Below are 144,179 nucleotides of genomic sequence, written 5' to 3'. Positions count from 1 at the left end.
GCTGTGATTGTGGGGGAGTGGGGGGTCAGAGCTGGTGCTGATCTCCAGCCTCTTGCAGGCCTGTCCTCTGTCCATGCCCCAGGGCCACAGCTCCACATCCACCCGACACACTTCCACCTGGAAGCCAAACTGCAGTGTCACCTAGAGTCAGACAAAGGAAGATTAGACAGATATACCCACCATGACCACTTCTCTAGAAAGAGATGAAGAAGAATAGGACAGTGATGTCATAATACACATCTCTAAATATTCTACAGCGTCAGCTCACCTGAACAGGCGGCCGCAGGAAGTACTCCAGCTTAAAACCACGCCTCCGGACTGCTGGGTCGGCCGATAGGAGGTTGGTGACGTCGTACCCATCTGCACATAGCTAGATGAGGGAGGGAGGGCAAAGAATAGGGGCAGAGTGAGGAACGTGAGAGGGAAGGAATTGGAGGAGAGGGAGGTAGGGTTGAGGAAGAAGTATTTGGTATTTTATTAGGATTCCCATTAGCTGTTGCGAAAGCCGCAGCTACTCTTCCTGGGTTCCACACAAAACATGAAATTAATGCAGAACATTAATAGACAAGAATAGCTCAAGAACAGAACTACATACATTTAAAAGCAGTGAAGTGATGAGGGGGAGGAGTGAAGGAAGAGGCGACAGAAAGAGCAAATAAGAGAGGTGGAGAGTGAAAGGAAAGAGGTAAAGAGGGTGAAAAAGTGGAAGACTTATTCCCAGAAGAAGAATAACACCTAGCGAAGTGAGTATCAACCTCCCACACAGCACCTTGCTCCTCTCCTTCTCCTCTGCCAACTCCATCCTTCAACCCTTTCCTCCTCTTCTCATTCAAGCACACATCTCTCACCGTTTCTCCTCCCACTCTCCATAAAACCCAGAGGACAGAAAATGACCACAGTAGGTGAGAAGGACAGGGGGGGGGGGGGGGGTGGCGAGACAAAGGGAAGATTGGCTTTGTGTTGTACTCCGGAGGAGGAAGAGGTAGAGTATGGAGTAGAGGAAGTGGTAGAGTATGGAGAAGAGGACGAGTATGGAGAAGAGGAAGAGTATGGAGAAGAGGAAGAAGAGGTAGAGTATGGAGAAGAGGTAGAGTATGGAGAAGAGGTAGAGTATGGAGAAGAGGTAGAGTATGGAGAAGAGGTAGAGTATGGAGAAGAGGTAGAGTATGGAGAAGAGGTAGAGTATGGAGAAGAGGTAGAGTATGGAGAAGAGGAAGAGTATGAAGAAGAGGAAGAGTATGAAGAAGAGGAAGAAGTGGTAGAGTATGGAGAAGAGGACGAGTATGGAGAAGAGGAAGAAGTGGTAGAGTATGGAGAAGAGGTAGAAGTGGTAGAGTATGGAGAAGAGGAGGAGGAAAGAGTATCTACATTTTTCCAATAAGAATGCTTATTTTAGATGTTAATTTAGAAGCATTTTCTCCCATTTGCTTTGACTGGGAATATAACCATTGGTTCAGATTGTTACACATTGAACCAACGTTAGTCAACAATCTATGGAGGGACATGGGGAATAATGTCAGCTCTGGTCCTTGCCAAACCTCGACTTGAAGTTCAGTGTGTACGCTTTTGGAGCCATATCCTGGGTTTGTCACCGCAGTGCAAGCATTATGGGTGATGACCGTTTTGACTTGACAACAAGGTACTGAACTTCAAGTGGCGTTTTGGCTACTCCAGCCCATAAAACTCTAATTGTTTTGTACCTTGTCACACTGGATGGTGGTCTTGAAATGTGGTAGGCAGAGATTCACCACCATGGTCTCACACCTGCTGAAATAAGAAACTAAAATCAATGTTTTCAACTTCTACACTGGACACCCTACTCATGCTGTGGAATAGTCAAGTCATTCAGACAGCCAGAGCTTCTTTGCTGTGAACTCTGTTATGAACCCTACCAATCACGTGTGGATGTATGACAGAGATTACTCATAATCTATTAAATTCAATAGCCTATATCTTTATTATCCGCTAAGGACAATGCTTGTGCAGCATTAAAAAAATAAATACATATATACACACAGCAAATAAACTGACAATGGGAATAATAAGATCAGGGTGTTGTGAATCATACACATGACAAAGTTCTATACAGGCAATCCTACAGACCGGTGGGTATAATTTGTGGAACGTTCCAACATCGTGGTAAACAACAAGGTTGCCAACAAACAACGCATACAAAGTTGTTTAGCGGCAGAATAAGATACCGGGTAGGGAGTGGGCTATTTCATTAGGTTTTTCACTCACCACGTTTATTCTGAAAAATGTCTGTCCGCACTCTGGTAGCTTATGGACAAACATTAAGAATAAGCTACGAGGTGAGTTGATGCCTATTCGGCAGCTAGTTGGCTAGGTGAATTGATCGTGCTACTTTGTATGCGTTATTTGTTGGCAACCTTGTACTTTACGAAGTTTTTGTAACAGATTCCTGTTGGAATGTTCCACAAATTATACCCACCCCTACAGGCTGAACGACATTGCTTCTTTTCAGAATTGCAATAACACTTGACCTCCCTCCACTGTGAGCTGTCAGTTGACCTTGCTTTAGAACGGGTGAATTTGATTTAGTCTCACATCACAATAATAGTTAGCGTCAGGGGCTACTTCGGTAGTCTTTTGAGACATTGGGCAAGGGAGTCAACATTACAGCCCAACGTCCCAAAAAAACTCACGCAATTACTTGACTCAAGACAAGAAAACAATCTCATGGGAAGCAATGTGTGATGGTACCATAATGTTAGTTGACCCCGCCGTACTAACGTTACTATGGATGACTAACGACGGCGTTAACATTACATCCCAGCAATCCAAAGGATGACACACTACATTATAATAGAACACAAAGACAAATGTCATGGCTTTCAGTCGAGAAAGCTATATATATATATATATAATACGATTGTATTCAGTAGACTAAAGTAGCTATCTGGAGTTCAATCTAGTCATGTTCAGTTAGCTTAGCTATTCCTCCACCACACAGATGAGTTAGCATATAGCTAGTTTACGTTACACAGAGCCATAGGTAACGCGTTAGCCTTCGTACACAGTAGTTACCATGTTTTATTCCACACACAAACTGCTGACTTATGACAGTATTCTGTACCTTATTTTGGCCCTCTCATCTCTAAAGCTAGCTAGCTAGCGGTAGCTAGTACTTAATTGGTTACTTCCTAGCCGAGACCCGACGACTGGGTAATATAGCATGGCTAATTGCTTCATTGCTTGCTAACTGACGCTAGCTAGTTTTTGTTTACTGAACCCAGTCTAATTTCTTGCAGAAAGTTGGCCAGTACGCTAACGGAGCTCACCGTGTTTCCTAATGTTCTTGTAGACCAGCTCACACGAACTGTCTGAAAGAAATTCAAACGATGCAATCACTGGAACTTTTCTCTGGTTGGACCACTTTACATTTAGCCAAAACACTGTCTAGCTAATGGAAGGAAAGAGAGAAGGGACATATTACGGCGTCAACTATTTTCGCGATTGCCTGTATGATGTGACCGAGATCCCCTGCTGCGTTCTCAAAAATCGTCTCTAGCACTATGATGCCGAAAGCATGTAGGCCTACAATGTAAAATCTGTCCCTTCAGCTTTTCTGCAATGAATGAAAGTATTTTCCTACATTGTAAATGGTTAATAGTTTGTGGCAACAGAAGATTATATCAGAAAAGCAGCAGTGCCTTGGCAGATTTATTAAGCAGGGTGCAACTGCAGCCCGCAATTCTGGGCGTTCCTGCATGTGGGGATTCTTGCATCTGCAGGAACCTCTCTTTATACTTCTATTGGGACATTTTAAGCTATGACTCCAGTACGTAGGCAGGGGACAGAGCCGCTCCAGTACAGTACTATCTGCTGATCGTGTCAGAAAGACAGTGAGGCAACTGGAACAGGAGTGAGAGTTCAGATCTAGGACTAATGCCACAGGGAGAAAGACAGAGATGTAGTTACGCCAGGATGTCATTGGGCCGCAAGCAAAGTTGGGAGAAGAGGAATATCGGGATTTCTGAGGAGGAAATTAAGGGGGAAAATTTGTAAGAAGAGGTTGATTTGAATTTGAGGAAGATGGTGATAAAAATGTAGATGCAGTGTCGAAGAAGATTGGTGTCAAGCGCAAACAGAGTGAGCCGTGCGCCAGCCTGAGTTCTGGAAGTGAATGAGGACGATTTAAATGAGGTGGAAGGTGTGGTGAAAAGCTTGGAGGCCTGAACATGGCATTGATGGACATGATAAAGAAGATTCTGATCCAGTAGGAGTGACATTTTTGGAGAAAGTGGATTCTAGCCTTTTGGCAGATCCATTTGTGGTTTCAGGGTGGGTGGAAAAGGAGTTGGGTGCAGTTGAATCAGTAAATAGGTAACCTGCAGTGGACTTGTAATATTTGTTTGTGTTTCTTCTGATCAGAGGTAGCGGGCGCTCCATGTCACGCAACTTGGGTCAAGATCTGTTTCTTGCACCATTGAAAGGAATGCTTTCTGTGGTAGCGTTAAGTGTGGAGGTGGAGCAATTGAAGTTGAAGATACCTGGTGTTTGTGATGCCTGCTGTTTGGTGAGACAGACGCAGTGGTGAGCGTGGTGAAACAGAGGAGTCACTGTCAGTCCTTTTGAGTCAGAACGGACTGAGCTGTTTCAGGTGCAACATTTATCGTCATGTCGCAGCAGTGTAGGAGGGAGATTCCAAGATCTGTGCAGAAGGGAGATTCCAAGATGTGTGCAGAAGGGAGATTCCAAGATGTGTGCAGAAGGGCATAGGATGGAGGATTGTGTAGTTATCTGGATACATTTGTGTGTCAACTGTAGGGATGCACATGTTGTTGGGGATCGGAAGTGTCCAGTGAGAGAGAGGCAGGTTGAGGTGGCTAGAGTCAGAGTAGTGCAGAAGGTAAGGACTCCCGAGTGGTCTAAGGCACTGCATTGCAGTGTTGCAGTGTTGCTACACCCTGGGGTTTGATCCCAGACGTGACCGGGAGTCCCATAGGGCGGCGCACAATTGGCCCAGCGTCATCCTGGTTAGGGGAGGGTTTGGCTGAGGGTGCTTTACTTCGCTGATCGCGCTCTAGAGGCACTTTGTGGCTGGCCTGGAGCCTGCAAGCTGACTCCGTCGTCAGTTGAACAGTGTTTTCTCCGACACATTGGTGCAGCTAGCTTCCGAGTTAAGCGAGCGGGTGTTACGAAGCAGCGCGGCTTGGCGGGACATGTTTAGGAAGACACATGACTCAACCTTTGCCTCTCCCATACATGTTGGGGAACTGCAGCGATGAGACAAGATCGCAATTGGATATCACAAAATTGGGGAGAAAAAAGGGGTAAATAGAAGGAAAAAAAAGAGTTGTGCAGAAGGTGTCATATGCTGAGGCAGTGAAGAAAGTAGAGGAGGATGGGTCAAGGGTGAGGGATTCTGAGAGGTTCCATGTGAATAGTACATCTGTGCTTGCAACAGAAGGATAAGCCAATGAGTGATATACAGTGCATTCGGAAAGTATTCAGACCTCTTGACTTTTCCACATTTTGTTACGTTGCAGGCTTAAAATTGATTAAATAAAAACAAATCCTCATCAATCTACACACAATACCCCGGAATGACAAAGTGTAAGAGGTTTTTAGACATTTTTGCAAATGTATTAAAAATGTACATAGGTATTCAGACCCTTTGCTATGAGACTCAAAATTGAACTCGGGTGCATCCTGTTTCCATTGATCATCCTTGAGATGTTTCTACAACTTGATTGCCCCTTACACTTCACTGTTGTGATACCTGTGGTAAATTCAATTAATTGGACAAGATTTGTTAAGGCACACACCTGTCTATATAAGATCCCACAGTTGACAGTGTATGTCAGAACAAAAACCAAGCCATGAGGTCTGTAGAGCTCCGAGGCAGGATTGTGTTGAGACACAGATCTAGGGAAGGTTGAAGGTCCCCCAAAAACCGTCATTCTAAAATGGAAGAAGTTTGGAATCACCAAGACTCTTCCTAGAGCTGGCTGCCTAGCCAAACTGAGAAATCGGGGGAGAAGGGCCTTGGTCAGGGAGGTGACCAAGAACCCGATGGTCACTCTGACAGAGCTCCAGAGTTCCTCTGTGGAGATGGAAGAACCTTCCAGAAGGACAACCATCTCTGCAGGACTCCACCAATCAGGCCTTTATGGTAGAGTGGCCAGACGGAAGCCACTCCTCAGTGAAAGGCACATGACAGCCCACTTGGAGTTGGCCAAAAGGCACCTAAAGGACTCTCAGACCATGAGAAACAAGATTCTCTGGTCTGATGAAACCAAGATTGAACTCTTTGGCCTGAATGCCAAACGTAACATCTGAAGGAAACCTGGCACCATCCCTAGGATGAAGCATGGTGGTTGAAGCATCATGCTGTGGGGATATTTTTCAGAGGCAGGGACTGGGAGACTAGTCAGGATCAAGGGAAAGATGAACGGAGCAAAGTCCAGAGGGAGGAGGAGGAAACCTCAGACTTGGGCAAAGGTTCACCTTCCAACAGGACAACAACTCTAAGCACACAGCCAAGACCATGCCGAAGTGGCTTCAGGACAAGCCTCTGAATGTACTTTTTTTAACATGTATTTTAGAGGCTAAATCAGCTTTAATATTGCAGATAGATTGTAGCTCCCATCAATGTAATTGTCTGGAGCACTTCCAATCCCCCATATATTTTTTTGCTAATATATATATATACTATATAGTACCAGTCAAAAGTTTCTACACACCTACTAATTCAAGTTCTTTAGTTTTACTATTTTCTACATTGTAGAATAATAGTGAAGACATAAAAACTACTTTTTTAATAAAAAAGTGTTAAACAATTATTGTTTCCAGTACTTGCCTTATATTATCTCTCATGTATCGTCCATGTAAAAAACCTGTCTGATTAGAATGAATAATGTCCGACAATAACTTTTTAATTCTATGAGCTATACATTCTGCTTGAAGTTTTGCATCACAAAACTGAAGTTTAAGGGGCCTCCAATATTTTAAATGGACTGGATCATCAAGGAACCCACCAGGTACAACCCTAAATCTGTAAACAAGGGCACCCTCATAGATGTCATCCTGACCAACTGGCCCTCCAAATACACATCTCAGCGATCACTGCCTCATTGCCTGTATCCGCTACGGAGCCGCAGTCAAACGACCACCCCTCATCACTGTCAAACGCTCCCTAAAACACTTCTGTGAGCAGGCCTTTCTAATCGACCTGGCCCGGGTATCCTGGAAGGACATTGACCTCATCCCGTCAGTTGAGGATGCCTGGTCATTCTTTAAAATTAACTTCCTCACCATTTTAGATAAGCATGCTCCGTTCAAAAAATGCAGAACTAAGAACAGATATAGCCCTTGGTTCACTCCAGACCTGACTGCCCTCGACCAGCACAAAAATATCCTGTGGCGGACTGCAATAGCATCGAATAGTCCCCGCGATATGCAACTGTTCAGGGAAGTCAGGAACCAATACACGCAGTCAGTCAGGAAAGCTAAGGCCAGCTTCTTCAGGCAGAAGTTTGCATCCTGTAGCTCCAACTCCAAAAAGTTCTGGGACACTGTGAAGTCCATGGAGAACAAGAGCACCTCCTCCCAGCTGCCCACTGCACTGAGGCTAGGTAACACGGTCACCACCGATAAATCCATGATTATCGAAAACTTCAACAAGCATTTCTCAACAGCTGGCCATGCCTTCCGCCTGGCTACTCCAACCTCGGCCAACAGCTCCGCCCCCCCCCCCGCAGCTACTCGCCCAAGCCTCTCCAGGTTCTCCTTTACCCAAATCCAGATAGCAGATGTTCTGAAAGAGCTGCAAAACCTGGACCCGTACAAATCAGCTGGGCTTGACAATCTGGACCCTCTATTTCTGAAACTATCCGCCGCCATTGTCGCAACCCCTATTACCAGCCTGTTCAACCTCTCTTTCATATCGTCTGAGATCCCCAAGGATTGGAAAGCTGCCGCAGTCATCCCCCTCTTCAAAGGGGGAGACACCCTGGACTCAAACTGTTACAGACATATATCCATCCTGCCCTGCCATCTAAGGTCTTCGAAAGCCAAGTCAACAAACAGGTCACTGACCATCTCGAATCCCACCGTACCTTCTCCGCTGTGCAATCTGGTTTCCGAGCTGGTCACGGGTGCACCTCAGCCACGCTCAAGGTACTAAACAATATCATAACCGCCATCGATAAAAGACAGTACTGTGCAGCCGTCTTCATCGACCTTGCCAAGGCTTTCGACTCTGTCAATCACCATATTCTTATCGTTTTTCGGATGACTGCCTTGCCTGGTTCACCAATTACTTTGCAGACAGAGTTCAGTGTGTCAAATCGGAGGGCATGCTGTCCGGTCCTCTGGCAGTCTCTATGGGGGTGCCACAGGGTTCAATCCTCGGGCCGACTCTTTTCTCTGTATATATCAATGATGTTGCTCTTGCTGCGGGCGATTCCCTGATCCACCTCTACGCAGACGACACCATTCTATATACTTCCGGCCCGTCCTTGGACACTGTGCTATCTAACCTCCAAACGAGCTTCAATGCCATACAGCACTCCTTCCGTGGCCTCCAACTGCTCTTAAACGCTAGTAAAACCAAATGCATGCTTTTCAACCGTTCGCTGCCTGCACCCGCACGCCTGACCAACATCACCACCCTGGATGGTTCCGACCTTGAATATGTGGACATCTATAAGTACCTAGGTGTCTGGCTAGACTGTAAACTCTCCTTCCAGACTCATATCAAACATCTCCAATCGAAATCAAGAGTCTGCTTTCTATTCCGCAACAAAGCCTCCTTCACTCACGCCGCCAAACTTACCCGAGTAAAACTGACTATCCTACCGATCCTCGACTTCGGCGATGTCATCTACAAAATTGCTTCCAACACTCTACTCAGCAAACTGGATGCAGTTTATCACAGTGCCATCCGTTTTGTCACTAAAGCACCTTATACCACCCACCACTGCGACTTGTATGCTCTAGTCGGCTGGCCCTCGCTACATATTCATCTACATGCTCCAGGTCATCTACAAGTCCATGCTAGGTAAAGCTCCGCCTTATCTCAGTTCACTGGTCACGATGGCAACACCCATCCGTAGCACGCGCTCCAGCAGGTGTATCACACTGATCATCCCTAAAGCCAACACCTCATTTGGCCGCCTTTCCTTCCAGTTCTCTGCTGCCTGTGACTGGAACGAATTGCAAAAATCGCTGAAGTTGGAGACTTATCTCCCTCACCAACTTCAAACATCTGCTATCTGAGCAGCTAACCGATCGCTGCAGCTGTACATAGTCTATCGGTAAATAGCCCACCCATTTTTACCTACCTCATCCCCATACTGTTTTTATTTATTTACTTTTCTGCTCTTTTGCACACCAATATCTCTACCTGTACATGACCATCTGATCATTTATCACTCCAGTGTTAATCTGCAAAATTGTAATTATTCACCTACCTCCTCATGCCTTTTGCACACAATGTATATAGACTCCCCTTTTCTTTCCTACTGCGTTATTGACTTGTTAATTGTTTACTCCATGTGTAACTCTGTGTTGTCTGTTCACACTGCTATGCTTTATCTTGGCCAGGTCGCAGTTGCAAATGAGAACATGTTCTCAACTAGCCTACCTGGTTAAATAAAGGTGAAATAAAAAATACAAATCTTTATATTTCCCACTTGTATCCTGTTTCAGGAAAAATGAAATCAGACCTTCTTGTTGAGTGTCTGATAATCTACCATTTACATTCGAGTTGTTAAAACATGCCAGTAATGGTCCTCTGAGTATATCAAAAAAGGTTTTTTATACCTCAACTGATATGCCATCCAGCCCTGGAGTTTCCCCAGCCTTAAAGGCTTTAATTGCATCAAGAAGTCCCTCCTCTGTAATTTGGCCTTCACATGAGTCTGTTAATTTGACATTATTCATAGAAACAAATCCATACAATTAGCTTCGGTTAGAGGAGATGGAGGAGATTGAAACAAAAACATATGCTTAAAGTACTTTGCTTCCTCTTTCAACATTTGTTCAATCATGGGTAACTCCTTCATTTGTAACAAGTTTCAGTAAATTATTTTTGGTAGCATTTCTATGTTGAAGATTAAAATATCATTTGGTCCATTTGTCCCCATATTCTATCCAGTTTGCTTTATTTTTTATAATATATTACACTTGAGTTTCTTAAATAAGTTACTCCATTTCTTTTTGTTTTTCCTCTAATTGATTCTGAGCCTCTGAATGTCTTTGAGTGGTCCAGCCAGAGCCCGGACTTGAACTCGATCGAACATCTCTGGAGAGACCTGAAAATAGCTGTGGAGCCCCATCCAACCTGAAAGAGCTTGTGTTGTCATACCCAAGAAGACTCGAGGCTGTTATCGCTGCCAAAGATGCTTCAAAATGTACCAAGTAAAGGGTCTGAATTCTTATGTAAATATGACATCATTTTTTTTCTTTTTCATACATTTGCAAAAAATTCTAATAACCTGTTTTTACGTTGTCATTATGGGGTATTGTGTGTAGATTGATGAGGGGGAAAATCTATTTATTCAATTTTAGAATAAGGCTGTAACGTAACAAAATGTGGAAAAAGTCAAGGGGTCTGAATGCCTTCCGAATGCACTATATGCTTCAGTAAGGTTGGCTTCTTAGCATCAGTGGTGGAAAAAGTACCCAATTGTCATACTAAAATATAGATCCCTGAATTGAAAGTTACTCAAGTAAAAGTCACCCAGTAAAATACTACTTGAGTAAAAGTCTAAAAGTATTTGGTTCTAAATATACTTCACTATCAAAAGTAAATGTAATTGCTAAAATATACTTAAGTATCAAAAGTAAAAGTATAAATCATTTCAAATTCCTTATATTAAGCAAAGCAGACGGCACCATTTTCTTGTTATTTTTTTTTAACGGATAGCCAGGGGCAGAAGCCAACACTCAGACATAATTTACTAAAGATGCATGTGTTTCATGAGCCTGCCAGATCAGAGGCAAAAAGGGATGACCATGTGCATGAATTGGACAATTTTCCTGTCCTGCTAAGCATTCAAAACGAGTACTTTTGGGTGCTAGGTAAAATGTGTGGCGTATGGATCCCTACTACTCACAGGGATCTGCTTAGGCTCCCTCACACTTCACACAACATCCTCTACTTTTCTCACTGCCTCAGCATAGAGTGCTGCATAGAACCTGACACAACTGTGGGAAGCATTGGAGTCAACATGGGCCAGCAACCCTATGCAATGCTTTTGACACTTTGTAGAGTCCATGCCCTGACGAATTGAGGCTGTTCTGTTGGTGTTCCTAATGTTTTGTACACTCTGTGTACAGCTGATGTGTATTTGTAGTTCCTAGGAAGACTAAAACATAGCAACAACAGCACTTCATTGCACTTATCTTCTCTCTGAGTATGATCTCTTTGATTGTGCATTGATGAGTGAGTGACCTGTTCTTGTGAATGTGAATCCAACATGGGCCAGCATCCCTGTGGAACGCTTAAGACACCTTGTAGAGTGCATGCCGCGACAAATTGAGGCTGTTCTGAGAGCAAAGGGGGAAGCTACACACTCTAGTGTCCCATGCCCTCAGAATCTCCCTCCAACATATTGCTGCAACATGACCATGAACTTGGCTCCTGAAACACCGTAGTGGGATCAGAACATAAGCTCTCACGGGATTACTTATATACCCTAGCATGACTTGATCTGGCAAACATTTCTCAAAAGAACACAGGGTCTCCTCAGTCTTGTGCTCACCACCGGGTCTCCGTCGCACCAAACGACATGCATAACAGACACCGGGGATCCCCAACTTCAGTTGATCCACCTTAACACCCAACTCCACCCCAGTTAATACTCCTTTCAGGGGCGCTCCACGCAGCACCCTCTCCTTCTGAGCACCAGGCAAAGAAAAAAATCAACAAGGCCACCTCTGGATACTTTGAGCAAATTGATCATTTGACCACCTCCCTTTCCCAGCCTGATACTACAAACAGAGCGCCCAAATGGCATGGATCTACTTTCTCCACGAATCTTACTCCCACTAGACCAGAGTCATCTCGGACATTTTTTTGATCATTGGGGTGAGGCTCGGAAGCCTTCATCTCACCTGACGACGCAGGTTCTTTCTCCTCATTTTTGTAAGGATCGATTTTGAGTTCCCTATCCAGTGACTGCTCAGGACATTCAGGCGCATAACATGTATCTTTTTCTCCTGTATTTGTCTCAAAGAAGAAAGTACTCGGCTTTGCCATCCGCCATCTTCCTCGCCCGGTCCCTTGACATGAATTCCATTTCCGTGTGGGACTTCAGGAAACTCAGTATCAATCCGCCCGCAGCTGCCATGCCACATGTCCACTAGCTCGAGCACTGTCCTCAAATCAAACTTCCATGCAGGGCACAAAATATGAGACTTTACCGGTTCCTGCAACCTCATTGGATAACGCTAGGCAGGCCTTCTTCTTCGGTATTATGGTGGTCCACAAACAGGTGTGAGGTGTATGCTGCCACTTACTGTATGGGCTGTGTGTCAGCCTACTGTTCTGGAGTGTGAAGTCATTACACAAAAAGGGAAGAAAAACTGCCCTACCAACTAACCCTACACCCGTTAAAACTTCACCACTCTTCCACTACCCTGTCTGATCCTACACCAGTCCAGCATCCTGGAAGGACGGGACACTATCGTTCAACACACCTTGTAACTCTTCTGCAGTAAAACCTCGTAAACCCAAGTACTTCTCTGCAGCTACCACCACAACATCTATTTTCTGTGATTCACATTCCATTTCTGTGGTACAGTTGATAACCATGGCTATGAATGCTAAGAATCCAACGTTACTGAAGCACATGTTATTCCTACCACTCTATATTGGCCTCAGCCTACTCACAGGGATCCTCCTAGGATACCTTGCCCTGGACCCATCATCTTCCTCTGCTACTCTCTTCACTGGCTCAGCATACGTATCTGTATCTGTACTACTCTGATCATGGCAACCTCAACTTGCCTCTCTCTCACTGGACACGTCTGATCTCCAGCACCATGGGTAACTCTAATGTTAACACACCCAACTTTTTCTTTCACTGATACTAAACCTTGCTTTGTCTAATGCCCTCCTGCACACTTCTCACATCCAGAAATCTCCATTCTACACACTGCTGCAACATGACCATACGCTTGGCACCTAAAACACTGTCATAGGTTCGGGACAACTGACACATCCTAATTTGACTGTTGGGTAATGACCTTGCATCAAAACTCAGTAGGACAGACTGTCTTCTCTGTTTCACCACACTCTCCACCGGGTCTGCATCACACCAAACGGCGGGCAACACAGACAACGGGAATCTTCAATTTCAGTTGATCTTCAACACTTAATGCCACCCCAGTTATCACTCCTTTCAATTGCGCCCTGCTCCGCAGAGCAAAGCAAAGCAAGTCACAGATGTCTCTAGGCGCGTGGTGTGGAATGCCCACTCGGTCTGAACGGAAGAAACACAAACACATCATCATGATACAGTCATCCTGAGTATCTCTAGGACAGAGGAAAGCACCTCCACCACTGCACTCCATCTGAGCATCACCAACACCAGGGAAGGCAACTTCGCTGTTGATGAGACTATCACCAACACTGGGGACGAGAGCCAGGCCAACACATCTTCAGAAGCCTCTCCGGTTTCATCATCTCTGGATTCCTGCATTGAGTTCCTCCTGCCAGAGGTTAATCAGAGGATGATGCCAACAGCCAACGATGTGGTAGCCAGTGATGGGGCCCCAGTTGTTCCGAGTCAGAACATTCTGAAGATAACCATTAGGAAGATCATGGTCCAAATTCCCTGTCCACACGTCCTTAACCCTATTTGACCAGGCACTGGCAAGATAACCAAAGGTTACAGTAAGCAGTTTCCTTGAGGATGACAATGTGTTCTGGACGCCATCATCACCGCTATTGATATGAACCTGTTTGTATGCTGCCCTATCCAGGTCCTTCTGCTGTGGTGGAAGAAGAGGAGTGACAGACAGAGAGACACGCAGTAAACAACAACAGACAGAACCACTGTGGTTTACATCAGCCACATTTATATTTACAAGCATACATACATTTTTGGGGGGGTTCATTATTCATGTTTAGTAAGCTAAACATCTAATCTTCAGTCCTTCCACGTCTCAAAAAGGCATGTTTGAAAGCATTGTAAGAAATACTGGTATGGAAACATTTGGAGAATTCCAAATGTATTGATTACATCACTTCTTTATTGCTCTGTACATATAAAACAATACAACTATGAACATGTGTCAAATAAAAACAAACAAAACGGGTTCACTTAATACTTACTTACTTCTGTTTCTGAGGAGCATCATGCTGTAACAGTGTCATACATAAAACCCAGTGTTTAGTGGGCTGCAGTCAGAACAGGAAGTAGGAAGAGGTAGACAGGAAGTCAAGCAGGGAATTGGGGGGGGGGGGGCAAACTTAAGCACACTAACAGCTATTATTCTGATAAACAAACTGATTAAAAGGTTAAGAAAATAAAGTTATTTTTACCAGTTAGTGGCTGGACACCATTACAAACATGCTCTTTCTTTAGTCAAGCTCTGAATTATTTTTCGACAAACAGAGCTGTGCTTCAGATGGGTTCAAACTGGGAAATATGTGGCGTCATCAGTGAGGCATATCAGCCATATGTCTGCAGCCGTATGACAGTTTAACACACGGTGCATCCCAATCAATAAGTGGTGTCTGCTGGTGACACCATAGAAATGAGTAGGGATCTTTATAGATGGCATATTGTCTTAGCAAATTAATATTGATCATCTCAAATGTACATCCTAAAGTGTAAAAAACAGAAGAAAGCAACAAGAAAAAAGATTGAAACGAAACCTTGAACGGGTTCATTGTGAAGGCATTCAGCCGGTCTCTCTCTGCCGCAGACAGAGGAAGACAGAGCCATGACATCAGGCTCCAAATAAATACCCTCTAGAAATATGAGTAACATCCAATCCTCGTCTGTCCGTTACCCTATTATTTCATAGGGTGAAGGGGGTAAGGGGGAGCTTTTCCAGTTTGACAAAAATCAGCTCACATCTAAAATAAAACCCTATTCCCCATACAGTGCACTACTTGTGGCCAGAGCCAAGGCAGTGTATTTATGGGGAATAGGGTATGATTTGAGATGTTGCCCCGCTCCCGCTTCATACAGCAATAGCCGGTTGCGAATCCTCCTCCACCTCCACCTCGCTCCCCTCCACCTGGATCTCAGAGTTCACCTGTCCCTCTGCTGACATCTGCAGCACCCGGATCTCAACACCCGCTTCCTTCAGTCTCTCTATGTCCTCCTCACACATCTCGGTCACCTCCCCATCCACCAACATGGCTGTTTCCACCAATGCTACCACACCTACGGGCTCCACGGTAACATGCTCCACGCTTATCCCGTCCTCTAGTAGAAGGGTCCCCCTCTTGCCTCCCTTCCCCTCCCTGGTCACTTCCTCTTGCGTTGCCGCGGCGGCAATGACCAGTTCCTGGGTTATCAGCTTGTCGTCTGTGACGCCGTGCAGGTCGCGGAGATGTTGGCGGAGGTCGTCGGGCTGGGTGAACCAGAGGTCACACATGGTGCAATGGTTAGGCTTTTCTCCTGTGTGTGTCGTCAGGTGGTCTTTAAACAGCTCCCAGCTGTTGAACACACTGCTGCACACCTGGGGAGGGGGGGGGGGGGGGGAGAGAGGTCATTTTACAATCCAGCATATGCCCTACTCAGGGATGTGATGGGTGATTTTGACTCCTTATAAATCAGGAAAAAACAAGAGCGTTCTCTGCACCTGACATTCGTATAGTTTCTTGCGTCCCTTCTTGGCCCCGGCGCCGTTCTGACAGGCAGCCATGTGACATTTCAATGTGCTGTTCCTGGCAAAGCGCTCATGGCAGTCTGGACACGCAAACGGTTTCTCACCTACACACACACAAGGGATAAACTACTTATTACACTCACTGCATAACTCAGGAGATCCTATTAAGGTGGTCTGATTTATATTCACCTCACAAGAACAGGTCACTCACTCATCAATGCACAATCAAAGATCACACTCAGAGAGAAGAAAGGTGTTGTTGATGTGCAATGAAGTGCTGTTGATGCCATGTTTTAGTCTGCCTAGAAACTACAAATGCACATCAGCTATACAAAACACTAGGAACACCTTCAACAGAACAGCCTCAATTTCGTCAGAGCATGGACTCTACAAAGTCCATGCCAGGGATGCTGGCCCATGTTGACTCCAATGCTTCCCACAGTTGTGTCAAGTTGCCTGGACGTCCTTTGGGTGGTGGAACATTCTTGATACACACGGAAGAAACCCAGCAGTGTTGCAGTTCTTGACACAAACCAGTGTGCCTGGCACCTACTACCATAAGCCGTTCAAAGACACATATTTTGTCTTGCCTATTCACCCTCTAAAATGGCACACATCCACAATCCATGTCTCAAGGTTTAAACATCCTTCTTTAACCCTTTTACGCCCCTTAATCTACACTGATTGAAGTGGATTTAACAGGTGACATTAATAAGGAATTATAGCTTTCACCTGGATATCTATCTGGTCAGTCTATCATGGAAAGAGCAGGTGTTCCTAATGTTTTGTACACTCAGTGTATAGTTAACCCAGGCACTTCTACAAATATGAACCCCTGAATTAATCCCTCTTGGTATGATAACTCTTACCAGTGTGCTTTCGTAAGTGCTCCTTGAAGTGTCCAAAGTGGTCAAACTGCTTGTCACAGTACTCGCACACGTGTGTCTTCTTCTTCTGGGACTGGCTGCGTGACAGCTCCTCCGCCTCGTAATGTAATGTGTTCAGGTGCTGTTTAAGCGCCCCCTCCCGCGTGTACGCCTTCCCGCAGTGGCAACAGGCATGAGGCTTGTCCAGCGCGGCCATGTGGGCGCGCATGTGCTGTTTAAGGTGATAGTAGAGGCGGAAGCTGCGGTCACATTTGTTGCAGCGGAACATCTTGTCCAGCTGAGAGATCTGGACCTCGACCATCTCCAGACTCTCGAGAGTCTTGGGAGGTGTCACCGTCTCCTCCTGATACACCATCTCCTGGATCACACACACACCAACCATGATGTATGGATGCATTGAGATGAAAGGATTACTTGTTTTGAGAAAGATTGGAAACGTCAACAAAACATATTCTTATATATAATTGTTTTTTTGTTTTGAATCAAGGTTGGTCACGGTCCTTCCAAGTGTGTGGTTTTTACATGTGCAACAGAGAAACAGAGTGCTTCGTTTACCTCCTTCAGTCCTTCCTTCTTCAGGACGTGCAGCGTTAGCCCCCCTTGCTGGTACTTGCTGGTAATGTCAGCAAGCAGAGCCAGGGCAGAGTCATCCGAGACTGCCTGGGTGTTCCGAGCAGCGTCCACCACCTCCTCCAGCCCCGTCTCCTCCACCTCAATGGTACCCTCCCCGATCTCCACCTCAATCTCCACCTGCAAGGACAGACTTGGGTCAGCACAGCAATACATATCAGGAGGAAAGGACAGATGATGAAGAGGATGATGAGGATCATTTGGGACACTTTTTTGCACTTTATGCGATTTTATGTTATAACAACTACAAACATAATGTGCCATTGTAGATCTCCAACCTGCTCCCCCTCCACTGAGGGAAGAATCTCAGATATCTTTCTCTTCTTGGCCTTGCTATTCCCCGCCACCAGAGTCTGGGATAGCTGGAAGAGGGTGCCATCACCCATCCTATGGAGAAAGAGAGAGAGAAAGGGTTGTATTCATTCAAAGTACTTTACATTCCAACAGATACCATTAAACAAGACTGGAACCCAACACCACACAAAAAGGGGGCTAGCCTTCAGAAAGTGTTCACACCCCTTGACTTTTTCCACTTTGTTGTGTTAGAGCCTGAATGTAAAATGTTTCATTTTTGTTTATTGAATGTTTAAAACATATAATATACTTGCAGTCAAGCCACTCAACAACTACATTAGTAATCTAACAGACTCCCATCCAGAATAACACACAGAAGCAACCAGGGTCAACAACCTGGTCAAGGGCACGTCGACAGATCTACCACAAGGTCAAAAAACGGGGACCAGAAACAGCGATCAACAACCCAACAACCCAAGATCCCTCCCCACAGTTCCTCAAGAGCAGCCCCTCAACCATCTGAGTCCCCCTCCCCCAGTATTTTTTTTTTTACAATAATACAAAAATAAAAAATCCCATTCCCCATCCCCAAGACCCCCCCTCATGCTCCAACAACCAACAACATTTATTTTTTTAAAGAGAAAGACAAAGCAAAACAGAAAACAACAATGCAAAAAACAACAAAGACATCAAGGACAACAAAAATCATGACCGCAAGGCCAACTGAATATGTTTGAGTGCATACATGGCACTATTTACCTGCGTGTGTCCGTGTATGTGCACATTTGAATGAGAGTGTGAGTATATGCACGTGTACAAACACCTGCACGGCATCAGCCTCAGGCAAACCCGGCATTAGCTGTAAAAACACTGTCCCTCAGTGTCATTCAAGCAAACTTTTTGTTTTATGCTTTTATCTTTGACCATCATTCTATACCCCACCCAACAACTCCACTCCCACTGGTCTCCAATTCCACATCCCAACCCAGCTTCCCTCAGCCCATCCCACCTATCTCTGCTGGCCACCCTCTTTGGATTTCTACACACCACATATTTTTCAACTATGCTGTGATGTTTAACATAGAAATTCAATCTATCTAATTGAATCCACAGACTGCGAGTTGAAGATAAATACTTTTACTAAGAGTATTAGTATATTATTAATTGACTGACCCGGTCTCTCCAGATCTCCCAACAGTAAAACTGTCCTCTCACTGTCAACTGCGTTTATTTTCAGAAAACTTAACATGTGTAAATATTTGTATGAACATAACAAGATTCGACAACTGAGAAATAAACTGAACAAGTTCCACAGACATGTGACTAACAGAAATGGAATAATGTGTCCCTGAACAAAAGTATCAGTCAGTATCTGGTGTGACCACCAGCTGCATTAAGTACTGCAGTGCATCTCCTCCTCATGGACTGCACCATATTTGCCAGTTCTTGTTGTGAGATGTTACCTCACTCTTCCACCAAGGCACCTGCAAGTTCCCGACAGGTCTCAGACTTTCTCAATGGGATTGAGATCCGGGCTCTTCGCTGGCCATGGCAGAACACTGACATTCCTGTCTTGCAGGAAATCATCCACAGAATGAGCAGTATGGCTGGTGGCATCGTTATGCTGGAGGTTCATGTCAGGATGAGCCTGCAGGAAGGGTACCACATGAGGGAGGAGGATGTATGACCTGTATCTCACAGTGTTGAGATTGCCTGCAATGACAACAAGCACAGTCCGATGATGCTGTGACACACCGCCCCAGACCATGATGGACCCGCCACCTCCAAATCGATCCTGCTCCATTCCTTCAACGATAAACGCAAATCCGACCATCACCCCTGGTGAGACAAAACCGCGACTCGTCAGTGAAGAGTGCTTTTTGACAGTCCTGTCTGGTCCAGCGACGGTGGGTTTGTGCCCATAGGCGACATGGTTGCTGGTGATGTCTGGTGAGGACCTGCCTTACACCAGGCCTACAAGCCCTCAGTCCAGCCTCTCTCAGCCTATTGCGGACAGTCTGAGCACTGATGGAGGGATTGTGCGTTCCTGGTGTAACTCGGACAGTTGTTGTTGCCATTCTGTACCTGTCCCGCAGGTATGATGTTCGGATGTACCGATCCTGTGCAGGAGTTGTTACACGTGGACAGCCACTGCGAGGACTATCAGCTGTCTATCCTGTAGTGCTGTCTTAGGCGTCTCACAGTACAGACATTGCAATTTATTGTCCTGGACAAATCTGCAGTCCTCATGCCTCCTTGCAGCATGCCTAAGGCACGTTCACGCAGATGAGCAGGGATCCTGGGCATCTTTCTTTTAGTGTTTTTCAGAGTCAGTAGAAAGGCCTCTTTAGTGTCCTAAGTTTTCATAACTGTGACCTTAATTGCCTACCATCTGTAAGCTGTTAGGGTCTTCACGACCGTTCCACAGGTGCATGTTCATAATTTTTTTATGGGTCATTGAACAAGCATGGGACAACAGTGTTTAAACCCTTTACAATGAAGATCTGTGAAGTTATTTGGATTTTTACAAATTATCTTTGAAAGACTGGGTCCTGAAAAAATGGTTCCCAAAAGTTTATTTTTTAACTAAGTCTATTTCTAGGGTAAATTGTAGATCAATGTTCTGCATTTTCAGCCATTCCTGAACCAGAAAACAGGCTACCTGAGGGCAATACCAAAATAAATGGTCTATTGATTCTGTATCCTCACAAAAAAATCTGCAGAGCTTCGATGATTGAATGCAACATTATTTAACATTTTGTTGGTGGCAAGAATTCTATATAATACTTTTAGCTGAAAAGCACAAAGTCTTGAATCTTGCGTCATTATTTTATATATATATATATATATATATATCACCTGATACACCCTGTACCATGGAATCGGTACATCATAAATCTCTTCCCAACTATTTTGCAATCTGTATGGCACAGCTGTCAACATCCTTGGTCCTCAAATGAAACTGGTATATTTTCCTATTTATATTCCTCTGTCAGTTGATCCTTTATATTGGGCAGACAGACCAGTTCCCTACCTCCTTCCGCTGCCAACTGCCTCATCCATTTTTGGGGTAATGCTGTAATCAATTGGTTGTAATCTTGGATTGAACAGATCGTCCCATAAAATTCTGATAACTCCATGAAAGACATAACTCTACCATAACAATTTACAATATAATTTACAAACAAAATACCCTTTTCAAACATCTTTCCCATAAATACAGGTATTTTATCAACCAACACATTTGGGTTCAGCCATAATATTTATTGCATTCAAAATTGATTAAAATTGAGATTATGTGTAGGCTAGTGACACAATACCCTTTAAAGTGTAATTGTGTTTTTAGAAATGTTCACAAATTGTTTAAAATTTAAATTTAAAAAATGAAAAGCTGAAATGTCTTGAGTCAATAAGTATTGAATCCCTTTGTTAGGGCAGGTCTAAATAAGTTCAGGAGTAAAACATGTGCTTAACAAGTCACTTAATAAAGTGCATGGACTACCTCATCTCTGTGCATCACATAAGTATCTGTAAAGTCCCTCAGTCGAGCAGTGAATTTCAAACAGATTGAACCACAAAGACCAGGGAGGATTTCCAATGCCTCACAAAAGAAGGCCACCTATTGGTAGACAGGTAAAAAATAAAGGAAACATTGAATATCCGTTTGAGCATGTTGAAGAAGTTATTCATTACACTTTGGATGGTGTATCAATACACCCAGTCACTACAAAGATACAGGCATCCTTCCTAACTCAGTTAGGTGAGTGGCCTAGTTACAGTTGACTTAAATCAACTTGAAAATCTATGGCAAGACTTGAAAATGGCTGTCTAGCAATGACAGACGCTGCTTCGAACACCTAGACAACTAACTTGACAGCTTGAAGAATTAAAAAAATAAATGTGAAAATATTGAAAATATTGTACAATCCAGGTGTGCAAAGCTCACTTACCCAGAAACACCTACAGCTGGAATCACTGCCAAAGGGGATTCCAACACGTACTGACTCAGGGGCGTGAATACTTTCTGTATTTCATTTTCAATACATTTGCTAACATTTTTATGAACATGTTTTCACTTTGTCATTATGGTGTATTTTGTGTGGATGGGTGAGAGAAAACAACAGTGGTTCCCAAACGTTTTATAGTTCCGTACCTCTTCAAACATTCAACCTCCAGCTGCGAACCTCCTCTAGCACCAGGGTCAGAGCACTCTCAAATGTTGTTTTTTGCCATCATTGTAAGCCTACCACACACACACACTATAAGATACATTTATTAAACATAAGAATGAGTTCTTATAGGACCAAATAATAATCAATAATTTTGCTCTATATTTAACCATCTTACATATAAAACCTTATTTGTTCATCGCAAATTGTGAATAACGCACCACAGGTTAATGAGAAGGGTGTGTTTGAAAGGATGCACATAACTCTGCAATGTTGGGTTGTATTGGAGAGAGTCTGTCTTAAATCATTTTCCACACACAGTCTGTGCCTGTATTTAGTTTCATGCTAATGAGGGCCGAGAATCCACTCTCACATAGGTGCGTGGTTGCAAAGAGCATCAGTGTCTTAACAGTGTGATTTGCCAAGGCCGGATATGGAGGCAGGGCATGAAAGGGATAATGAATCCAGTTGTTTGTGTTATCCTTTTCGAAAAAGTACCTGCTTAATTGCGCACCCAGCGCAGGTGCTTCGCTTTATCACATTTGACATTGTCCGTAAAACTGAGTTAATTTGCACACAAAAACAAATCATACAACGATGAAAAGACCTGTGTGTTGTTCTTGTTAATGCAGACAGAGAAGGGCTCCAACCTTTTAATCATAGCCTCAATTTTGTCCCGCACATTGAATATAGTTGCGGAGAGTCCCTGTAATCCTAGATTCAGATCAAATCTCCCAGATAGGCCAGTCGTGTGAGAAACTCGTCATCATGCAAGCGGTCAGACAAGTAAAAATTATGGTCAGTAAAGAAAACTTTAAGCTCGTCTCTCAATTTTAATAAAAACGTGTCAATACTTTGCCCCTTGATAACCATTGCACTTTTGTGTGTTGTAAAAGCGTTACATGGTCGCTGCCCATATTGCATAGTGGAGAATATACATGAGAGTTCAGGGGCCTTGCTTTAACAAAGTTTTTTAAAGTTTACTATAGTGTCCAAAACGTATTTCAAGCTGTCAGACATTTCCTTGGCAACAAGAGCCTCTCGGTGGATGCTGCAGTGTACCCAAGTGGCGTCGGGAGCAACTGCTTGCACTCGCGTTACCATTCCACTATGGTCTCTCTGTCATGGATTTTGTGCCATCAGTACAGATACCAACATATCTTGACCACCAAAGTCCATTTGATGTCACAAAGCTGTCCAGTACTTTAAATAATCCTCTCCTGTTGTCCTGGTTTCCAGTGGTTTGCAGAAGAGGATGTCTTCCTTAATTGATCCCCCATAAATGTAACGGACATACAGTATACCAGGAGCTGTGCCACGCCCACCACGTCTGTTGACTCATCCAGCTATAACAGACATATACCAGGAGCTGTGCCAGGCCCACCACGTCTGTTGACTCATCCAGCTGTAACAGACATATACCAGGAGCTGTGCCAGGCCCTCCACGTCTGTTGACTCATCCAGCTGTAACAGACATATACCAGGAGCTGTGCCAGGCCCACCACGTCTGTTGACTCATCCAGCTATAACAGACATATACCAGGAGCTGTGCCACGCCCACCACGTCTGTTGACTCATCCAGCTATAACAGACATATACCAGGAGCTGTGCCAGGCCCACCACGTCTGTTGACTCATCCAGCTGTAACAGACATATACCAGGAGCTGTGCCAGGCCCTCCACGTCTGTTGACTCATCCAGCTGTAACAGACATATACCAGGAGCTGTGCCAGGCCCACCACGTCTGTTGACTCATCCAGCTATAACAGACATATACCAGGAGCTGTGCCAGGCCCACCACGTCTGTTGACTCATCCAGCTGTAACAGACATATACCAGGAGCTGTGCCAGGCCCACCACGTCTGTTGACTCATCCAGCTGTAACAGACATATACCAGGAGCTGTGCCAGGCCCACCACGTCTGTTGACTCATCCAGCTGTAACAGACATATACCAGGAGCTGTGCCAGGCCCACCACGTCTGTTGACTCATCCAGCTGTACCACACATATACCAGGAGCTGTGCCAGGCCCACCATGTCTGTTGACTCATCCAGCTGTAACACACATATACCAGGAGCTGTGCCACGCCCACCACGTCTGTTGACTCATCCAGCTATAACAGACATATACCAGGAGCTGTGCCAGGCCCACCACGTCTGTTGACTCATCCAGCTGTAACACACATATACCAGGAGCTGTGCCAGGCCCACCACGTCTGTTGACTCATCCAGCTATAACAGACATATACCAGGAGCTGTGCCACGCCCACCACGTCTGTTGACTCATCCAGCTGTAACAGACATATACCAGGAGCTGTGCCAGGCCCACCACGTCTGTTGACTCATCCAGCTGTAACACACATATACCAGGAGCTGTGCCAGGCCCTCCACGTCTGTTGACTCATCCAGCTATAACAGACATATACCAGGAGCTGTGCCAGGCCCACCACGTCTGTTGACTCATCCAGCTGTAACAGACATATACCAGGAGCTGTGCCAGGCCCACCACGTCTGTTGACTCATCCAGCTGTAAGGCATAGAATTCACAGGCTTCTATGCAAAGCAGTAATTGTTTCAAAACATCTCCTGCCATGTCACTGATGCGTCGTGCTGTTTGATGAAGGCATTGCCTGTTCCCCCAGCATTGTCCCAGCCATAGCCGTGGTAGCAGGAAGAATTCAAGTCCTCCACAATAGTATAGGGCTTGCCTGTCCTAGCCACTAGGTAGCCCACCATATAAGACGCTTCTAGCACCTTCTTATTAATGGTATCTGTTGCTTTTATACATGTCTTACTACTCGAAAGTCGTCTTAATTCTCTCTGAAAAAACTCCTCTGGTTTATTTTTTAAATTGGCATGTTATGTTTCTAAATGTCCGTGCAAGAGTGAAGGTTTCATCGAGTTGTGAGATAGTACTTTTGCACAAATAACACACTGTGGCTGAGGAAAGGCACTACTCCCAACATAAGTGTACCCCAAATCAATGTAGTTCTCATCATATTTGCGCCTCTTTGATGATCCAATGACCCTGTCTGTTGTTCGGTGTTTTCCCGGGTAAGGGGTCAGTAGCTCTTCGGCTGTATCAGATTCACAACTATCAGTGTCCATGTTAGCTGGGCTAACAACAAATGTAGAATTACTGATGCTAGCATTGGATGTGCTCGTTGAAGGAGAACAACTTCTGTTGTCGACAGGTGCAGGTGTAGTTCTGCTGGTAGTAGCAGGTCTACCAGTAGAGCTGGTACACGTCTCTGGTATGTGTGACTTTTTTTAACCACTTATGCATCTTCGAGCAAACGGAATGAGCAGCAGCTACGTTTGGCTACATATGGACCGTTAGCGGAATTCTCGCAGAAGAGTAACGGTTAACGTGATTGGATGTTACATTTTTTTTTTTTACCCCTTTTTCTCCCCAATTTCGTGGTATCCAATTGTTTAGTAGCTACTATCTTGTCTCATCGCTACAACTCCTGTACGGGCTCGGGAGAGACGAAGGTTGAAAGTCATGCGTCCTCCGATACACAACCCAACCAAGCCGCACTGCTTCTTAACACAGCGCCATCCATCCCGGAAGCCAGCCGCACCAATGTGTCGGAGGAAACACCGTGCACCTGGCAACCTTGGTTAGCGCGCACTGCGCCCGGCCCGCCATAGGAGTCGCTGGTGTGCGATGAGACAAGGATTTCCCTACCGGCCAAACCCTCCCTAACCCGGACGACGTCAGGCCAATTGTGCGTCGCTCCCCACGGACTTCCCGGTCGCGGCCGGTTACGACAGAGTCTGGGCGCGAACCCAGAGTCTCTGGTGGCACAGCTGGCTGGATATTAATTATTTGACTAGGCTACCTGTATTTGACATTGTGTTGTTAATTCGCTGAACACTAGCTGGTTTAATTGTATTTTTGGCAGTGAAACGAGGCTAATCAGGCGAGAAAAAAATCTCACCCAAATGTATAGCCCTGTTGGAAAATATAAATGGACTGTTTGAAAATGATTTTTTTATTTTTTTAAGTAAATATATAAATATATATATTTATTTCACTTTTTTATGGCTGCAGGGGCAGTATTGAGTAGCTTGGATGAAAAGGTGCCCATTGTAAACGGCCAGCTCCTCAGTCTCAGTTGCTAATATATGCATATTATTATTAGTATTGGATAGAAAACACTGACGTTTCTAAAACTGTTTGAATGATGTCTGTGAGTATAACAGAACTCATATTGCAGGCAAAAACCTGAGAAATTCCAGTTCCTGTTTGGATTTTTTCTGGGGGTGGCAGATTTTCAACCAATTTCTCATTGAAATTACAGCGAGATATGGATGAGTTTTCACTTCCTACGCCTTCCACTCGATGTCAACAGTCAATAGAACTTTGTCTGATGACTCTCATGTGAAGGGGGGTCGAATGAGACAGGAAAGTCACCACTGCCACGAGTTGACCATGCATTCACTATGCGAGTTCATAGGAGAAGGACCTGCGTTCCACCGGTCATCTGAAGTCATTCTAATTCCCTGGTTGGAATGTTATTCAAGATATATGTAAACAACATTCTAAATATTGATTCAGTACATCGTTTGACATGTTTCTACTGACTGTTACGGAACTTTTGGATATTTCGTCACGTTATAGTGGACGCGCTTTGTGACTTTGGAATTGTTTACCAAACGCGCTAACCAAAGTAGCCGATTGGACATAAATAACGGACATTTTCGAACAAATCAAGCATTTATTGTGGACCTGGGATTCCTAGGACTGCATTCTGATGAAGTTCATCAAAGGTAAGGAAACATTTATCATGTATTTTCTGGTTTCTGTTGACTCCAACATGGCGGCTAATTTGGCTACTGTTCTGAGCTCCGTCTCAGATTATTGCATGGGTTGCTTTTTCCGTAAACTTTTTTTGAAAGGAGAGATATATCTATAATTCCATGTGTATAACTTGTATTATCATCTACATTTATGATGAGTATTTCTGTTGAAACGATGCGGCTGTGCAAAATCACTTGATGTTTTTGGAACTAGTGAATCTAATACGTCAATGTAAACTCCGATTTTTTATATAAATATGAACTTTATCAAACAAAACATGCATGTATTGTGTAACATGAAGTCCTATGAGTGTCATCTGATGAAGATAATTCAAGGTTAGTGATTAATTTTATCTCTATTTCTGCTTTTTGTGAATGCTATATTTCGCTGGAAAATGGCTGTGCTTATTGTGGTTTGGTGGAGACCTAACATAATCGTTTGTAGTGCTTTTGCTGAAAACCATATTTGAAATCGGACACTTTGGTGGGATTAACAACAAGATTACCTTTAAAATGATATAAGACACATGTTTTAGGAATTGTAATTATGAGATTTATGTGGTTTGAATTTGGCGCTCTCTATTTTCACTGGTAGTTGTCATATCGATCCCGTTAACGTAAATCACATTTTTATTTGGAGTACCCCCGACGGCATTGCGCGTACCCCTGGAAATTCCAGTTTGGTAATACCTGCTCTAACACAACAAAATGTGGAATAAGTCAAGGGGTATGAATACTTTCTGAAGGCACAGTAAGTAGTAAGGGACTATATTAGTAGTAAGGGGGTCCAGAGGTTATAATGGCCGTCCAACCTGTTGTTGAGGGCCTTGATGGCCTCCTGCATCTGGAGGTACTCTGCTGCCTTCCACACGTCGTTGACCTCCTCTGGCCCACTGACAGCCAGCGTAGCTGTGTACGTAAATTCCATCAGCTGGCGGAAAGCTGAGTTACTCACTCCTGCACAACACAGGGGATTGATGGGTACATTGGGTTATTGTGTGATAGTCTTATAGTTATTGTCAGAAGTGGATGTAGGCCTTGTTTTGTTTCTCAGGGTCTATAGGGCTATCGTTTATTTTCTTGATTGATGACAGACATACGTCAGTGGATGCATCAGTGGTTCAGCAGTACATACCTTCAATCTCCACTAGTGGCTCCTGTGTGAAGTCCTGGAAGAACTTGTGGAAGAACTGACTGCACGCTGCTAACACTGCCTTATGGGCCCTGAACTGGTGTCCTACAGACCAGAGGTAAGATGAACGCATGAACTGTACAGCACATAATAGAATACTTCATACAATGTGGGCATTTTTCCTTAACACAAGGATATAAAAAAAAAACATTTTTTGTTTTACTATTAACCTACACGGCTGAAACAAGGCTGCGTTTGTAAAAACAAAATATATAAATAACTTTTGGTTGACAAGCTAAAGCTGCACCTTCACTTTCTGCAATTCAACAAACGTCACTGAGGATGAGCTTACCGTCTACTATGAGAGTGATGTCTGTGAACTGGTCCAGCTGTCTCTGTTCATTCAGTTTGTCCAGCATTACTTTATAATGGTCTGGGAACTGACTACCACACCCCTCACCCTTATCTGCCATGGCTCAGCCCCTCACCTGCACACAAGGAAGAAATCCATGTAGAGATGACACACAGTTCACATCACAAGTAAGGACAGACTATATGGACTCAGTGTACAATTACATCTGGGCAAACAAGTTAAACATGCTCACAGCATATTGATGCACAGACAGTAATGGGATTTTAACATAGATTTAAATACAATGTTATCATTGGGCATTCTGCAGATTTTATTAATATTTATAGTACCAGTGAAAAGTTTGGACACCTACTTATTCCAGGGTTTTTCCTTTATTTTTTACAATGTAGAATAATAGTTAAGATATCAGAACTATGAAATAACACATATGGAATCATGTAGTAACCAAAAAAAGTGTTAAACAAATCAAAATATGAGATTTTTCAAAGTAGCCACCCTTCGCCTTGATGACAGCTTTGCACTCTTGGCATTCAATCAGCTTCATGAGGTAGTCCACTGGAATACATTTGAATTAATAGGTGTGCTTTGTTAAAAGTTCATTTGTGGAATTTCTTTCCTTCTTAATACGTTTGAGCCAATCAGTTGGTTTGTGACAAGGTAGGGGTGGTATACAGAATATAGCCTTACTTGGTAAAATAGCAAGACCATATTAGGGCAAGAACAGCTCAAATAAGCAAAGACAAACAACATTCCATATTTTATGTGCAGTTGCAAAAACAATCCAGCGCTATCATGAAACTGGCTCTCAGGAGGACCGCCACGGGAATGGAAGACCCAGAGATCCCTCTGCTGCAGAGGATAAGTTCATCAGAGTTACCAGCCTCAGAAATTGCAGCCCAAATAAATGCTTCCCAGAGTTCAAGTAACTCAACATCAACATCAACTGTTCAGAGGAGACTGCGTGAATCAGGCCTTCATGGTCGAATTGCTGCAAAGAAACCACTACTAAAGGACACCATTAGACTGGTGGAAATCTGTCCAAATGCAAGATGTCTCTGTGAGATGCAGAGTGGGTGAACGGATGATCTCCGCATTTGTAGTTCCCATTGTGAAGCATGGAGGAGGTGCGATGTTGCTTTGCTGGTGACACTGTCTGATTTATTTAGAATTCAAGGCACACTTAACCAGCACGGCTACCACAGCATTCTGCAGTGATATGCCATCCCATCTGGTTTGCGCTTAGTGGGACTATCCTTTGTTTTTCAACAGCACAATGACCCAACACACCGCCAGGCTGTGTAAGGGCTATTTTACCAAGAAGGAGAGTGATGGAGTGCTGCATCAGATGACCTGAGCTCCACAATCACCCGACCTCAAACCAACTGAGATGGTTTGGGATGAGTTGGACTGCAGAGTGAAGGAAAAGCAGCCAACAAGTGCTCAGCATATGTGGGAACTCCTTCAAGACGGTTGGAAAAGCATTCCAGCTGAAGCTGATTGAGAGAATTTTCTCTAAATATGTTTTTATTTTTAATCCCAGCTCCCGTCCCTGCAGGAGGCCTTTTGCCTTATGGTAGGCCGTCATTGTAAGTAAGAATTTGTTCTTAACTGCCTAGTAAAATAAATAAAATAAAAAAATGCCAAGAGTGTGCAAAGCTGTCATCAAGGCTAAGGGTGGCTACTTTGAATAATCTCAAATGTATTTGGATTTGTTTAATAATTTTTGGGATACTACATGATTCCATATGTATTATTTCATAGTTTTGATGTCTTCACTATTATTTTACAATGTAGAATATAGTAAAATAAGGAAAAATCCTTGAATAAGTAGGTGTCCAAACTTTTGACTGGTACTGTATATTTTCATCTTTATCTGCTAATTTGGGCAATATGTGGGAAATATCGCTGTTTATCGTATGTTTGTGTTCGCAACAAATTGGACCGACAGTATTTCAGATTTTTCTTCATGAAATATGATAACGTTCCAGGCAGGAAAATCGCGTCAATCTCATGTGTTATCCAATAGAATGATACCGATGCAAAGAGAAGACGTCGAATTCAGCCAATCATGCGTTTGACAGCAGTGTGATTGGCATCAAGTTGACCAATTGAAAATAGCAGACAATGCTAACGGTAGCTAGCAAGCTTAGCTGCAGCAGAAGGCCTCGGGCTATAATTGAGGGCCGTAAAATCAAACTTAACGATATATTTAAATCAGAATGTTTACCTAATAACACCAACGCTAACTACATAATGGGTTATAAGAAGCAGCGAACAATCCAGTTAACGTTAGCCAACAAGTTACAGAAGCTAATCCTTTCAAATAGGCCCGTAAAGGCTCTCCCCATTTCGAGTTTGACCATCGCCAGTACGTCATCAAATCGCGCATTAAAATACACTTTTTCCTGAGACATTTCCTAATTTAGACATAATTTGCCTGAAATATTTCACATCATACATCTGAAAACATACCTCAAGTTACGTTCTGCCGCTTTATTAAGTTGTTTTTGCGAATAGCTCTTTCCCGACACTTGCAGCGTTGCTCTTCTCTCGTTCGTCTAAAAAGGGCGGTCGCTCAGTCTGGCCTCAGATTCCCAGCAGTCACTGCAAACTCCAGAAGACGCCGAGGAGCGTTGCTAGGCAACAGATGGTTGTCTCCCGTTCGGTTTATCGAAACCCTGGCCCCTTGGTTCGGTTCTCGAATCCAGTTCCATTTCGGTACTCAGCCCCTCCCCCCTTTTTTTGATATAGACAATTTATTTCATTCTTCATATTCAACACAAAACAACCATACAGTACACCAAAATATACAGAAACACACCAAAATACAATGGAGAGAATGTTTTTTTTGTTAGTTTTTTCTGCTAATAGGTGACAGGCTATTTCATGGCCATGATATTATTTTGTGTGCTTTTAATGAACAACAACAATCTTTCCCATATCTTTTGTGAGTCTGTTTGTATTATTTTCTCCAGTCTGTGTTAACATGATTTCATGTGATGTTGTTTTAATCAACATATTCATCCATTCCATAAAACATTGGATTATTAAAGATTTTCCAATACCTGAGGACCAGTCTTAATTAACACTGACACAATACCAAAGCATAATATATTAAATTATGTTAGGTTACGTCACGTTCACATGCTAATTAGAACTAGGAAACTGACATTTTCGACTTGTTAACTGTTTATAAACGTGCTGCGTACAACCCGTTAACAAGTCAGATATTTTCAAGTTTCCTAGTTCTGAAGAGAACACAGCATAAACCTCTCTCTTTTCCATCCTGTCACTTACCACAGGGTTTCCCAAACTCGGTCCTGGGCCCTCCCCTGTTCGCACGTTTTTTTTTCTTCCCTACCGCTATACAGCTGATTCAAATAATAAAAGCTTGATGATGAGTTGGTTATTTGAGTCAGCTGTGTAGTGCTAGGGCGAAACCCAAAACGTGCACCCAGGGGGGGCCCCAGGACCGAGTTTGGGAAACTTAACAGATAATGGGCTTGTTTGAGTGGTAAGGGTGAAGCAACCGACTGCAGATGAAAGTCATTGGGTTCAATTCCCTACTCAACAAATTGGATGCAGTCTATCACAGTGCAATCCGTTTTGTCACCAAAGCCCCATATACTACCCACCATTGCGACCTGTACGCTCTCGTTGGCTGGCCCTCGCTTCATACTCGTCGCCAAACCCACTAGCTCCATGTCATCTACAAGACCCTGCTAGGTCCTGTAGCATCACCCACCTCCAAAGCAAATTCTTTGTTGTTTTTTCCCCCCACTAACATTTAAAATCGTCACTGGATAAAACAATACGCCAAATATTTCACTGGATTACCAAATATGGGGATGAGAGGAAGCCCAGTGACCGGCAGCGGGAGAAGATGGAGCGTGGTGGATTTTGTCCGACATTATGCACATTTTCACATCAATGAAACATTTGATCTCAACACAGTTTTCTGTTCCCAAAACTAGAATCGGTTATGAACAGAGTGGACTAATTTTGTAGATTTTACCCTTTGCTAAAAAAAATAAAAAATGGAATTAAAAAAATAATAATAATGAGCATGGCCTTATTTCTATTACAGCATATTGGATGATTATCATTCTTTTTCTATTCACCCAGTTCAATGTAACAGCAATAGATTTAGGCTACTAATTTTCCCTGTACCCATCATGAGTTTGCTACAACCTAGCCTATGAATGAAAGTTTACAACGTAGGTGCACACAGGTTGAGATAAAAAGGTGACAGACAGTGACACATGGACAGATAGTGACACATTCAATACTGCCTTGCACACTCTTGCCTGCATCTAGAGGATACAGGGTGTAATCATTAGTCCAACAGTTGCAAACGAGAGTTTCTACTGGACAAATTCAGGTATGTTTATCGACATTTTGTTCTGTTTGTATCACATTACAGGTAAGACCCAGATGCAGACAGTGTCGAAGTAACAAAAGTTTGTTACTAATACAGGAGCAGAACGACAGGTCAAGGGCAGGCAGAGGTCAGTAATCCAGATTCAGAACGGCAGGCAGTCTCAGGGTCAGAGCAGGCAGGGGTCAAAACCGGTAAAAACTAGAAAACAGTAACTAGAACAGACAGTAGCAAGGGGAAAGCCGCTGGTAGGTATCACAAAACAAAATGAACTGGCAACAGACAAACAGAGAACACAGGTATAAGTACACTGGGGGATAAGGTATTGGAGGATAAATGCTTTGGCGTAATGCTTTGGCAAATATACATTATCCCAGGGGTGCTGGAAGACACAATGTAAGAAACCTAATTTATGTCCCTCTTACTACCCTGAATGCCTCTGCTGATCCTACAGCTATTGTATGCTATAAACCAGAGTTATACTGTTAGCACTGAGGCTGTAATAGGTCTGGGTGTAGCTGGTGCAGAGGAGTCAGGTGCAGGACAACAGAGATGAGAAATACACCTACATTTACTCAAGACTTACAAATACAAGTCGATAATACCGAGCCCACAATACGGACCGTAAATACAACAAACAAACACGCACAAAAACCATGGGGAAAACAGAGGGTTAAATAATGAACATGTAATTGGGGAATTGAAACCAGGTGTGTAAAACAAAGACAAAACAAATGGAAAATGAAAAGTGGAACGGCGATGGCTAGAAGGCCGGTGACATCGACCGCCGAACGCCACCCGAACAAGGAGAGGGACCGACTTCGGCGGAAGTCGTGACAGAGGCGGTGTGCCCTAGAAGTAAGTTCACTGTGCAGCTCACCCTGCACTAATATAAATGGATGAAAGGTGTCCAGAGGTGCCCAGAGTAAACTGCCTGCTCCTCAGTCCCAGTTGCTAATATATGCATATTATTATTAATATTGGATAGGAAACAGTGATGTCTGTGAGTATAACAGAACTCATATGGCAGGCAAAAACCTGAGAAAAGATCCAAACAGGAAGTGGTCTGAGACAGTGCACACCTTTTAGGAACCGCACTACCAGGGCATAAGGTTGAAAACCTCCTGCTTGAAAGCTTCTGTAGGAATATTCAAATGTTCCCCAGAGAACTCTGAAAAGGCACAATTGATTTTGGCACCATAGCCAGGGTCAAAGCCTTGGCCGAGGGTGCCAAACCCATCCATGCGCCTGGGACAACAGATCCCTGCGCAGTGGGACTTGCCATGCGTCCCCGCCCAACAGGCAAATGATCCTCGCAAACCAAGGTTGCTTGGGCCAAAGGGGAGCCACACGAATCGACAACAAGCCCTCCAGGCGCCCCCTTTCCAATGTGGGCTGAATCAGCTCCACAGGGAAAAATCCGTAGAGGAGGGTTCGAGGTCACTGGGGTGCCAGAGCATCCGTCGGGTCCCTTATCGAGAAAAACAGACGACATTGATCGTTTTTTCTTGCAAAGCATCAAATGCTTATGTCTGCCCTGCCGAGCATTTCCCATATCTGGTAGACCACCCAGGGGTTTAGCCTTCACTCCTGAGAAACAGGGTCCCACCCGGATAAAAGAGTTGAGGTAACCAGGGACATGCGTTGCCGTAGCAATACTATGTGCACACTGCTGCTCAGCAATAGGGAGCGAGGCAAGGTTAAGAGGAAGAGAGACAGAGGGCTTGTTTGTCATTGCAGCCGACAGTGCAGGCAAAAGCCGACTGACTGAACGACAAAGAACATTGCATCATAAATAATTACTCATTATTATTTGTCGTCAGTCACAATTTACTCATAATACATTATGGTTTTGATCCTCTTGAACACAACCAGCCTCTCCCCGTCTGTTGATGCACACCACTGACATTTTGTCGATCCAGGGGGACGCTTCTGTAGCTTGCGGTATACAACTGACAATAGCAGAGGGTCCCACCACTGGGCCAGGGCCGGTCGGCATGACGGGGACACCCGAAGCTACTGGCTTAGCTGCAAGATGCGTCCAGGTGAGGGACTAGCACAGGGGAATGACTTCCATCACAGAAGCCATCAACCACAGTAGGTGTAGGCACTGGCGAAAACACACTGTGTGACCCAGCCAAAATATGGGCTAAGCAGAGCTGGAAACCAGACACCCTCCACGGGTATTAAAAAGCGCGATGATATGCGTGTGAGTCTATCTCAAGACCCAGAAACGGAATGTGCTGAGATGGAGTCACACTGCTCTTTTTCTGGTTTCTTATGAAGCCTAGAGACCAAACATGGGACAGTACCATGAATGTGTGTAGCACTGTTTTCTCCCTCAACTCTGCTGCCACCAGCCAATAGGCTGTCATTCTGAATTAGTAGACTCTGAGGTGCTTGTTGTTGTTGTTGTTGTTCTTCTTCTTCGTCTATGATATAATGGCGGTCTGCAAACCAACGTTAAAGGTGCATGCCGCCATTGACCACACCTACTGTGTGGTCAATCACGGTTAACAACATTTCTATATCCTCCTACCTAACTCAGTACTTTTGAGAAAATATAAAGAGCCCTACTAACTTCTAATAGACCCTCCCCATCCCCAAATTACCTAACAACCCCTCCCAACATTTTCAACAACCATACACTACATGAGATGCTTGTTGAGGGCATGTAGGTCTAAAATGGGACGCAAAGCCCTGTTCCTTTTTGAAACCAGGAAATACTGGCTGTACCCGTCAACCTGGATCTTCTACAAAGAAACCACTCGGATTGCCTGCTTCTGGAGACCGGATTGCCTGCTTCTGGAGACCGGATTGCCTGCTTCTGGAGACCGGAGGATATTTCCTTCCTCAAAACAGGTGCTGAGGGGACTCACAACAAATTGTAGCCTGTAACCTGACTTCACTGTTAGCATGATTCAGGGCGACACTGCACATGCGCACCATTAATCGGAGTAGACAGCGAGCCTCCCATGAAGTGCTATTTGAAGGGGCCGGATGCCACCTTGTGGACTGGGAGAGATTGGTTATTTTTCCATTTCTACCATTCTTGACAACGGTGTGTCTGAATGTGGAGAAGGGACACTTTTCATTGAACTTAAATGCACAACACTTTGGACACCCGTTAACACGGTGGAACTTGCAATTGAAAAAAAAACAGTGCCCATCCCACTCTGAGTTCCCTGCCCACTCTGGGTACAAGGGCTCCGGAATTCAGTGACATCCCCTGATTGTGCCACCTGGGGATACTGTTGTCACAACAAGCCTCACTCGGATTAGGTGGTAAGATGTGTTCCGGTAACCATCTGGAACCCAGCAGTGGACCGAACACATCAAAAATAAACCCAAGGAAAATACTTTATCATGGAGGTTATCCTACTGACCAGTCATATGTGCTGGCGACAAAGTGCTTTGTGACCTAACTGAGAATGGGACAGAATTTAATTCCTAGGAATGAAAAGCTTTGAGCTGTAGAAAGACAGCTAATTTCGGGGTTCATATGAACCACAAGGACTCTGTGGGATAATAGCACGGTCGTGTTCAACCCTTCTTGTTCCCTCGACTCTGCTACCAACAAACAATTTCCACAGAGCCCATAACCTGTATCGCTAGACAGCTCATAGGGACTAGTGAGCTACAGGCAAGAAAAAGCAATCAATCCCAGTAATGCTCCACCTATGGGGAGGGGTGCCTCCTTGTGGACAGAGAGTGATTCATCCAATTTATTAATCTCACCCTAGGGAGATCGTTATACCCCTTGAACCCCATGAACACCATGGTACATAATGTTGCTGCTACCGTCTCTTATGACCGAAAATAACTTCTGGACATCAGAACAGCGACTACTCACCTCGAACTGGACAAAGATTTTTTTCTTTAATGAGTCCGACGCGAAGGCCCAAGTCCAAGTCATTTGTAGGTAAGTGAGTAAACTTCCACTGCCATCCGTTCTATTGGCCAACATGCAATCATTGGAAAACAAAATGGATGATACACGATCAAGACTATCCTACCAACGGGACATTAAACACTGTAATATCCTATGTTTCACAGAGTCGTGGCTGAATGACGACACGTATAATATAGAGCTGGTGGGATTTTCTATGCATCGGCAGGATAGAGAAGCTATGTTTGGTAAGAAAAGGTTTGTGTGCTATGTCTAATAGTCTTGGTTGTATCATAAGGTAGAGTACCTTTTGATAGGCTGTAGACCACACTATCTACCAAGAGAGTTCTCATATATATTATTCGTAGCCATCAATTTTTCGGGATCAGTGTCTCATCCATGGGACAGTTGAGCTAACGTAGGCTAATGCGATTTGCATGAGGTTATAAGTAACAAGAAAATTTGCCAGGACATAGACATATCCGATATTGGCAGAAAGCTTAAATTCTTGTTCATCTAACTGCACTGTCCAATTTACAGTAGCTATTACAATGAAAGAATACCATGCTATTGTTTGAGGAGAGTGCACAGTTTTGAACATGAAAAGTTATTAATAAACAAATGAGGCAAATTTGGGCAGTCTTGATACAACTTTTTTAACAGAAATGCAATGGTTCATTGGATCAGGCTAAAACTTTGCACATACACTGCTGCAATCTAGTGGCCAACATCTGAATTGCACCTGGGCTGGAATAATACATTGTGGCCTTTCTATTGCATTTCAAAGATGATGGTACAAAAACAATTTTTTTGTTTTTTTTCATATGTATTATCTTTTACCAGATCTAATGTGTTATAGTCTCCTACATTCCTTTCACATTTCCACAAACTTGAAAGTGTTTCCTTTCAAATGGTATCAAGAAAATGCATATCCTTGCTTCAGGGCCTGAGCTACAGGCAGTTCGATTTGGGTATGTCATTTCAGGCGAAAAATGAAAAAAAAGGGCGGATCTGTTTTACCTTATTTCTACCAGCATGTCACATGTGTAACCGCAGAGGAAAAAAACTCTACAGCACTTTTACTCCACACACAGAGATGCATACAAAGCTCTTCCTCACCCTCCATTTGGAAAATCTGACCATAATTCTATCCTCCTGATTCCTGCTTACAAGTAAAAACTAAAGCAGGAAGTACCAGTGACTCGCTTAATACGGAAGTGTCAAATGTCTTCACTGACATTTTCAACCTCTCCCTGACGGAGTCTGTAATACCTACATGTTTCAAGCAGACCACCATTGTCCCTGTGTCCAAGAAAGCGACGGTAACCTGCCTAAGTGATTACTGCCCCATAGCATTCACGTTTATAGCCATGAAGTGCTTTGAAAGGCTGGTCATGGCTCACATCAACAGCATCATCCTGGATAACCTCGACCCACTGCAATTCGCATACCGCCCCAACAGATCCACAGATGATGCAATCGTACTCCATATTGCCCTTTCCCACCTGGACAAAAGGAACACCTATATGAGAATACTATTCATTGACTAGAGCTCAGCCGTCAACACCATAGTGCCCACAAAGCTCATCACTAAGCTAAGGACCCTGGGACTAAACACCACCCTCTGCAACTGCATCCTGGACTTCCTGACGGGCTGCACCCCAGGTGGTAATGGTAGGCAACAACACATCTGCCATGCTGATTCTCAACACTGGGGCCCCTCAGGGATACATGCTTAGTCCCCTCCTGTGTTCCCTGTTCACCCACGACTGCGTGGCCAAACACGACTCCAACACAATCCTTAAGTTTGCTGACGACACTACAGTGGTAGGCCTGAATACCGACAACGATGAGACAGCCTGTAGGGAGGAGGTCAGAGACCTGGCAGTGTGATACCAGGACAACAACCTCTGCCTCATTGTGAGCAAAACAAAGGAGCTGAAAGTGGACTACAGGAAAAGGCTGGCCGAACAGGCCCCCATTAACATCAACGGGGCTGTAGTGGAGCGGGTGGAGAGTTTCAAGTTCCTTGGTGTGTACATCACCAACAAACTACCATCGTCCAAACACACCAAGACAGTCGTGAAGAGGGCACGAAAACACCTTTCCCCCGGTTGCATCACTGCCTGGTATGGCAACTGCTTGGCATCTGACCATAAGGCGCTATAGAGGGTAATGCGTAAGGCTCAGTACATCACTGGGACCAAGCTTCCTGCCATCCAGGACCTCTATACTAGGCAGTGTCAGAGGAAAGACCAAAAAATGGTCAAATACTTCAGCCACCCAAGTCATAGACTATTTTCTCTGCTACCGCAAGGCAAGCAGTACCGGAGCGCCAAGTCAAGGAAAATAAAAGGCTACTTAACAGCTTCTACCCCCAAGTCACAAGACTGCTGAACAATGAATTAAATGGCCAATCAGACTATTTACATTGACACCCCCCCATTTGTTTTTACACTGCTGCTTATTATCGGTGCATAGTCACATTACCCATATCTACATGAACAAATGACCTCGACTAATCTGTAACCCCGCACATTGACTCGGTACCGGTACCGCCTGTATGTGGCCTCATTATTGTTATTTCATTGTGCTACTTTTTATGATTTTTTACTTTAGTTTATTTGGTCAACTCTTTCTGGTAACATTGATTTGATTTGGTAAACGCAGGCTAGGGAGATCGTAAACGTTTTGTTCTATGAGATAATCTTCATCAGCTAACGTTACATTTTGTGAATTTTGAAGGATAAATGTAAACACAAAAAGCACATAAAGCACATAAAGGCTTCATCATTCATTAAGGTCATGTTAACTGACTGATGTTATCTCAGAGAACAAAACGTAGAAGATCTCCTATGCATGTGTTAACCTCACACCTTATTTTCCGTGTTTATCCCCAAACCGTTTTCTTTCCCCATTCGTTTTACCCGTAGGAATGGCTGAACTAAGCAGAGGTAAATCATTTCCAGTTTTTAGGACTACAAGCTGGTGAGATCTTTAGAAAGGACTAGAATCAACTAATCTCTCATGGACAAATTCTGATAAGGAAGCTGACCAAATTTAGCAAGAAGGTACTTCCGGGTTAACAAATCTAGAAGAAAATAAAATAGAACTATTATCAATTTTGTGTGGTCTGCCTTTCTGCCTATTTCACATAGAATATATTACTTGTCTGCAATGGAACAACTTGTCTCAAAGGTTTTCAAATTAGCCTACACAGCATTTGTAATCTGCCGTTGTCAACATTTACCTTTTGAATTTGCAGACAAGACAATTTTCTAAGTTAATCATTTACGCTTAAGATAGTATCATTGAGTTCAGTTCAAGTTCAAGTTTCTTTGTCACATGCACAATTACATTGAAGTGCTTAACTTGCAAGCTCAACCCAAAAGTGCAGTGATCAATATCAAAATAGTAATGAATTGTTATATACCAGTCAAAAGTATGGACACACCTACTCATTCCACAATTTTTCTTTATTTTTACTATTTTCTACATGTAGAATAATAGTGAAGACATCAAAACTATGAAATAACACACATGGAATCATGTAGTAACCAAAAATGTTTTAAACTAATCTAAATATATTTTATATTTTAATTTCTTCAAAGTAGCCATCCTTTGCCTTGATGACAGTTTTGCACACTCTTGACATTCTCTCAACCAGCTTCACCTGGAATGCTTTTCCAACTGTCTTGAAGGAGATTCCACATATGCTGAGCACTTGTTGGCTGCTTTTCCTTGACTCTGTGGTACAACTCATCCCAAACCATCTCAATTGGGTTGAGGTCGGTTGATTGTGGAGGCCAGGTCATCTGATGCAGCACTCCATCACTCTCCTTCTTGGTCAAATAGCCCTTACACAGCCTGGAGGTGTGTTTTTGGTCATTGTCCTGTTGAAAAATAAATGATAGTCCCACTAAGCACAAACCAGATGGGATGGTCTATCACTGCAGAATGCTGTGGTAGCCATGCTGGTTAAGTTGCCTTGAATTCAAAATAAATCACAGACAGTGTCACCAGAAAAGCACCATCACACCTCCTCCTCCATGCTTCATGGTGGGAACCACACATGTGGAGATCATCTGTTCACCTACTCTGCGTCTCATAAAGACATAGCTGTTGGAAGAAAACATTGCAAATTTGGACTCATCAGACCAAAGGACAGATTTCCACTGGTGTAATGTCCATTGCTCCTATTCCTTGGCCCAAGCAAGTCTCGTCTTCTTATTGGGTTCCTTTAGTAATGGTTTCTTTGCAGCAATTCGACCATGAAGGCCTCATTCACACATTCTCTTCTGAACAGTTGATTTTGAGATGTGTCTGTTGCTTGAACTCTGTGAAGCATTTATTTGGGCTGCAATTTCTGAGGCTGGTAACTCTAATGACCGTATCCTCTGCAGCAGAGGTAACTTTGGGGTTCCGTTTCCTGTGGCGGTCCTCATGAGAGCCAGTTTCTTTATAGCGCTTGAAGGTTTTTGCGACTGCACTTGAAGAAACATTCAAAGTTCTTGAAATTTTCCGGATTGACTGACCTTCATGTCTTAAAGTAATGATGGACTGTCATTTCTCTTTGCTTATTTGAGCTGTTCTTGCCATAATATGGACTTGGTCTTTTACCAAATAGGGCTATCTTCTGTATACCACCCCTCACAACACAACTGATTAGCTCAAATACATTAAAGAAGGAAAGAAATTCCACAAATGAACTTTTAACAAGGCATACCTGTAAATTGAAATGCATTCCAGATGACTACCTCATGAAGATGGTTGAGAGAATGCCAAGAGTGTGCAAAGCTGTCATCAAGCAAAGCTGTCATCCATATGTGTTATTTCATAGTTTTGATGTCTTCACTTCCTACTCATTCAAGGGTTTTTGTTTATTTTTACTATTTTCTACAATGTAGAATAATAGTGAAGACATCCAAACTATTTTATTGGTCACATGCACATATTTAGCAGATGTTGTTGCGGGTGTAGCGAAATGCAACTTGAAGAGGTTGAGAATGCAATTATCCACAAACCATGTGCAGCATAACAATATCAAGGTGCATCAGAGGGGTATACTACAAAACAAGATCAATGACTTAGCCAATTAACTTGCCTAAATATTTTGAAATAACTTGCATTTGTTTTGAAAAGATAAGCTTGAATAGGCATGGACTGATTGACCCAACAACCAAAAACACATATCTTAGTTAAGCTGTCCTAATGAACCAGAAAACCTGTAGTTATTTCTGTTTGTTTATCAAAGTTTGCTGACTAACCCATTGATCCTACTTTGTAGTAGGCCTATTTCCTACTTGTATTTGTTTTGGATCTCCATTAGTTGCTGCCAATGCATCAGATACTCTTCCTGGGATCCAGCAAAAAATAAGGCAGTAATATATATATATATATTATAATAACACTTTTAAACATTAAAATACATTTCACAACAGATTTCACAATGCATTAAGTGTACCCCTCAGTTTTAAATGAAATCTTGACCAATACCATTCAAATTACATTTTAATTGTCACATGCTTCATAAGAGAACAAGTGTAAACTAATAGTAAAAATTACTGACTGAGCATTTTGTTGGATTAAGGTTAAAAGACTAAATGCTCTTACGTTGATGAGGTTTTGCAAATCCAATTTGTTTTCCGCATTGATTTAACTTCATCACATTGATTTTTGTGTCCGAAATGAAGTGGAAAAATATTGATTCAACCATTTTTTGCCCAGTGGACTGTTCTACAGATCTGTGTGTGGACCAATTAAAATAAATACCATCGTTGTGTCATCTAAATGGGCCAATGATAGTTTTTTTGATACAATCTTGATTGTCTTTCAACTTATACCCAATTACACCTGTACTGTAATCTTACCTGTGGATAAACCTTGTCCTATGGTACCTACTGCCATAATAGGTAGAAGAGTTCAACCAAGTCTTATGTCATTGACTTGCTGTGGTCCTATCTTCTAGCTAGCTGACTTCTGCCCCCTTAGTGATCACTGTTTCATAAGCTGGCCTAGATCCATACTGAATGTGAACCAATTTGCTGCTTAAGGACTTAAGCTCTGTGTTTCCCAAGAGTTCATTGCATCCTTGTATTTTTTTATGATGTCTTTGGAACATTGACTTTTATTTCTCTGTGCCCTTGAAATGGAACCCCAGAGATAAGCCATTGGCAGTTAAACCCTCTTTGTAGAAGATTGGAATTTTCATACCATGCTGCAAGACAGTACATGGAACAACTTTGGGATTTTCATACCATGCTGCAAGACAGTACATGGAACAACTTTGGGATTTTCATACCATGCTGCAAGACAGTACATGGAACAACTTTGGGATTTTTTCGTGCATTTTTCTGTTCAACTTTACAACACAGTATTGCCTTCATGGGTTGCAAGTCCATACATGCAAGCTCTCTCTCCTTTTTGTTAGATTTATCTGTTTTGTGTCCAATTGTTCAGTTCGGCAATCAGGTGATATACTGTATTTGTGCTGACTTGCATAACATGCTGGACACTGGCCAACCCCCACTTCCTCTCCCTCCCCTCACCCCATTTCTTCACTATTCCTTTTTCACTTCTCCCCTTCAGAGAAAAACAGGCTGTTAAAATGTTCTGTTCTTTAACCATTCTGTGGCAGGCTTCACTTTTTCAGGCAAAGGAATGAGACAGAGGTAGTCATATGATCTGCATGCAGATATAGATATAGGGACATTTTGATTTGCAAGCCTAGTGCGCACAGACATGACAAACAATTACCAAGCAATAGTGATGGTTAAAAGTTCACTGTTACTTTCCATGTTACTCTCAAGATCTGTGTACTCCCCTTCTCTCTCTCTCTCTCTCTCTCTCTCTCTCTCACTCTCACTCACTCTCTCTCTCTCTCTCTGTCTGTCTGTCTGTCTGTCTCTCTCTCTCTCTCTCTCTCTCTCTCTCTCTCTCTCTCTCTCACACAGATGTGCAGAAGTGCATCTGCACAGAACCCCATCATGAACTTTGTCTTCCTTTCAGGAAAATAACAGTGCGAGTATAAAAGGGGGGAGCAGAGGGAGTTGTTGTTGTTCCAAAAGCTACTGCTAGACAGAGCTGAGCTGACTAAGGAGGGACATTTTAACAGAGGGTAAGTGACTGCAGAATTATTTTGTAACTTGTTGTGCATTCTGATAACACAGAGAACAGCCTACATCTCTATATGTTTTCCTTCGGTATATAACCTGTGATGCACGATATGAACAAATTGAGATAGTGTTTTGCTATTTAAAAAACCCGTTGTTTTTTGATGCTCCGTGCGGCATATATTTAATAATTTCCAGTTGGTTTACAATTAAGTGTTTCTATAGCATTAATATGCAGAGAAAGAGAGAGAACTTTGTGCATTTACCCACCCGTCTCCAAATCTTTCTTTTTCTGTTGTTCATCAGTTTGCCTTTGGTTGTGCAATAGAATAAAAACAACAACAACAACATGATATCCCTATAATTAAAGGCTAGAGTGTAAAACATCAGAAAGAATGACCTTATATTCGAATCACTCATTTAGTCTTCCGTTCTTTGTCTCCGTTAAAGGGGCAATCCGCTGTTGAAACAATAACAGAGCGTCTCATCGCCACCTGTAATAAGCTGAGGGATGGGACTGGAGAAATGTAACCACTCTCAAATTCATAGACAGAGCTATGGATGCAAGAACTGACCATCCATAATATGAAAATAGTTTTAACCATGTTTGTGGCTATACAGTGTTTGTTAACATTGACTTTATGTACAAACATTGGTGTAAAACAAGCTTATATTTTGGGTTCTGATGGGCTACGACAGTTGAACTAAGCTCACAAGGCATTCGTAAGGACCAGTACCAAAATATTGTGCACTCACTAATGTAAGTCGCTCTGGGTAAGAGCATCTGCTAAATTACAACAACAAAAAATATATATATATATTCTTCAAGAATCAATGGGTACATATAATTAATTTATGAGTCCAAAAATGGATGCAGCAACTGCAGATTGCTCCTTTACCTGCCATTGAAAAGACCTAATAAATCAGTTCCTTTCAGAGAAAGAGAAGTAATATAGGAAGATTTGGACCCAACATTTGTACATAGGGAACATCCCCCTCTCTTCTCTGAGATTGTCAGCTTGAGCTTTCTCTCTAGTGTTGACACAGGAAAGGGACACTGTTCAAATCTTCGTTACCTGAGCTGACTCTAACCTGAGTCCTGCTTCTTTCTCTCTAGTGTTGACACAGGAAAGGGACACTGTTCAAATCTTCGTTACCTGAGCTGACTCTAACCTGAGTCCTGCTTCTTTCTCTCTCCCTCTCAGTCTCTCTCTTCTACTCACACACACTCAGCAGATCGAGCCTGCTGCAAGGCACCGTGATGAAGGCGGGGCTCAGCCTGCTCCTGGCTCTCTGCCTGCTCCCTGGGGGCGGAGCAGAGAGTGAGGGGGAGGGGACCCGCTGTAAGCCACCACCTGGTTGGAGCATTGGGGAGGTGGAGCCAATGAAGGGGGTTATGGGCCAGGTCACGGTGGTGGCCCTCCTCCAGGCCAGCTGATCGTTCTGCTTGGTGCAGGCATCCTTGTAAGTGGACTAGATAGGGCTCTGTTCCATTCCCTTAGCCACTTTCCTACCCCTAATGGAGTGTGTTTTTTTTAAAGAATCTTTACAATTGACACTTTTCCGGTTGTCAGCAGCACATCTCTTTATAGAATGCCCGTTCTTTATTTTGTTATAACATGATTTATTTTTGGCCATCTCTCCATATCCTCACTTTTCACTTCCTTGTGTTCCTATGAGCAGATTGGATGAGCTGCGCCTGAAGCTGGAGGGCCAGGGTCTGGACAATGTGACCTATATGGTGGTGAACCACCAGGGGGAGCAGGCCCAGCACCTTCACACCTTGCTGAGCCAGAAACTGTCTGAGAACATCATATTGTACAAACAGGTACCCAAACAGGATGACGTGTGGCAGGCCCTGGCTGGAAAGAAGGATGACGTCCTCATCTATGACAGGTCAGCTCCTTACTGTGGTCTCGCTGTCTCTCTCTCTCTCAAATCAAATCAAATCTGTCTGTCTGTCTGTCTGTCTGTCTGTCTGTCTGTCTGTCTGTCTGTCTGTCTCTCTGTCTCTCTGTCTGTCTGTCTGTCTGTCTGTCTGTCTGTCTGTCTGTCTGTCTGTCTGTCTGTCTGTCTGTCTGTCTGTCTGTCTGTCTGTCTGTCTGTCTGTCTGTCTGTCTGTCTGTCTGTCTGTCTGTCTGTCTGTCTGTCTCTTTCTCTGTTTGTCTCTCTGTCTCTTTCTCTGTTTGTCTGTCTGTCCGCCCATCTGTCTCTTGTCTGTTTGTCTTTCTGTCTGTCCCTTGTCTGTCTGTCTTCCTGCCTGCCTGCGCTCGGTCTGCTCAGAAATACAAAACACTGCTCAGCATTATGTCTGTTCCTCTCTCTCTTTCACACACAGTATCTTGTCTTATACAGTATCATATATCTCATATACATACCTCTTTTTCCTACAGCATGCTGCTGTGTAATCATTAAAGTATCTCTCTCTCTCTCTCTCTCAATTAAATTCAAAGGGCTTTATATGCATGGGAAACTGTATGTTTACATTGCCAAAGCAAGTGAAATACAGTGCCTTCAGAAAATATTCATACCCCTTGATTTATTCCACATGTTGTTGTGCTATTCGACATTCTAAATGTATTAAATTCATTGTTTTCTCTCACCCATCTACACACGATACCCCATAACAACAAAGTGAAAACATGTTTTTGAAATGTTTGCAAATGTATTAAAAATGAAATATAAAATTCTCAACCTTGAGTCAATACTTTGTAGAAGCACCTTTGGCAGCGATTACAGCTGTGTCTTTCTGGGAAATGTAAATGTATCTCCTAGTGTTCTTTGGAATGCAGACTAAACCAGGTTTTCCTCTAGGATTTTGCCTGTGCTTAGCTCCATTCCATTTATTTTTTATCCTGAAAAACTGCCCAGTTCTTAACAATTACAATAATACCCATAACATGATGCAGCCACCACTGTGCTTGAAAATATGATGAGTGGTACTCAGTTATGTATTAGATTAGAATTGTGGAGTAACTACAATATTGTTGATCCATCCTCAGGTTTCTCCTATCACAGCCATTAAACTCTGTAACTATTTTAAAGTCACCATTGGCTTCATGGTGAAAATCCTGAGCGGTTTCCTTCCTCTCCAGCAACTGAGTTTTTGTAGTGACTGGGTGTATTTATACATCATCAAAAGTGTAATTAATAACTTCACCATGCTCAAAGGGATATTCAATGTCTTATTTTGTTTTGCATTTACCAACCTTCTTTGCGAGGCATTGGAAAATCTTGCTGCTCTTTATGATTGAATCTTTGTTTGAAATTCACTGCTCGACTGAGGGACCTTACAATTGTATGTGTGGGGTACAGAGATGAGAGGTAGTCATTAAAAAATCACGTTAAACACTATTATTGCACACAGAGCCAGTCAATGCAACTTATTATGTGACTTGTTAACCACATTTATACTCCTGAACTTATTTAGGCATGCTATAACAAATGGGCTGAATACTTTAACAATTTCTAAAAACATAATTCCACTTTCACATTATAGGGTATTGTGTGTAGGCCAGTGACATAACATTTACATTTAATCTATTTTAAAGTCAGGCTGAAACACAACAAACTGTGGAAAGGTCAAGGGGTTTTACAAAAGTGAAATAAACCATCAGAAATGAACAGTAAACATTACACTCACAAAAGATTCAAAAATATAGAGGCATTTCAGATGTTATATTATGGCCATATACAGTGTTGTAACACTGAAAATAGTTGACGTAAAAAGGGGAAAATAAATAAACATAAATATGGGTTGTATTAACAGTAGTTTGCCCTTTTCTTGTGGCAACAGGTCACACAACTTGCTGATGTGATAGCACACTATGGTATTTCACTTAGTTTATTTTCTATTTCTTTGTGGGTCTGTGTAATCTGAGGGAAATATGTGTCTCTAATATGGCCATACATTTGGCAGGAAGTTAGGAAGTGCAGCTCAGTTTCCATCTCATTTTGTGGGCAGTGCCTGTCTTCTCTCGAGAGCCAGGTCTTCCTACGGTGGCAACTCTCAATAGCAAGGCAACGCTCACTGAGTCTGTACATAGTCAAAGCTTTCCTTAATTTTGGGTCAGCCACTCAGTTATTATCCAACTGTGTACTCTCTGATTAGGGCCAAATAGCATTCCAGTTTGCTCAGTTTTTTAGTAAATTCTTTCCAATGTGTCAAATAATGATCTTTTAGTTTTCAAATGATTTGGTTGAGTCTAATTGTGTTGCTGTCCTGGGGCTCTGTGGGGTCTGTTTGTGTTTGTGAACAGAGCCCCAGGACCAGCTTGCTTAGGGGACTCTTCTCTAGGTTAATCTCTCTGTAGGTGATGGCTTTATTATGGAAGGTTTGGGAATTGCTTCCGTTAAGGTGGTTGTAGAATTAACAGCTAATTAGCGGGTATCCTCCTAATTCTGCTCTAATGTGTTATTGGTGTTTTACATTGTACACGGAGGAGGTTTTTGTAGAATTATGCATGAAGTCTCAATTTGGTATTTGTCCAATTTTGTGAATTCTTGGTTGGTGAGCGGACACCAGACCTCACAACCATAAAGGACAATGGGTTCTATAACTGATTCAAGTATTTTTTGCCAGATCCTAACTGGAGTTTTATGATCCTTTTGATGTCATAGAAGGCCCTTCTTGCCTTGTCTCTCAAATCATTCACAGCTTTGTGGAAGTGACCTGTGGTGCTGATGTTAAGGCCAAGGAATGTATAGTTTGTTGTGTGCTCTAGGTCATCGGTCTCTAGATGGAATTTGTATTTGTGGTTCTAGCATCTGGACCTTTTTTGGAACACCGATATTTTTTGTCCTACTGAGATTCACTGTCAGGGAGCAGGTCTGTTAATGATGATCCAGGGGATTTTCCCAAGGTTGCTGTTGACGCATATGCCACGGTAGTTATTGGGGTCAATTTTGTCTCCACTTTTGTGGATTGGGGTGATCATTAGTTGGTTCCAAATATTGGGGAAGATGCCAGAGCTGAGGATCATGTTAAAGAGTTTAAGTATAGCCACTAAGAATTTGTAGTCTGCATATTTTATCATTTTATTTAGGATACCATAAACACCACAGACCTTTTTGGATTGGAGGTTTTGTATTTTGTCCTGTAGTTCATTTAATGTAATTGAAGAACCCAGTGTGTTCTGCTAGTCTTTAATAGCTGATTCTAAGATGTGTAATTGATCATGTAAATGTTCTCTCTCTCTCTCTCTCTCTCTTTCTCTCTCAGGTGTGGTCGTCTGACCCACCATATCTTCCTCCCCTTTTCCATCCTGGGTACTCCCTATGTAGAGAACGCCATTAAGGAGACCTACTGCCAACGCATCTGTGGGGACTGCACGTATGAGGTACACACTCACACACACACACACACACTCGGTATGTATGTGTTTGTATGTGGGAATTAGTTCTATGACAAACCATCCAACACCCATCCTCCTCTCTCACACACAGAACACAGAGATCCCAGCAGAGTGCAACAGGATGGTAGAGGTAAAGCCTGAGGGAGAAGAGAAGCCAGTCACTGGAGGGGATACACCTCACGGTGGACGCGGACATCATCACCATGGCAATGGGCACGGTCACCATGGCAAAAGCCATGGTCACGGTCACCATGGCGAGAGTGAGGTGGGGCGCGAACACGGTCGTGGCCATGGGGTGGAGCAGCAGCAGCACCAAAATGGCGCTGAGGTGCTCCACCATGGCCAGGCCCATGGCCAATTGCATGTTGGTCAGGAGCATATGGGTCAGCAGCCCAAGGAGGCGCAGGAAGGGCATATTATGCAGAGGCCCTGAGTGAAGGGGAGGGCCAGGTGAAAGGCAGAGCTCAGCTGACATTTGAAGGAGGGGTCTGATATAAGTCCCTCCTCCAAGGTCAGCTGATGCTGACACTGACGGGGGCTGTTTGGCAATGGGGTGCGCAACGAGCCAATCGGGCTCTGACACTGTGATGAGGCGCTGCCCGCCTCCTGACAGTGACAGGGACTGATGGGCGACTCCAACAATCACATCAGGGAGACCTGACAGTGACGCTTGCCCCCCACTGACTGACAGCAGCCTCTGCCAGTGATGTCAGCCTGATCCCCGGGTGTTGAAACCTGAAGCTGAGAGCAGCTGTAAGCAGGGCCATGGCTCTGTGAAAGTTATCTTGCTTATAGGCCTCGTATTAACATCTGTGAGACCAACACCGGGGCAAAGCGCTCATACCATCTTACCAACTAGTATTGCTCCGGTACTGTAAAGCCACACTTGATAGAGAGGGATGGAGATATACATTGGGTCTGGTAGAAGAATGCTAAGCCTAAACCTATTACGATATGGGGAATAGGATGGTATTTGAGATGTACCCAAAGGGATAGTATGACATCAAGGAAGGTAGCCTCCACCCTCTCTCTCTCTGTCGGTGCATTGGTGTCACCCTCCCGGGAGTGTATGGGGTGACTATGTTGATGTTTCTCCCCCTCCGTTTTGCTCCCTCCATCCAAAATGAAGGTAGGCACAGAAACTACGCTGTAGTGGTGTCTGTCTGATGTCCGGCTGGGGGGAGGGGAGGGTGAGGGCCATACAATATGACCACCCCCTTAATTCAAAGTTCACAATATCGAGAGCTTTAGAAGGAGTATGAAGGAGTAACGGCCAATGTTGAAATAAACTGAAATCATGGCCAGAAATGCAAGATTTGAACCAAAGTTAGACATTGTTATACTCAGCGTTAGTTAGACATTGTTATACTCAGCGTTAGTTAGACATTGTTATATTCAGCGTTAGTTAAACATTGTTATATTCAGTGTTAACAAAACAAATTTGAATAAAATACATTATTAATAGAGTAAGATTTTTCTATTATGACCCCATCAACCTTTTCAACTTTTTCTTCAACTAAAAATCTAATGTCACTCCTTTCAAGCAACAACTTTTATTTGTACCTTTGAATTAACGCTGTGTTTATTAAAGCAGTAGTGTGTTTTGTAGACAAAATTCAATATTCATAGGTTACAGCTGTGATAATGTGTGCTTAGTTTTCCATGTTTCTGTCACTGTTATTGCTGTTGGCAATATTACACACATATCTATAATGCACTGTTCATGAACTAACAAAACAATGTGACCACTTCTCAACTAACAAAAAATATTACACACATATCTATAATGCACTGTTCATGAACTAACAAAACAATGTGACCACTTCTCAACTAACAAAACATATTACACACATATCTATAATGCACTGTTCATGAACTAACAAAACAATGTGACCACTTCTCAACTAACAAAACATATTACACACATATCTATAATGCACTGTTCATGAACTAACAAAACAATGTGACCACTTCTCAACTAACAAAAAATATTACACACATATCTATAATGCACTGTTCATGAACTAACAAAACAATGTGACCACTTCTCAACTAACAAAAAATATTACACACATATCTATAATGCACTGTTCATGAACTAACAAAACAAAGTGACCACTTTTCAACTAACAAAAAAACCAGCTGGAATGAAGGTGGGTAGAGAGAAATATTGAATATACTGTACTTAATGAAGGTCTCTGGGGAAGACTACGGTCACCTAGAACACCCTATGCTTTGTACTGAACAAATTCTTTCTGACTGTGGAGTGTAGGTGGTGGAACATGTAAGAACATATCAATAAAGGTGGTTGATGCACTCATATTGCGCTATGTGGTCTCTCTCTCTCTCTATATATATATATACAGTGCCGTGCGAAAGTATTCGGCCCCCTTGAACTTTGCGACCTTTTGCCACATTTCAGGCTTCAAACATAAAGATATAAAACTGTATTTTTTTGTGAAGAATCAACAACAAGTGGGACACAATCATGAAGTGGAACGACATTTATTGGATATTTCAAACTGTTTTAACAATCAAAAACTGAAAAATAGGACGTGCAAAATTATAACGTCTCCCACTTAAAAAGATGAGAGGCCTGTAATTTTCATCATAGGTACACTCCAACTATGACAGACAGAATAAATAAAACAATTCCAGAAAATCACATTGTAGGATTTGTAATGAATTTATTTGCAAATTATGGTGGAAAATAAGAATTTGGTCACCTACACCTGCATCCGGTTTCTTTGATCAGCCGTGAGATGTTTTACAACTTGGAGTCCTCCTGTGGTAAATTCAATTGATTGGCCATGATTTGGAACGGCACACACCTGTCTATATAAAGAACCTACAGTTGACAGTGCATATCAGAGCAAAAAACAAGCCATGAGGTCGAAGAAATTGTCCTTAGAGCTCAGAGAAAGGACTGTGTCTAGCCACAGAATTCAGGAAGTGTACAAAAACATTTCTGCAGCATTGGGCTCCCGAGTGGCGCAGCGGTCTAAGGCACTGCAGCTCAGTGCTTGAGGCGTCACCAGATCCTGGTTCAAATGCAGGCTGTATCACAACCAACTGTGATTGGGACTCCCATAGGGCAGCGCACAATTGTCCCAGCGTCGTCCGGGTTGGGCCGGTGTAGGCCATCATTGTAAATAAGAATTTGTTCTTAACTGACTTACCCAGTTAAATTAAAATTAAAATAAACAAGGTCCCTAAGAACAGAGTGACCTCCATCATTCTAAAATGGAATTCGTTTGGAACCACCAAGACTCTTCCTAGAGCTGGTCGCCTGGGGAGAAGGGCCTTGGTCAGGGAGGTGACCAAGAACCCATTGTTCACTCTGACAGAGCTCCAGAGTTCCTCTGTGCAGATGGGAGAACCTTCCGGAAGGACAACCATCTCTGCAGCACTCTACCAATCAGGCATTTATGGGAGAGTGACCAGATGGAAGCCATTCCTTAGTAAAAGGCACATGACAGCCAGCTTGGAGTTTGCCAAATGGCACCTAAAGGACTCTCAGACCATGGAAACCAAGATTGAACTCTTTAGACTGAATGCCAAGGATCATGTCTAGAGGAAACCAGGCACCGCTCATCACCTGGCCAATACCATCCCTACGGTTAAACATGGTCATGGCAGCATCATCATGCTGTGGGGATGTTTTCAGTGGCAGGGACTGGGAGACTAGTCAGAATCATGAGAAAGATGAATGGAGCAAAGTACAGAGCGATCCTTGATGAAAACCTGCTCCAGAGTGCTCAAGACCTCAGACTGGGGCAAAGGTTCACTTTTCAACAGGACAACGACCCTAAGTACACAGCCAAGTGGAGTGGCTTTGGGACAAGTCTCTGAATGTCCTTGAGTGGCCCAGTCAGAGCCTGGACTTGAACCCGATCAGAATCTCTGGAGAGACTTGATATTAGCTCTGCAGTGACGCTCCCCATCCAACCTGACAGAGCTTGAGAGGATCTGCAGAGAAGAATGGGAGTACCTCCTCAAATACAGGTGTGCCAAGCGTGTAGCTTCATACCCAAGAAGACTCGAGGCTGTAAACACTGCCAAAGATGCTTCAACAAAGTACTGAGTAAAGGGTCTGAATACTTATGTAAAAAAATGTATTTGTATAACTTTGCAAACAATTCTAAAAACCTGTTTTTGCTTGTCATTATGGGGTATTGTGTGTAGCTTGATGAGGAAAAAAAACTATTGAATCCATTTTAGAATAAGGCTGTAACTTAATGAAATGTGGAAAAACTGAAGGGGTGTGAATACTAACCGAATCTTTAAAACTTGATTGCTGATATACAAAACATTTTGGGACTATATCATCTATAAAATAAAATGTTCCTTTAAGTGTGTTTAGGGGTGTTGGCCGCGCCCAATAATTGGCAACACCTACTAATTGGCCACATCGATCTTAATGAGTGCTTCCTTTGAAATGGAGTCTGTTTAAATAGACTAAAATCATCCATCCTGGTGACAGATAATGGACTAACTACATGGATAAAGATCAGAAGATTATAGGTCATGATGCTGTGTCACAATAAAAAGGAAATGTATTTGTTTGATTAACGCCTAAGGAAATGTGTTTCCATGTGTCCTAAGAGTGCTTGGAGTTTTAAAAGTTTAACCCAAAATAAGCTAGCAGTGTTATTAAAAGTTGCATTAAAACATTCAGTGAAAGTTAAGTAAGTTATTGAAAAACCTCCAAATAACCTGTAACTTCCATTCATAAAGCGTTAATAAAACCTCCCATGAAAACCTTTTAAGAGTAAAACATTCTCAGAACCTCCCTACAACCTAAAAATCAACATGCCCAGAAAAGGTGAAATGTTCCCTTCTGTTCTCAGAATGTTTAAAAAACATGTTGTTTTACCGGTCAGGAAACGTATGGCTTCGTTCCCACAACCAATGTGAAACCAAAAACATACAGTACCTATCAAACGTTTGGACACACCTACTCATTCAAGGGTTTTTCTTTATTTCTACTATTTTCTACATGGTGAAGCAGGTTGAGAGAATGCCAAGAGTGTGCAAAGCTGTCGTCAAGGTAAAGGGTGGCTACTTTGAAGAATCTAAAATATGAAATAGATTTTGATTTGTTTAACACTTTTTTGGTTGCTACATGATTCCATGTGTGTTATTTCATAGTTTTGATGTCTTCAACATTATTCTACTTCTAATAAACCAAATGTGCTAGCTGGGAAGTCATTTGAGAAGCCCTTCAGAGTGGTTTGACTGTCAAAGGAATTTGGCATGTCGACTTCTGTACACGTGTCTAGTTCTTTAACACCTGACTCACATGTTAGTCAAGTAGTGGAAGTCATATTACTACAAACATGTATCACGGTAATAATCATGTACAAATTTTAACAACTATTCAAACAAAATAGTAAACAGTAAAGCACTCCCAGAAACACTTTTTTTTGCCTGTAATTCAGAACCATTAACACCAGATGGCAAAGGAGATACGTTAAAGGTCCCAGAGCTCTCTCTTGCACAGGCCATCCTGCTCATTGCCAGAGCGTGTCTCTTTGTGTAAGCAGCCTGTAGACTAGTTATACCAGAAAACTGGGCAGTGTCCCTTTTCCCTTGCACAGACGACTGGGTTCACAAATTACATTCCTGGGAGGAACATTGCTTTCAAAGTGAGTCAACTCCCTCTCTGTCTCTACATAGTACACGCCTAGGCATAATACTGCTGCAGTAGGCTAATAATTGTTTAATTAATAAAAGTGATGTTCCTACTCTAATTCTTTGTATAAAGAAACCCACGTTTCAAATATTTTTGTTGAGCTTTCCTCGTGTAAGACATTGGCCCTTCAATGTCATCCTCACTGAATTCTCCTAGTTAACAAACCACACATCAATCAAAACTGTGACCAGGAGGTTCCCTTCGTGTGACCAGGAGGTTACTTTCGTGTGACCAGTGTGACCAGGAGGTTACCTTCGTGTGACCAGTGTGACCAGGAGGTTCCCTTCGTGTGACCAGGAGGTTCCCTTCGTGTGACCAGGAGGTTCCCTTCGTGTGACCAGGAGGTTACCTTCGTGTGACCAGTGTGACCAGGAGGTTACCTTCGTAGGACCAGTGTGACCAGGAGGTTCCCTTCATGTGACCAGGAGGTTCCCTTCGTGTGACCAGGAGGTTACCTTCGTGTGACCAGTGTGACCAGGAGGTTCCCTTCGTGTGACCAGGAGGTTCCCTTCGTGTGACCAGGAGGTCACATAACACGGCAGCATGTATTATAATGCCTTGCCTCTGAGGCCTAAACTGGGATTCTACACAGCACATATGCACGGAGTGTATAAAACATCAGGAACACCATCCTAATATTGACTTGCACCCCCCTTTGCCCTCAGAACAGCCTCAATTCATCTGAGCATTGACTCTACAAGGTGTTGACTCCAAAGCTTCTGACAGTTCTGTCAAGTTGGCTGGTAGTGGATCTCTACTCTGAATAGCTTATTCCATCTCATCCCACAGATGCTCAATTGGATTGAGATCTGGTGACTGGGCAGGCCACTGCAGTAAGCTGAATTCACTATCACGTTTGTGGAACCATTCCTGGACAATCCTAGCCTTGTGGCATGGGGCATTATTCTGCTGAAAAAATGTGGAGATGGATACACCGCTGCCAGGATTGGCAATGATGTTCAGACATCATGTGGCATTCAAACGTTGCTCTACTTTTATCAATGGGCCCAATGTGTGCCATGAAAACACGCTCCACACCATCAGTCTGCAATGTTGACACCCGGCATGATGGATGCACGTCCTCATATGGTTCTCCATACCCTAGTCCTCCCATCAGCATGAAACAGCAAGAACCTGGATTCATCGGACCAGGCAATGTTTTTCCAATTATCCAGTGTTTTCGTTCCTTTGCCCACTGCAACCCCAGTGTTGTGTTTTTTTGTCAGAAAGAAGTATAACTCCGTAAAGTCGTCGGCTGTCATACCCCATTCGTGTCAAGGTACGACGAGTTGTTTATTCTTGTTTGCGTCTTTGGGCACCAATGTTGTCCTGGACTGTCAGTTGACTAACTATGGCCTGTCTGTTGCTCTGCACAATTCGTGTCAGTCTCCTTTGTCCTCTTTCATCAATGACACATTTTCGACCACTGGCATGCCATTGGCAGGATGACCTTTGTGTGGTGGATCATTCTTGATACACATGGGAAACTGTTGAGCGTGAAAAAATGAGCAGTGTTGCAGTTCCTGACACACTCAAAACGTTGCGCCTGGCACCAACTACCATACCCCGTTCAAAGGCACTTAAATCTTATCTTGCCCATTCACCATCTGAATGGCACACACACGCAATCAATGTTTCAATTGTCTCAAGGCTTAAAAATCCTTCTTAAACCTGTCTCCTCCCCTTCATCTACACTGATTGAAGTGAATTTAACAGGTGACAACAATAAGGGATCATAGATTTCACCTGGTCAGTCTGTCATTGAAAGAGCAGGTGTTCCTAATGTTTGTACACTCAGTGTACTTAGGACTTTATGTAATGGGGTCAAGGCATCCTCTTCCACCTTTAAAAAGCATATTCCAGAAGCGTCTCTAGACAGCAACTCCTCACTGTAATGGAGCTGAATAACCAGACTGCTCCTCTAAGAAGGTCAACAAGCAAGCAGAGGCAATAAACGAGTGCTGTGTGGGCAGATAGCGTGGGCGTAATTGGCCTTAAGATCCAATACATGGGGAGCAGTGACTTATGGGTAATTACCTGCAATGTCCTGGGACGCAGAGCTGTGAGTGGCTGGCTCTCTGATCCAATCAGCCCCACACTGAGCAGCTGAGTACACAGGCTCTGTCTAATTGGCCAATCTGTTGTCCTCTCGACACAGGGCTGCTTCCAGGATGCTTCCTGATCCACTTAGCGCCGGAGAGACCCACACAGTTGCATGGACAAACGCGCGAGCACACACACACTATTTATTCCTTGCTGTGTAGAGCATTTACTGAATCAACACCCTCCACTGTCACGGCACATTGTGAACTCATCCTGAGTGACCTAAAATGTGGAATATCACGCTCCTATTTCATTCTGCATCAGAAGGTTTAATGGCCCATGCATTCTGGCCTTTAAATCAGAGTATCTACACTCAGGCATGACCTTTTTAAGTAGTGTGAGAAATCAACAAAAATGTACAAATACCTAACCGACAAAGATATATATTTATTGTGAATCTTTTTGAAAGATATTGAACAGAAAACAACAGGAAAGAAAGAAATGCAGCAGAACTTCAGAAACCCCTCGAACCAGACCCTGTCAAATTTCATCAGGCTGGGTGTATAGCCAATCAACTCCAAAATAAATCCCAGAACTCAACACTTTCAGCCTAAAAATAACAAACAAACAAACATAACCTGAGCCTGTAGCGTCGATGCTCTGGTCTGCTGATGCAGACGCTTCGTGACGATTTAAAAACAACTATAACTCATATCTGTAGTACCCTCCTGCTCATTTCGCTCTTTAATTGTCAGCGTATGAAACACTGACGACAACCCTTTGACACAGATGACATGGGATTGTACAAAAACCAAAAACAATATAGAGTTTAGTTCCAGCACGATCAGACTAAGATATTGGCTTATATCTTGAAATAATACTTGTGCTACAATATCTATACTGTATCACCATATACAAAATACTCTGTAGGAAAGCTTCTTATTGGCTGATGGATCAAAACACACAATATCTTATCTTTGTAGTGAATATCAAGGCAATAGGTGTCTCCATCTTCAATTCTTATACAATTTTAAAACAGACTTTGCTATGCATTCATGATAGATAATTCACAGACTAATTCACAGACTAATTCACAGACTAATTCACAGACTAATTCACAGACTTGACTTCGTCTGAAATACAAAATATGTATATGTAACAGCCGAATTCATACAGTGTCTAATATTCCAAAGCACACATAATTGAGCTAATATTGACACATTAGTATTCAATTTAACATAAGGTACATTGGCAAAATTACTGACACAAATGGTAAACAAATGTCTGGTAACCTTGAATGGTAACACTTTACTTGACACCCAGCGTCATAACATGTTATATGTGTCATAACGCTGTCATGACACATATATTTAGACCCATTGTGACATATATTGCGTTATTTTATGGCTGGTTATGACACCTACATAAGAATGTCAAAACCCACAAAACCTACTGTACCACACAAGGCAAAACATTCCATTACACCACAGCCTACGAGTCCACAGTATTACCTACCTCCAACGCAGGAGGCGAACAAGACACTCTCTTTTTGACTGGTATCTGACATTAGGACATGTACGAGGCTTATATGATTATGATGGTCATAATGCTTCATGACAGTGTCATAAAGTGTCTTTTCTACAAGTTCATTCAAATCTGATAAAAAAAACATTACTGTAAAGAATTCATTGCAACAACAAAAAATTATTGAAGATTCAAACTTTCAAAGAAAGGAAACTATTTGGCATGGAAAAAACTAATTTGAATAAATGTGGGTTTTGACACTTATGTAGGTGTCAGAACCAGCCACAACATAATGCATAATATGTCACAACAGGTGTAAATATATGGGTCATGACAGCGATATGACCATGTTATGACAGGTTATGACCGTGTCATAATGTGTTATGACTCTGGGTGTAAGGTAAAGTGTTACACCTTGGGTATAGCAACCTTGGATGCTACAAACCACGTCCATGTCGCATTGCACATTCCACTATACAAACATTTACCAACGTCCAACAGACTAAACCTTAGCAGTACTTGTCTAAATAATCTGATAGAGCTTTCCTTATAGTGTACATACACATAGGCACCTCTGGCTTATTCAGTTAATTGCAAAGTTGTAGAATGTTGCATATAGAAATGCAATGAATAGAGCTGACTCCAATGCTTTCATATTCTACTACACAACATAGAACAATGTCTGTTCTATGATAATGCATTTCTATTTCAACCTTCTATGAAGTTACACCCGCCTGAATAAGCCCGTGGCAAGGCTGAATGCAGACAGGGAACGTGCCGAGCAGCAATATTTCTGACTAGTAACAAGACAAAATACAACATACATAATACAGTAGTTGTTACAGCACTAGTAGAGATATATTAAGACATTTATTTTTCAATGTTTACATGCTGGTAGCAGAGAGAGAAAGAGAGAAAAAGAGAGAGAGAATAAGCATGACAGAGAATGGCACATTTGCACAGGTTGTGAACGATAGCATGCGTCTAAAAACAGTTATCATTCATTAATTGTTAAATAGATGAATCCACAAGTGAACATTCTTGCTGTGCCGGCACAATATATGTTTCATATTTACCTCAGAAACCTGGTCTTAAGGTTTGATTGGCAAGGGCTGTGTCACAGCTTCGATCTAAAATAGCTTATTCTATGCTGTTGTATTTGTGATAAAGCCATGCGATTCGTCAAGTTCAAGAGTTCCTGTAGTGAACACAAAATAATCACAGATTTCCTGCACTTACAGAGAGGCTTTTAGTCCTTATGATGCAGTTTGCACAGGCTGAATGGATCCCAGTTACACAAAGAAACTTCGCAAATCCAATCAGTTTTCCACACTGACTCAAAGTAATCACATTGAATTTGTTTGTTGAAATGACGTGGAAACAATGTTGATTCAGCCAGTTTTGGTTCAGTGGGACAGCTCCTCACATATCCTCTGGAGCTGATGGTTCTCTGTGGATCAAGATAATCTTTCTGATGATGATAATAATATTTCATTTGTAGTGTGCATTTTCCACGCTCAATGCGCATAAGGTAGAAAACTAAAACAAAACAACAAAAAGCATGAAGTATAAACAACAATCACAATACATGGAAACATTACATACTAATGCAAAATACAGACTTTAAGCAAATTGAGTGATGATACATGTACACTGAGTTTACCAAACATTAGGAACACCTCCATAATATTGAGTTGCATCCCCCCCTCTCCTTTTACCCTTAGAACAGCCTCAATTTGTCAGGGAATGGACTCTACAGGGTGTCCAAAGCATTCCACGGGGATGCTGGCCCATGTTGACTCCAATGCTTCCCACAGTTATGTCAAGTTGGCTGGATATACTTTGGGTGGTGGACCATTCTGGATACACACAGGAAACTGTTGAGGGTGAAAAACCCAGCAGCGTTGCAGCTCTTGACACAAACCAATGCGCCTGGCACCTACTACCATACCCCGTTCAATGGCACCTAAATCTTTTGTCTTGCCCATTCACCCTCTGAATGGCACACATACACAATCCATGTCTGAATTGTCTCAAGGCTTACAAATCCTTATTTAACCTGTTAACTCCCTTTCATCTACACTGATTGAAGTGGATGAAACAAGTGACATCAGTAAGGGATCATAGCATTCACCTGGAATTACTAATGCAGATGAATCAAATATGATAATGTGTTCTTTGTTTTAATGTTACATTTCCCGTTCACAGCCAGTTGTTGTCCTTTACGACAGTGTGTGTGTATGTCAGCTCAAAAGAAGAGTGGATACTATACTTTCCCCTTCTGTGTGTGTGCGTGCCTGGGTATGTTTGTAAGGTTGTGGGCGTATAGAAAGCTCTGAGCTTCTAAGTACATATTTCACTACATCAAAAGGAGCTAATTTTACTATCATTACAAAGTGCAAGCAAGAGCACATTAACATTGGCATTACATTTAGAAACATAAAAATATTATAACTACCCCTTTTCACATTTCCAGTCATAGAGTAGTACCACAGTATGAGTCATAATACCCATAACACCTAGTGGTCAAACAGGGAAATGATTCCAATCATTTTCCCACCATAAATCTTTCCCTTAGTGGATTTTAGAAATAGGTAAACTAAGGGCTGTGTTTCGTGTAGGCTTACCCTGGCATGACGTTTTGACAACCGTATAAATCTCTCAAGGACAAGGTGTCTTATCAATATATTCACCTGTATTTACCTGCACAAAAACGAAATGCTAATTCATGCTAATATCACTATCATAAAGAACTACAAATGCCATGACAATCTGGACAAGACTGCCAAATCTAGGCAAAGGTGAGAATCTCTGGATGAACCATTGTTAGCTAAATGTAGTAATGAATATATTGGCAACATTTCTTTAAACAGAGAATTCTATGAACTGTCTTGTGCAAATTTTTAATTGACACAATATCCGTTAGCAAAGGTGTCAGCTGGAGACGACGTGCAGGAGCTTGCAGGGATTTGTAGTTTTGCATGTCTACTTTGACATAAATGAGCATTTTTCGATTCTGAGCGTAAATAGATCTGAATATATTGATAAAGTCACCTTGTCCGTGAGAGATTTACACGGTTATCAAAACGCCAAGCCAGGGTAAGCCTACACCAAACACAACCCTTATTTTAAGTGTTTCTAAAAATCCCCTATGGTGGAAAATGAATGATTGGAACTATTTCCCTGTTTGACCACTAGGTTTTATGGTTATTATGACACCTCCACTGTGGAGCTCTATTGTCCCTGCATTTACAATTAATGCAAAGTCAGAAAGTAGAACATATAAAAGCAGTCTTTCCTATATTGTGAGAATTAAGTCTATGCTGTACGTGAAATCTGCTTGGTGTTACGGGTTTTCTTGTCCTCTGTTTATTATAGTGACCGGTGTCTGAGTTGTCACAGTGAGTGCAGACAGGTCGTCTAATTGCCGTGTTAAAAACTGACCTCAGTCTGGTAATAATTAGATGACTCTGCCGCAAAAAGGATGCAAGAGAAATATAAGCATGAAAACATGCCATTAAGCAAAATAATGAGAGCGCAAAATGAACGACCATAGTTACTAATAGTCACTGCTCGCTGTAGCGCTAAGTTTGACAAACAGCACACTCAAGTGTTCTGTCAATTAATGAGGCCATAATGATGATGTTAAAGTTGGTGTGTTTGTATAAATGGCAAGTAGATGTGCTTGTTATTCTCCCAGACATGTTGTTATTGGACCCATCTACAGTCAAATGAAGACTTAAACCAACAAGCTAGAGTATTAAATATGTATATGTTAAACGTAGATATTTATACATTATGGTGGGACTAGGTGTGTCTGCAAGGCAAATGTTTACAATGCACCTCATCAGTCAAACAACAGATATATTGAAGTATCAGGTAACATAGAACTAGAACCATGTCTGAGCTTGTCTGTCTGTGTATGTATGGTGCATAAGTGTATCTGTGTGTATATTAGAGAACCGTGCATTTCAAGGTTTCAGACTGTGTTTTTTTTTTGTGTCTCAGTCAGAAAGAACACCGTAAGATTTGTTCACGTATTACTTTAAGCTCTGTCAAACCAGAAAGGCCAATTTTACAGAAGCTCTTTCCTCAAGTTCCAGTCACTCATAAAAGCCAAACACAACAACTAAATATTTCTCTTCCTCAGCTTCCCTTCAAGCAAACTCTCAAACAAACGACCATGCTTGTTGTCGAGTCTGTCCCGTGAGATATTTGGCTTCCAGCATTGATCAAGTAGAACAAGGCTGTCTGTGATGATTATTGACTTCATGACAAGTGGCCTCCAACCTCTACGCCCCAAGGCCTCCTGGGCGGTGTAGTTTTTCTTAAGGCGAGAGGTTGCCCAACAGGTCTGGGGTGAGGTACCCTATGGGCATGACGGGCAGGGGCTTGGAGGGAGGTTGTGGGGAACAGGTAGGGGACCTCTGGGGGGAAGGGGGGTTGAGGAGAAGGCTGTGCTGGAAATCAACATCCTGAACCACAGTGTAGTCCGAAACAGGGGGGAGGAACTGAGCAGGGGGGGAGTCAGGAAGGATGTAGGGGGACTGGTAGTCCCCTAGGAGGGTGGTAGCAGGAAGATAGGCCTCCTGGTGGGGCTTGCTCTCGGCAGAAGGTGGGGGGAAGGTGTGGTAGACCTCACCAGGTGAGGAGGGGTCAGGGGTGCTCATCTGCCGGCCACTGCTCTCTGTCGTGTAGCCCCCTGCCTCAGGAGCAACCACCAGCAGCTGAAACTTCAGCTTGTTTGTTCTCCTCTCCTCCTCTTCCTCACTCTCCTCCTCTCCTCCCTCCATTTTTCCCTTCTTATCCTTCTTTGTTGTTGGAGTGTTCTCCGGGGCTCCGACCTGCTGGCCTGGCGAGAGCACCACCCCTCCGGTGGGCGTCACATCGCTGACCTGGGCATAGAAGTCCATGTTAACCCAGCTCTGAGGGCCTCCCAGCTGGGTCTGGACCAGGTGCCTCTCCCCTCCCTCTGGAGGTAAGTCTGGAGCCTGGAGCCCGGGGCATGGGACCTCCAGCACATCTAGGGATGGGGTGCTTGAGTGGCTACAGTTCCCCAAGCATGGCTCAACTTTGTTGGGTTGGCAGGACAGGAGGGCAGCCATTAACATCAGGGTCTCCTGGTCAGGCAGCTCTGGATCATAGGAGCTGGCCCGGCCAGAGTCATCATCAGGGATACTGAGAGAGGGAGGGAGAGAGAAAGAGAGAGGGGGACAGAGGGAGGGAGAGAGGGACAGAGGGAGGGGCAGAGAGAAAGAGAGATAGAGGGAGGAGGAAAGAGAAAAAGAGGAGGAAAGAGAGAGAGAGGAAGGGGTGGAAGGGGAGAGAGAGTTACCTGTAGGTACCATTCCAGATCTCATCTACTTTAACGCTGCTTCATGCAAAGAGGTTCCTGTAGACTGACACTTTCCTAGTATAATTTCAGAATTGTTTCACTGAACAAAGCCTGCTCCATCCTATACCTGAGGCCATGAAAGCAGCCATGGTTTGTGTGGTGGTTGTTGTGACCCAGCAGTCTCTGTGAGTCTGAGCTCTGGTTGTCCTTCTCCCCAGGCTCAGGCTCGTCTGCGTCCAGCTCGATGAACTCCACCCAGGGCACGTCCTGGTACAGGTCCGGGGGGTAGGAGTGGAGAGCCCCCATACCAGCTCCACTCAGGATGAAGTTCAGCTCGTCCAGCTTTCCGTTCTGGATGGGGTGTGACAGAGGGAGAGACATGACATTTTAAATGTCATTATTCTTTTGGAACTTCTGTGAGTGTAATGTTTACTGTACATTTTTATTATCTACTGTCTTTTTATTTATATATTTTTCTCCTTTATTTAACCAGGTAGGCTAGTTGAGAACACCTTTATTTAACCAGGTAGGCTAGTTGAGAACACCTTTATTTAACCAGGTAGGCTAGTTGAGAACACCTTTATTTAACCAGGTAGGCTAGTTGAGAACACCTTTATTTAACCAGGTAGGCTAGTTGAGAACACCTTTATTTAACCAGGTAGGCCAGTTGAGAACACCTTTATTTAACCAGGTAGGCTAGTTGAGAACACCTTTATTTAACCAGGTAGGCCAGTTGAGAACACCTTTATTTAACCAGGTAGGCTAGTTGAGAACACCTTTATTTAACCAGGTAGGCCAGTTGAGAACACCTTTATTTAACCAGGTAGGCTAGTTGAGAACACCTTTATTTAACCAGGTAGGCCAGTTGAGAACACCTTTATTTAACCAGGTAGGCTAGTTGAGAACACCTTTATTTAACCAGGTAGGCCAGTTGAGAACACCTTTATTTAACCAGGTAGGCTAGTTGAGAACACCTTTATTTAACCAGGTAGGCTAGTTGAGAACACCTTTATTTAACCAGGTAGGCTAGTTGAGAACACCTTTATTTAACCAGGTAGGCTAGTTGAGAACACCTTTATTTAACCAGGTAGGCTAGTTGAGAACACCTTTATTTAACCAGGTAGGCTCGTTGAGAACACCTTTATTTAACCAGGTAGGCTAGTTGAGAACACCTTTATTTAACCAGGTAGGCTAGTTGAGAACACCTTTATTTAACCAGGTGGGCTAGTTGAGAACACCTTTATTTAACCAGGTAGGCTAGTGGAGAACACCTTTATTTAACCAGGTAGGCTAGTTGAGAACACCTTTATTTAACCAGGTAGGCTAGTTGAGAACACCTTTATTTAACCAGGTAGGCTAGTTGAGAACACCTTTATTTAACCAGGTAGGCCAGTTGAGAACACCTTTATTTAACCAGGTAGGCTAGTTGAGAACACCTTTATTTAACCAGGTAGGCTAGTTGAGAACACCTTTATTTAACCAGGTAGGCTAGTGGAGAACACCTTTATTTAACCAGGTAGGCTAGTTGAGAACACCTTTATTTAACCAGGTAGGCTAGTTGAGAACACCTTTATTTAACCAGGTAGCCTAGTTGAGAACACCTTTATTTAACCAGGTAGGCCAGTTGAGAACACCTTTATTTAACCAGGTAGGCTAGTTGAGAACACCTTTATTTAACCAGGTAGGCTAGTTGAGAACACCTTTATTTAACCAGGTAGGCTAGTGGAGAACACCTTTATTTAACCAGGTAGGCTAGTTGAGAACACCTTTATTTAACCAGGTAGGCTAGTTGAGAACACCTTTATTTAACCAGGTAGGCTAGTTGAGAACACCTTTATTTAACCAGGTAGGCTAGTTGAGAACACCTTTATTTAACCAGGTAGGCTAGTTGAGAACACCTTTATTTAACCAGGTAGGCTAGTTGAGAACACCTTTATTTAACCAGGTAGGCTAGTGGAGAACACCTTTATTTAACCAGGTAGGCTAGTTGAGAACACCTTTATTTAACCAGGTAGGCTAGTTGAGAACACCTTTATTTAACCAGGTAGGCTAGTTGAGAACACCTTTATTTAACCAGGTAGGCTAGTGGAGAACACCTTTATTTAACCAGGTAGGCTAGTGGAGAACACCTTTATTTAACCAGGTAGGCTAGTTGAGAACACCTTTATTTAACCAGGTAGGCTAGTGGAGAACACCTTTATTTAACCAGGTAGGCTAGTTGAGAACACCTTTATTTAACCAGGTAGGCTAGTTGAGAACACCTTTATTTAACCAGGTAGGCTAGTTGAGAACACCTTTATTTAACCAGGTGGGCTAGTTGAGAACACCTTTATTTAACCAGGTAGGCTAGTTGAGAACACCTTTATTTAACCAGGTAGGCTAGTTGAGAACACCTTTATTTAACCAGGTAGGCTAGTTGAGAACACCTTTATTTAACCAGGTAGGCTAGTGGAGAACACCTTTATTTAACCAGGTAGGCTAGTTGAGAACACCTTTATTTAACCAGGTAGGCTAGTTGAGAACACCTTTATTTAACCAGGTAGGCTAGTTGAGAACACCTTTATTTAACCAGGTAGGCTAGTTGAGAACACCTTTATTTAACCAGGTAGGCTAGTTGAGAACACCTTTATTTAACCAGGTGGGCTAGTTGAGAACACCTTTATTTAACCAGGTAGGCTAGTTGAGAACACCTTTATTTAACCAGGTAGGCTAGTTGAGAACACCTTTATTTAACCAGGTAGGCTAGTTGAGAACACCTTTATTTAACCAGGTAGGCTAGTTGAGAACACCTTTATTTAACCAGGTAGGCTAGTTGAGAACACCTTTATTTAACCAGGTAGGCTAGTTGAGAACACCTTTATTTAACCAGGTAGGCTAGTTGAGAACACCTTTATTTAACCAGGTAGGCTAGTTGAGAACACCTTTATTTAACCAGGTAGGCTAGTTGAGAACACCTTTATTTAACCAGGTAGGCCAGTTGAGAACACCTTTATTTAACCAGGTAGGCTAGTTGAGAACACCTTTATTTCAACCAGGTAGGCTAGTTGAGAACACCTTTATTTAACCAGGTAGGCTAGTTGAGAACACCTTTATTTAACCAGGTAGGCTAGTTGAGAACACCTTTATTTAACCAGGTAGGCTAGTTGAGAACACCTTTATTTAACCAGGTAGGCTAGTTGAGAACACCTTTATTTAACCAGGTAGGCTAGTTGAGAACACCTTTATTTAACCAGGTAGGCTAGTTGAGAACACCTTTATTTAACCAGGTAGGCTAGTTGAGAACACCTTTATTTAACCAGGTAGGCTAGTTGAGAACACCTTTATTTAACCAGGTAGGCTAGTTGAGAACACCTTTATTTAACCAGGTAGGCTAGTTGAGAACACCTTTATTTAACCAGGTAGGCTAGTTGAGAACACCTTTATTTAACCAGGTAGGCTAGTTGAGAACACCTTTATTTAACCAGGTAGGCTAGTTGAGAACAAGTTCTCATTTACAACTGTGACCTGGCCAAGATAAATCATAGCAGTGTGAACAGACAACAACACAGAGTTACACATGGAGTAAACAATAGCAAGTCAATAACACAGTAGAAAAAAGAGTCTATATACATTGTGTGCAAAAGGCATGAGGAGGTAGGCGAATAATTACAATTTAGCAGATTAACACTGGAGTGATAAATGATCAGATGGCCATGTGCAGGTAGAGATACTGGTGTGCAAAAGAGCAGAAAAGTAAATTAATGAAAACAGTATGGGAATGAGGTAGGTAAATTGGGTGGGCTATTTACCGATGGACTATGTACAGCTGCAGCGATCGGTTAGCTTCTCAGATAGCAGATGTTTAAAGGCGGCCAAATGAGGTGTTGGCTTTAGGGATGATCAGTGAGATACACCTGCTGGAGCGCGTGCTACGGGTGGGTGTTGCCATCGTGACCAGTGAACTGAGATAAGGTGGAGCTTTACCTAGCATGGACTTGTAGATGACTTGGAGCCAGTGGGTCTGGCGACGAATATGTAGCGAGGACCAGCCGACCAGAGCATACAGGTCGCAGTGGTGGGTGGTATAAGGTGCTTTAGTAACAAAACGGATGACACTGTGATAAACTGCATCCAGTTTGCTGAGTAGAGTATTGGAAGCTATTTTGTAGATGTTATCGCCAAAGTCGAGGATCGGTAGGATAGTCAGTTTTACTAGGGTAAGTTTGGCGGCGTGAGTGAAGGAGGCTTTGTTGCGGAATAGAAAGCTGACACCTAGGTACTTATAGATGTCCACATATTCTAGGTCGGAACCATCCAGGATGGTGATGCTAGTCGGGCGTGCGAGTGCAGGCAGCGAACGGTTGAAAAGCATGCATTTGGTTTTACTAGCGTTTAAGAGCAGTTGGAGGCCACGGAAGGAGTGTTGTATGGCATTGAAGCTCGTCTTGCTATGGTAATGTTAACATATGTTTCCCATGCCAATAAAGCCCTTGAATGAGTGGAAAAGAGAGAGAGAGAGAGAGCCCACCACACAATAAATACTCATACAAAACCAGTTACACATCAATTAAAAACACAAGTCCAATTCCTCCTCCACAGTAACTAAACACAACAGCCTCTGAATACCTCATATACTCAAAATCAGATCAATATTGTTGACAAGTTTATAATAGGCAAACTCAACACTTAGTCTCGCTGAAAACATTCCCTCCAGCATTCCCACCACATCCACAGATCCCTGTCCCCGAATACTGTTCTTTCGGGTCTTCCATGTCGCTAATTTTGCTGCCACTAACACAAAATTAAGCAACACAACTACACCCTTTTGACTGAACCTGTACTTTGGCCCAAATATATACATTTGGGAAGAGAACCTCTCCCAACGTTGAGAACCATTTAGTGATCAGGTCAATCATCCCGACCAACCTGGGACAGATGTGCCAGAGTTTCAGACTCAGCACAGAATGGACACCCCTCCCCAACAGTAGGATCCAGGTGTACCAGATGTGTATTGGTGGCTATGGCTCCATGTATTATCCTCCATTGGAGGTTATCAATAGGCAGTTTATATAATGATCGCCAACAGCCTTTTGGGGAGGCACCTGGACCAAGCACACCCGCCCACCTCGTCGATTTCACCCCTTCCAGGGAAGAGGCATGGGACACCTTTACACATATTCTGTACATGGCCTTCTTTCCCACCTCCTTGAACTCCCCCAGCTCCGGGATATCGAAGGAAAGCAGCATCCCCACGTCCTCCTCAAATGCCCCCATCGCAGCACTAACAATCAGTGCAGGAAACACAATCCAGACCCTCCTTCCACCGATCAGAATTGGAAGTGTCAGTCACATACTGCAGATGAAGCACTGGCAAGGAGTCACAGACCTCAGTGACGACCTTCCTCAGTAGGCGAGATGATCGGATCCCCGCTCTTTCTCCCAGCTCCTCCAACGATCTGCTTCTGCTCCTCATCAGATGACCCAGCTTAGTACACCCCACATCTAACAGGCATGAACGTAGGCTAGCTGAACCCAGAACACAGGACTCGATGGCAGTGTTGTGAAAAAGAGGCTCTTAAAAAAAACACATCCCTGGTGGCGTGCAGGCGTTACGGGACTTGACAAGAGCCCTCCAGGCCTGCATAACACACTCATAAAATGGAGTCAGGCCAGGCAAATCACCCCCCTCCAGCTTTAAGAGGAAAAGGTGCTTGTCTAAGCCCAAACAGCCCGCTCTCCTCATCAATATGAAGGCTGTTTTGACCCAGCTAGAACCGTCTCTGGCTGCTTGAAGTGGGAAAGCCATGATCCTAGAGGAAATGTCCACCAGGCCTTGCCCACCCTCGTGCAGTGGCAGGTACAGGGCTGCAGCTTTAATCCAGTGTTGTCCAGACCAGAAGAAATTGACAAGGGTCCTCTGAAGCTCTTGTATCAGACCCTTTGGTGGCTGCAAAATCATAAGTCTGTGCCACAGGGTAGAGGCAGCAAGATTATTAGCTACCAGGACCCTTCCCCTATAAGACAGCTGGGGCAACACCCATTTTCATCTTGACAGTCTGGCACACACTTTCTCCAATACACCCTCCCAGTTCTTTTTCTGAAAGACATCGGAGCCAAGAAAAAAATCAAAGTCTTCATCCCATCTCTGCCCCCCTGGTAACCGTGGAGCGTAACCCAACTGAAGCTGACCTGCCCATAGCGCTTCACTCTTTCCCCAATTGACTCTAGCTGAGGAGGCCCCCTCATACACCTTTAGAGCGTTTGAGAGAACCTTAACATCCTCACCCCCTGTAATAAAAACTGTCACGTCATCTGCATATGCAGACAGTGCTATCGTGGGACCCTTCATTACACCTGGCACAGAGAAACCAGTAAGCTTCGCTCTAAAAAACAAAGCATTGGTTCAATCGCCATATAACTGCCCTGAAATTGGGCATCCCTACCAGATGCCCCTTTGGACAGGGATGGGGCAACTCAAACCAACCCCCACCTTCACCATACACGAGGCCCCAGCATACAGTAAATTCATCCAAGTCCCAAACCCAAAGGCTTTCATTGTTTTGAACATGTACTGGTGGTCCACACGATCAAAAGCCTTCTCCTGATCCAAAGAAATTAAACCCACATTTACATCAGACAGTTTACAAATGTCTAAAACATCTCTTATTAGAAACAAGTTGTCAACAATAGAGCGATCAGGTACACAGTAGGACTGGTCCTTGTGGACCAACAATCCCAGATACTCTTTCAACCTGTTTGAGAGACATTTAGAAACAATTTTGTATTCAGCGCACAGCAAAGCAACAGGTCTCCAATTTTTTATGAGAGCAAAATCCCCATTTCTGGCAACACTGAAAGCACTGCACAGGATACAGGAAGAGAACCCTCATGAAAAGATTCACACACCACTTCATAAAAATCCTCCCCAATAGACCCCCAAAAGTGCTTCTAAAACTCAGATGGTAAACCATCAATGCCAGGGGCTCGGCCTGTTGAGAGCTGCATAACTGCTGTGGACAGCTCTTGCAGTGTAATGTCAGAGTCCAATGCGACTCTCTGCTCAGGTCCCAATTGAGGAAGACCGTGTAACAACTGTTCAGTACACAGAGAGTCACAATCCTCCGCCTTATAGAGGGCAGAGTAGAAATCCACGACATGTTGACACTTTCACTGTCATCCGTGGTCATCTTCCCATCAGAGAGACGAAGGCAGACCATATGTTTCAATGTCGACTGTCCTAGGTTTAAAAAAGGCGCTAGGAGCATCCATATCCTTGAGGGAAGCGAAACGAGACCTAATCAAGGCACCCTTCACTCTTTCATGCAGAAAGGACCTCAGTTCATGTCTCTTGTCCCGTAAGTTCATGACTAGTCCAGGGTCGTTCTGAGTGAGCAGCTTCAATTCAATAGATTTGATGTCCTGTTCAAGGGCCTTGATAGTCTCTTTAACTTCAGTTTGAGACAGAGCAGTATACTGTTGACAAAATAATCGCATTTGTTCCTTCCCAACCTCCCACCATTGTCTCTAGAACCTCCCACCATTGTCTCTAGAACCTCCCACCATTGTCTCTAGAACCTCCCACCATTGTCTCTAGAACCTCCCACCATTGTCTCTAGAACCTCCCACCATTGTCTCTAGAACCTCCCACCATTGTCTCTAGAACCTCCCGCCATTGTCTCTAGAACCTCCCGCCATTGTCTCTAGAACCTCCCACCATTGTCTCTAGAACCTCCCACCATTGTCTCTAGAACCTCCCACCATTGTCTCTAGAACCTCCCACCATTGTCTCTAGAACCTCCCACCATTGTCTCTAGAACCTCCCACCATTGTCTCTAGAACCTCCCACCATTGTCTCTAGAACCTCCCACCATTGTCTCTAGAACCTCCCACCATCGTCTCAAGGACTCAAAATTCCCTTCTGTAACCCTCCATTTTCCCCAAAACAACAAAAACCTGCCACAAAACATGACATTATGTAACAATTGAACATTAAAATACCAGTAAGGTGATGACCTTCATGGACAAGTGAATATCAACAGTAACAATATGATGATCAGAGAAACCCACAGGGAGAATGTCACACCTTCCAACCCTACTACAGTAGTGATCAGATACATACAACCTGTCTAACCTTCCAACCCTACTACAGTATTGCTCAGATACAACCTGTCTAACCTACCAACCCTACTACAGTAGTGATCAGATACATACAACCTGTCTAACCTTCCAACCCTACTACAGTAGTGCTCAGATACAACCTGTCTAACCTACCAACCCTACTACAGTAGTGATCAGATACATACAACCTGTCTAACCTACCAACCCTACTACAGTAGTGATCAGATACATACAACCTGTCTAACCTTCCAACCCTACTACAGTAGTGATCAGATACATACAACCTGTCTAACCTACCAACCCTACTACAGTAGTGATCAGATACATACAACCTGTCTAACCTTCCAACCCTACTACAGTAGTGATCAGATACATACAACCTGTCTAACCTACCAACCCTACTACAGTAGTGATCAGATACACACAACCTGTCTAACCTTCCAACCCTACTACAGTAGTGATCAGATTCATACAACCTGTCTAACCTTGCTGCACTGACACGACCTTCATGAACTTTTAGCCATGTGTACTGCCTAACTTTTGCATTCCTTACTCTCCACACATCAGAAAGCTCAAACTCAGTTAATAGACCAGACAGGCAGAAAGAAACATAAAAAATAAAAACATAACATCCACTTTGACCAATAAAACCCGACCCCTGACAATCTCTGTTGTAGATACCAGTCACCCCTAAGCCTGAGGAAAACAAGATTGCCACCCCAGCACTGAAATTAGTACCATGACTGAGTACATGCTGCCCCTCCCACCACATACCCCAGTCAACCTCATTTTCCTCATCGCTATGTGCTTCCTGTAGGAAAACTAAATTAAGCCTTTTCTGTTTTATTACTTCTAATACCCAAGCCCTCTTATTCCTGTCCCTTCCCCCATTAATATTGAGAGAACCTACCCTTAGTACTTCCATATAGAAAAGAGAAAAGCAAAGCAGAAGAAAAAAAGACACCCTGTGAAGCATGATCATCATCATTATTTAAATGGTCTCTTATTAACCTGACCATGTTTCCCACCACCTTTTGCTGCTGCAACAGCAGTAACAAATTTCCTCAAGCGAAACCGCTTCTTCTCACTCAATTGGTCTAACCCTACCGTCTTCTAACATCACAGCTGACCTCACAAACTTATCAACATCAAAATAAGCTGCCAATTTGACAGATTTCCCAAAAGTCTGATCCAGAAACCCATTTACCACCTCTAGATCATAAATTTAGTCCTCACCAGCTGTTATCATATCAAAAGAGATATCCATATCCATCTCCTGATCCTCCTCAGCTGAGGCCACAGACCCCTGACTCCCCTCTACCACATCCCTTTCAACACTCCACACTTGCACCTCATCACTCGTACCAGGCATCTCCTCCACTACCTGGGAGACTAGCCCCACCTGAACCCCATTACTCATAGTGGGCATCTCCTCCACTACCTGGGAGCCTAGCTCCACATGAACCCCCTCCTTTACCCCATTACTCATAGTGGGCATCTCCTCCACTACCTGGGAGCCTAGCTCCACATGAACCCCCTCCTGTACCCCATTACTCATATTGGGCATCTCCTCCACTACCTGGGAGCCTAGCTCCACATGAACCCCCTCCTGTACCCCATTACTCATATTGGGCATCTCCTCCACTACCTGGGAGATTAGCTCCACATGAACCCCCTCCTGTACCCCATTACTCATAGTGGGCATCTCCTCCACTACCTGGGAGATTAGCTCCACATGAACCCCCTCCTGTACCCAATTACTCATAGTGGGCATCTCCTCCACTACCTGGGTGCCTAGCTCCACATGAACCCCCTCCTGTACCTCATTACTCATAGTGGGCATCTCCTCCACTACCTGGGAGATTAGCTCCACATGAACCCCCTCCTGTACCCCATTACTCATAGTGGGCATCTCCTCCACTACCTGGGAGATTAGCTCCACATGAACCCCCTCCTGTACCTCATTACTCATAGTGGGCATCTCCACCCCTACCTGGGAGCCTAGTTCCACATGAACCCCCTCCTGTACCCCATTACTCATAGTGGGCATCTCCTCCACTACCTGGGAGATTAGCTCCACATGAACCCCCTCCTGTACCCCATTACTCATAGTGGGCATCTCCTCCACTACCTGGGAGATTAGCTCCACATGAACGCCCTCCTGTACACCAGCACTCGTACTGGGCACCTCCTCACCAGTCTGAGGAACTGGCTCTTCAGATCCATCCTTACTTTCTACAACAATATTTTTCTGCTGCATAACATTTCCCTCTAATACAAGTTGCAACTCCGTGCCCTCAACACAGACAACTTGTTCCTCAGCAACAGGTGCTTGTGGCTGCTCAACCGCTGTCGGTCCACCTCTCCCTACATCAGTGGGCCCAGGCGTTACGATGACCACCTGCGCCCCTCCCTCGGCCTTCTCCCTTTTCGGGCAAGCATGTCGCTTATGACCAACATCCCCACACTCAAAACACCGTTGACTAGCCGTACTAGCATAAGCCCTATACAGTCTATTGTCATACTTGATTTTAAACGATAACTCTAAAGTCTGCTCCGGTGAGTCCAAAACCGTAAACACCTGTTGCCGGGTGTTTGCAACCCAACGAAACGACATAACCTGTTTCAACGCCGGGTGTTTGCAACCCAACGGCGCAATAACTCACGCTCCAATAGCTCATTTGGAATAAACGGTGGTACATTTGAAATCGTTACCCTTGTTGACGGAGAAAAAAGCGACGTAACTTGAATAAACATTTCTTCAAGAAGAATGCCATGCTCAACCATACGATCTACAAGACACTCTTCTTCAAGAAGTACACCATGCTCAACCATACGATCTACAAGACACTCTTCTTTAAGAAGTACACCATGCTCAACCATACGATCTACAAGACACTCTTCTTTAAGAAGTACACCATGCTCAACCATACGATCAACCAGACGCTCTTCTTTAAGAAGTACACCATGCTCAACCATACGATCAACCAGACGCTCTTCTTTAAGAAGTACACAATGCTCAACCATACGATCAACCAGACGCTCTTCTTTAAGAAGTACACCATGCTCAACCATACGATTAACCAAACGCTCTTCTTTAAGAAGTACACCATGCTCAACCAGACTCTCTTCTTTAAGAAGTACGCCATGCTCAACCATACGATCAACCAAACGCTCTTCTTTAAGAAGTACACCATGCTCAACCATACGATCAACCAGACTCTCTTCTTTAAGAAGTACACCATGCTCAACCATACGATCAACCAGACTCTCTTCTTTAAGAAGTACGCCATGCTCAACCATACGATCAACCAGACGCTCTTCTTTAAGAAGTACACCATGCTCAACCATACGATCAACCAGACGCTCTTCTTTAAGAAATACCACCATCGCTTTATTCATCCGTGACGCATAAGCAACATTCTCATATCCTACCTTCTCTCCTACGTCGACCAGAAACTCCTCCACAGTGACAGTAGCTTCAGTAACATCCTTGCCAAACTCAGGGTAATTTCGATACGAAAAACAAAATACTTAATTATACCAGTGAGACAGTGAGTGTATGTATGTGTTAGAGGGAGCGAGGTAGGGAGAGTGAAGCAGTGAGTGAGTGAGAGAGAGAGAGGGAGATAATGTCAGAAGTTTAAATACACCAAAGCCAAGGAGTATGTACACAATTCACAATTCCTGACATTTAATCCTAGTAAAAACTCCATGCCTTAGGTCAGTTAGGATCACCACTTTATTTGAAGAATGTGAAATGTCAGAATAATAGTAGAGAGAATGATTCATATATCACATTCCCAGTGGGTCAGAAGTTTACATACACTCAATTAGTATTTGGTAGCATTGCCTTCAAATAGTTTAACTTGGGAAAAACGTTCCCGGTAGCCTTCCACAAGCTTCCCACAATAAGTTGGGTGCATTTTGGCCCATTCCTCCTGACAGAGCTGGTGTAACTGAGTCAGGTTTGTAGGCCTCCTTCCTTGCACACGCTTTTTCAGTTCTGCCCACAAACTTTTTATAGGATTGAGGTCAGGGCTTTGTGATGGCCACTCCAATACCTTGACTGTGCTGTCTTTAAGCCATTTTGCCACAACTCTGGAAGTTGTCCATTTGGAAGACCGATTTGCGACCAAGCTTTAACTTCCTGACTGATGTCTTGAGATGTTGCTTCAATATATCCACATAATTTTCCTTCCTCTTGATGCCAACTATTTTGTGATGTGCACAAGTCCCTCCTGCAGCAAAGCACCCCACAACATGATGCTGTCACCCCCATGCTTCACGGTTGGGATGGTGTTCTTCGTCTTGCAAGCTTCCCCCTTTTTCCTCCAAACATAATGATGGTCATTATGGCCAAACAGTTCTATTTTTATTTCATCAGACCAGAGGACATTTCTCCAAAAAGTATGACCTTTGTCCCCATGTGCAGTTGTAAACCGTAGTCTGACTTTTTTTATAGCAGTTTTGGAGCAATGGCTTCTTCCTTGCTGAGCAGCCTTTCAGGTTATGTCGATATAATACTCATTTTACTGTGGATATAGATACTTTTGTGCCTGTTTCCTCCAGCATCTTCACAAGGTCCTTTGCTGTTGTTCTGGGATTGATTTCCACTTTTTGCACCAAAGCATGTTCATCTCTAGGAGTCAGAACGCGTCTCCTTCCTGAGCGGTATGACGGCTGCGTGGTCCCATGGTGTTTATACTTGCGTACTATTGTTTGTACAGATGAACGTGGTACCTTCAGGCATTTGGAAATTGCTCCCAAGGAGAAACCAGACTTGTGGAGGTCTACAATTGTTTTTCTGAAGTCTTGGCTGATTACTTTTGATTTTCCCATAATGTCAAGCAAAGAGGTACTGAGTTTGAAGGTAGGCCTTGAAATACATCCACAGATACACCTCCAATTGACTCAAATGATGTCAATTAGCCTATCAGAAGCTTCTAAAGCCATGACATCATTTTCTGGAATTTTCCCAGCTGTTAAAGGCACAGTCAACTTAGTGTATGTAAACTTCTGACCCACTGGAATTGTGGTACAGTGAATTATAAGTGTACATAATCTGTCTGTAAACAATTGTTTGAAAAATTACTTGTGTCATGCACAAAGTAGATGTCCTAACCAACTTGCCAAAACTATAGTTTCTTAACAATACATTTGTGGAGTGGTTTTAATTTAAATTACATTTTAATGACTCCAACCTAAGTGTATGTAAACTTCCGACTTCAACTGTGTATTTGTGTTTTAAGCAGGTATATAAAAAAATAAGAGAATACGTATTTTAAGTAATGTTTCAATTGCAATTCTGGCTCTAGGTAAAACAAGTCAAATAAATACATAAATGACGTATGTGAATGTATGTGGCTATGAGAAGTGTAACGTGTATGATAGGGATTATGTGCAACATGTTGAGTGTGTAAGGACCCATTTCTATTTTGTATACAGCAGTACTGTGTATTGAAGACAATTTTCCCCTCTGAAACATTCAACTTCCTCCTATGCTGGCATTATCACTCTCCATTAGGGTAGCAAAGGGTCAGAAACTTTCCAGGAAATATTCCATGGGAAGATAAGCCTGAGAATTTTGCTTAAATTCAGCCAAAAAAATTTGCTTATAACAGTTTACATTTTTTAGTGGGATACACATAAGTCAAATTTAGGTCTTTGGGCATATTTTGGTTAAACTATCCCCAATTCAATGGAATTACAACCCTCTGCATGCACAGTGCACTCTTCCATCACATGTACAGCTGATTCTCAAGATCTTGCACACTAATGAGATGCTATTGAGCCCACACTACTACACTGTCTGAGCCAAGGACTACATGCTTTCTGGTAAGTTTTGATTACAATACTGGGTGGGTTGAATATATTTTATGACATACATTATTATTTGTTAACTAGTAAATAGTAGCCTACAGCAGTGTGTTTAAATAATTTCTAACTTGTTAACAATTTCTGCTAGTTATTTTTTGCTACCATGTGGGTTTTAGCTTGCTTGAGCCTGCTAACCGAGGAGTGTAATTCACCTGTTTCCATACATGATTCATTTTAAAATACATATCTTACAAAGGAGTTGTTTAATCTAACTGCTTAACTATTTATCTGTACATGGAATTGTATTGGGGTTTTAAAAATGAAAATGCCACAGGCACTATCTGATGTGTGGAGACATTAGACTGCAGAAAATGTAGAAGGAAAAGCTGTGTATATTTGCAAAGATTGTGCCAAATCATATGTGAAGAATGCAACACAGATGCAGAATCATCTGGCCAAGTGCATAAAGTTCCCTCAGCGCTCACAATAAGCAACCTCTGACAAAAGTCCCTCTTCTATTTGAGGTGAAAATTATTAATCAGACACCTTATCGATAGCAACAGCTCATGGTCCTCCTGGAATCAGTCGGTTTTTTTGACTCAAGAAACATCGTCAGATAAATAGTGATGAATGTATCGCTCGAGCTGTGTATGCAACTGGTTCACCTCTGATGCTCACAGTCAATGTGTATTGGGAGAAATTTCTGAATGTTCTTCGCCCAGCACGCACCCCTCCAACCAGACATGCTTTATCTACTCATTTGCTGGATGCAGATTTCAACAGAGTTTAAGTGAAGGTCAAGCAAATCATAGAGAAAGCAGACTGTATTGCAATCATTTCTGATGGGTGGATGTTTGTGGGCAAGGAATAATTAACTACATCATCTCCACCCCTCAACCAGTATTCTACAAGAGCACAGACAGGTCTCTACATTGCAAATGAGCTGAAGGCAGTCATTAATGACCTTGTACCACAGGAGGTTTTTGCACTGGTGACAGACAATGCTGCAAACATGGGTAGACCAAACAAGGCTGCTTGTTCTACCCTCACATCACACCCATTGGCTGTGCTGCCCATGCATTGAATCTGCTCCTCAAGGACATCATGGCACTGAAAATAATGGATACACTCTACAAGAGAGCCAAGGAAATGGTTAGGTATGTGAAGGGTCATCACGTTATAGCAGCAACCTACCTCACCAGGTTGCTGGTGAGGTAGCAGATTCACTTGGTGCTGGTGAGCACCAAGTGAGAAGAATAAGAGCACCACATTGAAGCTGCTCAGCAACACCCATTGGAGTCTCTCCAAGAAATGGCCATATCACAGTCTGCCGATATGGACAGCCCCATCAAGAGGATCCCCCTGGATGATGTATTTTGGGAGAGAGTGGTAAGCAGCCTGAAACTCCTGAAACCGGTAGCAGTTGTCATTGCACGGATTGAGGGAGACAATGCCATCCTGTCTGGTCTGATGTTCAGACTCTGCTTGCAGATGTAAGAGAAGAAATATGTACTGCCCTGCCCACTTCACTGTTGCTCCAAGCAGAGAAAACTGCAGTTCTGAAATACATCAAAAAGCGTGAAGACTTCTGCCTGAAGCCCATACACGCCGCAGCACACATGTTGGACCCCAAGTATGCTGGCAAGAGCATGGTGCAGAGATCAACAAGGCCTATGGTGTCATCACTACCGTGTCTCGCCACCTTGTCCTGGATGAGGGCAAGGTTATTGGCAGTCTGGCAAAGTACACTTCCAAGCAAGGGCTTTGGGATGGAGATGCAATATGGCAGTCGTGCCAACATATCTCATCAGCCACCTGGTAGGGACTTTGTGGATCTGAGGCTCTTTCCCCTGTTGTCTCTATCATCCTCCAAATCCCACCAACATCAGCCGCCTCGGAGTGCAACTGGTCCTTGTTTGGGAACACACACACCAAAGCACGCAACAGGCTGACCAATACAAGGGTTGAAAATTTGGTGGCCGCCCGGGCAAATCTTTGCCTTTTTGAGCCTGACAACGAGCCATCCTCAACAAGGTTGGAAAGTGACAGTGAATATGAGGCCTTAGAGTCTGATGTTCAAGAGGTGGACATTGAGGAGGTCCAGGGAGAAGACATGGAAGCCTGAGAGGAAGACAACCAAAGGTTTTGTTTCTAGACTATCATTTTAAAGATGTATGTTGAAAACGTTTTTGGGAGATGCGATGGATCATTGGGGATCATTCAATATTCCATTTCTTTTGTTGTTCAGTGAAATCATCCCATGTTTAGAGTCAACTCATTTAATTAAAGTTCAATTTGTAACTAAATATATGTATTTTTCTATTGGAAGGATTTAATAATTTACAATTATGTCTACTTATGATAAGGTAAAATGTTTATGTTTCTGTCTCCTTATGATATGGTAAATATATCCAATGCAAAAACCATCTACATTTAAATGGTATTAATATTAATTTGAATATATTTCCGTTAATTCCTACGGAAAGTTTCCACCTGAATATTCCCCAAAATGTGCAACCCTACCCTCCATCTTATCAATTGTCTCTAAATGTTAAAGTATACAATATGTTGTACCGTATATGCTGTTGTCCTAAGATCCAGTCCTTAAAATAGTATAAGAGCATCTTGAACTCTGACCACTGAAAAGTATAGTGGAGCAGAGAGAGTTTATAAATTGGCTATAAAAAAACTCCATGCATTTCCAAGGACAAAATTGATGGTCTTTGCGTTTCATTGCCAAGCCCTCATGTGTACCCACAAAGCCTATTATTATAATAATATCAATCATTTAGATTCTATTTCTATGTGTGTGCCCTGGTCATTTCCAGTCCTATCATATTACTGTGTTTTATTTCCTCTTCATAGGGACACTGAGTGGTTTCCTCTTCATAGGGACACTGAGTGGTTTCCTCTTCATAGGGACACTGAGTGGTTTCCTCTTCATAGGGACACTGAGTGGTTTCCTCTTCATAGGGACACTGAGTGGTTTCCTCTTCATAGGGACACTGAGTGGTTTCCTCTTCATAGGGACACTGAGTGGTTTCCTCTTCATAGGGACACTGAGTGGTTTCCTCTTCATATGGACACTGAGTGGTTTCCTCTTCATAGGGACACTGAGTGGTTTCCTCTTCATAGGGACACTGAGTGGTTTACTTGAGCTACTGTACAAGTGGTGGGGTTGTTTGAAAAGTACATGTTCCTCATCAACAGCAGCCCCCATCCCATTTCATCAGCACACCAACACAATGACACCTGGTCACACCCACACATCCTCCTCCCCTTAGCTCGTATCTCTAGAGCATATAAAATCAAATCTTCTTGGTCACATGCTTCGTAAAGAACAGGTGTAGACTAACAGTGAAATGCTTATTTACGGGCCCTTCCCAACAATTGAGAGAGAGAGAAAATAGAGAACTAATATAAAAGTAATAATAAAAACACAACAAGTAATCTCTTATAGTATGTCATTGTTCAACTTCCTACTCAAACCATGTTTGAATTAACATCAATGTGGATTATGTGTTTTCATCATATGTACTTGCACATATGGCTTATGATACGCTACATGACCAAAATTATGTGGACACCTGCTCTTCGAAAATCTCATTCCAAAATCATGGGCAATAATATGGAGTTGGTCCCTCCTTCCCTGTTATAGCCTCCACTCTTCTGGGAAGGCTTTCCACTAAATGTTGAAACATTGCTGCGGGGACTTGCTTGCTTTTAGCCACAAGAGCATTAGTGAGGTCGGGCACTGATGCTGGGCCATTAGGCTTGGTTCATATTCGGCATTCCAATTCATCCCAAAGGTGTTTGATGGGGTTGTGGTCAGGGCTCTGTGCAAGCCAGTCAAGTTCTTCCACACCGAACGACAAACCATTTCTGTATGGATCTTGCTTTGCACGGGGGCATTGTCATGCTGAAACAGGAGATGGCCTTCCCCAAACTGTTGCCACAAAGTTGGAAGCACAGAATCGTCTAGAATGTCATTGTATGCTGTAGAGTAAATGTTTCCCTTCACTGGAACTAAAGAACCTAGCCTGAATCATTAAAAACAGCCTCCTCCACCAAACAGTCCACGTGTAATCACGCTAGACCAGGACCCCCACATCTGGGTTTTTAACCTGCAGGATAGTGGTGGGGTTATGGTATGGGCAGGCATAAACTACGGAAACAAACACAATTACACTTAATTGATGGCAATTTGAATCCAGAGAGATACCGTGACAAGATCCTGAGGCCCATTGTCGTGCCATTCATCCGCCGCCATCACCTCATGTTTCAGCATGATAAGCCACGGCCCCATGTCGCAAGGATCTGAACACAATTCTTGGAAGCTGAAAATGTCCCATTTCTTCCATGGCCTGCGAACTCACCAGACATGTCATTCATTGAGAACGTCTGGGATGCTCTGGATCGACGTGTACGACAGCATGTTCCAGTTCCCGCCAATATCAGCAACTTCGCACAGCCATTGAAGAGGAGTGGGACAATATTCCACAGGCCACAATCAACAGCCTGATCAACTCTATGTGAAGGAGATGTGTCGCACTGCATGAGGCAAATGGTGGTCACACCAGGTACTGACTGGTTTTCTAATCCACACCCCTACCCTTTTATAGGTATCTGTGACCAACAGATGCATATCTGTATTCCCAGTCATTTGAAATCCATAGATTAGGGCCTAATAAATGTATTTAAATTGACTGATTTCCTTATATGAACTCTAACTAGGTAAAATCTTTGAAATTGTTGCATTTATATTTTTGTTGAGTATAATCATCTGTAATGCACTCTGAGCCATAACAATTCACACTTGTTTTTACATCCTAAATAGTCAATCACACCTACTCAAAAGACAAACGCACACACACACGCAGTGTTTGTTGTCTTACCTTAAGCAATGCTGGATCTATCCCTTTGATTTTGGGTGCAGGGACAGGAGGCAGCAGAATCACCATCAATCTGAGAGGAAGAGTAAGAGGAAGAGATGAGATGAAAATGACTATGTGTGTGTGTGCGTGTGTGTGCGCATGCCTGTGTGTGTGTGTGTGTGCGCATGCCTGTGTGTGTGTGTGCGCGCAAGCATGTGTGTGTTGTGTGTGCGCGCGTGCGCGTGTGTGTGTGTGTGTGTGTGTGTGTGTGTGTGTGTGTGCGCGCATGCCTGTGTGTGTGTGTGCGCATGCCTGTGTGTGTGTGTGTGTGTGTGTGTCCTCACCTCTGCTGCTGAGAGAAGATGATGAGCATGAGGAGAATGGCCACGCCCACAGCCCCGAAGATCAGGACCAGAGTCACAGGGAACGTTGACTCTAGAACAGGATCATCATCATCAACTTAATCATCATCGTCTTCATCACGGCCATCATCATCATGGACCATCATCATCATCATATCTTATAATGAAGAACACTTATTTAACCATTGTCATTATGCAGTGATACTATCTTATCCTTGCACAAGATGGCTGCCATGTTTGTTCCCAGGGACGGCAGTTGAAAAATCTGGCTAAAATGGGCACTTTTACAGTAATGTTGATTAATGTGCACTGTCTCTGTAAAACTACATTTAATAGTGTAAACAACACCTCCCCTCTTCCCTCTGCCTCAACATGAGCCACTCTGTCTGACTCCACCCAGACCCCGCTCTACCACGCCCTGCCTGGCCCCAACCTGCCCTGCCCGAACCCACCTGACCCCAACCTCTCACCTTTATTGGGAATCTCTGGCACGTGGACAAAGATGACATCACTGAACTCCCCAAAGTGATTGAAGGCTCTCATTGCACAGTGCACACGCACCTCGTACGCCTCTCCTGTCTGAAGGCCGTAGATAGACTGCTGGGTGCCAAACTCATGCTCCAACTGAGAGAGAGACGGGGAAGAGGGAGACATGGGAAAAAACATTCGTAAGAGGAATATGATGTAAAGCTATGAAATGTCCAAATAAAAAGTGATTATGTCTCAGAGTAAATGTGTTTCTATATACAGTCTTCTGTGCCAAACAAACAAACTTGGTACTGTCGCCGATTGAGGCAGTCAACAACAGAATCTCTCCACTTGTTTGTGTCTATGAGAGGTTGATCTGTCAGTGACCTTCCCTGGCCTTGCCCTCTAACTCCTCTGACCCCTGCCCCTCATTAAGAACCTGTTTTCCCAGAAGGCCTAGCTCTGGCTTCCGCTACGGCCCCATCAAAGCTACAGAGGCAGTTGGGTAATAGGCCATCAGGGTGTGTGTGTGTCCCTGTGACTCACCACTTTCCAGTGTGAGCTGTTCCTCCTCCTGTACTGGACTTCATACACCAGTGTCAACCATCCAACGGATACGTCGGCCGAGGGCGGGGGTTCCCAGCTCGCCATGATGTCATAGTTCAGGCCCGACCGGCTGATGTTCAGCAGCGTCCAATTCAGAGCCACTGGCGGGTCAGGGTGCACTGGCAGGGACGAAAGGGCATAGGTCAGTATATGAATGACTGGCCAATAAATGACCAATAGTGTAAAGTGGTTTCCTTCTCCATATGCATTATGCACTGATGAGACAAGTCAACCAATTTAGAATTGTCTTCAACATAAACCTCAATTGGTTTAATCATGTGTTTTTGAGCTGGACTGGGACAAAGCCTGTACCCCTTGTGGCTCCCAGGACCAAAATCTCACGTTCCGCTGCTAGTCTATAGACCAGGGGTCCCCAACTACATTCAGCCGCCGGCAGATTGTTTCTTGAGCGGAGGGTCGAGGGGCCAGAACATAATTATAAATAACTTGTACACTACAAATGGACCGCAATAAGCCCAAACAGATACAGTATTTGACTAAATATAATAATTTCAAACCTTGATTACATTGGGAGACATTCACATGTGTCATTATGGGAAGACTTGGGAACACATTTCCTACATCACTTTTCCTGGTGATTTTTTTCCTGATGTATTTTCTGTCCAACAATAAAATGTTTTAACTCAATTATTTATTTAAGAGTTAATTTATTTACTTTTACATGGGGGGGCCAAATAAAATCATCCGCGTGCCGCCAGTTGGGGAACCCTGCTATAGAAAATGTCTATCACACTGTCCACTAGTCCACTAGTATCCACTAGTCCAGTCGGTGTGAAACCTCCGAATAATAACAACAGCTGCTGCTACGATCAATCATTATCATCGGTTCTATTCTGACTGAGGATTGTCCACCACTAACCCGGAGCATGGTCTGACATTGACCAACATGCAACAGGACAATGCTGTTGTCCTAGTATTTCTGATAACGTGTTGGCCCTCTCGGCCTTACTGCTCCTGGTCCTCCTGGGAACCCAGTGTGCTTACAGGTTTTCATTTCAACCCAATTACTTCTGTCAACATGATTTAACGAAACAGTAATCAACCCCTCATCCCACGACATGTTTGGATGGCCCCTCAACCAATCAGGTAGATGGACGCAACAACGTGTTAAAGTCAACTGCCCCTGATGATGTCAAGACTGAGACTTGATGACAATTGTGTATTTCAAACAGTCAAGTTCTGGATTTTTAAAAGACATCAGTGGCTTCCAGAAAATGAACAGGGATTTAATTGAAAACCCCACCCAGTAGGTAAGCCAGTCAGGCCCATTCAGATTCCTCAGTTCTGCATCTGGGCATAAAGAAGTGTCTAGGGGCTATCAACTAAGTGTTGTTTAGTACAACAGTCCATATTAGCATGTCTCTGTTGTGCCCTCACCAATGTCCTGCAATTCGAAGCACAAGGTATCGTAGGTTTTGTTCTGGCTTTCAGAGTGGAGCCGCACACAGTATTTGATCCAGATAACCGTGTTGTTCTTATTGAAGAAACACTCGTTCTTCACAGAGGAGGAGTAGTCAGGGCACTCCTTCCATTCCTTCGTCAAGTCATTCCTAAGGGAGAGAGAGAGGTATTTTAGAGGTCTATTATGCAAATATACATTTTAGAGGTATATGTAGGCATCCTCTCAAGTAGGGGTGTGCCGAGTACCCGGACAAAACGAGTATCGGAACGGATATGGAGAATTTTCAGAATACGATTATGACGCAAGTACCATTTATTATTATCCGTGATCAGAAAAAAAAACACGTCCAAGTAAGTAAATCACATTTAAATCACACTTCCTGTTCTTTAAATAATGTATAATGAGATCGGCACACCCCTACTCTCAAGTCTGCATCGGTCATTGATAAAGAAAGAATAAAACTTAAACAATAAACATCTATCTCTCTCTGCTCACTTCTTCCAGTACTGGATTTGCAGTGCTCCGGGTTCCGTGAGATTCTGGAAGCTTCCGGGACTCCACCAACACCTAAACGTCTCCTGTTCCCTGGACTTACACCCAGTCAAATGAGGAGCCTGGACGGAGGGATCTGAGAGAGAGATTTTTATATTGAAAAATACCTTTATTTGCCCAGTAGTTTGATTTCAGCACAATCTTTAATTCTGAGAGAGAGAAAGAGAGAGAGAGAAAGAGAGAGAGAGAGAGAGAGAGAGAGAGAGAGAGAGAGAGAGAGAGAGAGAGAGAGAGAGAGAGAGAGAGAGAGAGAGAGAGAGAGAGAGAGAGAGACTTCAATGATCACAGAGAAGCAAACTAACAAAATAACATGGGCTACTGCATAAGACAAGACACAGTATGTGACTCCATCTGTGGTGTGGATCAAATCTTTCATTAGGAGAAATATGCAGGCCTCTGGGGTGTGGACTTGGAACAAACTTTGATATGGGGTGGAACTGAGTGTAATTGAGTTTGTGCTTTCCTCTGGGTTGAGACAGGGAGAAGCAAAGCATTTCATACAACAGTTAATCAATGGCTGTTCATGCATATACATTCCAAACCCCTGCTAGCTGTGCTCTGTGCATTTCAATCATACAGAGCAACCCCTGCTAGCTGTGCTCTGTGCATTTAAATCAGACAGAGCATTACTACTGTAGAAAACAGTGACATTTTGAGTCATCAAATCTTGGTAGCAGGGCACCTGAGTGTAACCTAAATATACAGTTTCCTACTCTGTTTTTCCATTGCCACTTCTCTTCGATCCCTCATCAGCCACTTCTCTTCCTCTACCCCCTCCACACCCCACCGGCCCATCCTCTACCCCCTCCACACCCCCACCGGCCCATCCTCCCTTCCTCTACTCCCTCCACACACACCCCCACCGGCCCATCCTCTACCCCCTCCACACCCCCACCGGCCCATCCTCCCTTCCTCTACCCCCTCCACACACACATACCTCACCCCCCACCTGCCCATCCTGCCTTCTTCTACCCCCTCCAAATGCTTTGCATTTGATAAGTGGCAATATCATCACCATCACAACCATTATCAACATGAAACATACACTACATGACCAAAAGTATGTGGACACCTGTTTGAACATCTCATTCCAAAATCATGGGCATTAATATGGAGTTGGTCCCCCCTTTGCTACCTCTACTCTTCTGGGAAGGCTTTCCACTAGATGTTGGAACATTGCTGCTGGGAATTTCTTCCATTCAGCCACAAGAGCATTAGTAAGGTTGGGTACTGATGTTGGGCAATTAGGCCTGGCTCGCAGTTGGTGTTCCAATTGAACCCAAAGGTGTTCGATGGGGTTGAGTTCAGGGCTCCGTGCAGGCCAGTCAAGTTCTTCCACACCAATCTTGACAAACCATTTTTGCATCGACCTCACTTTGTGCACGAGTGCATTGTCATACTGAAACAGGAAAGGGCATTCCCCAAACTTTTGCCACAAAGTTGGAATCACAGGATTATCTAGAATGTCATTGTATGCTGTAGCGTTAAGATTTCCCTTCACTGGCACAAAGGAGCCTAGTCCGAACCATTAAAACAGCCCCAGGCCATTGTTCCTCCTCTACCAAACGTTACAGTTGTCAGATATGTATTCGGGCAGGTAGCGTTCTCCTGGCATCCACCAAACCCAGATTTGTCCGTCAGGACTGCCAGATGGTGAAGCGGGACTCATCACTCCAGATTAGTCAGCACTCGGCAGTCCCGTTCTGTGAGCTTGTGTGCCCTACCACTTCTGAGCCGTTGTTGCTCCTAGACGTTTCCACTTCACAATACCAGCACTTACATTTGACCTGGGCAGCTCTAGAGGGCAGAAATTTGACGAACTGACCTGGTGAAAGGTGGCATCCTATGACGGTGCAACATTGAAAGTCACTGAGCTCTCCAGTAAGGCCATTCTACTGCCAATGTTTGTCTATGGAGATTGCATGGCTGTGTGCTCGATTTTATACACCTGTCAGCAACGGGCGTGGCTGAAATAGCCAAATCCACTCATTTGAAATGGTGTATTTGGATACTTGTGTGTATATAGTGTATTTCTCAGTTTCTTTGTGGTGTTAAATACATGTACATACTGCATTCAGGTTTTATGTGAATATGGGCCTACATCTCCTATTTCAGTGCATTCCTCTCTCTCGCCGTCTCTTTCTCTCTCTCTCACACCAAGGTCGATCTGTTGCTCCCTGCACTCTGTTATTTCAACCCTCCCTAACTCCCACCCCTCGAATTCCAGCTGCCACAATCAGAGTTACCGCAGACCTGGAAAGCCATGAGGCCACAACCTATAGCAAGGAGAATGGCCTACAAGTCAAGTCAACTCAAAGTTTATTTGTCATTCCGTAATCACATGGTTCACTCTCGACTGGGTGCATAACAAGAAGTAATAGTTATAATAAAATAAATATAAATACAGAAATATAAATACAGTGAGGCACTTAAACAATGTTTGTTTTTGTGTGTTTGTATGTTTGGGCATATGTGCTGAGAGTCTGAGAGTCTGCAAGGAGACTGTTGGTGTGCAGGTGGTCAGCAGTCATTATGTAGATAATGACCGTACCATCTAAACCGTTGTGACATATCTTTTCCATAACCAAAAAAATGGTATTTTCAGCTGTTTGAAGCTGGTGTACAAAACTGATAGTAAAAGACGCAAAAAGTCAATTGTGGAACGGGAAGCATAGAAATAGCATATCTACCGCTTCTTAGATTTACTTTCAATTACAAATCTATAACTTACATATCTATGTGAATTTGGCTGGGTCGGCTAAAAAGTTACATATTGAAGCTTTAAGATACTCGGAGTTCAATATAAATTTTTAAAAATCTAACCCCTGCCAACTGAAAGATTTGATTAATGGTAGAGATTCATCAAAGAAAACACGTACAGATGTAGGATCTTAATTTGAGACAGTTTTCTATAACAAGAATATAATCCTGCCGCAACAGGAAATGTGAATTATTATGTGTATTAAAAATGTATGGACATTTTTGTAGTGGTTGATACATTTTTCATTAGGGCAAATCAAGTCTGACATTTCTATGTGGAAATTACAAACTTTAGAAGCCTTTTTAAAACTCAAATACACGTTTGTATGTCCTGCTTTGCAGGATAATTCTCAGCAACAAAAGAGTGATCAAATTAAGATCCTCCATCTGCATCTTAAAACAACTTGCCAAGGCAATTACTGTAAAGCTAAACTAATAGGCGAAGCATGAATGGAAATATTACATTAAAGACCCTTCCCAAACGGATTAAAGAAACAGACGTCTGAACTGTAAATTGTTTACGAATGTCAAATCATGACTTTTTCTCTCAAAATCTATCAAAACTGCTCAAGATCAAATAAATCTGAGGCATGATACAATAATAATAATAATAATAATAGTAATAATAAGGCCCCGTCAAAAGAAAGTGTACTCCATCGTAGCTTGTGTACTAGGCTAAGTAAGTGAAAGGATTGTGATGAATTAATGCTGAAGTTGTAAAGTTGGAAGTGTTTTTATATAAAAGTGTCTGCTAAATTACCATATAATGAGGCAATTCTCCACTAATCTATCACCAACGGGACACATCTATCCAGCCTCCCAGCCGTAAAGTGAGTCAGATGTGAAAGGTCCGAGGTGAAACGGTCTCCTGCATGCTCATTCAAACCTTTGATGTGTACATTTTTGACAACTAAAGGTTCAGAGACCTTTGTCTGTAGCTTTTTGTGATGTCATCTACCGCCAGGTACAAAATTATTGGCACACTTGATAAAGATGAGCAAAAAAGGACAAATAAATAATTCTCTCTCTCTCTCACTCAAACAGTGTTTGCCTGCATTTCTTCCTCCATACAGCGTAGCTAGGAAACAAGAGCCAGACTCACTGCCCAGATGTCAGCTTTGGTCATCATGCATCATACAGACCCTCACCAGTCAAAATAAATCACTTTATGGGAGTACCAAAGCTGCCTGGTGACTAGTGATAAATCCTGGTTTGAAAAGAGCAAAAGGCATTATAGGGATGAATCAGTGGGTATATTGCTAAACGGTAAGTTAATTACCCTGAAGAGGCTAACCCTGACTCATTTCCAACTCATTTGGTAAATGCCCAGCTAACAAAAAATGTTCCCTTAAAAGGGAAATGTTAACATGTTTCAACTCATATTCATCATCTCCAGTAGTTGACGAGACGGGTTGGTTGTTTTAGCAACAAAAATGATGTGTGTGCGCAACCATGGGGCAAAACAGATGAGGTTGGCTTAGATTGTTGACAACATGTAAGCTATATTTTTTTTGGGGGGGGGGCATATTATGGGGTGGCAGGTAGCTTAGTGGTTAGAGCTTTGGGCCAGTAACCGAAAGGTTGCTAGATCAAAACCCAGAGCTGACAAGATGAAAATCTGTAATTCTGCCCCTGAACAAGGCAGTTAACCCACTGTTCCTAGGCCATCATTGTAAATAAGAATTTGTTCTTAACTGACTTGCCTAGTTAAATAAATAAAAATATTAGCCTTGACATGAAATCAGTTAAGACATGGTATCAATAACAAGATGAAATGAGCCACTTACAATTCCCCACATAGCAGTTTCTTGTCATTCTTGCTAGCAATCTGTCCATCCAGAATTACAACAGGCTGACTTCTGCCCCATGGAAGCACGCACATCATTTTGTGACGTTGTAAGCCAACCCATCCATTAGTAGGCAGTGCCTACTCATAATTGGTTAAAATGACATGATGCACACCGATGATGCCATTGGAAACACATATCTTCCTCTATCTTGTTTACTACCAAACATAGAAACACCCCATTTTCACATATGTTGATGTTGGGGTGGTGCTGGAGAGGATGAATATGAAGTTGAAACATTTAGAAGAAATTTCCCTTTAAGAGTCTCATTAGGTCAATACCTAACATTTTCATAGGAATGTTCCAGTAATGTGCAAGGACTGTTTCCAAGAGACAATTTCCTTAATGTCAAACAGATCTTACCCAGAATGTGGTTACCATGTTCTCAGCATATTCAATATTAATGTTCTAGACACTTTTCATTGGAACGTTCCAGTGTCCAGTGTTCTGAGGGTTAGGAGAATATTCCATCAACGTCACAACCTTCAACGTACACAGATCATGGCTACCATGTTCTCTGACAATAAGATAATGCTCTTGGCATGTTTCGTGGGAACGTTGCAAGAACATTCCGGTGTCCATAGAAGTTGAACCTGAGGCCGATGTCGGCACCACCCATGGAAATTCAATTAGCATAATACAACAATTCCCCAAAAAATCTGTCAGTTTAAACTAGAGATTTGTTTTTTGAATGCGTCTCAATCACCACATCTGCCCATGTCGCACTACCACATCTGCCCATGTCACACTACCACATCTGCCCATGTCACACTACCACATCTGCCTATGTCACACTACCACATCTACCACATCTGCCCATGTCACACTCCCATCAATGGGAATTGATGGGAAATGATGTAAAATATATCACTAGCCACTTTAAACAATGCTACCTAATATAATGTTTACATACCCTACATTATTCATCTCATATGTATACGTATATACTGTACTCTATATCATCTACTGCATCCTTATGTAATACATGTATCACTAGCCACTTTAACTATGCCACTTTGTTTACATACTCATCTCATATGTATATACTGTACTCGATACCATCTACTGTATCTTGCCTAAGCTGCTCTGTACCATCACTCATTCATATATCTTTATGTACATATTCTTTATCCCCTTACACTGTGTATAAGACAGTAGTTTTTTGGGGGGAATTGTTAGTTAGATTACTTGTTGCATTATTACTGCATTGTCGGAACTAGAAGCACAAGCATTTCGCTACACTCGCATTAACATCTGCTAACCATGTGTATGTGACAAATAAAATTTGATTTGATTTGACCACATCTGCCCATGTCACACTACCACATCTGCCCATGTCAAACTACCACATCTGCCCATGTCACACTACCACATCTGCCCATGTCACACTACCACATCTGCCCATGTCACACTACCACATCTGCCCATGTCACACTACCACATCTGCGGCGAAAGGTGACAAAGCTAGAGCGGTGTTTGTCAGAACATGCGACATCTCGAAAATCTTCTCTTCTCACAAAATCATCTGCAGCATCCGAACGATTTGGCCTACAACTATTATGACCCCTCAATGGAAAGATGACTCTCACGAACACAATGGTTTTGACCTCCACAAGTGTCAGGAGACTTGTCTGAAGTTGGTACAGCAGATCTGCCAACTTCTGTCTGTAGCCTCCGGACAGTTTGGGCTACTCTGTGTAAAGGTGAGACTCTCATGAACACATACAGTGGGGCAAAAAAGTATTTAGTCAGCCACCAATTGTGCAAGTTCTCCCACTTAAAAAGATGAGAGAGGCCTGTAATTTTCATCATAGGTACACTTCAACTATGAAATAAATCCAGAAAATCACATTGTAGGATTTTTTATGAATTTATTTGCAAATTATGGTGTCGTCCAGGTTAGGGGAGGGTTTGGCTGGGGTAGGCCGTCATTGTAAATAAGAATTGGTTCTTAACTGACTTGCCTAGTTTTAAAAAAAGTAACTCACAACAATACACAAATCTAAAAGTGAAATAAGAAAGCGTGTCTACATGCGTGTGCTGTCCGAGTTAGCATGCATTTCTACATGCATAAAAAGGACGTTCACAATAATTAAAAACAGACTTTTATTTTCATTACATTCACAGGCTCATCAGAATGCCATGTTGGCCTTTATAGTTTCTTCTTCATCTAGACACACCAGCTAGCTGCAGTCTAAACCTTGCCTTAAATGTTTCCCATCATTAGATCCTTGCCTTAAATGTTTCCCATCATTAGATCCTTGCCTTAAATGTTTCCCATCATTAGATCCATTGCTCCCTTGTAACTACTGTGCTTAAACCTGTAGCTCTGAATACAGATGTGATTAGCTAGTAAGTGCCCTATATCCATCCCCATAGGCCCCATGTAATATCCCTCTGCTTTACAGGACATTCTGTCATTTTAAAAGCATGTCCTTTCACCAACCATGTTGCTCTCTCCACTTAAGTGTCCAAATCAGTGGGATTGAATGTGATTTCCGTGCAAATTGAGTTAGGCTACATCCATTCAGAGCATGACATGAGAAAGGCCACAGCTTTTTACACACACATTAATGTGCACACAAACACACATGCACGAACACACACAAAAACACTGTACACACAGACTAAACACACAGAACAGAGGAAGCTGTTGTTTCTTACTAGTCTCTGAGGTACGCTGGCAATTCTTTGCTCTTAGCTTTCTATCACCGGTACAAACCAAATTAAATGCTACTCAAGGCCATCGCACTGTGTATACACGTCTGCAGGACTGATCCATTAAAGCCAAACAGACGAGCAAGACAGACAGAGTGAGTGTTATAAAAACTGTGTTTACTGAACACTGATTCTATTAAGTAGGATGATAATAGCTAATAATAACTGCTACAGTAAATGTGTGTTGACGGGGAAGGTTTCCTCTGACTGGGGTGTTCATGCAGCATTATTACATTAGTAACCATAGAATTAGGATTATAATACCAATAGGATCTCTATGACATTAACCATATCCATCATTCACTCATCTGACTAATTAGCAAATGATGGAACACAGTATAGTTTGTCACCACACTGATAAGAGAGACGTGGGACAAAACCCAATCCACAAGGCTGGGTATGTCTTACATTAGATTGAGACACACACACACCAACATAACCACAGACACACACACGCACACGTGCGCGCAGCAGGTGGGACCTTTTGTCTTTGAGCAAGAAGAAAACGAGATACTGGCTAATGTTCTATCCTCATTTCAAAGTTATCCAATAGGTGAGGGCAATATGTGACCCATTTCAGGAAACTATGCGTATGTCGCGGGTCACTACTTCACAGGAGAGCCATTTGAACGTAAAGTTTTTATTTTTTTAATCAAAATGCATTTTTATGGCAGACATGCCTTCTCGAACATGTGAACTTTTATGTGCCTTAATAACAAAATTGTATGCCATCTGTAAATACGAATACAATTGATATATTACGAGCCTAGTTGGTTTAGCCAAAGAAGACATTAACCTTCCCGCTCGCCATGATTGGCTGAGATAATGAGTGGGCTGGACATGCCGAGAGATGAGTTTGTATTGGTCTGCCATATAGCACGCTTCTGTCTATTTGAGCTGGACAGTATGTCTAGGTAATCCTGTCTAACCTGGCTTTAAAAAAAATGTAGCATGTATTACAACTGCATAAGTGTTGTTCTCCACTTTCTGGAGGACTGAGTTTTGAAATCAGTGGAATTTGAGTGTGATAGCTAAGGAGAGGGAGAAAACACCTGTCTCCGGATTACATCTTCAAACTAAGGGTAACCATGGCATCTGACAGGAGACACGTCCAACCATGAATAGTCTAGCTAGCTACATTTTCAGATATTACACATTTCTAATTGACAGAAAGAGCCATTTGGTTCATTGTTTACCAAACTAACTAGCTAGAGGGGAGGGGTTTTGAGTACAGATTTGAAAACCTCTAGCTGGCCGGCTGGCTAGCATTACGTGTATGAGCTTATTATTTGTATCTCAGAGCCATTTGCTTAGCTAGCTATAGCCTAATGTTAGCTAGCTATAGCCTAATGTTAGCTAGCTATAGCCTAATGTTAGCTAGCTATAGCCTAATGTTAGCTAGCTATAGCCTAATGTTAGCTAGCTAACATTAGATTACCAACCAGGTTCACTTGTAGATTCATGCAGGATAGTAACATCATTATGTGATTATGGTTCATTAGGGTTCATTGTTTACCTAACTAGCTAGCTAACTATATGTCTTAACAAAAGACTCTACTATGCAAGTAACCATTTAGAGTGCATTCGTAAATTCAGTCTGGCCATCTACACCGGTTTCAGAGCACTCTCGTCTGAGTGTGCGAGACAGCGCAGAATAACTGATGAATTTACATATGCTCAACACCCGTTGAATATGGCCGGTGTCAGTAAACTCATCTTGGCAAACTATGTATATCTACGGTTCTGCTGTGTCACCATGACCTGCTGGCCCATATGTCTTCCTGGCACCAACCTGACACACACACACAATTCCATTCAGGAAGTGGTTGAGATTTCAAATCATCGATGTAGGAAGTGCTCCAATAAAACTTTTCTCAAATCTAAACATATGTTTTTCAGAATATGAAAAATAAGCCTGGATGACAAAGAAATGTTCATAAAGTACACTACCTTTTCAAAAGTTTGGGGTCACTTAAAAATGTCCTTGTATTTTTGAAAGAAACACTTTTTTTTTTGTCCATTAAAATAACATCAAATTGATCAGAAATACAATGTAGACATTGTTAATATTGTAAATTACAATTGTAGCTGGAAACAATTGTAGCTGGATTTTTTTATGGAATATCTACATAGGCGTACAGAGGCCCATTATCAGGAACCATCACTCCTGTGTTCCAATGGCATGTTGTTAGCTAATCCAAGTTGATCATTTTAAAAGGTGAATTGATCATTAGAAAACCCTTTTGCAATTATGTTAGCACAGCTGCAAACTGTTTTTCTGATTAAAGAAGCAATAAAACCGTCCTTCTTTAGACTAGTTGAGTATCTGGAGCATCAGCATTTGTGGGTTCGATTACAGGCTCAAAATGTCCAGAAACAAAGAAACTCGTCAGGCTATTCTTGTTCTGAGAAATGAAGGCTATTCCATGCGAGAAATTGCCAAGAAACTGAAGATCTCATACAACGCTGTCTACTACTCCCTTCACAGAACAGAGCAAACTGGCTCTAACCAGTATAGAAAGAGGAGTGGGAGGCCCCGGTGCACAACCTATCCAAGAGGACAAGTACATTAGTGTCTAGTTTGAGAACTAGAGCCTCACAAGACCGCAACTGGCAGCTTCATTAAATAGTACCCGCAAAACACCAGTCTCAATGTCAACAGTGAAGAGGATGCTGGCCTTCTAGGCAGAGTTGCAAAGACAAAGCCATATCTCAGACTGGCCAATAAAAATAAAAGATTAAGATGGGCAAAAGAACACAGACACTGGACAGAGGAAGATTGGAAAAATGTGTTATGGACAGACAAATATAAGTTTGAGGTGTTCGGATCACAAAGAAAAACATTTGTGAGACGCAGAAAAAATAAAAAGAGTCTGGAGGAGTGCTTGACGGCATCTGTCAAGCATGGTGGGGTAAAAGGGATCTTGAAGAAGGAAGGCTATCACTCCATTTTGCAACGCCATGCCATACCCTGCAGATGGTGCTTAATTGGAGCCAATTTCCTCCTACAACAGGACAATGACCCAAATCAGAGCTCCAAACTATGCAATAACTATTTAGGGAAGAAGCAGTCAGCTGGTATTCTGTCTATAATGGAGTGGCCAGCACAGTCACCGGATCTCAACCGTATTGAGCTGTTGTGGGAGCAGCTTGACCGTATGGTATGTAAGAAGTGCCCATCAAGCCAATCCAACTTGTGGGAGGTGCTTCAGGAAGCATGGGATGAAATGTCTTCAGATTACCTCAACAAATTGACAATTAGAATGCCAAAGGTCTGCAAGGCTGTAGTTGCTGCAAATGGAAGATTCTTTGACGAAAACAAAGTTTGAAGGACACTATTATTTCAATAAAAAATCAATATTTATAACCTTGTCAACGTCTTGACTATATTTCCTATTCATTTTCCAACTCATTTCATGTATGTTTTCATGGAAAACAAGGACATTTCTAAGTGACCCCAAACTTTTGAACGGTAGTGTATATTGGGTCATATCTTAAGCTGTAGGCCTGAATAGCCCAATTTCCACAAGACTACAAACGTTGAGCTCAGCTGTACGGTAAAAAACATATTTACACCGGAACACTTTAAAGCACGTGTCAAACTCCTTCCACGGAGGGTCGAGCGGTTGCAGCTTTCCGCTTCTCCCTTGTACTTGATTGATGAATTGAGGTCACTGATTAGTAAGGAACTCCCCTCACCTGGTTGTCTAGGTCTTAATTGAAAGTAAAAAACTAAAACCTGCAGACACTCGGCCCTCCGTGGAATGACTTTGACAACCCTGCTTTAAATTGTCTTTTTAACTGTTTTTAAGGGGGAAATATGCTTTTTACCGTACAACTGAGCTTCACCGTTTGGAGTCTTGTAAAGTTTTTACACCCCTGCTTTAGAGGTTCATGCTGAGGCATCATCCTGGTTTTGAAGTGAACAGATGAGGATGAGGTATTGGTTGTGTATGTAACATTTACATGTGTATAAAGGAAGCTTCAGTGAATTATGCCCAAATACTGTACATCATCAAGTTAAAGGTCAACTAACCATAAGGTGGACAGGCTGAGGGGCCGTGTTAGACTACACCCTGTTTTCATGGACAGAAAAGAAGCACAGAGAGACACAGACAGATGGGACAGACACACTGAACACCAGATTCACACAAGGGATTGTAAACAGGTGTTAAAAATAACTGCCAACACGCACACTCACCTATGTCTTACTATACTTGTGAGGACTTTTTGGGGATCAACAATTGATTATCATTCAAAATCCTATTTTCCCTAACCAGTAAGCCAAACCCTTAACCCCCCAATCCTAAAATAGCATTTTTTACAAGTGAGGACGTTCAAAATGTCCTCACTAACCTTAACCCCTGAGCCTAAAATAGCCTTTTTACAAGCAAGGACCGGCAAAATGTCCTCACCTCTGAATTTGAGTTGGTTTAGTATTCTAGTGAGGACTTCTGGTACTCACAAGTACAGTAAAATGTACACACACACACACGCACACACACACACACACACACACAAATGTCCATAACAAACCAAACCCCTGTGTTCAGATCTACAAAGACAACTTCAACACACCTCTAAGAAACAAAGATAATCCCCTATAAAAGTTAACTGGAGCTCTATCTAAGGTTGACAACCTATTCAACTTGTCAATGTTTACACCGTGCTAGTCCATATTCACAAACTACTGTCTGCACACCAAAACGTCTTATTCTGAAAACAGACCGGAAGCAAACCTGTGAAATGAAAGTAGCAGGAGTTGTTCGTTTTTAAAGTACATTAAACCATTTAGTGAATGTATATGGCCATAGGAAAAATAACTACTCAGTTAATAGCTTCCAATTGATTCATTCACACCCCCTCCTCTCCCCTGTAACTATCCCCCAGATCATTGCTGCAAATGAGAATGTGTTCTCAGTTCATTTACCTTGTAAAATAAGAGTTAAAGAAAATACCAACAATACTTCTATGTGGGTTAGATTGAGTTGAACCTTAAGACCATCATCCCCATTCTACTTTGAAGTGTGATAACCATAGTTTGCCGGGGTCCACTCACAGTCCCAGACAGATTAGCCAGGATCCAGTCATTTATTAGCCCAAGATAATGTTCATCTCCTGTAATAACCTCCCAACCACAGCATTAGCTTGGTTATGTCATATTAAGAATGGCTGAGAGTAAATATAGATGAGTCGGTCGGGTTACAGTTACCCTTCTCAACAGACACGCGCACACTGCTTTGGCATTGGTTGCTTTGTTAAGATTAGTCGCTGGTCTCTCACACGGACTGACTGAGGTGGTTCTAGCCTAGTTTTCACTGGGGGCTTTTAGTTGTCATGAGCCAACATAAAATATTCTCACATCATTTTGTTCTGTTACTGGCCTCCTTATAGAGTATGTTTCTACCTGGAACATGGAATAAGGCCTGAGCATTGTATGGTTTCTCCAGCCTAATATCTGCCAGATGTTTGAATGTTGTGCCAAGAACACTACGAGAACTGAAGAAAGCTGGGATCTCCTGGCAAGAGGCCAAATGTATCATCTTAACATACCCTCCATCCCTCACCCCTTGAAAGTTCTTCCCTGGTTCTCCTTCCATTCTTTCCCATAAATCCTTGGCTGTATCGTTGGGCCCTTTTCTCTCCTTAACTCTGCTGTATCGTTGGGCCCTATTCTCTCCTTAACTCTGCTGTATCGTTGGGCCCTTTTCTCTCCTTAACTCTGCTGTATCGTTGGGCCCTATTCTCTCCTTAACTCTGCTGTATCGTTGGGCCCTATTCTCTCCTTAACTCTGCTGTATCGTTGGGCCCTTTTCTCTCCTTAACACTGCTGTATCGTTGGGCCATTTCTCTCCTTAACTCTGCTGTATCGTTGGGCCCTTTTCTCTCCTTAACTCTGCTGTATCGTTGGGCCCTTTTCTCTCCTTAACTCTGCTGTATCATTGGGCCCTTTTCTCTCCTTAACTCTGCTGTATCGTTGGGCCCTTTTCTCTCCTTAACTCTGCTGTATCGTTGGGCCCTTTTCTCTCCTTAACTCTGCTGTATCGTTGGGCCCTTTTCTCTCCTTAACTCTGCTGTATCGTTGGGGCCATTTTCTCTACTTAACTTGGCTGTATCGTTGGGCCCTTTTCTCTCCTTAACTTGGATGTATCATTGGGCCCTGCCTCTCCTTAACTTGGATGTATCATTGGGCCCTGCCTCTCCTTAACTTGGATGTATCGTTGGGCCCTGCCTCTCCTTAACTTGGATGTATCATTGGGCCCTGCCTCTCCTTAACTTGGATGTATCGTTGGGCCCTGCCTCTCCTTAACTTGGCTGTATCGTTGGGCCCTGCCTCTCCTTAACTTGGCTGTATCGTTGGGCCCTGTCTCTACTTAACTTGGCTGTATCGTTGGACCCTGCCTCTCCTTAACTTGGATGTATCGTTGGGCCCTGCCTCTCCTTAACTTGGCTGTATCGTTGGGCTCTGCCTCTACTTAACTTGGCTGTATCGTTGGGCCCTTTTCTCTCCTTAACTCTGCTGTATCGTTGGGCCCTTTTCTCTCCTTAACTCTGCTGTATCGTTGGGCCCTATTCTCTCCTTAACTCTGCTGTATCGTTGGGCCCTATTCTCTCCTTAACTCTGCTGTATCGTTGGGCCCTTTTCTCTCCTTAACTCTGCTGTATCGTTGGGCCCTTTTCTCTCCTTAACTCTGCTGTATCGTTGGGCCCTTTTCTCTCCTTAACTCTGCTGTATCGTTGGGCCATTTTCTCTACTTAACTTGGCTGTATCGTTGGGCCCTTTTCTCTCCTTAACTTGGATGTATCATTGGGCCCTGCCTCTCCTTAACTTGGCCAAGCCCTGCTACAAACCATAAACACAACCCAGTACTGCTCTTTGTAGGGCTCAGACTGAGGGCTCTGAAATTGTAGTGCATGTGTGTGTGTGTGTGTGTGTGTGTGTGTGTGTGTGTGTGTGTGTGTGTGTGTGTGTGTGTGTGTGTGTGTGTGTGTGTGTGTGTGTGTGTGTGTGGGGCAAGGCGTACCAAACGCTGTGCAGTCACCGCTTGTTTCTGCCTGCATGGCTAAATAGCAAGAGCCTCAAAATCAGCACAACAGGATCAATAGGTACGCAGGGTCCAGACAGTCAGACGCACGCACATAGGCACACACTCACACACTAATCACCCTGGTCTGGCCCTAAACACAGGGAGCGTCTCCAAAAGCATATTTTCTACTTGTTATGCGGTCTGCCCACTGGTGAAAAAACATGTAGCTAAAGATTTCTAGGAAGGCCCAAAAAGAACTTGCATCTCAGAGGCACATCTGGTAAATATATGTAAAGGGTAGAAATACTAAAACAGGTTGGGGTAGAAACTATGGCGGAACTAGAGACACGCTGAGAGTTTCAGGGGCGTTTAGATAGAAGCGCGGTAGAGGAAATAGTGGAGTGAATAAGAGAGGAGAGAGAATGAGAGAGGCAGAGAGAGGCGGAGAAAGGAGGAAGATGTTTCACCGTTGTTGAGGAAGACTGGGCCAGTTCCAAATCACATACACATGGTTAGCAGATGTTAATGCGAGTGTAGCGAAATGCTTGTTCTTCTACTTCCGACAGTACAGTAATATCTAAAAGTAATCTAACAATTCCCTAACAACTAACCTAATACACCCAAATCTAAAGGGCTGAATGAGAATATGTGCATATAAATATATGGATGAGCGATGGCCGAGCGGCATAGGCAAGATGCAATAGATGGCATAAAATATAGTATATACATATGATATGAGTAATGTAAGATATGTAAACATTATTAAAGTGGCAAAGTGACTAGTGATCCATTTATTAAAGTGGCCAGTGATTTGTTCTCAATGCAGGCAGCAGGCTTTCTGAGTTAGTGATTGCTGTTTAGCAGTCTGATGGCCTTGAGGTAGAAGCTGTTTTTCAGTCTCTCAGTCCCAGCTTTGATGCACCTGTACTGACCTCGCCTTCTGGATGGTAGCGGTATGAACAGAAAGTTGCTCAGGTGGTTGCTGTCCTTGATGATCTTTTTGGCCTTCCTGTGATGTTGAGTGCTGTAGGTGTACTGGAGAGCAGGTAGTTTGTTCCCGGTGATGCGTTGTGCAGACCTCACCACCCTCTGGAGAGCGTTGTGGTTAAGGGTGGTACAGTTGCCGTATCAGGCTGTGATACAGCCCGACAGGATGGTCTTGACTGTGCATCTGTAAAAGTTTGTCAGGGTTTTGGGTGACAAGCCAAATTTCTTCAGCCTGCTGAGGTTGAAGAGGCGCTGTTGCACCTTCTTCTCCACATTGTCTGTGTGGGTGGACCATTTCAGTTTGTCTGTGAGGTGTACGCCGAGAAACTTAAAACTTTCCACCTTCTCCACTGCTGTCCCTTAGATGTGGATGGGGGGGGTGCTCCCTCTGCTGTTTCCTGAAGTCCACAATCATCTCCTTAGCACTGCCTTCATTGACCAACAATCAAAATGTGGATGGGGGTGCTCCCTCTGCTGTTTCCTGAAGTCCACAATCATCTCCTTAGCACTGCCTTCATTGACAACCAATCAAATGAACACGGAACTCTGTGGTTCCCGGAGACTGACTACATCCCAAATGACACCCTATTCCCCATAGGGCTCTGTTCAAAAGTAGTGCAGTTCAGAGGGAATAAGGTGGAATTTTGGACACATCATGATGGCCAGTCGTTATCTAAATAGTTATCAGAAGTTTATGTAAACTGGAAGCGATAAGTGTTTGCAGCAGTTTTTGGGAACAGCCTATTGCCAGGTGAACTAAAGACCCCCGGGGAAAGACAGACACTAGAATCAAACTATTTGTGTATAATTTTAGCTACCCACAATTCAGTAACACATATCACAAACACAAAACCAGAGAAAGCTCACTAATTAAAACTACTTTAGTAGGCATTATTATTATCATTGCTTTTTTATTTAGCCAACTTTTGAAATGATTAAAATGATATGTTCTACATGCTTTTGTCACCTGTATGAACCTTATTGACACCCACTCTGACCTTCTAGAAGTCCAGGAACAAAGTGAGGCTTAGTTTCAGAGAGGAGAGGCCACACCACCCAGATGTTAATGTGAGAGAGGGGTGAGGCCACACCACCCAGGTGTTAATGTGAGAGGAGCGAGGCCACACCACCCAGGTGTTAATGTGAGAGGAGCGAGGCCACACCACCCAGATATTAATGTGAGAGGAGAGAGGCCACACCACCCAGGTATTCAGGTGAGAGAAGGCAACACCACCCAGATTTTCATGTGACAGGAGAGAGGCCACACCACCCAGGTATTCATGTGAGAGACGAGCGAGATCACACCACCCAGGTATTCATGTGAGAGGAGAGGCCACACCACCCAGGTATTCATGTGAGAGAGGGGAGAGGCCACACCACCCAGGTATTCATGTGAGAGGGGAGAGGCCACACCACCCAGGTATTCATGTGAGAGGGGAGAGGCCACACCACCCAGGTATTCATGTGAGAGGGGAGAGGCCACACCACCCAGGTATTCATGTGAGAGAGGAGAGAGGCCACATCACCCAGGTATTCATGTGAGAGGGGAGAGGCCACACCACCCAGGTATTCATGTGAGAGGGGAGAGGCCACACCACCCAGGTATTCATGTGAGAGGGGAGAGGCCACACCACCCAGGTATTCATGTGAGAGAGGAGAGAGGCCACATCACTCAGGTATTCATGTGAGAGGGGAGAGGCCACACCACCCAGGTATTCATGTGAGAGGGGAGAGGCCACACCACCCAGGTATTCATGTGAGAGAGGGGAGAGGCCACACCACCCAGGTATTCATGTGAGAGGGGAGAGGCCACACCACCCAGGTATTCATGTGAGAGAGGGGAGAGGCCACACTACCCAGGTATTCATGTGAGAGGGGAGAGGCCACATCACCCAGGTATTCATGTGAGAGAGGAGCGAGGCCACATCACCCAGGTATTCATGTGAGAGGAGAGAGGCCACATCACCCAGGTATTCATGTGAGAGGGGAGAGGCCACATGACCCAGGTATTCATGTGAGAGGGGAGAGGCCACATCACCCAGGTATTCATGTGAGAGAGGAGCGAGGCCACACCACCCAGGTATTCATGTGAGAGAGGAGAGAGGCCACACCACCCCTCTCATGTGAGAGAGGGGAGAGAGATCCCTGTGTGATGACTCAGGGGAGAGTTCTCAACTCCTGCCAAAGACGTGTTCCAACATTAAATCTTCACCAGCAGGCCAACAGCGACCCATTACTTTTACAGTTTAATCCATAAGGGAGTGCTCCAGGTTTATGCCCTTATAATCTATGGACCACTGAGCTCTGGGTAGAGGAGGAGGCGAGGAAGAGAGGATGAGGAGAGGATTGAGGACTCCCCATGGAGAGTGCTGTTAGACAGGGTCACAGAGAGATACATTATGTACTGGAGTCCTCCAGACCAAATTAAAAAACATTCCAGAGTAGTGGAGACTCATGGTAAGTGACAAAACATTCTAGATCACTCCATACAGATTGACCAAACATCATGTGAGGGAACAGTTTCTACAATAGAGGTTGGCCCAGAGCTGTTCACTTTAACCCACTTACAATGGACAGAGTCCATTTGAGCAGCAGCCAGTGCATTGCAAGGACATCGCTCAACTCCGGGTCCAGCTATCTCTCTCTATAACGCCATGTTCTGAACTCAGAGACTCGGAGCATAGTTTCACAAATGATGTGGCAACAGAATATGGCCATGAATATGACATTCCTGAATTTTGGTCCCTTAGATTGCACCACTCAGGAGAGACACCATTTACATGGTTACTGGAGCAAAACGATTAGGGCTCCCTTCCCCATTTTTTTACTCATGATATCTATAGCTTATTACGTTTGACATATTATTTGTCCTTTGCAGTAGTGGTTAATAAACGTGCAGTATATAAAATACATGCTTTCCTTGGCTGTATGGAGGGAGCTGTGTTAGATCAACATGTAACCCATCCTGTCTGCCTGTCCCTGGACTTTGTCACAGCCCAGTTCAATCTATTTACCTTCACTATTGATCTGGTGCAGTCGGACTGGCTGAAAAAGGAAAGGCTGCCGTTTGCTCAACCAACAACCTTTTCCCATGTGTGCAAACACAGGACTCTGCAACTGTTGTCTGATATAAGATTTGATAAGTGTAAATGCCCTGGACTGTGCAATATTGGATCGAACAAGAAAGGGCATCGGTTCACATGCTAAAGATTTGATACTAAAAAGAGCAATAGATCCGATTTAGAAAAAAAGGAGTATGGTGTTATAAGATAGATGATTGTTGTCAGAGATAAATGTCAGTTACCGTAGGTGGAATCAGATACAGTAGGAGTGTCATACATTTCAACACATCACATTCTCTCTACAGTGCTGACAATCACATGACGAGACAAACGAGTATGTGAAAAGGTACGGGGTGTAGCAGTCTACCTGATGACGTCATAGAGCCAGGGTCCATCAGTGAGGCTGATCTCACAGCAGACAGCAAACCCAGGGGGAAGAGGAGGAGGAAGGATGGAGCAGCCATGACAGGGGGGAGCTTTCCTTTGCTGGAGAGAGAGAAACAGACAATTGTCAGCGATGTTACCCAATGACATCCCTGTGTGAAATACTTGGCTATCTTCTTTACCCTGCACTCTCTTCCTTTCCCTACCACCCCCCCCCCTCCCCTCCTCTCTCCACCCTTATCTGCCCTGCAAGCACAAACTGTGACTGACATTTATTTCCAGCTGGCCTATGTGAAACCTAACCCCGGACAGCACATAATTAACATCCAAGCAGCTACAGAGACGCTCCACACTACTGTGCACAAGGTACTGTATGTTGCCCAAAGTGTTTGTAGTGTGTGTGCGTGCGCGTCCATAATATAAGAGGCACAGTATAACTTGTGTGCATATGAAATAGTTCCCTCAAAGGCTTTATGCATTGATTGTATGGCTGTCAGCCAGGTCATTGAGTCATCAACAGAAATCTACAGAGGTGACAGTCTGGTGACTGACTGGAAAATTATGCTCCATTCTCTTACACTGCCAGCTTGGGATATTTCATTTTCTGCCTGCTATAGCGACAAGCAAAAATGTAAATGCAATACATTTTGTATTTCAAACGCACTCCAATGTATAATTAAGCTGACCTTCAATGGCCTATCCTTAGTGACTTAGCAAACATCCATTTCGATATGACTACAGTAGTTGCTGACTGTAACCTTTACAGTTCCAGGTGGTCCCGTGCGGTGCCATCCTCCTAAAACTAAAATAGCAGTTCTCATGAAGGCGGCGTGGCAGTGACACAGCAACACTGACAAACGGTTGTGGTTCACCAAGGGGAACAGATTCTACATGTGGCAAGTCCAGACCCTATATATAGGCCAACCTCTGTCTCTCTCCCTTTGTCTCCGTCTGTCTCCCCCTCTCCCCCCTCTCTTTCTGTTTCCCTCTCTCTCTCTCTCTCTCTTTCAAACATCTATTTAGAGCACTGCTTCCCAAATCTGCTTCCCAAATCTGACTGGATTGGGGTCAACTAGAAGAACCTTCTGGTAACCCCTAAGTGGATATAACAGGTGTTTCTTGCCACAACCTTGTCCGAAGCTACCACACAGAAGGGACTGACTGACTGGCTGGTCAAGAAGCCTTAGGGGAGACACTAGAGACTAATATTCCTACCGATACTAAAATCTCTATTTATCCAAGTGGGGTATTCATGACAGTATCTAATAACGACCTGGCTATGTTAGAAAAACGACCTGGCCATGTTAGAAAAAGGACCTGGCCATGTTAGAAAAACGACCTGGCCAAGATGTGTTTTATGACAAAGCCACCTATGACAACAATGCAGAGACCGGCAGAACAGGAAGGACTAGAAATTCAAACCTATTGGACTGAAATAGACACTGTTGTGAAGACCTGAAGTATCAGCTTCAAGGCAAAGTAGGTTGAGAATGGGTTACATATATGCTACATTTGGTTTTGAAATGTTTTTATGTATTGTATGGCATTTGTGACAAGAATCAAATGTTATCCTACATATGATCTGTCCATTGAGAAGCAAAGGAGCGCAAACATATATACACTGAGTGTACAAAACATTAGGAACAGTGTGGTCCTAATATTGAGTTGCACCCCCTTTTGCCCTCAGGACAGTCTCAATTCGTCAGGGCATGGAAGCTCACTCGTATCTGTAATATAAACAAACCACTTCCTGAGAGTCAAAGCCCATCTGTTGCGTGTGTGTTTACAGGCCAGGAGGCCAAGATATACAAGGCAGGGATTCAAAAGTAAGGAATCTGACAAGAGGGATACTTGTTTGGCCATAGAAAATGGTTCAGTCCAAAATCAATTACTTCTTTCCTTCCACTTAGTTGTGCTCCCTCTTTCTCACCATCTACTTTTATCACCCTCTATTCCTTCTTCTCGCCCCTCACACACCTCGGAAACGCACTCCTCGCAGTCTCTGAAAAAGTGTTCTACTGAAAAAGTTTGGCTACTAGCTAGCTACCTTCTGAGTTTGGATCCCGCGACAGGGTTGGCCACAGTTGCTGGGACCTCTGCCATCTGTCCAGGGATCCTGCCGATCAAGGGTCTGATGTGCTGCTTGGTGTAGCAGCTAGCCTAGCTACCACTGTTAGCTGCCTATCAAGCCAGCTGGGTTTTCTTGAGGGTTTGAAAGTAGCCCGCAACGCAGTTAGCTCTTGTGGCTGGGAATGCAGATTGTCCCGGTCTTATGACTGTCTAGATCCCTGTTGCTGTTTCAGGACTATCCTGAAGCTGTGCGCCAGAAGAGAAAATAACTTATCCCAGCCATGAAAACAGCCAGAGCGCGTGGGGACATTGCTTACATTTGCTATGACAGGCTCATTGTCCACCCTCCCTCTCAAAATCCTGGAAGAGATGAGACAGCCAAGCCTATGGGTTTATAGTTTCAACCCCCCCGCACACACATCAACAGTTTTTTTTGTTATTTTCCATATTATGTCTATCTCTGAGAAGTTACCCAGGAAAGGGATGAAAATAGCCCATTTTAATATATGTATTCTTACATGCTGACCACACCGCTCGCGTGCGAGAGTGTTGCAAAATAAATGTACACATACATGTTATTCAATCATTGCACCCACACTGCACACGCGCGTCTGCGAGCATCTGCGTGGCCAGGCGCTAATATAGTACTGGATTCTATTTGTGGCGCTCAACGCGCTGCAAGAACGGCCTCTCCCATATCCTCATTGTTTTTTAGGAGCATATACCCATGTGCCATCTCCTCATTGGTTTTTAGGAGCAGATACCCATGTGCCATCTCCTCGAAGAATAAATACACAACGCAGAGGACTAAAGGTCAAGAGGGAATTAACGATCAATAGAAAGTGTTTTTTCTGTAATAGGGAATTATGATCAATGGAAATAGTTGTTTTTAAGGATTAATGGTTCAGAGACATGGGAGGAATTTCAGTCCACAACTCATAGCTACATGTGGCAAGATCTCATTGGTCTGAAAAGTCTATACATTGAGCCTGACTATGGATACTTGTTATTTGGCCATTGGCCAATTTTATAGCCAGAAATTCTAATTGGTCAACCACAGGCTAGGGTTGGTGGTTACAAATTACTCTTTTGTTCTGTGGAGAATCATTGAGGACAGGGAGAATGAACATCTACCATCTACTTCTCAGCATAACAACTATGATTTGTTCTCTTTGAATAAACCTATTTTTCTCCCCCTGATTTGCTTTGGTGTCAGTGTTATTGAAGAATAACAACACCTGCTAACAGTTTTTAGGAGCATATACCCAGGTGGGTGATTGAAAGATGAACTGAGGTCCACACTCCAGTCGGTGGTGGTAATCCACCTAAAGTTAGTTGCCAACCGCCATATAAGGTCCAAAATAAGAAGAAACCTGAAGGAAGGAGGAGAGATGACTAGAAACAAATTCAGGTCCCCAGTCCAGAGCTTCCGGTGACGGTCCCAAGTCCAGCGCTTCCAACCTCCTACAACGGTCCACGGTCCGGAACCGTGGACCGCCGATGCCCAGTCCAGGCATGGTGTCCAGTCCCGCCCCAAGGCCGGAGCCTTCCTCTGCGCCAATGCCCAGTCCAGGCATGGTGTCCAGTCCCGCTCCAAGGCCGGAGCCTTCCTCTGCGCCGATGTTCAGTCCAGGCACGGCGTCCAGTCCTGCTCCATGGTTGGACCCGTTGTCTGGGCGGGGGCAAAGTCCCAGCTGACTCAGGTGGCATCAGACTGATAACACGCTCCTTAGGGCGAATGTCGTGCCTCAGACACCAACACAACTCTCTCATTTCTCTCTCCTCCAATTTCTCCATCTTCTCCCAGATTGGCTCTGGTTCACTTCTCGGCCCCGCCGACCACCCCGTGTGCTCCCCCCTAAAACAAAATCGGGGCTGTCTTTTGGCCTTTCTCTGTGGCTGCGAACACCGTCGTCGTCGCTGTCCTCCCTTCTCTCCTTGCGTCTGCTTCCAAGGAAGGCTTTCGTGTCCTCCCATTATTTCCTCCCAAGTCCAGGATATCTTCTCGTCCTTGATCTCCTCCCAAGCTCAGGATACCTTCTCCTACTGAGCACGCTGCTTGTTCCTGGTGTGGTGGGATCTTCTGTCACGGTCGTCTTAAGAACATTCGTACCAAAGCGCAGCGTGATATGGGTTCCACATATTATAATTCGTGAAACGCACAAAAAACAATAAAGAGCAAACAACACATGAAGCTATGGAGTGCTCACAGGCAACTAAACATAAACAAGATCTCACAAAACACAGTGGGGAAATGGCTGCCTAAATATGATCCCCAATCAGAGACAACGCTAAACAGCTGCATCTGATTGGGAACCATACCAGGCCAACATAGAAATAAACAACCTAGAATACCCACCCTAGTCACACCCAGACCAAACCAAAATAGAGAATAAAAAGGCTCTCTATGGTCAGGGCATGACACACACAGTATATATATACACAGATATATATATATATATACACACACATACATACACAGATGTATATATATATATATATATATATATATATATATATATATATATATATATATATATATATAAAGTCGGAAGTTTACATACACTTAGGTTGGAGTCATTAAAACTCGTTCTTCAACCACTCCACAAATTTCCCTTTTAACAAACTATAGTTTTGGCAAGTCGGTTAGGACATCTACTTTGTGCATGACACAAGTAATTTTTCCAACAATTGTTTACAGACAGTAGTACGCAAGTATAAACACCATGGGACCACATAGCCTTCATACCGCTCAGGAAGGAGACGCGTTCTGTCTCCTAGAGATGAACGTACTTTGGTGCGAAAAGTGCAAATAAATCCCAGAACAACACCAAAGGACCTTGTGGAGATGCTTGAGGAAACATGTACAAAAGTATCTATATCCACAGTAAAACAAGTTCAATATCGACATAACCTGAAAGGCCGTTCAGCAAGGAAGAAGCCACTGCTCCAAAACTGCCATAAACTGCACATGGGGACAAAGATCGTACTTTTTGGAGAAATGTCCTCTGGTCTGATGAAACAAAAACAGAATTGTTTGGCCATAATGACCATCGTTATGTTTGGAGAAAAAAGGGAGAGGCTTGCAAGCCGAAGAACACCATCCCAACCGTGAAGCACAGGGGTGGCAGAATCATGTTGTGGGGTTGCATTGCTGCAGGAGGGACTGGTGCACTTCACAAAATAGTTGGCATCATAAGGAGGGAAAATGATGTGGATAAATTGAAGCAACATCAAGACATCAGTCAGGAAGTTAAAGCTTGGTTGCAAATGGGTCTTCCAAATGGACAATGACCCCAAGCATTCTTCTAAAGTTGTGGCAAAATGGCTCAAGGACAACAAAGTCAAGGTATTGGAGTGGCCATCACAAAGCCCTGACCTCAATCCCATAGAAAATTTGTGGGCAGAACTGAAAAAGCGTGTCCGTGCAAGAAGGCCTACAAACCTGATTCAGTTACACCAGCTCTGTCAGGAGTAAATGGGACAAAATTCACTCAACTTATTGTGGGAAGCTTGTGGAAGGCTAGCTGAAACGTATGAACCAAGTTAGACAATTTAAAGGCAATGCTACCAAATACTAATTGAGTGTATGTAAACTTCTGACCCACTGGGAATGTGATGAAAGAAATAAAAGCTGAAATAAATTATTCTCTCTACTATTATTCTGACATTTCATATTCTTAAAATAAAGCGGTGATCCTAACTGACCTAAAACAGAGAACTTTTACTTCAATGTCAGGAATTGTGAAAATTAAGTTAAAATGTATTTGGCTAAGGTGTATGTAAACTTCCGACTTCAGAGGTCGAGAGCTGTGTGTCCTCCGAAACACAACCCAACCAAGCCATACTGCTTCTTGACACAATGCCCGCTTAAACCGGAAGTCAGCCACACCAATGTGTCGGAGGAAACACTGTACACCTGGTGACCGTGTCAGCCAAACCGCCACAGAAGTCGCTAGAGCAAGATTGGAAAAGGACATCCCTGCTGGCCAAACCCTCCCCTTACCCAGACGACGCTGGGCCAATTGTGTTCCTCCCCATGGGTCTCCCGGGCGTGGCCGGCTGCAACAGAGCCTGGACATGAACCAGGATCACTAGTGGCACAGTTAGCACTGCAATGTGCCTTAGACCACTGCACTACTCGGAAGGCCTGATTCGGGGAACTAAATCAACCTATCAGGGAATTTACAAGAGGAAAAAGATCACCCACACGTATTGATCAAATTTGTACTCATATTGTAGAACTTTGTCCTAAAGCTGTATCCATACCCATTGAATGCAGTGATCAAAATAGTGGAGTTCCAAAAGCTGGGCCTAAAATAGTATATAAGAGATCATACAAAATATTTTTCTGTGACTCTTATTTGGATAATGTTAAAAATATTTATTGGTCTGAGGTGATAAATAAGGAGCATACAAATGCTGCACTTTATGAATGTACACATTTGCTTCTTCCAATTATTGATAAACATGCACGTGTTAAGAAACTGACTGTTTGAACTGTTACGGTTCCATGGATTGATGAGGAATTGAAAAGCTGTATGGATGAAAGAGATGGAGCTAAAGGACTGGCTAATAATTCTGGCTGAACATCTGACTGGCTGACTTACTGCAAATTGAGAAATTATGTGACTTAACTCAACAAAAAGGAAGAAGAAACTGTATTATGAAGCCAAGATCAATGATACAAAGAATGATGGAAGTACTTTAAATTCAATTATGGACAGAAAGACATATTCAACTCCATCTTTCATCAAATCAGATGGCTTATTCATCACAAAACCATGATGTTGCCAATTATTTTTATGAGTCATTCATTGGCACAGTGGACAAGCTTAGGCAGGAAAAGCCAACAACGAACAATCGTATTCATGCATAAAAAAAAACGAATAATGAAAGAACAGCATTGTAAGTTTGAATTTTAACTATGGGAGAGTTGAAGTTAATGTCATCAATTACTAGTGACAAACCTCCTGGCATTGACAAGTTAGATGGAAAGCTACTGAGGATGATAGCTGACTATGTCATATATTTAATCTGAGTCTAGATGAAGGTGTTTGTCCTCAGGCCTGGAGGGAAGCCAAAGTCATTCCGCTACCCAAGAGTGGTAAAGCAGCCTTTACTGGTTCTAACAGCAGACCTATCAGCTTGTTGCCATCTCTTAGCAAACTGTTGGGAAGGGCACTCAACATGTACTGCACTGACACAAATGACTGATGATTGGTTGAAAGAAAGTGATAATAAGAAGAATGTGGGAGCTGTACTGATAGATTTAGTGCAGCCTTTGGTATTATTGCCCGTGACCTGTTGTTGAGATAATGCACACTACCGTTCAAAAGTTTGGGGTCACTTAGAAATGTCCTTGTTTGCCATGAAAACATACATGAAATGAGTTGAAAAATGAATAGGAAATATAGTCAAGACGTTGACAAGGTTATAAATAATTATTTTTAATTGAAATAATAGTGTCCTTCAAATTTTGCTTTCGTCAAAGAATCCTCCATTTGCAGCCTTGCAGACCTTTGGCATTCTAATTGTCAATTTGTTGAGGTCATCTGAAGAGATTTCACCCCATGCTTCCTGAAGCACCTCCCACAAGTTGGATTGGCTTGATGGGCACTTCTTATGTACCATATTGTCAAGATGCTCCCACAACAGCTCAATAGGGTTGAGATCCGGTGACTGTGCTGGCCACTCCATTATAGACAGAATACAGGCTGACTGCTTCTTCCCTAAATAGTTATTGCATGGTTAGGAGATGTGATTTGGGTCATTTTCCTGTTGTTGGAGGGGGAAAAAATCTGCCGTTTCCAGCAACAAAAGTCATTTACAACATTAACAACGTCTACACTGTATTTCTGATCAATTTGATGTTATTTTAAAAATGGACAAAAACAATAGCTTTTCTTTCAAAAACAAGGACATTTCTAAGTGACCCCAAACTTTTGAAAGGCCTTTCAACCTCCATCTAATATAACTCAGAGGGTTTTGTTTAATGGAAGCCTCTCTAATGTCAAACTATTAGGGTGTGGTGTACCGCAGGGCAGCTCTCTAGACCCGCTACTCTTTTCTATTTTTACCAATGATCTGCCACTGGCATTAAACAAAGCCTGTGTGTCCATGTATGTTGATGATTCAATCATATAAACTCAGCAAAAAAAGAAACGTCCTCTCACAGTCAACTGCGTGTATTTTCAGCAAACTATGAACATAACAGGATTCAACAACAGACATAAACTGAACAACTTCCAAAGACATGTGACTAACAGAAATGGAACAATGTGTCCCTGAACAAAGGGGGGGGGGGTCAAAATCAAAAGTAACCATATCTGGTGTGGCCACCAGCTGTATTAAGTACTGCAGTGCATTTCCTCCTCATGGACTACACAGATTTGCCAGTTCATTCTGTGAGATGTTACCCCACTCTTCCACCAAGGCACCTGCAAGTAACCAGATATTTCTGGGGAGAATGGCCCTAGCCCTCATCCTCTGATCCAACAGGTCCCAGACGTGCTCAATGGGATTGAGATCCGGGCTCTTCACTGGTCATGGCAGAACACTGACATTCCTGTCTTGCAGGAAATCACACACAGAACGAGCATTATGGCTGGTGGCAATGTCAAGCTGGACCATCACCCCTGGTGAGACAAAAATGCGACTTGTCAGAGAAGAGCACTTTTTGCCAGTCCTGTCTGGTCCAGCGCCGGTGGGCTTGTGCCCATAGGTGACGTTGTTGCTGGTGATGTCTGGTGAGGACCTGCCTTACAACAGGCCTACAAGCCCTCAGTCCAGCCTATCTCCCTGTAGTGCTGTCTTAGGCGTCTCACAGTACGGACATTGCAATGTTTTGCCTTCTTGCAGCATGCCTAAGGCACGTTCACGAGGATGAGCAGGGACCCTGGGAATCTTTCTTTTGGTGTTTTTCAGAGTCAGTAGAAGTGCCTCTTTATTGTCCTAAGTTTTCATAACTGTGACCTTAATTGCCTACCGTCTGTAAGCTGTTAGTGTCTTAACGACAAATCCAAAGGTGCATGTTCATTAATTGTTTATGGTTCAATGAACAAGCATGGGAAACAGTGTTTTAACTAGACGTCACCCTATTATGATTTTTCAACGCCGATACCGATTATTGGAGGACCAAAAAAAGCCAATCGTCACATATTGTTATGGGAGCGAAGCAGGAGATGAGAAGCAGGTACGGGGAGTGAAGGTTTATTAGCTGATGGACATGAAACAGAACAGGAACAGCGTTTGGACAGGAACACATAACAAACACAATACGGAACAATGCGGACACAGGGAACACAACCAAGGAACAGACAGGGGGTAATCAACAAAGTGAAGGAGTCCAGTCGAGCGCCAGGGAGGAGGAGCAGGAGCAGACATGACACTGATACCGATTACTCGGACGATTTATATATATATACTGTATATATATTTGTAATTATGACAATTACAACAATACTGAATGAACACTTATATTAACTTAATATAATACATAAATTAAAATTAATTTAGTCTCAAATAAATAATAAAACATGTTCAATTTGGTTTAAATAATACAAAAACACAGTGTTGGTAAAGTAAAAGTGAAATATGAGCCATGTAAAAAAGCGAACGTTTAAGTTCCTCGCTGAGAACATGAGAACATATGAAAGCTGGTGGTTCCTTTTAACATGAGTCTTCAATATTCCCAGTTAAGAAGTTTTAGGTTGTAGTTATTATATGAATTATAGGACTATTTCTCTCTATACCATTTGTATTTCATATACCTGTGACTATTGGATGTTCTTATAGGCACTATAGTATTGCCAGCCAAACCTCGGGAGTTGATAGGCTTGAAGTCATGAACAGCACTGTGCTTCAAGCATTGCGAAGAGCTGCTGGCAAACACAGGAAAGTGCTGTTTGAATGAATGCTTACGAGCCTGCTGCTGCCTACCACCGCTCAGTCAGACTGCTCTATCAAATATCAAATCATAGACTTAATTATAATATAATAAACGCACAGAAATACGAGCCTAAGGTTATTAATATGGTCAAATCCGGAAACGATCATTTCGAAAACAAAACGTTTATTCTTTCAGTGAAATACGGAACCGTTCCGTATTTTATCGAACGGGTGGCATCCATAAGTCTAAATATTGCTGTTCCATTGCATAACCTTCAATGTTATGTCATAATTATGTAAAATTCTGGCAAATTAATTACAGTCTTTGTTAGGAAGAAATGGTCTTCACACAGTTCGCAATGACCCAGGTGGCCCAAACTGCTGCATATACCCTGACTCTACTTGCACAGAACGCAAGAGAAGTGACACAATTTCCCTAGTTAATATTGCCTGCTAACATGAATTTATTTTAACTAAATATGTAGGTTTAAAACAATATACTTGTGTATTGATTTTAAGAAAGGCATTGATGTTCATGGTTAGGTACATTGGTACAATGACAGTGCTTTATTCGCAAATGTGCTTGTTAAATCCTCACCCGTTTGGCGAAGTAGGTGTGATTCGAGGATAAATTAACAGGCACCACATCGATTATTTGCAACGCAGGACAAGCTAGTTAAACTAGTAATAACATCAACCATGTGTAGTTAACTAGTGATTATGTTAAGATAGATTGTTTTTTATAAGATATGTTTAATGCTAGCTAGTAACTTACCTTAACTCCTTGCTGCACTCGCATAACATGTAGTCAGCCTGCCATGCAGTCTCCTCGTGGAGTGCAATGTAATCGGCCATAATCGGCGTCCAAAAATGCAGATTACCGATTGTTATGAAAACTTGAAATCGGCCCTAATTAATCGGCCATGTCGAATTAATCGGTCAACCTCTATTTTAAACCCTTTACAATGAAGACCTGTGAAGTTATTTGGATATTTAGGAATTATCTTTAAAAGACAGGATCCTTTTTTTGCTGAGTTTACGTGTCAGCAACCAGAGCTAATGAAGTCACTGAAACCCTTAACAAGGAGTTGTAGTCAGTAACTGTTCCTGAACATCTCTAAAATGAAGTGCGCTGTATTTGGTACAAATCATTCCCTAAAGTCTAGACCTAAGCTGAATCTTGTAATGAATAGTGTGGCTGTTGAACAAGTTGAGGAGACTAAATGACTTGGTGTTTCCTTAGATTGTAAACTGTCATGGTCAAAACATATAGATTCAATGGTTGTAAAGATGGGGAGAGGTCTGTCCATAACAAAGAGATGCTCTGCTTTTTTGACACCACACTCCACAAAGCAAGTCCTACAGGCTCTAGTTTTGTCTCACCTTGATTATTGTACAGTCATGTGGCCAAGCACTGCAAAGAAACAAATACAGTTGAAGTCAGGAATTTTCCTTAGCCAAATACATTTAAACTCAGTTTTTCACAATTCCTGATATTTAATCCTACTAGAAATTCCCTGTCTTAGGTCAGTTAGGATCAACACTTATTTTAAGAATTTGAAATGTCAGAATGATAGTAGCTTTAGATAATTATTTCTTTCAGCTTTTATTTCTTTCATCACATTCCCAGTGGGTCAGAAGTTTACATACACTCAATTAGTATTTGGTAGCATTGCCTTGAATTTTTTTAAACTTGGGTCAAACGTTCCGGGTAGCCTTCCACAAGCTTCCCACAAGAAATTGGGTGAATTTTGGCCCATTACTCCTGACAGAGCTGGTGTAACTGAGTCAGGTTTGTAGGCCTCCTTGCTCGCACACACTTTTTCAGTTCTGCCCACAAAATGTCTATAGGATGGAGGTCAGGGCATTGCGACGGCAACTCTAATACCTTGACTTTGCTGTCCTTAAGCCATTTTGCCACAACTTTGGAAGTATGCTTGGGGTCATTGTCCATTTGGAAGACCCATTTGCGACCAAGCTTTAACTGATGTCTTAGATGTTGCTTTAATATAGCCACATAATTTTCATCACCAATGATGCCATCTATTTTGTGAAGTGCACCAGTCCCTCCTGCAGCAATGCACCCCCACAACATGATGCTGCCACTCCCGTGCTTCACGGTTGGGATGGTGTTCTTCGGCTTGCAAGCCTCCCTCTTTTTCCTCCAAACATAACGATGGTCATTATGGCCAAACAATTCTATTTTTGTTTCATCAGACCAGAGGACATTTCTCCAAAAAGTACGATCTTGTCCCCATGTGCAGTTGCAAACCGTATTCTGGCTTTTTTATGGCGGTTTTGGAGCAGTGGCTTCTTCCTTGCTGAGCGGCCTTTCAGGTTATGTCGATATAGGACTCGTTTTACTGTGGATATAGATACTTTTGAGATTTGTACTTTTCGCACCAAAGTACCTTCAACTCTAGGCGACAGAACGCGTCTCCTTCCTGAGTGCTATGACGGCTGCGTAGTCCCATGGTGTTAATACTTGCGTACTATTCTTTGTACAGATGAACATGGTACCTTCAGGCATTTGGAAACTGCTCTCAAGGATGAACCAGACTTGTGGAGGTCTACAATTGTTTTTCTGAGGTCTTGGCTGATTTCTTTTGATTTTCCCATGGTGTCAAGCAAAGAGGCACTGAGTTTGAAGGTAGGCCTTGAAATACATCCACAGATACACCTCCAATTGACTGAAATGATGTCATTTAGCCTATCAGAAGCTTCTAAAGCCATGACATCATTTTCTGGAATTTTCCAAGCTATTTTAAAGGCACAGTCAACTTAGTGTATGTAAACTTCTGACCCACTGGAATTGTGATACAGTGAATTATAAGTGAAATAATCTGTCTGTAAACAATTGTTGGAAAAATTACTTGAGTCATGCACAAAGTAGATGTTCTAACCAACTTGACAAAGCTATAGTTTGTTAACAAGGAATTTGTGGAGTGGTTGAAAAACAAGTAATGACTCCAACCTAAGTGTATGTAAACTTCCGACTTCAACTGTAGTTAAGCTGCACCTGGCCTTGGACAGAGCGGCACGTCTTGCTCTTCATTGTAATCAGAAGGATAATATAAATACTATGCATGCCAGTCTCTTGGCTAAGATTTGAGGAGAGACTGACTGCATCACTGCTTCTTTTTATAGGAAACATTAATGTGCTGAAAATTCTCCCTCCCTCTCTCGCTCCAACCCCCCTACTCCAGCATGTGGCCCTATTCTAATTGACCATCAATCTTCACTTCTTTCCCTTTCCTCTAGATTCTGCTGTTTAACCTCTCGCTCAATTCTCTACCAAACAAGACCAGACAGCTTACTCTACTCCATAATCTTTGAGTTTATGCTCCGCGCTTTTAGAAAAAAGTCTGTCCCCATTAGAGGTTGACCAATTAATCGGAATGGCCGATTGATTAGGGCCGATTTCAAGTTTTCATAACAATCGGAAATCTGTATTTTTGGGCGCCGATTTCCTATTTTTTCCTAATATTTTCTTTTCCTAATCTTAAAAAAAAAATGTAATACCTTTATTTAACTAGGCAAGTCAGTTAAGAACACATTCTTATTTTCAATGACGGCCTAGGAACGGTGGGTTAACTGCCTTGTTCAGGGGCAGAACGACAGATTTTCACCTTGTCAGCTCAGGGGATCCAATCTTGCAACCGTCCAACGCTCTAACCACTCCACGAGGAGCCTGCCTGCTAGCTAGCATTAAACTTATCTGATAAAAAAGCAATCAATCATAATCACTAGTCATAATTACTAATCCAGTTTAGCAGGCAATATTAACCAGGTGAAATTGTGTCATTTCTCTTGCGTTCATTGCACGCAGAGTCAGGGTATATGCAGCAGTTTGGGCCACCTGGATCATTGCGAACTAATTTGCCAGAATTTTACGTAATTATGACATAACATTGAAGGTTGTGAAATGTAACAAGAATATTTAAACTTAGGGATGCCACCCGTTAGATGAAATACCGAACGGTTCCATATTTCACTGAAATAATAAACGTTTTGTTTTCGAAATTATAGTTTCCGGATTCGACCATATTAATGACCAAAGGCTCCTATTTCTGTGTCTTATTATGTTATAATTAAGTCTGATTTGATAGAGCAGTCTGACTGAGCGATGGTAGGCAGCAGCAGGCTCGTAAGCATTCATTCAAACAGCACTTTCGTGCGTTTTGCAAGTAGCTCTTCACAAGCACAGCGCTGTTGATGACTTCAAGCCGATCAGCCTAATGGCTGGTGTAACCAATGTGAAATGGCTAGCTAGTTAGCTGGGTGTGCGCTAATACCGTTTCAAACGTCACCTGCTTTTAGATTTGGAGTAGTTATTCCCCTTGCGCTCCAAGGGCCGCGGATTTTGTGGAGCGATGGGTAACGCTTCTTCGAGTGTGGCTGCTGTCGATGTGTTCCTGGTTCGAGCCCAGGTAGGGGAGAGGAGACGGACGGAAGCTATACTGTTACACTGGCAATACTATAGTGCCTATAAGAACATCCAATAGTCAAAGGTATATGAAATACAAATGGTATAGTGAGAAATAGTCCTATAAATACTATATTAACTACAACCTAAAACCTCTTACCTTGGGATATTGAAGTCTCATGTTAAGAGGAACCACCAACTTTCATATGTTCTCATGTTCTGAGCAAGGAAGTTAAACGTTAGCTTTTTTACAAGGCACATATTTTACATGGCACACATTTTTACATGGCACACATTTTTACATGGCACACATTTTTACATATACATGGCACATATTGCATATTGGCACATATTACTTTCTTCTCCAACACTTATTATTTAAACCAAATTGAACATGTTTCTTAATATATTTGAGGCTAAATTGATTTTTTTGCTGTATTATATTAAGTAAAAATAAGTGTTCATTCAGTATTGTTGTAATTGTCATTATTACAAATTTAAAAATGTAAAAAAAAACGGCCGATTAATCGGTATCGGCGTTGAAAAATCATAATCGGTCGACCTCTAGTCCCCATAGGAGAACCTACGGGACTGCAGGCACACTCTGAATCCATCTAAAACACACTGCTACTGTTCTGAGGATCAACCCCTAACTCTCACTAAGAACCAACCAAACTCCTGCCAGAGATACATGACTACACCTTCCTGACTAAATGCTTTGGGTAGCCTCGGTATTGTACTGCGCAGCAATCATTCAACAAAGTTACTTATAGTCACCTAGGAGGCAATGATGTCATCATGTACAACCTATTAGGAACTAAATCTATAACTTTATTAACACCATAATCGAATCAACCAAACAGCATCATACTTTGTTGTCCATAACATAGGCAAAGGGGTATGGATAGTTAGCCAACATCAAATCAGGCCGAAAGGTAGAATTGCTTAAAGGCCCTACCTGAACTGAAATCCCAATGGAAGTTCTTTCCATTTATTGATTGGGGCTTTCATCCAGTCAGTTAGTCTAAGTGGATAATTGTTTTCATGTTTTGCCTTTGTTGCAATGTCTTTAGTGTTGTGAGCAGAACGTGTAGAATTAGAGGGTTTGTAATTCTATGGATCTGAGGCCTCTCTAATCTCCTGTCTATCTTTGTTCTGTCCTGCTCAGGTTCTTGTTCTATGGAGGCCCTCATTGAAGTGTTGTTATTCTTACCTGGGGTAACAGGGTTCGGCAGCTAACACTCATCAGACTAGCCTCAATCTAATTCCTATCTCCCTTTCTCTCCCCCCCTATCTCATTCCCTCTCCTCCACTCCCCCCCCCTCTCTCGTTCTCTCCCCTCCCCCCTCTCTCTCGCCCCAACTCTCTCTCGTTCCCCCCCCTCTCGTTTTCTCTCACCCACCCTCTCTCGTTCTCACTCACCCCAACCTCTCTCTCTCTCATTCTCCCTCTCCCCCACCTCTCTAGTTCTCTCCTCCAAAACTCTCTCTTGTCCCTACCTCTCGCTCGTTCTCTCCTTCTCTCCTCCCTCTCTCTCTCCTTCCTCTCTCTCTCGTTCTCTCTCATCCCTCTCTCTCGTGTTCTCTCTCCTCCCTCTCTCTCATTCTCTCTCTTCCCTCTCTCTCTCTTGTTCTCTCTCCTCCCTCTCTCGTTCTCTCTCCTCCCTCTCTCGTTCTCTCTCCTCCCTCTCTCTCTCGTTCTTCTTCCCCCCTCTTGTTCTCTCCTCTCCACCTCTCTCCACGCCACCTCTCTCGTTCTCTCCTCCCCACCTCTCGTCCCCCTCGCTCATGTTCTCTCCCACCCCCCCTCTCTCGTTCTCTTCCACCCCCCCTCTTTCTCATTATCTCCCACGCCCCTCTCTCGTTCTCTCCCACCCCCTTTCTCTTGTTCTCTCCCACCCCCCCACTCTCATTCTACTTGCCACCTATCTCCTCGCCAACTCTCTCATTCTCTCACCCCATCGTTCTCTCCCCCCGCTTTTTCTCCCTCATCCCCCTCTCTATCGTTCTCCCTCAACCCCCCTCTCTCGTTCTCCCTCACCCCCCCTCTCGTTTTTGCACTCTCCCTCGCTCTCTCCCACCTCCCTCTCGTTCTCCCTCGCCCCCCTCTCTCTCTCTTGTTCTTCCTTGCCCCCCTCTCTCTCTTGTTCTCCCTTGCCCCCCCTCTTGTTCGCTCACCCCCCCTCTCAATCTCCCTCACCCCCCTCTCGTTCTCCCTCACCCCCCTGTCTCACTCTCTCTCATTCTCACTCACCCCCGCCTCTCTCACTCTCGTTCTCACCCCCTCAACCCCCACCTCTCTCATTCTCCCTCACCCCCCTTCTCTCGTTTTCCCTCACACCCCTCTCTCGTTCTCCCCCACCCCCCATCTCTCTCGTTCTCTCTCACCCTCCTCTTTCATTCTCTCCTATCCACCTCTCTCCTTCTCTCCTCCCCACCTCTTGTTCTCTCCACCTCCCCTCTCTCTCGTTCTCCCTCTCCCCTCCTCCCCCTCTCTCTCGTTCTCTCTCACCCCCCCCCCCCCCTCGTTCTCACCCTCCCTCTCTCGTTCTCTCACCACCCTTTCTCGGTCTCTCACCCTCAATCTTTCTCGTTATTGTTCTCCCTCACTCTCTCCTCTCTCGATCCCTCACACCCCCTCGTTCCCTCACTCCCCTCTCTCGTTCTCTCACTCACCGCCCCTCTCGTTCTCTCACCCCCCCTCTCTCGTTCTCCCTCACCCCCCCTCTCTCGTTCTTCTCTCCTCCTCTCCCCCCTCTTGTGTTCTTCTCTCCTCCTCTCCCCCCCTCTCGTTCTCTCCTCCTCTCCTCCCCCCTCTCTCTCATTCTCTCGTTCTCTCTCACCCCCCATCACGTTCTCTCATCCCCCTCTCGTTCTCTCCCACCCCACTCTCTCGTTCTCTCCCACCCCACCTCTCTTGTTCTCTCTCACTCCCCCTCACGTTCTCTCCCACCCCACCTCTCTCGTTCTCTCCCCCCCTCTCTCGTTCTCTCCCACCCCCACTCTCTCGTTCTCTCCCACCCCCACTCTCTCGTTCTCTCCCACCTCCACTCTCTCGTTCTCTCCCACCCCCACTCTCTCGTTCTCTCCCCCCCTCTCGTTCTCCCCTCTCCCCCCTCGCTCTCGTTTTCTCCTCTACCCCCACGCTCTCGTTTTCGCCTCTACCCCCTCGCTCTCGTTCTCTCCTCTCCCCCCCAACCTCTCATTCTCCTCGCGCCCTCTCCCCCTTCTCTCGTGCCCTCCCCATTTTCACTAGCGCCCTCCCTCTCTCCTCACACCCTCTACCCCTTCTCTCGCACCCTCCCCATCTTTGCTCGCAAGGTTTCTTTGAGAGCCTGACATGGATCACTTGGCTCTCCAGCTCGTCTCTCCTATCTTAGTGTAGTGTGTGTGTGTGTGCGCGCGTGTGTGTGGCCTGCTGGTTCTTCCTCTGTAGAATGATGTTGACACATCATCAAGGGTCAAGAGTCCACTCAATCATCACAACATGGAGACATCCCTCCAAGAGTGTATGAGGGTGATCTCATTCTCACCAAAATTTTTGTGCTACCTATAATCTGCATCCAACCGGCATAAATTCTCACCACCAACTTCAAGACATCATAAAGAGAGAGCTTTTGAAATGAAAGTAATACAGCATTTTTTTCTTCACGTTGCCAAATGAAGCCCTTGGTTCTAGATTGAAGCGGTGCTATAACTTTTTGATTACAGGCTCAAAATGGAAACTCTTTAGTCTATTCTTCTTCTGAGAAATGAAAGCTATTCCATGTGACAAATTGTCAAGAAGATCTCGTACAACGCTGTGTACTACTCCCTTCCCACAGAACAGCACATTCTGGCTCTAACCAGAATAGAAAGAGTGAGAGGCCCTGGTAAACAACTGAGCAAGAGGACAAGTACATTAGTGTTTTTTGAATGGTAGTATATATATATATAAAACACACATACTGTTTCCCGTGTGTGTGTGTGTGTGTATACGTATATAAATCAATCAAATCAAATCAAATTTATTTGTCACATACACATGGTTAGCAGATGTTAATGCGAGTGTAGCGAAATGCTTGTGCTTCTAGTTCCGACAATGCAGTAATAACGAACAAGTAATCTAACTAACAATTCCAAAAAAAACTACTGTCTTATACACAGTGTAAGGGGTTAAAGAATATGTACATAAGGATATATGAATGAGTGATGGTACAGAGCAGCATAGGCAAGATACAGTAGATGATATCGAGTACAGTATATACATATGAGATGAGTATGTAAACCAAGTGGCATAGTTAAAGTGGCTAGTGATACATGTATTACATAAGGATGCAGTCGATGATATAGAGTACAGTATCTACGTATGCATATGAGATGAATAATGTAGGGTAAGTAACATTATATAAGGTAGCATTGTTTAAAGTGGCTAGTGATATATTTACATCATTTCCCATCAATTCCCATGATTAAAGTGGCTGGAGTAGAGTCAGTGGCATTGACAGTGTGTTGGCAGTAGCCACTCAATGTTAGTGGTGGCTGTTTAACAGTCTGATGGCCTTGAGATAGAAGCTGTTTTTCAGTCTCTCGGTCCCAGCTTTGATGCACCTGTACTGACCTCGCCTTCTGGATGACAGCGGGGTGAACAGGCAGTGGCTCGGGTGGTTGATGTCCTTGATGATCTTTATGGCCTTCCTGTAGCATCGGGTGGTGTAGGTGTCCTGGAGGGCAGGTAGTTTGCCCCCGGTGATGCGTTGTGCAGACCTCACTACCCTCTGGAGAGCCTTACGGTTGAGGGCGGTGCAGTTGCCATACCAGGCGGTGATACAGCCCGCCAGGATGCTCTCGATTGTGCATCTGTAGAAGTTTGTGAGTGCTTTTGGTGACAAGCCGAATTTCTTCAGCCTCCTGAGGTTGAAGAGGCGCTGCTGCGCCTTCTTCACGATGCTGTCTGTGTGAGTGGACCAATTCAGTTTGTCTGTGATGTGTATGCCGAGGAACTTAAAACTTGCTACCCTCTCCACTACTGTTCCATCGATGTGGATGGGGGGGTGTTCCCTCTGCTGTTTCCTGAAGTCCACAATCATCTCCTTAGTTTTGTTGACGTTGAGTGTGAGGTTATTTTCCTGACACCACACTCCGAGGGCCCTCACCTCCTCCCTGTAGGCCGTCTCGTCGTTGTTGGTAATCAAGCCTACCACTGTTGTGTCGTCCGCAAACTTGATGATTGAGTTGGAGGCGTGCGTGGCCACGCAGTCGTGGGTGAACAGGGAGTACAGGAGAGGGCTCAGAACGCACCCTTGTGGGGCCCCAGTGTTGAGGATCAGCGGGGAGGAGATGTTGTTGCCTACCCTCACCACCTGGGGGCGGCCCGTCAGGAAGTCCAGTACCCAGTTGCACAGGGCGGGGTCGAGACCCAGGGTCTCGAGCTTGATGACGAGCTTGGAGGGTACTATGGTGTTGAATGCCGAGCTGTAGTCGATGAACAGCATTCTCACATAGGTATTCCTCTTGTCCAGATGGGTTAGGGCAGTGTGCAGTGTGGTTGAGATTGCATCGTCTGTGGACCTATTTGGGCGGTAAGCAAATTGGAGTGGGTCAAGGGTGTCAGGTAGGGTGGAGGTGATATGGTCCTTGACTAGTCTCTCAAAGCACTTCATGATGACGGATGTGAGTGCTACGGGGCGGTAGTCGTTTAGCTCAGTTACCTTAGCTTTCTTGGGAACAGGAACAATGGTGGCCCTCTTGAAGCATGTGGGAACAGCAGACTGGTATAGGGATTGGTTCAATATGTCCGTAAACACACCGGCCAGCTGGTCTGCGCATGCTCTGAGGGCGCGGCTGGGGATGCCGTCTGGGCCTGCAGCCTTGCGAGGGTTAACACGTTTAAATGTCTTACTCACTTCGGCTGCAGTGAAGGAGAGACCGCATGTTTTCGTTGCAGGCCGTGTCAGTGGCACTGTATTGTCCTCAAAGCGGGCAAAAAAGTTGTTTAGTCTGCCTGGGAGCAAGACATCCTGGTCCGTGACTGGGCTGGGTTTCTTCCTGTAGTCCGTGATTGACTGTAGACCCTGCCACATGCCTCTTGTGTCTGAGCCGTTGAATTGAGATTCTACTTTGTCTCTGTACTGGCGCTTAGCTTGTTTGATAGCCTTGCGGAGGGAATAGCTGCACTGTTTGTATTCAGTCATGTTACCAGACACCTTGCCCTGATTAAAAGCAGTGGTTCACGCCTTCAGTTCCACACGAATGCATCCATCAATCCACGGTTTCTGGTTGGGCAATGTTTTAATCGTTGCTATGGGAACGACATCTTCAACGCACGTTCTAATGAACTCGCACACCGAATCAGCGTATTCGTCAATGTTGTTGGCTGACGCAATACGAAACATCTCCCAGTCCACGTGATGGAAGCAGTCTTGGAGTGTGGAGTCACACTGGACAGACCTCAGCGTGGGAGCTTCTTGTTTTAGTTTCTGTCTGTAGGCAGGGATCAACAAAATGGAGTCGTGGTCAGCTTTTCCGAAAGGGGGGCGGGGCAGGGCCTTATATGCGTCGCGGAAGTTAGAGTAACAATGATCCAGGGTCTTTCCACCCCTGGTTGCGCAATCGATATGCTGATAAAATTTAGGGAGTCTTGTTTTCAGATTAGCCTTGTTAAAATCCCCAGCTACAATGAATGCAGCCTCCGGATAAATCGTTTCGATTTGAGTTCCTGTATGTTTCTTTCATCACACCATGTCACGTTGGCCATAAGGCATACGCCCCAGCCCCTCTTCTTACCAGAAAGATGTTCGTTTCTGTCCGCGCGATGCGTGGAGAAACCCGCTGACTGCACCGCTTCGGATTGCGTCTCTCCAGTGAGCCACGTTTCCGTGAAACAGAGAACGTTACAGTCTCTGATGTCCCTCTGGAATGCTACCCTTGCTCGGATTTCATCAACCTTGTTGTCAAGAGACTGGACATTGGCAAGAAGAATGCTAGGGAGTGGTGCACGATGTGCCCGTCTCCGGAGTCTGACCAGAAGACCGCTTCGTTTCCCTCTTTTTCTGAGTCGTTTTTTTGGGTCGCTGCATGGGAACCATCCCGTGGCGCTGGTTGTAAGGCAGAACACAGGATCCGCATCGCGAAAAACATATTCTTGGTCGTACTGGTGGTGAGTTGACGCTGATCTTATATTCAGTAGTTCTTCTCGGCTGTATGTGATGAAACCTAAGATGACCTGGGGTACTAGTGTAAGAAATAACACGTAAAAAAACAAAAAACTGCATAGTTTCCTAGGAACGCGAAGCGAGGCGGCCATCTCTGTCGGCGCCGGAAGTAAAAGCTATATATTATATACACACACACACACACAGGAAACACTGTGTGTGTATGTATGCATGCATGTATGTTGTCACACCCTGACCTTTTTATCCTTTTTATGTCTCTATTTGGTTTGGTCAGGGTGTGATTTGGGGTGGGTATTCTATGTTCTATTATTTGTATTTCTATGTTTTGGCCAGGTAGGGTTCTCAATCAGGGACAGCTGTCTATCGTTGTCTCGGATTGAGAACCATACTTAGGTAGCCCTTTTCCCACCTGTCTTTGTGGGAGGTTGACTTTCGTTTATGGCACATAGCCTGTAGCTTCACAGTTGTTTTCTCTGCGTCATTTTTTATAATAAAAGAAAATGTACGCTCAACACGCTGCACCTTGGTCCACTTCCTTCAACAGCCGTGACATATGTACGTACGCACAGTACCAGTCAAAAGTTGACACACCTACTCATTCAAGGTTTTTCTTTATTTTATTATTTTATACATTGTAGAATAATAGTGAGACATCAAAACTATGAAATAAAACATATGGAACCATGTAGAAACCAAAAAAGGTTTGGCCAATAGGCTTGGAGCCTCTTTGGATTGTGATGCGGCTAAAATTCTGACAGTCAATCTAGAAGCTATTGAACCAAGATGCAAAGTATAAGGTTCGCCATTGCCCCCACCAATTGCAAAAGTTTGCAAATAGTTTTTTTTCATCAGTAAGTTAAAAACTTGAGCAAACACCACACCGCCTACAACATGAGTGTGCATGTCCTACAGATGTGGCAATGGTTAGAACACATTGGTATGTGTGTGTGTGAACCACATAGGCAGGAATGTTCTCTTCAGTCTAGGGGTGTGAACGTTTAAACAAAGTTGGGATCCTTAACATTTTCTAGACGATAGGCTATAAAGGCCTGGGGAAAGTTGTGTAATTTAAATAAAACCAGAGAGGAAGAGGCATGCAAAACAAGACATTGCAAGATGCATATTACCAAGACATTGGTGCACGGTCCTGCCTGCCCCTCCTCTCCCTCCCTCCCGCTAGCCGGCCTGCCCCTCCTCTCCCTCCCTCCGGCTGTCCTGCCTGCCCCTCCTCTCCCTCCCTCCCGCTAGCCGGCCTGCCCCTCCTCTCCCTCCCTCCGGCTGTCCTGCCTGCCCCTCCTCTCCCTCCCTCCCTCAGGCTGTCCGGCCTGCCCCTCCTCTCCCTCCCTCCCGCTAGCCGGCCTGCCCCTCCTCTCCCTCCCTCCGGCTGTCCTGCCTGCCCCTCCTCTCCCTCCCTCCCGCTAGCCGGCCTGCCCCTCCTCTCCCTCCCTCCGGCTGTCCTGCCTGCCCCTCCTCTCCCTCCCTCCCTCAGGCTGTCCGGCCTGCCCCTCCTCTCCCTCCCTCCCTCCCGCTAGCCGGCCTGCCCCTCCTCTCCCTCCCTCCGGCTGTCCTGCCTGCCCCTCCTCTCCCTCCCTCCCGCTAGCTGGCCTGCCCCTCCTCTCCCTCCCTCAGGCTGTCCTGCCTGCCCCTCCTCTCCCTCCCTCAGGCTGTCCGGCCTGCCCCTCCTCTCCCTCCCTCAGGCTGTGCGGCCTGCCCCTCCTCTCCCTCCCTCAGGCTGTCCGGCCTGCCCCTCCTCTCCCTCCCTCAGGCTGTCCTGTCTGCCCCTCCTCTCCCTCTCTCTCTCCCTCCCTCCCTCCCTCCCTCAGGCTGTCCTGCCTGCCCCTCCTCACCCTCCATCCCTCCCTCAGGCTGTCCTGCCTGCCCCTCCTCTCCCTCCCGCTGGCCGGCCTGCCCCTCCTCTCCCTCCCGCGCTCAGGCTGTCCTGCCTGCCCCTCCTCTCCCTCCCTTCCTCGTGCTGGCCGGCCTGACCATCCTCTCAAATCAATTTAAGGGGCTTTTATTGGCATGGGAAACACATGTTAACATTGCCAAGGCAAGTGAAGTAGACAATAAACAATAAAAATGAACAGTATATATTACACACACAGAAGTTCCAAAATAATAAGACATTTCAAATCTCTCTCTCTCTCTCTCCAATGTGTCTTTATTGGCATGGGAAAATACGTTTACATTTCCAAAGCAAGTGAAAAACAAAAGTGAAATAAGCAATCAGAAATTAACAGTAAACACTACACACACACACACAAAGGTTTCAAAAAGATAAAGACATCTCAAATGTTATGTTATTAGCGATGTACAGTGTTGTAACCGTGTGCGAATAGTTGTAGTATGAATGGCAAGGGGAAATAAATAAACAGATATATACGGGTTGTATTTACAATGTTGTTTGCGCTCCACTGGTTGCTTTTTCCTAGTGGCAACAGGTCACTGCGGAATTCTTGATTCTCCCCCTTCACCGGGTCACTGATGTTGCTGGGATACAGAGGTATCTTCGGGCCAGTCTTTCAAGCACAGGGTACTTACTCTTTATTGCTGAGTGAGTGCTTTTCTTTTTGTGTATCAATATTAAAATTACAGTAGTCTACTTGTATCGATGACCTTTTTCAGACAATGAAATGTGGCCCCTTGAAAGCATCTCGGCTATGACATGTTTGCTTGTCTGTTAGGGTAGGCTACACTACGTATTTTTTAAACGCCAACATGAAACCTTCTCTGGAGATACGAAACATTTTACTTGTCTGTAAAGGAATGCCGCTTCTGAAGTCCCATCACTAGGTGACCAGAACTGTCAATCAAATAATCTTGAGCTGCTGCGTGCAACCTGCCTACCTGTGCACAGACCAACCTTCTCCTAAAAAAGTACTTTAAAGTTTGTTAAATACCGGGACTTACCAAGACATTTACACTGACCAAAAATATAAAACGCAACATGTAAAGTGTTGGACCCATGTTTCATGAGATGAAATAAAATATCCCCGAAATGAACCACATGCACAAAAAGCTAATTTCTCTCAAATTTGTTTACATCCCAGTTTGTGAGCATTTTAGCCTGTCAAGATAATCCATCCACCTAAACAGCATGATCATTACACAGGTGCACCTTGTGCTGGCGACAATAAAAGGCCACTCTAGAATGTGCAGTTTTGTAAAAATAAAAAAAACACCATGCCACAGATGTCTCAAGTTCTGAGGGAGCGTGCATTTGACATGCTGACTGCAGGAATGTTCACCAGAGCTGTTGCCAGAGAACTCAATGTTAATTTCTCTACCATAAATCACCTCCAACCTCATTTTAGAGAATTTGTCAGTACGTCCAACCAGCCTCACAACCGTAGACCACGTGTAACCTGCGTTCACCACCGATAAATCCATGATTATCGAAAACTTCAACAAGCATTTCTCAACAGCTAGCCATGCCTTCCACCTGGCTACTCCAACCTCATCCAACAGCGCCGCCCCCCCCCCCGCAGCTACTCGCCCAAGCCTCTCCAGGTTCTCCTTTACCCAAATCCAGATAGCAGATGTTCTGAAAGAGCTGCAAAACCTGGACCCGTACAAATCAGCTGGGCTTGACAATCTGGACCCTCTATTTCTGAAACTATCCGCCGCCATTGTCGCAACCCCTATTACCAGCCTGTTCAACCTCTCTTTCATATCGTCTGAGATCCCCAAGGATTGGAAAGCTGCCGCAGTCATCCCCCTCTTCAAAGGGGGAGACACCCTGGACCCAAACTGTTACAGACCTATATCCATCCTGCCCTGCCTATCTAAGGTCTTCGAAAGCCAACAAACAGGTCACTGACCATCTTGAATCCCACCGTACCTTCTCCGCTGTGCAATCTAGTTTCCGAGCCGGTCACGGGTGCACCTCAGCCAGGCTCATGGTACTAAACGATATCATAACCGCCATCGATAAAAGACAGTACTGTGCAGCCGTCTTCATTGACCTTGCCAAGGCCTTCGACTCTGTCAATCACCATATTCTTATCGGCAGACTCAGTAGCCTCGGTTTTTCGGATGACTGCCTTGCTTGGTTCACCAATTACTTTGCAGACAGAGTTCAGTGTGTCAAATCGGAGGGCATGCTGTCCGGTCCTCTGGCAGTCTCTATGGGGGTGCCACAGGGTTCAACCCTCGGGCCGACTCTTTTCTCTGTATATATCAATGATGTTTCTCTTGCTGCGGGCGATTCCCTGATCCACCTCTACGCAGACGACACCATTCTATATACTTCCGGCCCGTCCTTGGACACTGTGCTATCTAACCTCCAAACGAGCTTCAATGCCATACAACACTCCTTTTCAACCGTGCGCTGCCTGCACCCGCACGCCTGACCAGCATCACCACCCTGGATGGTTCCGACCTTGAATATGTGGACATCTATAAGTACCTAGGTGTCTGGCTAGACTGTAAACTCTCCTTCCAGACTCATATCAAACATCTCCAATCGAAAATTAAATCAAGAATCGGCTTTCTATTCCGCAACAAAGCCTCCTTCACTCACGCCGCCAAACTTACCCTAGTAAAACTGACTATCCTACCGATCCTCGACTTCGGCGATGTCATCTACAAAATTGCTTCCAACACTCTACTCAGCAAACTGGATGCAGTTTATCACAGTGCCATCCGTTTTGTCACTAAAGCACCTTATACCACCCACCACTGCGACTTGTATGCTCTAGTCGGCTGGCCCTCGCTACATATTTGTCGCCAGACCCACTGGCTCCAGGTCATCTACAAGTCCATGCTAGGTAAAGCTCCGCCTTATCTCAGTTCACTGGTCACGATGGCAACACCCATCCGTAGCACGCGCTCCAGCAGGTGTATCTCACTGATCATCCCTAAAGCCAACACCTCATTTGGCCGCCTTTCGTTCCAGTTCTCTGCTGCCTGTGACTGGAACGAATTGCAAAAATCGCTGAAGTTGGAGACTTTTATCTCCCTCACCAACTTCAAACATCTGCTATCTGAGCAGTTAACCGATCGCTGCAGCTGTACATAGTCTATCGGTAAATAGCCCACCCATTTTTACCTACCTCATCCCCATACTGTTTTTATTTATTTACTTTTCTGCTCTTTTGCACACCAATATCTCTACCTGTACATGACCATCTGATCATTTATCACTCCAGTGTTATTAATCTGCAAAATTGTAATTATTCACCTACCTCCTCATGCCTTTTGCACACAATGTATATAGACTCCCCTTTTTTTCTACTGTGTTATTGACTTGTTAATTGTTTACTCCATGTGCAACTCTGTGTTGTCTGTTCACACTGCTATGCTTTATCTTGGCCAGGTCGCAGTTGCAAATGAGAACTTGTTCTCAACTAGCCTACCTGGTTAAATAAAGGTGAAATAAAAAATAAATAAAATATATTTAAAAAATGTTGCGTTTATATTTTTGTTCAGTATAGTAGAAAGAAAACACATCTAGCTGCCATACCATAAAAACGGCAGAAAAAAATACATCAGCACATCTATCAGCAATGTTTATTGTTGTCAGGGAAACAATCCAAGGCTTGCAGTTAACGTACGACGCCTCATGGGGGCCATGTTGACAGACGACCACATGAATTATTCCGTTAACAACAGCCGACAGGCTAACCCAAACTGCAGTGCCTAAAACTCGTTGATTCATCACCACGGGCATTTTCTGTAGATCATTTGGCTGCTCTAACAAGGCAGGATAGACAACAGGAAAACAATGTATACAGATTCCCCTCAATCATGAAACACCGTTGGTGACACCAATGAGCTAAGACTCAAGAACGGTCAAAAAAGTGAATAAACCTTTTTGCACGTTAAAACCTGAACCTGAGATTCATTTAGATGTTATGCTAACAAGGTGTTAACAACAACACTACAGTAAGTTAGCCAAAATTAGCTAGCTAGATAGCTTGCAGTCTTAGCATGTGTCACATGAGTTTCAATGTTTGGGGAAGCAATTTTGATTGTTCAATAAAATGAACTTGTCTTGAATGTAACCATGTAACCTAGGCCAAAAAGGCATCCTGGCTAAACGGGATCCAACTTCTGTCAAATTAACGTCAAAGTAATTTTTTGCTCTTTAGCTTACCCTTAACCCTATTCCTAACCTTAATCTAATGATCCTAACCTGCTATATTCAGTCTCGTAACCTGCTGCGTAAATTCTACTAACTTGCTATGAAATGTCAAATATTAAGTTAATTTGACCAAAGCTGGATCCCTTCCATGACCATGAAAAAGTGAGACGCAAGTTGTACGATATGACGTCCATATATCCTGGAGGACATTATTGTCAAAGAAAAACAGCGGTTACCATGTATTCATATAATAACCCAATGATAATCTGTTGAGAACCTAATTCATAAGAGGGAAAATGTATGGACATAGAACAAAGGCTTCAATGGGGTAGGACAACCTTCTGTGTTGACTATTGGTTGTTCTTTATATGACACTAAAACACCTGAATGAATTAAACACAGCCAAACAACACTGAAGAGACCTGATGGTATAGCTGACCTGAGAAAATGATTCTAACATCAGGTGGGCGTTTCATTTGTTATGTACTACTGTAGGTTCAACCAGCTGACCTCTATCAAGACACCCATGTTGACTGGATTCCCACTGTGAGGATGAGCAATGCTGCAGCAGCATCCGTTTCTACTGTGTCCTTTTCCAGATATAACTGGGGGTTGTCTCCTCTCATATGAGATGTTTGTCATAGGCTGTGACAATCTGAATGATTCTGTTGTGCCATTTAGAGAGCACCTTCAGGTGTGTTAGTGCAGGGCTGGAACAGACGCCTGCACACCCAGCAGGGTTGGCCTGCTCCAGTTGGAATAGGACTATACAATGTGTGTAACTTTTAAACTGTATTTTTTGTTCACAAAATGTGCTATCATAGGTACACAGAATCCATGGTATACAAGGATGTACCCTTATTGTGACATTCATTGGGACCTCTTCATCTGCAGACAGGGTTTTACGGCTCTGTATCTGAGGACAGAACACATCAAAGAAACAGGCTTCATTATATTTAAATTATACAGGACTGAATATTATGTTGCTATACAGTATCTCTCTGTCCTCACTTTTTCCTTGCTAGGGACTGGAACAGGAGAATAGGTTCATAATGTCCTCCCACAAAGGTAATGCACCTGCCCTATCCAGAGTATCCTACTCTGCCTTCTCGGACAGCTGGAACAGCTGGCTAATCCTTTCATCCTCTTCCATGGCTGTTAACTAGCTACCAAGCTACAAATTCATTTAGAGCTACAGTACAACGATAAATACATCAAGATAGGTAGCTAACTAGCTAATTACAGTAGGAAGTTAGCAAACGGGTTATATTTAATTCACTTAGCTAGCTACAGTATGTAAAGTTAGCTAACTGGTGAACATTACATTAGCAGCTTATTTGAGTAAGCCTGCACACTAGGTTTCTTACAGTGATCATTTGCTAAATATATTTACTTACTTGAGTAGGTTCTCCCACTGCCTCCATTTTCTTGGTCCTGAGAAAAATGAAGTTTCCATTGGTTGCAAAAGGCAGCCAGCCATGTGGACGATTAGAGGACTTCCAACAGACTGAGTTTGGTCTTCCAACATGGCGCCTGGTGCGGTTGCTAGGTGATTTGTGACGCAACTGCAAGCCCTCTATAAAGAACAGTCTATACCGGAGCGAATTCTACTGTCTGATAAGGTACAGACGCTTCTAATTGTCTGAAAAGTTATCAATTGTTGCGGTCGACGTGTTACTGTAGCTGTGTTCTATGTCTGTAAAAGGTCGTGGTAGATAGAGCTTCATTGCCCAGCCCTAGAGGTCATAGATATCTAATAGGACCATTATTCTGCATTCTGAATTGAGGTGGAATTGTATGGGTTTTTTCTTATTGATTTAAAAAAAAGAAAACATTTAAACGTAAAGCAAAATTGTCCATTTGTCACATCCCTACTTCAGACCAGGGCAGGGATAGTTTGACTATAGGGTGTCCTCCTGCTTTCCAGGGTTGTATACAAATATATTAACTTTCAAATCAGATGGCTGTGCTTGGATTATATACTAGTCTCTCTTTTGTGCCAGTACGCAAGGCCTGAGTGGGAAGTGCTGTGGGTGTGCATGTGTGTGCATGTGTGTGCATGTGTGCGCGTAAAGGCATGCAGGCCTGGTCTTTGGATGGTGCTCATGTCTCCTGCTCTTATTTCAGAGGATTGGAAAACTCCCAGTCAGCACAATGAGTCTGGAAGGGGATCAGTACAAACATCTCCAAGCCCTGCTATGGGAAGGCAAGTGGATGTATGTGTGTATGTGTGAGTGTGACAGACAGCAACTGGTAGAATATGGTGCTTGTTTATGTTTTCAGTTTTCATATGTGTGAGAGTGAGAATAGAGAGTAATCAATTTGATACCGAATCTCTGCACTTCTTTTAAATGAGCCGCGGCATGGAAAATGTCTGCTGCGTAGAATTCCATCCTTAGTTTTGTGTGTGAATAGCTGCTATGTTCATTCTTCTACCTGAAACACATCTTTATAACGTCTCACCGATCTTCGCATTGTGTTCTAGAAACCCTAGCCAAGACAGCAGATTACTGAAAAAAATGTGTGGATGTTACATAACATATTAGGCTGGGTCTAACTCATTTTGGTGAAAGTAAGACAGGCCCGGTTCCAGTCTGAGGGCCCTGTGCGTAATGTTTCTGTCATGTGTGCTGTGTGTATTACAATACAATCAAATCAGACATGAATGCGAGTGGCACAGCGGTGTAAAGCACTGTTTTTCAGTGCTAGAGGTGTCACTACAGACCCTGGTTCGATCCCGGGCTGTATCACAACTGGCTGTGATTGGGAGTCCCTTAGAGCGGCGCACAATTGGACCCAGCGTCGTCCAGGTTAGGGGAGGGTTTGGCTGGGGTAGGCAGTCAATGTAAAATAAGAATTAGTTCTTAAGTCACTTACCTAGCAACATAAAGGTTAAATAAATACAACACCCACCACCTACATAAAATGTGATTTTAAACTTGTTTTTTTCACCTCTTCAAACCTCTCTAAATGGCATTGTTAGGTTAGAGATCCAACCAAGCCACATTTAAAGTGTTTATAACAGTGTCAAACAAATATTCCCCGGGGGCCGCATTTGATCTTCAATGAGGTCCAGAGGCATGCACTGAATATTCGTTACAACTACAAATACCTAGGTGTCTGGTTAGACTGTAAACTCTCCTTCCAGACTCACATTAAGCATCCCCAATCCAAAATTACATTTAGAATTGGCTTCCTATAATGCAACAAAGCATGCTTCACTCATGCTGCCAAATATACCCTCGTAAAACTGACCATCCTACCGATCCTCGACTTCGGTGATGTCATCTATAAAATAGCATCCAACACTCTACTCAACAAACTGGATGCAGTCTATCACAGTGCCATCCGTTTTGTCACCAAAGCCCCATACACTAGTCACCATTGCGACCTGGACGCTCTCGTTGGTTGGCCCTCACTTCATACTCGTCGCCAAACCCACTGGCTACAGGTTATCTACAAGTCTCTGCTAAGGAAAGCCACTCCTTATCTCAGCTCACTGGTCACCATAGCAGCACCCACTCGTAGCACGCGCTCCAGCAGGTATATCTCACTGGTCACCCCCAAAGCCAATTCCTCCTTTGGTCGTCTTTCCTTCCAGTTCTCTGCTGCCAATGACTGGAACGAACTGCAAAAATCTCTGAAGCTGGAGACTCATATCTCCCTCACTAGCTTTAAGCACCAGCTGTCAGAGCAGCTCACAGATCACTGCACCTGTACATAGCCCATCTGTAAACAGCCCATCTATCTACTACCTACCTCATCCCCATACTGTATTTATTTATTTTGCTCCTTTGCACCCCAGTATCTCTACCTTCACATTCATCTTCTGCACAGCTACCATTCCAGTGTTTAATTGCTATTGTAATTACTTCGCCACCATGGCCTATTTATTGCCTTAACTCCCTTATCCTACCTCATTTGCACTCACTGTATATAGACTTTTTGTTTTCTTTTGTTCTACTGTATTATTGACTATGTTTTGTTTATTCCATGTGTAACTCTGTGTTGTTCTATGTGTCGAATTGCTATGCTTTATCTTGGCCAGGTCGCAGTTGCAAATGAGAACTTGTTCTCAACTGGCCAACCTGGTTAAATAAAGGTGAAATAAAATATATATATATATATATATATATATATTTCCTCACGGTCAAAATTTGTACAAAATAAAAAATACAATTAAAGTCTTCTTTTGTTTTGGTGCTTCCTGACTGTCTAGCTTTAATTTTGTGATTATTAGCAAGCTGGACACGGTCAAGAAACTGTGACTGTAGGTCCATTCCAATTTATACACAGTTTCCATTTGGTTTTAGTAATTTAAGTATATTGAATTCGTCCCCACTCCCCACCTAAAAATGTAATATGTATTTTTTATTAGTCACTCAAACCACACGTTCCGGATTGGATCCCCTCGCATGTTGGACACCACTAGATTCTAATAAATGAAAAGCCCTTTTCAACCCACTCTGTATCCTGAGGACCACTATCCTCTCCTCTCAATTCTTACTGCTGTTCCCACACCACACTGGAAGTGACTGGCCCATCACTGCAGCCTGAGATTTGAGCGTGTGTGTGTCTGCGCGTGTGTGTCTGCGCGTGTGTGTCTGCGCGTGTGTGTCTGCGCGTGTGTGTCTGCGCGTGTGTGTCTGCGTCTGCGCGTGTGCGTCTGCGTGTCTGCGCGTGTGTGTCTGTCTACACGTGTGTGTGTATTAAAGGGTTATATAGAGCTTGACTTGTTGAAGGTAGATTTAACGGCCCACTTCTGTCCTCATCTATAAAACTCTTGTTTTCAGCAAGGTATATCACATACCGTATGCCAATCAGCCTGCATTACAGAGGCAGCTTCTAAAGTCCAATGCTGTTCACTATACTTATTTATAAAGGGTCCCTATCACTGCCCGCTGCACTAAGCACAGACATGTTGATGAAGTATAATATACAGGGGGAAACAAAGTATGACGTGTGTAAAACTACATTCTCTTCAGCTCATCTCTGCTCACCCTGTACCTGATTTAGAATAGTGTATCACCATGTACTAGACCTACACTCCATAGAATAACAGAGATAACGGAAGTAGCTCGATTCTCGGCTCTCCAAACAACTCATTTAAAACATCTGATGCACAGTATCTCTCAGCCAGTGGTCTGGTCGCACTTTTTTTAGTTATGTCAATTTTTCGTACCTTGAATCAGCATGGGGAATAATATAACGGTGTACACACACAGTCCATAACATTTTGAAACAGCGCTAAATAAAATAGAAATAAATTGGACTACTTCACAAAATCTTCACATAACACATTCATTTAGATAGCCACTCTATGTGGGTGCTAGCAAACTTGCAAGCAGGCTAAGTAGCGCTAGGTATCAACCGCCAATCGAGTAGGGGCTTGACGCTAAAGTGAGCTTTGATTGATCAATAGCATTGTGATATCGTGGGAGTATTTGCACAAAGTTCAGCTTTCCCCACCTTTGGTCCCGCCCTCTTCATGCTCCCTCGCCCATGGTCATGGCTAGAAGTCAAGCCAGCTTTTGTCAAATTTGTCAAGATTGGACTTTTTGTAGCAGGTTAGGAGACCTTACACAGCAGGTTTGAATAATTAATGTAGCAGGTTAGGATAATTAGGTTAAGGTTAGGAAAAGGGTTAGGGTTTGCTAAAATGCAAAAAAAAACACTTTTAATGTTATTTTGACAAAAGCTGGATCCCTTCTAGCCATGACCCTCGCCCATGCTATTGCCCAACTGCCTACGTCACTTCGCTCCATTGAAAATGAATGGGTCTCCATTTGTTTTATAGCTCCCCAAAGTGTTATGTTGAAATACACTGTCAGTTTTGTCCCAATTTGGTTGAGTATAAAACAATCAGAATAGAGAAAGACATGAAAACAACTTATAATTAATTTACTGCCATCCTAGGGTCATGCACTACTCATAAAGCATATTTAGACTTTTATCATTCAGATACATGAAATACCGTCAAATACCTCTATAGCAACCTACTGTCAAAAACATTGAAAAATACTGTGACATGATATTTTGGCCATATCGCCCAGCCCATAATAGGGCAACAAGACAGGAATCAGGAGGATTGAGATATGATGTTCCCAACAATTAGGAATAGATCAGACTAGGGATGTCACCGACTAAAAATAATCTGAGTCAACCAAGAGTCGTGTGTTCTTTCAACCAATCGATTGGTTGACAATTAAAACGTGTATTTTTCCATATATAGACACAACCTGTTTGAATAAAATCAACTATATGTTGAGTTTGTCTGATGCTTTAAAAAAAAAAAAAAATCCTATAAATCACATTGGCTACTCATGGCCTGTCTGCAAGGGACTTGAAACATTGTATCAACTATTGTATTAGCCTGGGTGTTTAAACGCCAAGAAAAAATTACTTTGAGAAGCGCCACAGTGAGGGTGAATGAAGACAATCAGAAATAGTATCAGATCCCCAAATGGAGACATTTATAGGCCTACATTTGCACGCAGGTCAGGTAGACCAGTCCAACTTCAATATGCGTAATCAAGTGCGTGTCCTTACTCAACATTGACTGGAGCGCTCCAAACAAAAGATGATGACTCAATTGAGAACTCGTAAATGGAATAAAATAAAGCAAAACTTGTTTCTCACAAGTGTAACCTAGGCTGTGTGCTCTGCAAACCACTTGTCCTCTCCTACAATGACAACGGTGAAACTGTAATAATAGTATTTTGAATGCATTAACAGAAATGAGCATAACCAAACAAACATTGTAGATTAGCAATTATGGGAATTAACGGTAAATGGTGTGCCATCCCTGCAGCCTCCCAACTGATTAGTCCACTCAGACAGGCGTGAATCAGACAGGTGTTTCACATGCCATATATATATATACACACACACAGGTTAAGTCTGAAGTTTACATACACTTAGGTTGGAGTCATTAAAACTAGTTTTTCAACCACTCCACAAATTTCTTGTTAGCATTAACCTGACAGGTTAACAAACTATAGTTTTAGCAAGTCGGTTAGGACATCTACTTTGTGCATGACGCAAGTAATTTTTCCAACAACTGTTTCCAGACAGATTATTTCACTTATAATTCACTGCATCACAATTCTAGTGGGTCAGACGTTCACGTACACTAAGTGGACTGTGCCTTTAAACAGCTTGGAAAATTCCATAAAATGATGACATGGCTTTAGAAGCTTCTGATAGGCTAATTGACATCATTTGAGACAAATGGAGGTGTACCTGTGGATGTATTTCAAGGCCTAATTTCAAACAGTGCCTCTTTGCTTGACATCATGGGAAAATCTAAAGAAATCAGACAAAAATTGTAGACCTCCACAAGTCTGGTTCATCCTTGGGAGCAATTTCCAAACGCCTGAAGGTACCATCTGTACAAACAATAGTACGCAAGTATAAACAACATGGGACCACACAGCCGTCATACCGCTCAGGAAGGAGACGTGTTCTGTCTCCTAGAGATGAACGTACTTTGGTGCAAAAAGTGCAAATCAATCCCAGAACAACAGCAAAGGACCTTGTGAAGATGCTGGAGGAAACAGGTACAAAAGTATCTATATCCACAGTAAAACGAGTTCTATATAAATCAAATCAAATCAAATTTATTTATATAGCCCTTCGTATATCAGCTGATATCTCAAAGTGCTGTACAGAAATCAAGCCTAAAACCCCAAAACAGCAAGCAATGCAGGTGTAGAAGCATGGTGGCTAGGAAAAACTCCCTAGAATGGCCAAAACCTAGGAAGAAACCTAGAGAGGAACCAGGCTATGGGGGGTGGCCAGTCCTCTTCTGTCTGTGACGGGTGGAGATTATAACAGAACATGGCCAAGATGTTCAAATGTTCATAAATGACCAGCATGGTCAAATAATAATAATCACAGTAGTTGTCGAGGGTGCAGCAAGTCAGCAACTCAGGAGTAAATGTCAGTTGGCTTTTCATAGCTGATCATTAAGAGTATCTCTACCACTCCTGCTGTCTCTAGAGAGTTGAAAACAGCAGGTCTGGGACAGGTAGCACCTCCGGTGAACAGGTCAGGATTCCATAGCCGCAGGCAAAACAGTTGAAACTGTTATAGACATAACCTGAAAGGCCGCTCAGCAAGGAAGAAGCCACTGCTCCAAAACCAGCATAAAAAAGCCAGACTGCGGTTTGCAACTGCACATGTGGACAAAGATTCTGATGAATATACTCTGGTCTGATGACACAAAAATAGACCTGGTTGACCAAAATGACCATTGATATGTTTGTAAGAAAAAGGGGGAGGCTTGCAAGCCGAAGAACACCATCCCAACCGTGAAGCAAGGGGGTGGCAGCATCATGTTGTGGGGGTGCATTGCTGCAGGAGGGACTGGTGCACGTCACAAAATAGATGGTATCATGAGGTAGGAAAATTATGTGGATATATTGAAGCAACATCTCAAGACATCAGTTAATTCTTGGTCGCAAATGGCTCTTCCAAATGGACAATGAGCCCAAGCATACTTCCAAAGTTGTGGCAAAATGGCTTAAGGACAACAAAGTCAAGGTACTGGAGTGGCCATCACAAACCCTGACCTCAATCCTATATACAATTTGTGGGCAGAACTGAAAAAGCGTGTGCGCGCAAGGAGGCCTACAAACCTCACTCAGTTACATCAGCTCTGTCAGGAGGAATGGGCCACAATTCACCCAACTTATTGTGGGAAGCTTGTGGAAGGCTACCCGAAGCGTTTGCCCCAAGTTAAACAATTTAAAGGCAGTGCGTATGTAAACTTCTGACCCACTGGGAATGTGATGAAAGAAATAAAAGCTGAAATAAATAATTCTCTACTATTATTCTGACATTTCACATTCTTCAAATAAAGTGGTTATCCTAACTGACCTAAGACAGGGAATTTTTACTCTGATTAAATGTCAAGAATTGTGAAAAACTGGGTTTAAATGTATTTGGCTAAGGTGTATGTAAACTTCTGACTTCAACTGTATTTACCGCAGCTCAACTAAAAACAATATTGATGACCAATAGCCTATCAACCAAACAATTGACCAGTCGACTAAATGTGGTCACCCCTAGATCAGACAATAGACCATTGATCACTTTCCTGTTGTAGATGCGCCCACAACAGTGGGTTTTTGCACCCAAAAGGTGTATAAATAAAGGCCAGTGAATATTGTATTCATTCATAACAACCATTGAATAGCCTGTAGCCTGTTTAATGTAAAATCCTAACAATTTTTGATTGAAATGGATTTAGTGGCCTATTGCATGGTTGGCATACATGTATAACAGCACCACTTTTTTTTAAAGATCCTGTACCGTCATCCAATTTCTCATTTAAAAGAGCTTTTGAGTGACCAATACATAGGCAAATTAGGGTTCAAAAATACAATTATGACATGGATTTCAGTATGTATTGCATGCAATAGGTCACTCCATGCATTTCGAATGGTAATGCAGTTCTAGCTCAGTGCCATACTTCAGATTGGAGTTTTGAGTCATTGCAGGTTTACACTAGGGCTAGGCTATCATTCATTCACACACTGTCAACAGGAGTCGCAGCCCTGCGAAATCAATAGGGAACAAATGGAGCTATGAAGCATTGACGTCTGTCCTGAGAATCTTTAACTATTCAAGCATGCATAGTATACCGATATAATGATGCACTAAATAGTGTTTGAAAAGGGAATTCCAGAGGTGTGAACTTCTTACAACTTCTGAACTCCTTTGGAAACCGAAACACCTTATAACCACCTCCATCAGAAGACATCTGCCACGCCGAAAACGACCAAATATTAACATCGCAGAAATGTGCACCGCACGTAATAAATCGCTTCAGATAGCAGATCATTCAAAAATAATAAAATAACTAGTTCCCTTGAGGGTTTCCGCAAAAATAAAAAACAGCTAATATTGAAACATAATGTAATAGAATTGCACACCGACAAATGTAGCAACACGATGGTAATTATGTTGAATAGCGATTTGTCAAAACTTTTTGCCAGTTTCAGTGTGCGAGTTGCATCCCCAAAAAGCATTGAGAGGACATCTCAAATGAAATCAAATACATTTTTATAATAGGCAGACAATTGAATGAATCATTTTATTCTATTAACACACTCACCTAACACAAAGATGTCAGCTGGAAAAATGCGCGAGTGGTATCGACTTCTTACGACTTGTTCATCTGACAGAACCAGGGAAAACACAAGTGGTCCGCCTTTTAACTCCACGAGTAGCCTACCCCCTCAACGGTCGACGTAAAGAAAAAAAATCCAAGAATATCCCAATGTTCACTTTACCATACTTCAAACTATGAGTAAGCACTACTAACAGCGATTATTTTTGATTGATTCCTCTATTTGACCAAGTTGACCCGTACCTATCGTTAGATAATTTCGACTGGGATCAAGTGCGACAGAGGGATTCGGAAAGGGACAGTGTCCCTTTCACTGCTCCGGGCTCTTGCATCAGTCAAGCACATAAATACGCGCCCCCGTCCGGAAAATATTTACCAAACTCCTTACTGAAATCAAGAGGGTGAAATACATTTCCCACTGGGCACAAACGTCAATTCAACGTCTATTAGTAGCTTCAATTTAGTAGCTTAATTTTTATTTCATTGAAATGAAGTGGAAACGGTCGTGATTGGGAGTCCCATAGGGTGGCGCACAATTGGCCCATCGTCGGTCCGAGTTTGGCCTGGGTAGGCCGTCATTGTAAATAATAATTCGTTCTTAACTGACTTGCCCAGTTAAATAAAGGTTCAATAAAATAAATAAACATGGAAGTGATTAACAAGCAGGTTGTTTTGTAAATGTGAAATGTTATGTTAATGCCAATGAATTGAATGTTAGCCTTTCAATTGCATCCTAAATTCCTGTCATCAGACTCAATTCAAGCTGCTGTGGAAGAGTCGAGAGAACATTTATTTTTATTTTTAGTGCAAGCTTCTATTTGCCTCGATCTGATTAGGCTATTCGCAATTAACAGATTTTTTTATTTAACCTTTATTTCACTAGGCAAGTCAGTAAACTTAAGGATCCAACCCTTTCTTTCAATTTTCGCCTAAAATGACATACCCAAATCTAACTACCTGGAGCTCAGGACCTGAAGCAAGGATATGCATATTCTTGATACTATTTGAAGGAAACACTTTGAAGTTTGTGGAAATGTTAAATGAATGTAAGAGAATATAACACATTAGATATGGTAAAAGATAATACAAAGAAAAACCATGCAAGAGAAAGGCCATAATATATTATGCCAGCCCAGGCACAATTTAGATTTTGACCACTAGATGGCAGCAGTGTGTGTGCAAAGTTTTAGACTGATCCAATTAACCATTGCATTTCTGTTCAAAATGTTGTATCAAGACTGCCCAAATGTGCCTAATTGGTTTATTAATACATTTTCAAGTTCATAACTGTGCAGTCTCCACAAACAATAGCATGGTATTCTCTCACTGTAATGCTATTGTAAATTGGACAGTGCAGTTAGATTAACAATAATTTAAGCTTTCTACCAGTATGTCTATGTCCTGGGAAATGTTCTTGTTACTTACTACCTCATGCTAATCACATTAGCCTTCGTTAGCTCAACCGTCCCGTAGGGGACCCACCGATCCTGTAGAGGATTTATTAAGAACAAATTACAATGACGGCCTACCCCGGCCAAACCCTAACCCAGATGACGCAGGCCCGATTGTGTGCCACCCTATGGGACTCCCAATCACTCCCAATCACAGCCAGTTGTGATGCAGCCTGGAATCGAATCAGAGTCTGTAGTGACCCCTCTAGTACTGAGATGCAGTGCCTTAGACTCTGCGCCACTCAGGAGGGTATAGCCGGTATAGCAATGAGCTTGTTTGTAAACAATGTAAAAGCAAACAACAAACACTGTACCGCCTCAAAATACGGTTAAAACGGTCATTTTGAAGCTCTGTCTATGAGTTTGAGATTGGTTACATTTCTCCAGCCCCATCCCTCAGCTGTTTACCAAAACAGTGGTGGGGTGCCCCGCTTTGTTGTTGGTTGAACAACAGATTGCCTCTTTTAGGGGATTGTTATTTGCAATAGTGTGTGGGACATGTTTAGTAACTAGGCAGTTTTCATTTCTTACTTCTGAGT

At 43.4% G+C, this 144,179-nt stretch overlaps 3 protein-coding genes and 1 pseudogene across 7 annotated transcripts in view; 1 reads left to right on the top strand and 3 right to left on the bottom strand.

The window, feature by feature from the left end:
- Positions 1 to 3,494, bottom strand: part of ubox5 (U-box domain containing 5) — a 6,763-nt gene extending 3,269 nt beyond the window's left edge. For 2 of the 3 annotated variants that reach the window (XM_020490432.2, XM_020490434.2), the window contains exons 1-4: positions 3,303 to 3,445; positions 1,701 to 1,764; positions 269 to 370; positions 1 to 141 (exon numbers count right to left, since the gene is read on the bottom strand). The exon at positions 1 to 141 is cut by the window's left edge and continues 593 nt beyond it. In XM_020490432.2, the coding sequence (XP_020346021.1) occupies positions 1 to 141; positions 269 to 370; positions 1,701 to 1,754 (297 nt within the window). In that variant the 5' untranslated portion in view covers positions 1,755 to 1,764; positions 3,303 to 3,445. Of the gene's footprint in view, positions 142 to 268; positions 371 to 1,700; positions 1,768 to 3,302 lie in introns of all 3 variants that reach the window. The other variant, XM_020490433.2, reaches the window with a different exon arrangement.
- A 10,544-nt stretch (positions 3,495 to 14,038) lies between these two features.
- On the bottom strand, positions 14,039 to 31,225 carry LOC109896158 (zinc finger protein 131). Of its 2 annotated transcripts, none has more exons than XM_020490435.2 (9): positions 30,585 to 31,225; positions 28,092 to 28,227; positions 27,743 to 27,844; positions 27,420 to 27,564; positions 17,618 to 17,726; positions 17,265 to 17,459; positions 16,692 to 17,067; positions 15,796 to 15,926; positions 14,039 to 15,672 (listed from the first exon to the last, which is right to left on the bottom strand). In XM_020490435.2, exons 2-9 carry the CDS (start codon positions 28,210 to 28,212, stop codon positions 15,169 to 15,171), a joined length of 1,683 nt encoding a protein of 560 aa, XP_020346024.1. In that variant the 5' UTR covers positions 28,213 to 28,227; positions 30,585 to 31,225; the 3' UTR covers positions 14,039 to 15,168. The 2 variants fall into 2 exon arrangements, with proteins under 2 accessions (XP_020346024.1, XP_020346025.1); XM_020490436.2 differs by having other exon boundaries at positions 16,692 to 17,064; positions 30,585 to 30,838.
- An 11,721-nt stretch (positions 31,226 to 42,946) lies between these two features.
- On the top strand, positions 42,947 to 51,167 carry LOC109896159 (selenoprotein Pa-like; annotated as a pseudogene).
- Positions 51,168 to 57,010: 5,843 nt separating this feature from the next.
- Positions 57,011 to 142,497, bottom strand: LOC109896160 (growth hormone receptor). 2 transcript variants are annotated; one of them, XM_031829713.1, is made up of 10 exons: positions 142,175 to 142,497; positions 104,414 to 104,532; positions 85,588 to 85,720; positions 85,068 to 85,240; positions 83,610 to 83,788; positions 83,066 to 83,219; positions 82,578 to 82,668; positions 82,255 to 82,324; positions 63,570 to 63,793; positions 57,011 to 63,285 (listed from the first exon to the last, which is right to left on the bottom strand). In XM_031829713.1, exons 2-10 carry the CDS (start codon positions 104,508 to 104,510, stop codon positions 62,436 to 62,438), a joined length of 1,971 nt encoding a protein of 656 aa, XP_031685573.1. In that variant the 5' UTR covers positions 104,511 to 104,532; positions 142,175 to 142,497; the 3' UTR covers positions 57,011 to 62,435. The 2 variants fall into 2 exon arrangements, with proteins under 2 accessions (XP_031685573.1, XP_031685574.1); XM_031829714.1 differs by lacking the exon at positions 142,175 to 142,497 and having other exon boundaries at positions 85,588 to 85,793.
- Positions 142,498 to 144,179: the final 1,682 nt, after the last annotated feature.

Source organism: Oncorhynchus kisutch, linkage group LG8, assembly GCF_002021735.2.
Source record: "Oncorhynchus kisutch isolate 150728-3 linkage group LG8, Okis_V2, whole genome shotgun sequence".
In the NCBI taxonomy this organism is placed as follows: domain Eukaryota; kingdom Metazoa; phylum Chordata; class Actinopteri; order Salmoniformes; family Salmonidae; genus Oncorhynchus; species Oncorhynchus kisutch.
This window is presented reverse-complemented; position numbering and strand designations above follow the sequence as displayed.

Coding starts and splice junctions, on each gene's coding strand:
- LOC109896158 (XM_020490435.2), bottom strand. CDS start 28,212: ATGGCAGATAAGGGTGAGGGGTGTGGTAGTCAGTTCCCAGACCATTAT. Junction 17,068..17,264: donor AGAAGGAAGGACTGAAGGAG/GTAAACGAAGCA, acceptor TGTGTGATCCAG/GAGATGGTGTATCAGGAGGA. Junction 15,927..16,691: donor GCACTTACGAAAGCACACTG/GTAAGAGTTATC, acceptor GTGTGTGTGTAG/GTGAGAAACCGTTTGCGTGT.
- LOC109896160 (XM_031829713.1), bottom strand. CDS start 104,510: ATGGCTGCTCCATCCTTCCTCCTCCTCTTCCCCCTGGGTTTGCTGTCT. Junction 85,721..104,413: donor TGGCTCTATGACGTCATCAG/GTAGACTGCTAC, acceptor TCTCTCTCTCAG/ATCCCTCCGTCCAGGCTCCT. Junction 82,669..83,065: donor GCCAGAGATTCCCAATAAAG/GTGAGAGGTTGG, acceptor ATCCTGTTCTAG/AGTCAACGTTCCCTGTGACT.